At 41.8% G+C, this 109,543-nt stretch overlaps 3 protein-coding genes across 6 annotated transcripts; 1 reads left to right on the top strand and 2 right to left on the bottom strand.

Moving 5' to 3' along the window:
* Window positions 1-3,092: 3,092 nt before the first annotated feature.
* pkn1a (protein kinase N1a) lies at window positions 3,093-66,914 on the bottom strand. 3 transcript variants are annotated; one of them, XM_085410237.1, is made up of 23 exons: window positions 66,106-66,914; window positions 26,042-26,236; window positions 22,230-22,335; window positions 20,042-20,190; window positions 19,269-19,389; window positions 15,438-15,583; window positions 14,487-14,700; window positions 14,190-14,384; window positions 13,462-13,571; window positions 13,215-13,358; window positions 12,905-12,980; window positions 12,171-12,306; window positions 11,782-11,908; window positions 10,874-10,953; window positions 9,365-9,440; window positions 8,846-8,937; window positions 8,391-8,567; window positions 6,455-6,517; window positions 5,698-5,774; window positions 4,922-5,064; window positions 4,634-4,741; window positions 4,354-4,434; window positions 3,093-4,154 (listed from the first exon to the last, which is right to left on the bottom strand). In XM_085410237.1, the coding sequence occupies exons 1-23, from the start codon at window positions 66,124-66,126 to the stop codon at window positions 3,951-3,953; spliced, it is 2,841 nt and encodes a 946-aa protein (XP_085266363.1). In that variant the 5' UTR covers window positions 66,127-66,914; the 3' UTR covers window positions 3,093-3,950. The 3 variants fall into 3 exon arrangements, with proteins under 3 accessions (XP_085266363.1, XP_085266362.1, XP_085266361.1); XM_085410236.1 differs by lacking the exon at window positions 66,106-66,914 and adding an exon at window positions 40,777-40,818; XM_085410235.1 differs by lacking the exon at window positions 66,106-66,914 and adding an exon at window positions 27,054-27,209.
* Window positions 66,915-69,215: 2,301 nt separating this feature from the next.
* On the top strand, window positions 69,216-74,244 carry lg6h19orf67 (linkage group 6 C19orf67 homolog). The gene is made up of 7 exons (XM_085410233.1): window positions 69,216-69,509; window positions 71,085-71,262; window positions 71,334-71,478; window positions 71,990-72,090; window positions 73,273-73,446; window positions 73,551-73,691; window positions 73,768-74,244. The coding sequence occupies exons 1-7, from the start codon at window positions 69,413-69,415 to the stop codon at window positions 73,889-73,891; spliced, it is 960 nt and encodes a 319-aa protein (XP_085266359.1). The 5' UTR covers window positions 69,216-69,412; the 3' UTR covers window positions 73,892-74,244.
* A 594-nt stretch (window positions 74,245-74,838) lies between these two features.
* Window positions 74,839-108,127, bottom strand: prr36a (proline rich 36a). 2 transcript variants are annotated; one of them, XM_085410231.1, is made up of 6 exons: window positions 107,813-108,127; window positions 90,213-90,911; window positions 89,971-90,061; window positions 83,518-83,699; window positions 80,599-83,211; window positions 74,839-78,725 (listed from the first exon to the last, which is right to left on the bottom strand). In XM_085410231.1, exons 2-6 carry the CDS (start codon window positions 90,796-90,798, stop codon window positions 77,749-77,751), a joined length of 4,449 nt encoding a protein of 1,482 aa, XP_085266357.1. In that variant the 5' UTR covers window positions 90,799-90,911; window positions 107,813-108,127; the 3' UTR covers window positions 74,839-77,748. The 2 variants fall into 2 exon arrangements, with proteins under 2 accessions (XP_085266357.1, XP_085266358.1); XM_085410232.1 differs by having other exon boundaries at window positions 90,213-90,908.
* Between the last annotated feature and the right edge of the window lie 1,416 nt (window positions 108,128-109,543).

Raw genomic sequence — 109,543 nt, 5'->3', positions numbered from 1 at the left:
ATCCAATCTAATATAAAGTGTTCAGAGTATCTTAGATATAAAAATCACACAATAAGGTTGTCTGTGAAGGTTCTCAGTCATCCAGGTCATCGTAGTCAAAGGAGCTTGCGAAGAAAAGCGTCTGGACTTCTTTAAGTTACTTGAAGACGTTTCACCTCTCATCCGAGAAGCTTCTTCAGTTCTAAGGTCAAATGGTGGAGAGTCCCAGATATAAACCTAGTGGGAGTATCCCCCCACAGAGGGACAAAAGGACCCCCTGATGATCCTCTAATCCCCTGAGCCAAGGTGCGAAACTGGGTGTGGGTCCCAATCAGCCAGAGTTTCGGGTGTGTTCATTGTGAAACCTGGCCCCACCTTATCATGCGAATTCCTGAGGTCAGATGGCCCAGGATGTGAGTGGGCGTTAAGGCGTCTGGGAAGGGATCTCAAAACTGGATTATAGATGGCAGAGAGTTGGTGTCGTAAACCACCGCCTCTGTTCAAAGATGGTCGCTCACAGTGGACATAGATGGTTCTTTAACTCCTCTTTCAAACCATCTGTCCTCTCTGTCCAAAATGTGAACATTGGCATCCTCGAAAGAGTGTCCTTTATCCTTAAGATGCAGATGGACTGCTGAGTCTTGTCCTGTGGAGGTGGCTCTTCTGTGTTGTGCCATGCGCTTGTGAAGTGGCTGTTTGGTCTCTCCGATGTAGAGGTCTGAGCATTCCTCGCTGCACTGTACAGCATACACCACATTGTTAAGTTTGTGTTTTGGCGTTTTGTCTTTCGGGTGAACCAGTTTCTGTCTGAGCGTGTTGCTGGGTCTGAAATACACTGGGATGTCATGCTTGGAGAAAACTCTCCTGAGCTTCTCTGATACACCGGCTACATAGGGGATGACAGTGTTGTTGCGTCTGTCCTTCTTATCCTCCCTCGCTGGTGTCTGGTCTTCTTTTCTGTGCCTCTTTGCTGACTTTAAGAACGCCCATTTAGGATAGCCGCAGGTTTTGAGTGCTTCCTTTACATGTGTGTGTTCCTTCTTTTTTCCTTCAGGCTTAGAGGGAACATGTTCTGCCCGGTGGTGTAGGGTCCTAATTACTCCAAGTTTGTGTTCCAGAGGGTGATGGGAGTCAAAGAGGAGGTACTGGTCCGTGTGTGTGGGCTTCCGGTAAACTTCGATGTTGAGTTTGCCGTTCTGTTCAATGTGCACGGCGCAGTCCAGGAAAGGCAACACAATAAGGTTGCACACATGTTAAAATAACTCTATCTGGTAAATTTCCCTGCAGGTAGTGGACATTTACTGAGATAATTTGAAGTGAAATGATTTATTTATTATTACTGGAATTTACTGTTTACATGGTGCTGAGAGTACATGAGGATAAGATGCAGATCAGCACTTATCATTGCGGATCCAGGCACTCGTGTTTCCACGAAAGGTCGACCATTAAGGACCAGTTCTGATGTTTTTCCATTGGTGATGCTTTCTTCTTTAGCAGCCGGTCAAAAGTCAGGGAGACTCCAGGAGTTGGTGCAAATACAGTGAATCCAGTTAAAGTGATTTGCTCACTAGTCTTGTTTGAAGTCCTGTGATATGGTTAAAACTGCCACGAGGAGTCTTTTTTCTTCTAAAATTCTGACTCACATATTAAAACAGATGCTCACTACAGTCACATTTTTGATGCATTTTTCTCTGATGTAATATCACGAGAAGAAGAAATGACATAATTTGACTTTGTCCATCAGGAGAATAAACTATTTATCCTCTAATTTCATTTTAGTCCTGCTCTGGCAGGTTTGAATGAATGTACTGAAAAATGTTGATACAGAATCTGTGATAATGGGCTGTATACGCTCACCAGCCATTTTATTGGGTACACCTTGCTAATACCATTTGAGAACTGTCTTAAAATGTAATCCACAGCATTACACAGCAGTAGCCTGAACCACTGATAACAGTCAGGATGGACCCATGCTTTCATGCTGACTTCAGCTCGTATAGCCATAGTGGTCTTCTGCTGCTGTAGCCCATCTGCTTTAATGTTCAACACGTTGCACGTTTAGACATGCTCTTCTACATACTTTGTATTTAGCAAGTGGTTCTTTTTTTCCTGACCTCACTCCTCTTACATCAATAAGACATTTTCACTCAGAAAACCGCCAAATCACTGTATATTTCCTCTTTTTTGGACTATTCTCTAAATTGCAGTGACAGATGTGCACGTTCTGCTTCTAGAGGTCTAGAGGTGCATAAGTGCACGTAGTTGCTGCCATGTGATTGGCTGATTAGATGTTTGAGTTAATGAGCAGTAAAACAGGCGTATCTAATAAAGTGGCCGGTGAGTATTTATTCAATCACTGCAGCAGGTGAGTAGCCATCTGCATCCTGCTCCATTCATTCACAAATACTAAATTAAACGTGCATCCATCTATACATTACTGTGTTATTTTTATTTAAATGAATTTGAGATGCCCCTTTCCCCCGTCCCATGATGACAATAAACACACATTCACTCACGGTTTTCTTTATAAAATATGTCATCTCATACTCACATGGTTCTGTACTGTTGTACACAAGACAGGTAAAATCCACACCACCGCACATACATCTTAACAACAAACCACTGCTCTTGTGTGTTACACAGGTTTTCACTGTTGGCTCATGGTTTTCCTACAGATATCATCAAAGGTATTACCAGAGGTCTACGCCAGCTCTCGCCTCTCTAATTGGCTCTACTGTGGAAAAGCAGCTCATGTTTGTTTTGCTTATGGCGCCTCGCAGAGTTTCCACAAGTACTTAGACATCAACAAGTTTCGGAAACCGCCACAGCGACCGCAGCAGCCAGAGCGTAACCTGTCAGGGCTTAAGCGCCGAAAACAGACACTAAAACAACTTTTACAGCCAGTGAGGTTAAAGATTTAATCGCCTCGGAGGGAAATCACTTACTTCATGTTCACAAAACTCTGGTAGCACTCAGGTGACTGGATGAACGTGTCTCCAAACCCATAAAGAGAAGTTTATTACTTGTACATCACAGTTTAGTGTTCAGATTTTTGCTTTTGGAATAATAAATGTTTTCCTCAAAGCTTTTATGCTGACGGTTATGTGTGTGTGTGTGTGTGTGTGTGTGTGTGTGTGTGTGTGTGTGTGTGTGTGTGTGTGTGTGTGTGTGCTACACATTTATATCAAATTCTTCCTAAAACCCAAACATTCAACTAAAAAGGACGAGTCAAATGCTCTTGTAAAATCCGAGCAACCCAAGTTTAAAAAGTAGTTGGTGGACATCCAAAGGAAGGTCCACTGCAGCGAAGCAGGACAGTGGTTCTTTACCCATTAGTTAACTAATAATACACCTAAAAGCAGTCAAAAGACTGATGGGTATCAGCTCTGAGTGTCTTTTTTTTCTCTTCCAAAAACATAGAGGAGTTTCTGCAGCACACTGTATCCCTCCTCGCCCTGCTGCTGTACACAAAGGGCCACAAAGTAAAACAAAATGCTTTTTTTCTGTGGAACAAATACAAGTATAAATGTAAGGCATTGGTATGAGAGGCCACTGAGCAACCCCTAAACAGTCAAAAGTACAAAAATACAGCAAGCTCCTCCTCTCACAGCTGCACTGGCGACTGCCGAGACGTCTAAGATGACGGGAAGAGACTTTTAAAAGTCTGCAAGATACAAAACCCACTGCAGTTTCGTACAATGACTGGAAAGGGGGGCCTTTGTTTGTGATAAAACATTATAACCCCAACTAATTTCTGTCCAGGCTTTCATTTGCTCAGTCCATGATCTTTAAAACTCTGCAGACACACAAAACACAGTCTCTTCGTCTTCAGTTTCATTCATTCACAGTGTAACAAGAAGCGACAGACGAGCACGGACAGTCAGCTTGAGACATATCTCTGTGCTCCGGCTGAAACTGTCGCGAAGTCGTCGAAATCCAACGTTCCTCGAGATCTGTTGGCTTCGGGTCCACTAGCAGAGGTCAGAGACGTAGTCAAAGTCCCGGAAACTGTCCTGGTCTTTGCGGGAGAGCGCACGGGGCTCACGTGGAGGCGTGAGCGTCGGAGGTTCCGTGGTGAACTCCTCGTCAAAGTTACTGACGTCTTCTTTGCCGCCGATGGACGGGACGAAGGGAGGGGGCAACTTCTTCTGCAGCAGCGCCTCCCAGTCCATGCTCTGGAGGGAGAGACGGACAAGAATAAGAGCAAGAAGAGCAATTAACGCTGCAATTCAAAGGGCTTCGAAACAACCACCATAACAGTCTGGCTGTAAACACACGAGAAAAACCTCTTCCACCTCTCAGTGTTTGCTAACGAATCTCCATCTTGCGTTCTCACCCCCAACAAGTTGCCTAGGTACCTTTAAGTCTACTTACTCTGAAAAATGGCTGCTTCTTCACCTCCTCTGCATCCTTCTCACCAGATCCCAACCTTCTCTCTGGGTTCCTCCTTAACAGCTGCACACAGACACACGAGAATAGGAAATGACGAGTGGCTATAACAGTGAAGCATCAACTGTCTGACTGTGAGTAAGTGAGGATGTCGGACTGATTCAGTGTTTCACGTGTAAGTGCAGCATTTGTCACATACAGTTTGTGTGCATGAGCGAGCGAATGTGTGTGTGTGTGTGTGTGTGTGTGTGTGTTTTTGCTTTACCCTCCTCATGATGCCAATAGCCTCAGTGGAGAGGAAGCGTGGGTAGCGGACTTCATCATTCACAATGCTGTCAAACACCTCCTCTTCATCATCCCCTGGGAAAGGAGACTACAAAAAAATACACCGGTCACACAAAAGCACAGTTCACTGAATCCACTTTTGATATTCTGTCATTTAAAACAAAATCAGCATTTAACTACAGCGAACACGAGTAATTAATCGGCACCAGATCAAACTAACACGTGGCTATAATAACTCCATGACCAGTGACAGAGGGCTAGCTCTTACCTCTCCCACCAGCATTTCATAGATGAGGACCCCCAGGCCCCACCAGTCTACGGCTCTGGTGTAAGACGTGTCTGTCAGGACCTCGGGGGCTAAAAACTCCGGAGTCCCACAGAAGGTGCTGGTCCGGTCACCAAAACCCATTCCTGCAGAAAAAAAACGAAAAAAATGATCTCTGAAAGCTAAAAGAGAAACAAAATCACTTCTTAATTTACCTGAACTTCAGATGATGAAAACCTGCCGCTCTGTACTGTTTAATCACTCATATTCCGACATCTGTTTAAATTTCAGAATCGAGTGGAGGTATTACGCCAATTTCCAACTGCTTTACTGGAGACATTTTCCATGATTCACAGTTCAAAATGAGGGTTATTTATCTTACACAGAGGCTTTTTTTGCAGCCCATCAGCCTATCCTCTGCCTCAGCCTCAACTTTCTCGTGATTGGGGATGTGGAGATACCTGCTGTGGTGACCCCTTGTAACAAAGGCTTGGGCAACAGCAGCTTTTTCATATGCTGACCTTATTATTTGATATTGAGGCCATGTTTAATATGGGCACCCTTCATTGTAACCATACAAACAGATGTTGGATAATATGGAGAAGCTAATAGGTCACCTATGGTGTTTCTGAGCTCAAGGCAGGGTTCGGTTGACCTGCTTTTCAGGCTCCCTGACAGACTAAAAACATCACACTGTTTTCCGGTTGTAAGTAAATTTGTATCCCGAAGCAAAGACAAAAACAAATAAAAGACCGTCTGTCAGTAATACACAGATCCACCTTCTTTGCAGAGTCCAAAGTCAGCGATCTTCACATAACCATCTGTGTCTAGCAGCAGGTTGTCGAGCTTGAGATCTCTGAAAGGGAGAAAACATGCAGATGAGAATCAGTATCTTCGTACAGCATTTAGATACAAACTCTCTCTGTGAACTGACTGTAATCCCAGCAGACTGTACTAAACTGAGCCTGTACAATAATGCTCACAGCAAACGTCAGCCTGATGGTGCGACACTCAGTACCCCGGGGATGAATCCTACAGCTTCTGGATGCCCTGAATGATCCAGCATGTGGTACCTGATATTTTTTCAGCTTCGGGTTTTGTGTTATTCCTTGTTTGCGCCTTTATTTTGAAAGTGTTTCAGCCTTTGTGTGTCTCTGGGGTTTTTGGTTTCCTGCTGATTGTCAGTCACACCAAGTGTATAAACACTCTTTCCTTTGTCAGACTGTCTGTTTACCTTGCTCTGGTTTCTTTTGGATTATTTAACTTTTGGGATTTTCCTGCCCCATAATGAGGCAAAGTGTGTAAAGTTTCATAAAATAAACCTCCCACTGTTGAAGCTCCTATTTGCTGTATCTGGGTCCTCTAACTGAACTGCAAAACTTAGACTGACATTTCAACCTATGCTGGCAGAAATGTTTAGAAATTAAGAGCTCGATTTAACATCGATCTTTGACGTTTCTATTAGTCTGATGCTTCCTGAGGTGAAAGAAAGCTCAGTTTTACATCAGTTAAGAGGTTTGTGTGGGCTCGACTCACCTGTACACAATCTTATGGTCGTGGAGGAACTGAAGTCCGAGAACCACACAGGCTGCGTAAAACCTGAAGCCAAAAGCAGAGAAAATCAACCTCCAGTTAGACGCGATAAAATGGGAACTTCATATTAATAACAGACATACTGCTTTCAGACCACTAGCCACTGTAACCAAATCTGCTGTCTGAGGCCTGACAAACAGCTGCTCCCCAGCTGTTGAACTCCTCGGTATGGGGACAGCAGTAATAGTGCTGAGGGTTTTCTGGCATTATGTCCTTAAAAGACCCTGCACACCCACTGTAAACCTCATACAGATGGCTTCACTTATTTCAGCGGATCTTTTTAGACTGTGTGGGTGTGCTTATGCTGTGGCGTCTCCCTCATTTCTCTTCACTGATGAGAGTTTGGTGACCTCATGATAATCCCAGGATAAATTCAACTTGTGCAGAAATCTAACAAATAAACAAACATAACTTCAACAGATTTCTGGAGGATGGAAGGCCTTTAAAACATTCAGTCTAATACAGCGCATCTCTAAAAGGTTTTCACATCTGTCCTAATGCTCAGCAGCGCACATGTACAAATCATAAAATAGAATAGAATAATCCTTTAATTGTCCCACAAGGGAAAATTGGTTGTAACAGCAGCAAAAACAACGCACACATACAAACAGAACAGGACACAGAACAGAAACGCACACAAACATATTTACATTATGGACAAAAGTTACAAAAACAGAGTACTGTACAGTTATTAAGAGTAAAGTACAGATAAAAATGGCAAACCCAGGCTGTAGTGTGCAAACAGAGCAGGGTACTGGAAGATGTTTAAGTAATTAAGAATATTTAGAAAAGGTACAGATTGTGTATTGTACCTGTAAATCATGTTAGTATGTCTTGTGTAAGTATGGCTTATGTGCCAAGAGACGTGCCACATACACGGTACATAAGTTACTTTGAATTTAAAGATCGCAGACGGCTATTTCACACTAAATATGACCCTTTAATATTTGTACATGTATATGTTTTTCACCTCTCTTTCATTTTTTTCTCCTTTTCATAATTTCTTTTCATTACAACTGCCCTCTCTCCGCCCTTACTTCCTCCTCACCTGAAGTCTCATGTCCTGAGCTTAAATCAGGGCTCTAACACATGAAGACGTGCACAAAGATGCTTTTTGCTCTCAACTTTGTCACAGTTAGTTATTGTCAACAGATTACATATATGTGACCCTTCTATCTCTGGCTAAACAACAACAACAGTTGGCATAAGCTAACGTTATTCCGGCTAATGTTAGGCTCAAATGTCTAAAAAAATAAATAAATAAAATCACGCTTTCTCTTTGATAAACAGTTCGACTAAATTCTCATATTGTATCAGAGTTGGACAAAGTTAGATCCACTTCAAAGAAAATGTCACTAATACTGGCTAACAGTGGCAAAAGCAGCTGTTAATGTCAAAAAAGTTCAGGATATCCTCAACAACTCAGTTCAGTATCGCTTCACCGTCTCATCAACGTATCGATCGGACTCTTTCCACAAAATTTTACAGCCTCCTCCAGAGTAAATATAAGTCCACACATATTGAAAGCTGAGGTAAACAGTGGACTGACAGCCTACACTCACTACAGATGAACAGCGCCCTGATTTGTTTGCCCTGTGGGAAAAAGTGGGAAAAAACACTGGTGTATTTAACAGTATTGACTCCCACTCTGAGGTGAAGGTCGAGATATCGTGCTTGACGGATTCTCGTTAATGTAACTGATGTTTTAAGAAGGGATCTGTTTACAATCTCTGTGTTTTAATGTACATATGGGCGATTACTACATAAAATGAGTGTTTATAACTGATCCCTGAGGTTGACTAAATTCATCAGGACTAATCTCTGGGAAAGCCTAAAATTTGCATGGAAATACTTCAAGGATAATCCATTTATTACGTACACGGCCCGTGGCTCTGTGAAGACGTCTGTGTGGATGTGCATCATCAGGTCGCCTCCTGCTGTGTACTCCATAACAAAACACACGTGCTCTGGTGTCTGGAAGCACGCAAACAGGTTGATCAGGAAGGGATGGTGCGACATGTTGACGATCTCAAAGATGCGCTTCTCGCACATCAGACTAGGGGAGGAAGGAGAGAAGGAAAGAGTGGAAGAAGAGGCAAGAGGAGGAGAGAAAAAAAAAAGATTAGAGGGCCATTTAAACATAATTAGATAGTGTTTATTTTAGCCTATGAGAAAACCCACACTCAGCCCACAGATGAACTGTAATCACAGTGATTCAAGACACAAATTAAATCCTGTGAGTAAATCTACTACTGGAGCGCTTAATCTCTGGGCTAAAAACAACAACCACACATCACACAAGCACAGGGCTGAGGAATAAACATCAGCACACACCTATCCACCTCATCCCGAGCAACGATATCTCCTTTTTTCAGGGCTTTGATGGCATACATCGTGCCGGTCTTCTTGTACTCAGACAATAACACCTGTAGACACATAGACACACTCTGATTAACTCTAACACATATAAAGCATTGTTTTTTTTAAAAAAAAATCTTCTTTTATTAGAGCTTTTAAAACTTCTCAGTGGATCCACGTGTGATATGGTTTCTCTTTCCCCCTGCAGTCACCAATACTTAAAATGTGGCCTTCATGTGCACCTAACAGCATAAGGAAAACAAGCTTTCTTTTTTACAAACTGTCTTTTATTTTTGTTTGCCTGATTGTAGTTGTGACAGTCACATTGTGAGAATCCACAAACAGAGAAGCTGTTAATCTGGGACTTTTTTGCTGTTGTGACCTTCAGTATATTTGAGGGAATAATAAGAAAAAGACTCTTGTTCTTTGTGTTGTTATTAATTGGTTCGGTTGTTCCAGTTTTTTTTTTTTTTCTGGATTAGAAAGAAATCGTACCTTCCCAAAGTGTCCACGACCCAAAACAGCAATGAGCCTGAAGTCCTGGAGGGACAGCGGACCTTTCTTCTGCTTGCTGGAGAAACCAACAGGCACGGTGAGGAAGAACATTTAAACTAGACACCAAAAAGTAACAACTGCTGATATTACATGACACACATATAAGGACTGTGTACGTGTGGATAATACAAGCTGAATAATACATTAATACATACATGTAATAATGGGGAGCAGACATTTTAAGCTGCAACAGGAGGAAAAGCAGAGGATTTATCAAAAACATCAATGATTCTGTTTTATTCGGGTGTCTGAAGATTTTTGACAGCTAATAACGCAGCAGCTGCTCTCCTGAAAACGCCCAGCTGGGAGCGCTTGAGAGCGCTTGAAAGGCTTGCCTCCAGGTGAGTGTTTGGTTGCTATGATACAGAAAGTACACAGACGTAATCTGCTGCAGGTACCTGACTCTCTGTCTGACTGCTGCTTTTACTCACACACGCACAGGAAACCAAATATTCCTCATAGTATTATTTTAATGTTAATACGCACACTTGCACGTGTGCACACTTGGACAGCAGCACTTAAAACTTGTGACAGAGGTTTGCTGTAGCGTTTCTCCCACTTCCACTGTGCTTAGACAGCTGGGTAAAAAGTGACAGTGGTGCATGCAGCTGGTTACATTTGTAACTCTCTTAAAACCAGAAAAAAGATAGATGTGTAGCGATGAGCACAGAAAAAATGCTCAGCCTGTTGCCATGCTGATGTCGCTTTGAGGACATCAGGGAAAAAAACAGAACACATGTAGTGGGTTTCCTCCATCCATAAGCTTCAGGCCTTTATGCTTGGAGGGTTGTAGGGAGGCTGAGGCGAACACCAGCAGATGGTAGGTAAGAGTCAGGGTCATTCATTCACACTTGCATTCAAATATTGAGCAATTCATAATTAACCTGTACATAAAAAGGCCTGTATGGTCTAAAGGCTCAAGCCCAGAAACATTCTGGCTTGGACGTGAGATTTAACCAGAAAGTCAAAGATCAGCTGCTCATCCGGCTCGTGATCTTTCACAATTCACAAGTAATTGTGATGTAGAAAGTCAGTTAGAAAATTTAGGTGTCGTTGGTTGGGTGTTTTAGACAAAGTAATAAGAATTCAAATCCACTGAAAGACCAAAACAGCTCAAACGACCTCTGTACGTTTCCTAACCGGAGGAGGCCCTGTGATAAACGCAGGATACGCTGGAGAGATTGTCTCTTGGCTGGCCTGGGAGGCTGGGGGGAGAGAGGTCTGGGCTTCTCTGCCCTCACAACCGAGCCCCAGATAAACGGCATAAAACAGATGATGGCTGGTTTTATTTCCACCTGTGCTTTTCCTACTGCCACATTTCAAAATGTTTTTTTGTCTGATAAACTTCATCCTCATTATTATATATCATCATTTATCATTAAAATCCAAACAAATCCATTTTAGAAAACAAAGAAGTAAAAGTGTTTCGGTGAGTGTGCGTGCGTGTACCTGCTAACTGAATGGGTTCGGACAGGGGACTCAGGGGCGAGGTCTCGGGGGGAGAGGGGATCGATGACTAGATGTTGGTCCTATCGGAGGACATGCGAGGGAAGAGACAAAAAAGGAACAGACGTGCAGAGACAGAGATTATAAAACAACATGAAATGGAAGACAGGAGACGCAGTCTGGAGCTGATGGTGACTGACCCTGCGCTGGATTTTAAATCTTTAAACCCCGCAAATACCAGGTCGACCACAGTCCTTTACATCCAGGTGTGGCTGTGCTGCTAACAGGAAGGACACCGTAACAGAGCAGAGAGTGGGTCGATTTTACGTCTCTGTTCACATCAGAAGGAGAGCTGACGTAAAGCAGCAATATTTGCAGTATTTACTCATACCGTAAACTCTTCCTCTTTCAGTCATTTTCTTGTAAATCAGACTCATGTCACATGACCATTATTTAAATGTTAAATGCCTAAAATTATATTAACTTAATAACTAAATCTCCTGTCATTAAAATGATTTACAGGCTTATGTGACTTTATAATGATGGAGCCAAGTCTAACATAATTATTTTTTCTTTCACAATCAGTGTTCAAAAAAGGAGTGTTTGTGCTCCTGCAAGCTACCTGGGAGTTAGACAAGGTTAAGGCACTAGAACACATCCCAAGCCCTGAAAAGTACAGTGTGCTTACAATGTAAGATGGGGAAATATTTGATTTTATTTATTTGTAATTTTTTCTCTGATACTTGCCTCCTTTCATCGAAACTTACCCAGAATGTATACATTTTTAAAAATTACTTAAACTGCATTACTTAACACTACTTGTATTTGATGCTGTTACGCCTTTCTTTCCCTGCCAATTCGAACTTTTAGTTTCTTTTTTAGTTAGGAAAGCCCCGTCCCTCATCACACACCTCCCCTAACTCCCGGGTTTCCTCTCGCTCCATCGGTCTCACTGGAGTGTTAATGTCCATGTCTCTCTTGTAATCGCCTCTTATTGGAGAGTCGCTGTCCAGACTCAACTTTTCCACTGAGATCTCCCTGAAAGACCAACAAATACACACACACACAAATAGACCAACGTGTAACACAGACAAACAGACAGAACAACACAGAAGGGTAGTTAGACACGGGGCTGGGAAGGCATCGTTTGCTTTATTCTTTGTCTGGAAACAAAAGGAAAAAAGGTTCAAGGAAAGCTGCTACGTTTGATAGCAAAGTCTGACTGACGGTTATCAAACGTCACTCCCGATGAAAGACCGAAGCGTGTGCACCTGCGTGTACATATCTCAATGCGTCTCACCCAGAGTTGAGTGTGAGGCTTTGTGCGTTGGGACTGTAGGTTCCTGAGTTGTTGACGGTGGGGATGGCGTTTCGAAGCAGCCTCACCCACGTTCCGATATCCACGTTCATCTGACGAGCCCGGAGGAACGCCTTGCCTGAAAAATGCACAAACACACACATCTAGTCAGAGTCAGAAATTAATCAAACATAACATTCAGCCACTAAAACTATTTTGTTTCTGTTCAGGAATGCTGATATTTAGCATCTTAATAAAAAATGTTAAAATTAAAAATGGAAATTTCATAGATGAAAACAGAAATAATATTTCAGCATTAAAAACATAATGTTAATTTAAGAGTTTTCACATACTGGCAGATTAACAATTACAAGATCATAAAAAAATATTTTTTATAAGACACGTTTACGTTTATGTTTTTATAAGACAAAAAAACACCAGACCTTTACAGAGTTTAGCTCAAGTTTTTATATTCTGTTTGCTTTCCTATAGAAATGAAGGTAAAAAAAAATAATAGTCACCACTAGAGGGTGCTGTGGTCTAAATAAAAAAAGCAGGGAACTGATGGCATAAGCAGTTGTATGTTTTACTGCAGGTAGTGTCCATCTTCCTGTCATGATAAAACTTTTAAAGTTTTACTGTTTCTCCATATAAAACTGCCCTCAGGCTGCTGAGTAGAAAATGGAAGAGAAATAGAAAATGTGTAATGTTTCTTCGCTGCTCTGTCTGCTCCCCACCTTGTTGCTTAGAAAAGACTTTCTTCTGCCTCCGCAGGCGCGGGACTCTCTCAATAACCGGGTTAAAGAAGGTCACCTGGAAAACACACAAAACAAAACATGAAAAGAAACGACCAAAAAAACCCACCCATATTTTATTTTTACGCTCAGAAACAGCCTTTCAAGTGTGACGTATCAAAGCAACGCTTTCCAGCACAGGTGCATGTGGCAGCTCACGGGTGGGCGCGCACATCTGAGTGTGTGTTTGAGTACGAGTGATTCGCCATTCATTTCGCTGTTTCTTTTTTGCAGGTGTGTGGTATGTGTGTACCTCAGCCAGCAGCAGGCCCTGAGGCTCCAGCTCCAGCTGAACTCTGTGCTTCTGGTTGTCCAGGAACTCCTCCAGCTTCAGGTACTTAAGAGCGCACAGCGAGCGGTAGTCCTTCCAGTAAACTGCGATCTCCATCTCCCTCGACTGAAGCGCAGGCACCCAGCGGTATCAACAGAGAGAAAAGCTGCCTTAAATAAACTCTTTGGTGCCTGCGTGCAAGTTTGTGGGAAGGAGATTGTATACTGACCCTTTCAAGCTCCACAGTGAACGTCTGGTCCCAGGCCTGCTCTCCCACAGTCTTCCAAGCAGTCTGACCCACCACTGTGTTATCCAGCTTCAGCACCGCACTCACCTCAGCTAAACACACACGCAAACCAATGATTTCCTTCATTAATGAATCCAAAAATGCACAAAATAATAAAAAAAAATTAACGCCGACCAATAGGTTCCTTTGAGATATGGAAAAAAGGACTAAGACCTTATAAAAAGCTGTTTGCAAACTGCCTTTAACCTCCTAGGACCTGGCGTCCACATATGTGGACATCATATTTTGGGTTATTTAGACCAAAATACTCAATTTTGCTCTACATGGGCCTAATATCCACTTACGAGGACATTTTACTGCAACTGTTCTATCAAAATTTTAAACAAATATCCTCATATGTGGCTCTCATTTTTCTTAAAAACAAAAATAAGGTAAAAAAAAAAATCTGGTAATTCTTTGTTTTTACTTTCATCGGGTCCCAATATGCCCAAATATCAAAGAGAAATTAAAATGCATGTTGTGGAGGAGTTCAAGTCTTAGGAGGTTAAAGCATCTGTCACGACCTGACAAATAATATCTAACCTGATGAGCCTAAAGGGACCCACGACAAAGTTGAGGGGAAAAAAAGCCAATACAGCCAACAAAGAAGACATAAAAAGCTGAAATGAAAACCTTAAATGCACCACGTGCACACTCATACAGTCACTCACAGGAGAGCTCCTCTGTCTTGCTTGGCGTCTTCCCGCTGACGGAGCCACTGCGTCCGTAGAGCCCCTTGCTGCCCCTCATGAAGGACCGCGTGTCTCCGGGGCTGTAGCAGGGCAGCATGAGAGGTGTCCCTTTATTGCGCCCTGGGACCACCTCTAGTAACCCAACACAGCCCAGCAGCTGCACTTGTAATGTACCTGAAGACAGAGGAAAACAATGTAGGCACAACCTGAATGCATTCCTCGCTTCTGTACCTTCTTCTTCATATTGTAGGATTCTCCTGAGCCTGTATGACATACCAGTGAGAGGCGATGGCTTGCTGAGGGTAGTATACTGGTTTTGAAGGTAGGGGGCGCCGTGGCGGGAGCTGAAGGCAGGTGAGGAGGCCAAGACCAGCTCCTCTTTGATGATGCTGGCCTTTGGATGGTCCTCTGGCAGCTCTGCCAGGCGCTGGTCAAGAGAATCTCTCAGCAGGTCCAAACGCTGGGAAGCCTCGCTCAGACGAGACTGTGCCTGCAGAGCATCGAAACAGACGATATCTACCTTTTAAACTCTCAGACAGACATAAAAAAAACAAGAAGTCCTATGCTACTTCTCAGTGCACACATATCACAGTAGCACACCTTAATTTAATCACATTTTTTGTGACCTGCTGCTTTTAAGTGCATGCAGAAAGACAATGTTAGGCTTGAGCGAGTTTTTATGTTCATTTATAGAGTAAGTAAAGGCGTGCGAGTGAGGATTCAAACGGCAGAACTCTCACGGCATGTGGTGAGAAAACAAGTGGTTCATTGTCACTGTGGGGGTAAAATGCAGCACGTTACGCGGCAGCTGCTGTTGTGAGGCTCTCTCTCAAATATTTTTATGAACAGATTGCAGAGTTCAGCAGCTGAAACTGTTCTGCGAGGGATCTGACATCACGGGACACTCCTGCTCTGAGTTTCCTCGACGTATAACGAGAAACCATATCAGACCCAGACAACTCAAGATGCCATAATGTTGGTGAACAAACAAACAAAAAAAAAAAAAAACTGTTGATAAGAGATCAAATTTTTGTGAAGGATCTAAGGCAAAGCCAAAGATAGCTGAAGTCTCAGAAGTAAGAGATAGCGGAAAACAAAAGGAGCAGATCTGAAGAAGATCTACAGGTGTGTGTCAGCATGATGTCATCGGTACAGCTGCCGTCTCACACGTGTCTGTGTGCGCTTTGAAGTGTGTGAAAGCGAAACATCAGCAGGATCCGCTCTAACCTCAGACAGAGCTTTCTTGTCCTGAACTTTGCTGGCCCCCAGGAGCCTGAGGACGTTTTTGGCCCCCTCAGCAACAGCATGCTCCACCCTGTAGTGATGTCTCAGCTCTTCGATACGCAGCTCCATCCCGCACACGTCTTGGTTACCTGCGTGAAGGAAAGGGGCAAACAACATTACTGCACAGCCGACACGATGGCAATCTCCTACGCAGTCTCTGTGCTGCGCGCGTGGCAGCTACGTTAAGGCTTTCCTGTTTTGCCAATGGCGTGTTACAGGGAACTCCCCTGGGCATACTAAGTTAGGTTAATGCCTTAATGCCTGTCATGCATTACACAAGAGGCGAACAAAGAAAACATTAGCGAGGCCTAGAGGGAGGTAAGCAGCCTCTGACTGTTCCTCAGCAAGCAGTGCTTAGCATAATTCCAGCCTCTCCTTCCAAATAGCCCCATATCCCTGCTCTAAAAGCAAACAGAGCAACCAAACAAAATAAGTCTCTCACCTATTTACATTTTTAAAACAGCTAGCAAGACTAAAGCAAAAACACTGCTCTAAATTTGTAGCTTCATCTCTGCTTTTCTCAGAAATATAGTACCTCATAAATGTACATTAGTGGGAAACAGAAAGTCTTATAATGAGATGCAGTGCTTTTAACTCAAAATCTAAAAACATGCTCAAGCTCCCTCACTTAAAAGACCAGATATGAGAATCAGCATAAGAGCAGCACCCTACAGCACAAATTAGAGCAAAGTGCTTAGCTTAATGGCACCAATACAGCCTTCAAATGATGGGCAACAAACTGAGAGCACTCAGATATGGGAAGAGCCGGAAGGAGGTGTGCGAGCGTGATAAGGAAAAGGACAATTGGACAAATGGCATTCAAAGATGATGCATTTGACTTTCAAACACCAGATTGGTTTAGAAGAAGGACAGAAGACCAGGATGGATGGTTTTTACAATTCTGAGCTGCTCAAATAACTGCAGGAGACAGAAGAGAAAGCAAGGACAGGAGGGAGGTAGGGGTGGAGAACGAAGTGGGTGCTTTTATCTCCTAATAAGGTGTTCTGCCTGGAGCCCAGACCTCTGCTAGATGACCCCTCCACCGGGTGTGGTGCCTGGAGACTGTCTGTGTACACCATACACACAGCCCTGTGATATGGTGTGTGTGTGTGTGTGTGTGTGTGTGTGTGTGTGTGTGTGTGTGTGTGTGTGTGTGTGTGTGTGTGTGTGTGGTTTAAAGAAGAGAGACAGAATCAGAGCCAGAGAATATACAGCCGTGGTTGCTGTTAGAGACAATCAAATAGAGAAGAAATACAAAGGGAGGGGTGTGTGGTGGTTGATCAATTTAGTCTGATAAACACGAACATTAGCTCAAGCTGAAATTGTAGTTTAAGAAAAAGCCAAATCTGGCTGTGCAGCATCATTTTAAACTCTGCTGGAGAACCATTAGCTGCTGCTAGTATAACACACCCCTTTGTGCTCAGTATCAGAGCATGAAAATCCAATTAGAGATGCACAGACTGTTGGATTCTGGGTCAATACCAACACAGATGTTTACAATAACACTTTACGATCACAGCCAATGGAGACAGTGTACTGTTTTTTCACATTTTGCCTGCTTTGTTGTTAATTATTCCTCCTTTTATTCCAGTGAAGACAAGAAACTAACATTTTAGAAAGATTTAACTGGTGTAAAACTGATATGACAACAGATTTCAGCCACTGATATTTAAATGCTATTTTGTCAGCCAACACACATACACTCACCTACTGCTTCCCCAAACCATTACACCACCAGCAGCAGCCTTAACCAATGATTCAAGGCAAGATGGATCCATGCTTTCATGTTGCTTACATCAAATTCTGACCCTACCAAGTAAATGTACAGCAAAAATTGAATCATGAGACCAAGCAATGATTTCTCATGTGCTACTGTCCAGTTTTAGTGAGTAGCCTGAACTGTAGCCTCAGTTTCCTGTTCTTAGCTGACGGGAGTGGCACCCAGTGTAGTCTTCTGCTGCTGTAGCCCATCTGGGTTCAAGGTTAGCATTCAGAAATGCTCTTCTGCATACCTTGGTTGTTTCTGTTATTTTACTACTAGCTCAAAGCAATCTGAATATTCCTCTAAACAAGACATTTTCACCCAGAGAACTTATGCTTTTCAGAACATTCTCTGTAAACCCCAGCTTTCTTCTCCCAATCAGATGCTCAGTTTGAGCTTCAGCAGCTCATTTTGACCACAACTTGATGTCTAAATGCATTAATCTGCTGCCATGTTACTGGCTCATTAGATGAGCTAAACGGATGTACCTAATGAAGTGGACTATGAGTGTACGTATTTGTGAACGATGTTCGTATATGTTGATACTTTTATGCTGCCAAAGCTGTGGCTTGGCTGCATTGCTTTTCATCCTTTTAATTTTCACTTTTAAAACAATTTCAGAGGGCTAACATTTTAAATACGCTGCTGCTTACTGTGGTCATTAGCCTCTATATGACTATTTATATCATGTCGGAGCAGTGGAAAGAACTCCAGATCATTAAAAACCCTTTAGGTTTTCCACATGGAGGACACAGATGGATAAAGTATGCCCTTAAAAGGCCCTTAAATAATCCTTCCAAATGGACATCATCTTCATTCCCTTAGAAGACACCCTGTCTTTTAACAGCCATCGGCGCTCGTCTGACAGGAGCAGAAAGGAATAGATAGCCCCAAAGGGAATATACCGTCTTTAAATCTGTTTTTTACTTCCACCCCCTCCCATCGCTCTCCCTCTGCTCTCCTGGTACATTTTACCAGACTATTCACCTCCCGTGACCGGCATCAGTCGGCCTGTTTTCCCAGCAGAGGGGTCTTAATGGTCCACAGCACTTAGTGCCCTATAGCGGCATGTTCACCTGCCCTGGCATTGATCGCCCTGCCACAACACATAATATGAATGTCCAACAGTAAAGGGAGAAAGCACACAGTTAAAAAAAATAAATGTTTGTTTGACTGTATCTACAACTGCACTTCGGTATGTGTGTTTATATCCATGCAACTGCTGCACACCTGATGTGTTTCGTTAACATGAAAATAAAGAGACTTTTAATCTGCCCACCACATTTTTTGTAGGCTTTTTTGTGTGCATCTTTGTGTGAATCGAATTGATTGTGCTAATATACCAGGTGGGCTATTTCACAGGCTTTTCTGTCCCTTAGTTGGCCACCACACCGATATAAACAGACACACACACGCACGCACAGCTTTCAGCGCGTCAACTCCAACTATCCTCTTCATCTTCTTCTCCCAGGCAGAGAGATGAAAACAGAGTCGGCTCTTCATTGATCTGTTTATGCTCTCTCATGTCTGCTGTCTGGAGCTGCTGCTCAGGACAAAACGTATTACACGCAGAGAAGAAGAAAAAAGAGACTGCAAATGCCACAAAGGGATAGTGAGATTGAACACACCTGACTAAAAGCACCTTGTCACTGCCAGCTGACCACAAGATTTAATATGCGATCGTTTAGTTCACACATTATGTAAGTACGGGCCAACTTAACACTCTTTCTGGCTTTATATGCAATAGAGCAGGTTGGATTTAATTTCTGTATCCACACTGATTTACTGCCAACAGACCAATTTACTGTGATTTGGATCAGCAATGGGTGCACTGATGCTTTATGGTCCTGACTGTGTAATTGTAACCTCTGATGGCTCTCTACTTTATAGACATATAAAAAATGCACTAAAATGTACCTCGGGAAATGAAAAGACCATGGTCAAAAAGCACAGGTACTACAAAAGAAGAGCAATCAATGTGGTTAAATGTGTCTATATCCCTTTAAACTCACCCTGTGTGTCGTCATTATGCTCCGTGGCCTGAACAGCTTTTCGAATTTGCATGCGGATGATGTCGATCTTGGTCTTACTGTCCTGAAGCATCTGCTGCGCCGTCTGCAGCATCTTCTTATCCTGGGGAACCAAACAGTAAGCAAGCCACATCACAAGACAGAAAAAGTAGACAATTATAACTGTCATTAAGACTATGCACCAGTTAGTGAACATCACAACAAGGTTTTCCTGCATTTACTTGCCATCAGATTAAACATTATAAATCAATAAATCTAAAGCTAAAGATATAAAATCTTTAAAAAAAAGAAACTAGGATGTATATGAGACAAAATATAAAAAAATATTATAAGATCCTGATTATGAGATTATAAGATCTCACCATATATATAAAATACAAGGTTAAAGGAATGATGTTTGTCACTTTACAAAAACAAAAGCAAATAAATAACTAATTCTACTGACGAATCAACAGGGTGCCATATCCCTGCAGCAGTAAGACAAGTGGAGATGGAACAGAAAGGCTAAAAGACAACGAAACAAAGGCAATGTATATAGTAATAAAGGTAATCAGGTATTTATGAGTCAGCAGATGGCAAGGTTACTAACATGAAAGTGTGCACACAGTCTGCCACTTGGGAGGGGGGAATCTTTGTCTTGGACATTTTAACCCTTGCAGTCAGTGCTGTACACTTTCTCCTGTTCAGCTGTGCTTGACAGTGTGTGCATGTGTGTGTGTGTGTGTGTGCATGTGTGTGTGTAGGCTGTTCCGTACCTTGGTGGATCCATTGGAGTAAACAGGGATCATATTTTCAACTCCCTGTTTGACTTTGAGCTCAATGTTGAGCTGTCTCTCCAGGGCTGCGATGCGTTCCTTGTGGGCTGACGTACGACTCTCAGCCCCCGGAGACTGAGGACACTCATCTGTGGCAACAAGTAAAGGTTGGAAAGTATAAAATAAGGAACAAGATGAGGGTTCACATGGTGTGCTCTAAAGTGAAAATACCCTTTAGGGAATTACAAGAGTACTCCAATAACATTGCACTGTATTTCTGTGTGGAGAGTACAGGAAACTGATCCAGTGACTTAAGATCAGAGATCAACCACAGCCATAAGGGAAGAAACAAGCTGTAGCAAACAATGTCAAGCAAGATGATATAATATAAATAATAACATAAAAATTTCTATGCAGGCGCTGTGGAGAGCATCCTCACACAGAACATCACATCCTGGTATGGAAACAGCTGTGTCGAGGATAAAAAAGCTATTCAGAGAGTGATCCGCGTGGCAGAACGCTGCTGCAGGACTGCTCTCCCTTCCCTACAGGACATTTACGTCAGGAGATGCTGGACTAGAGCAACTGAGATTTTGAAGGACCCGTCCCATCCCAGCAACGAACTGTTCCAGCTTCTGAAATCAGGCAGAAGGTTCTGCACCATCCGAACAAGAACAGAGAGGCTCAAGGGGAGTTTTTATCAGGCCATTCGTGTGTTGAATACTCATTCACTGTATATATAAAGTTCTGTCTGTCTCTTTTTTTCTTTGCACAGTCGAGGAGCGTATCAGGTCACATTTCACTGCGTGTTATACCTGTATAACCAAACACGTGACAAATAAAGAATCTTGAATCTTGAATAAGCAAAAGCAAATTTTCTAATAAGTTGTAAAGTAGGAGGAAAAGAAATACTACATGACTGCAGATGCTGAGGACTGAGCTCATACTAAAAATGGCTTCCCTTGTTCATGTTATACAAAGTTAGATCATTATGTTTTGAGTCTGTGCTCCACCACATTTTACATCAAGCAATCAGGATGTGATTGAAGTGTACGCTGAGCTTTAATTTAGGGGTTTAAGACACATTTAGCATGAACTGTTTAGGAATTACAGCACTTTAAATACACAGACTTCTATTCCAAGAGGCTCAAAGGAAATTGGACAAACTAACATTTTAAATATAAGGATTTAAAAAAATCCTTTGCAGTTTATGACTGTCTATAATCCACATCATGAAATGCTGTGTTTGCTCTCTTGAGATGCACACACAGCATTTATTGCAGCCACCCTCAGTTGCTGCTTGTCTGTGGGTCTGTCTGCAGTCAGTTTTGTATTTCAAATCAAATCACTTGATTTGATTAATAACTGAAAAGCAAGCGCTGTTTGGCTGAGATTGCTTGATCAGTTTTGTAGCATGTACCAAGTCAAGTGCTCTTGACTTGGTTAGTTTGTTTGTGTTTTTTTAAAACCATGGAAATAATTCTGTCATCACCCACTTAAACTGTCTTCTGTGGTCTTCCAGGCCATTTTTGGTGTTCCTGAGCTGACCAGTACATTCTTTCTATGTAAGAATGAATGACACTGCAGATATGGTCACTTCCAAAGTTTTTGCTGTCTCTGATTGGTTTATTTTGTTTCTTCAGTCTAACGATTGCTTCCCTTACTTGCAAATACCTCTTTCTGGGCCTCATTCTGAGATTTCCAATGAACTTGTTAGTTAATTACTTTTGGTCCTCTGAAACGGTGTATAAAAATGGCTGTAATTCCTCAAAGATTTAACGCTTGAATTAAAGCTGAAAGTTTGCATTTAAACCACACCTTGATTGCATGATTAAAAATCTACTATTGTGGTCCTAGCTGCACAAGACTGACACAGCTTTTGGATATGAAAAGTAAAGTTAACGAGTATATGTTCTCAATTGCTGCTGTCAATTCTCATTAAATAAAACTTGTTGTCTGTTCTCTAAACGATGTTCCCTATCAGAGCCAAAAAGGCTGATAAAGCAGGCTGTGTGTTAGGGTGGACGAACGTTTTGATTAACAAGTCACTACAGTCCAAACATGTAGTATCTCTGCCACAAACACACTTGTACTTAGTATGCTGGTCATTACACCAGCTTATGCACTGAATTAATTACTGAAGATTAATGACTAAAGATAACGGAGCGACAGTTTCTAGCATACACACCTCGATTCTCTTCTCCTCCCTTCACCACAATATGAGCGTCCAGTTCCTGCAGCTGAGCATGCAGGTTCTCCAACTTGCGGTTTGAAGAGCGCAGCTGACTGTCCACCTGAAGACATAAAACCATTGCTGTTATGGAAACCATATTATCTACATAAAATCGTCAGTGTACACGCCCACCAGTGAATAACATGCCGGACAACGTGTGGACCACTAACAAGACATGCAAGAACACAATGACAAGCAAGAGAAGATGTCAATCTTTGAACCAATTCAAAGACATTAAATTAAGCTTTCCTTTATTTTCCCTATAATAAACATGCTGCGCAGTGCTCTAAACACTGTGATTCAGACTGTTTTTTTATACTCTTGGCTGTGTATGACATCAAAAAGAGGGGATATCCCTAATATGGTCATCTCAGGCAGAACACTCAAAACTTGTTTACAAAGGGCACTCAGTGAAGTGAAAGTGGACTTAATGGCTTGTTTCAGACAGAGAATGAAGTAAGGTGCTAATCCAAGGCCCAGGATGGGATAAATAAAGATTATTTTAATTTCTAAGTGAGCCAAAGCTGCTGTAAAGAGAATCGATCCACTTAAGCTCTCAGTAATTTTCTTGAAACAACATCTGAGCCTGAAAGTCATCAAAGAATTTATTATTTTGTTATGTTGACCTTCTGCATTAATCTTTGTTTTTTTAAGTAGTTAGTTCACACACAATGCCATTACACCCACAGGCTCTGCAGGAAACAAAAGAAAAGCCATAAATAGTTCTCCATTAATGCTGCTGGGTAATTTGCTGACAAGTGAAAACTATTAACCTGAAGGTGACATATTTCTGTGCTCGCTCAGTAATAAAACAGGTGTAATTGCATGAGAGTGAGCTACAGTTCTTTCCCTTTGAATAGTCATGACTTTTTTATGGCTTTACACAAACACAGCCTGAAACTTTAAGAATCTTCCATCTATAAAACTGCTCCAGTATAATGATAGCACAACGGTTTGATGCATACTCTGTGAGCAGCAGTGTCTAGGCAATCCTTTTTAATATTAAAGTAGCTGATGTACGTTTCAAAAAGGTGCCGTTGTGACAGATTTTGCATCAGAGGAAAAATGCAGGTTACAAAGTAAATGACAAAGTAGTCATTCACGCTCCTTGAAAAAAAATCTCCTGAAAACAAATCCACAAGTAGTAAAGGTACGCCATGTGAGTAGAGTGACCTGTCTGTGGTTTATTTGATCCCTGTACCCACATAGTAGACAGGTCTGGCCCGGATCTGGTGTCAAGCCAGCACTGATGGCTGACTTCTGGCATGGTAAGTGGTATGTCATCCAGATATGGGCCAGGCCTGGCGTAGGTGGCACTGTGTATGTATGGCATGCTACATCTTGCCCGATTGTGGTTGATTGGTTTATGTGGCCCAGGCTCATAGAAAACAGGTCTGGCCTGGATCTGGCATCAAGCTGGCACTTCTGACTGACTGGTATCATGGCAGGGAGTAACCATGATGTGGGCCAGGTCTGGCAATGAGGCACTATTTATTTTCCCATTTTAGTTCGAAGACCTAAAATGCCATGTTGCAATACTATACTGCTATGGTAGCCAACTTTCCAAATACAGGTTTCACAGGTTTGTGAGTGTACACTTTATCCAAAACCTAGTGAGGGTTTACTCATGTTTACCACCGGGTGGCTGTAGCTCAGGAGGTAGAGCAGGTCTCCTACTGATCTGAAAGTACTGAAAGTTTAGTGGTTCGATCCCTAGGTCTGCATGTCAGGAGGGTGAATGTGTATGAATGTAGTTAGGAAGCACTCAGTGTAGAGAAAGTGTGGGATTGGGTGAATGTAGCATGTTGTATAGAGCACTTTGAGTAACCTGGGAGAGTAGAAAACCGCTATATACGAATCAGTCCATTCACCGTCTGAGCGGAGTTTTCGTCATGTGACTTTTGCACTTTTATGTTCCGGCACATGTTGTTATTACATGGCTTGATTAAAGTGGACATTAGGCTGACATCTGGGGCCAGAGCTGAAACTGTTCTGGGCCAGCAGTGTGTCTGCAACTGGCCCGTGGCTGCACACAACTTACACCTGGCCCACATACCGCAAAGAATGGCGGCCCTTTGGTGGCCCCGATCAGGTTTTCCAGAGGTAATCCACACATGGGCCAGCACAGGACCACCAGTGTGTCTGCAACTGGCCTTGTGCTGGCCCATGTGTGGGTCACCTCTGGCAAACCTGATCTGGGCCACCAAATGGCCGTCATTCTTTGCGGTATGTGGGCCATGTGTAGCCACATTGTGTGGGCCACATCCGGGCCATACCAATTTTGCTATGTGGGTATAAGCTGGGATAGGCTGCAACTCACCCACCACCCTAAAGTGAATAAGTAGAAGCTGAATAAATGGATGGACGGAACTCATTGTCAAGTTCAAGACACCAATTTGAGCTTTGTGACATGGCGTATTATCCTGCAGGAAGCACCCAGTAAGAGATGCATACAATGTTGACATAAAATGATGGACATGGTCAGGATCAATATTCTGGCTTTGGCATTTATGTGCTCAGGAGGGTCAACAAAATATCCCCACACCATTACGTCACCACCTCTGCTTTCATGTTGTTTACGCCACATTTTGACCCCACCATCCAAATAATGCAGCTGAAATCAAGACTCATGAAACCCAGCAACATTTTTCCAATTATCTACTGTCCAGTTTTGCAACTTTATATATGTTCTTAGCTGACAGGAGTGGTCTTCTACTGCAATATGCCATGTGCATCAAGGTTTGACTTATTTTATGTTCCATGATGCTCTTCTGCATACCATGGTTGTAATGAGTGTTTATTTAAGTTCCTGTTGCCTTCCTGTCAGCTCAAAGGAGTGTAGTCATTCCCCTAAACAGGACATTTTCACCCAGAGAAATGCTATAGTGATATTTTCTCTTTTTTTCTGTGATTGTGTGGGAAAATCCCAGTAGACAGCATTTTCTGTACTTTTTCTTACTCAGACCAGCCACGTTAAAAAAATCACCATTTTTCCACTCCTTGCTCAGTTTGAACTTTAGCAAGTCATCGTGATCACGTCTACATGGCTACATGAATTAAGTTGCTGCCACGTGATATGCTGATTATATATTTGCATTAAAAAGCAGTTGAACAAGTATAACTGATAAAGTGGGCAGTGAGTCGTGCCGCAGGCAAAGTCTGACACTCTGGGAAGTGACCTGTTTTCTGCAGTTGTTTAGAAATTCCTGTTTACATGTGTCATGAGCATGAGCACACAGCAGGAGATAGTCCACTTCAAATGTGTTTTCACTGGAAATGTTCAGGCTGTTTAGGCGAGTGTGCTGTCTACAATGCAGTAACACCAGTGTTCAGTGCTTTGCATATGTAAAAACAGCATATGTGCCTGTGTGAAGGATTGAGGACACTTCACAGTGTGGAGATAGGTGCCCAGAAATCTCCACACTTTGGAAAGTCCCAGTCTACTGAAAACAAACAAACAGCATAGCAACTTAGCATGCTAACAAATCTGTTCAGCTCCGGTAAACTCATGTACTCCTGATTCACCGGCCTCATTTCCAAAACACTGTAATTGAACCAGTTTCCTGTTATTACTGTGGTAAAACTGAGTAACTAAATAGGGCTGCTCTGATAACCTTATTTTTTCCTACCTTGCCAAGCTATAGAGGTTTTGCCTGTCTTATTAACAAACAAAAAAATCACTGCAAAGTCTTTAATGTCATTTATTTCATCAGTTCCCATTAATAAGCATGATACCTGGAGCTTTTTGGATTTAAATAAAACCCTACCTGCTGTGCATTCCTCTTGTCAGTCGTCGCCCTGCGCAAGTTCTCGGCTCCCTCCTTGATCTTTAGCTCCTTGCGAATTTCCCTACGGATCCTTTCCCGCTGCTCATCCAGAAGCTGCTGAACACTGGAGTCCGAGAAGTCCGAGTTTTGGTCCAGACCAAGCTGCTCCAGAACCGACAGCCCGCCTGGGTCACTCTGGACAAGAGGAGAGACGGAGCGGGAAAAAACGAGGAGATGATTAGACGAAATCAACAATCAAATCACTCTGCCTTAGCCTGGTTAGATGGGGTGTTGAGAGTGAGAAAGACAGAAGAGGAAGAGATGGTGAGCAAGATAAGGCAGTAATGGGGGGAAAGAGAGCAAGACATGATAGTGATTGGCGTGAGGGATTGGTGGGGGTAGAGAGGAAAAGGGCAAACAAGAAAGCTACAAAAGGAAGCAGGAGGATGGGAAAAAGATGCAGGAGGAGCGTCGAGGAATGGCAAAAGTCTTCTTCAGTTGCTGTTTACAATACTTTCAAACAAACTCTGCAACGTTTAACCTGTTTACAAGCAGCGCTTTGAAACTACTGATGTTCAGGAATACCATTAGAGATGCTATTTTCAGGAAATTTGTCTGCCAAATGAAACTCAGACTACACACAAGGATCAAAGTGAATTACAGATCTGTCCCATGACCCAGACTGGCCATTGTATTCATTCAGAGCTTTCTCACGAGCCAGTCCCTCTCTTCTGTGCGAGAAATCCAACGATTGTCTGAAAGTACATGAAAAACAACAGCACAACAACATATAGGTACTACAACGTGAAGGGACTCCACTCACACCACAACTTTTTCTTCTGTACTAGGAGGCTATTTACATATTGTCTGGTCTCGAGCAGAGCTACAGCTTACTATAAAATAAGTCATCAGGAACCCGGCAGCAGAGAAAGACTCCGGGTTACTCGAAATCACAGTCACTCAGCCACTATTACAGGAACTCACAAATCAAACAAACAAGCCAACACTTCACCTCAGAGCTGTCCTCATCCTCCTCGTCACCATGCCAACACATAATTCCCTCGGATTTTGACGTCCCAAATAATCTACAGAGGAGCAAAAACCTTGCGGTACGCTTCTGAGCTCCGCCAAACTGTTAATGCCACACAGAGTGCGACAAGGGCTAAGGGGAGAAAAACGATAAAAAGAGATAAAGAGAAGGAGAGTTAAGTGAGGGAGGAGGGGGAACGCCTCCAAAAGAGGATATCCGTCCCAACACCAAGCTGCTCAGGCCTTTCCTGTTTCCTCTGCGATTTTGCTGCTGTCAGTGGCGAGTGAGACACAGAAGAGGGTCGCGGCTCAGCACATAAAGAATGCATTCTCCCTGTTAAAGCTTTAGTCAATTATTATTGTATCTGTGACACAAAGCCATTAAGTTCACTGCTTAATCTGATCTGGCTAGAAGTGAATTTGTGACAGCTATGTTTTTTTTAAACACTCTTAATTTGATGGTTGATATGATCTTAAGGGCGGAAACAGGGGGAAGGATGCGTTTTCTAAGTATGGGATCAGAGCCAGAGAGTAAGGTTTGGACGCATTACTGCTGCCTGCTTGACCTCCCATTTCCTTTGGGCTCGACATCTACAAACCCCAGTGGTGATTCCCCATCGCTTATAGAAAGCCTTCTTAAAATATGATAACATCGCTATAGAAGCTACAGTGGGTGGACTCCAACATTATTAGAACTATGGCTGACTCATAATCAGCCTTATTTAGAAGAAATTGATGCATTTTCCTGTAGGTCTGACCACATGACAAGCAAAATGTCTATTATGCTGAAACTCTAATAAATAGAACCAGTTAGTAAATGATTTTATGACCGCATTAGGAAGGAGAAAGGGATTTTCCTTTGGTTATTGGCAAAAACTTCCAAAGGGCAGGAAAAACCTTGATGATCCTTTAAACTATAAGACAAAGAGTGAGTAGTCTGTGTCATGTTGTACAATATCAGTTTTGAGATACAGGATTATCTGACAAATAGCTGTGATTTGTAGCCCAGTGGTCTCAGAAGAAACAAAAACATGCCGAGTTTTGATCGTCCCCCCGTGCTGTTGTTGAGTTTTGAGGCTTGGCCACAGTGCTGTGAGTCCTGTTATTCTATGACTCGTTTCCTGCTGCATGATGATTGGCTGATAGCTTACCCACTACAACCACATTTAAGAGAATGTAATTATGAAAATTACAACCTTGAAACAGACGATTTTTGGTATACAAAACACGCCATTACTCATCAGTGGATGTGTGTCAGTATAATTCAGATCATATACACTCATCATGGGAATGAATGTCATGGTAATTTGGGGATTTTAATGATTTCTTTGAACTGCTCTTTTTTCCAGGGTGGAATGATTGTACAGCATACATCTTCAATGACATTGACAACGAAGAAAAAAATTGGGTGCACAGGTTTGAAATGTAAGTCCAAGAAACTCAGTAAAGATCTAAGAAGGAGAATTGTAGATTTACACAAGTTGAGAAAGTAACTTGGAGCCCTTTCTAAACAATTGCAGATTCCAAGATCATCAGTTCAAACAAGTGTATGTAAGTTATTCAGAGGTGTCACCACTTTGCCAAGATCCGGAAGAAACCACGATCTGCAAGGATGTTCAGGAACCACTTAGGAGCCCCCAAAGCCCAAGCCTGCCATGAACTGGAAACTGCTGCAACACCAACGTTACTGTGCACAGTGAAATCAGTTTTCCATCACCATGGACTGAGAGGGTGTTTTGTAGTCAAGGATGCAACAAGAATTGAGCTATTTGGCCAAAATGACAAGAGCTATATTTGAAATAGAGGTGACACTTTCAAACCTAATAGCACTGTCCCAACCATCAAGCATGGTTGTGGTAGCATCATGCTCAGAGGCCGCTTTGCTGCCAGCGGTTCTAGGGGCACATCACACAAAGTGAATGGGATAAGAATGGAGAAGAACTTCACCTCAAATCAACATCTAGATAGTTGAAACTTGGACACAGCTGGGTGTCCCAACACCACAATGGTCCCAAACACATCAAAACTGGTTTTGAATGGATAAAGCAGGCTAACATTAAGCGCCTGGAACGGCGTTCCCAAAGCTGTTGAAACCAACAGGCTGGAGGTCGGACGAGTTTGAATGAATTCTACTGGTTCTGCCTGGAAAAGTGGTCAAATATTCAGCCAGAATTATGCCACAAACAAATGAGATTGGTCTTGGTACTACTTGCTAAGGGTCATTTAACCAAATATAAGTGAAGGTACACGAATGTATTTGAGCCTGAATGTATAGTTTCGACCCTGTGTGGATTAGAGAAAATGCAAGATAAATTCAAACTTGTGCACCCAATACTTATTTTTTAGTTAAGTTATTAAAGATCTATGCTGTACAATCATTCCGCACCTGAAAAAGAACAGATCAAAGAAAAGCACAAAATGATCATGACATTCATATTTAAACCTGTGATCAAAACTGCATAAGACCAAGGAGTAGGACTGCCTTTCACTTCTTAGTTGGAGCAATCCAAACTAAGTGGACATATTACTCTTTAAAACTTAAAATCTTTCCTGTTTAATAAATCATTAGCATCTAGCTTATAACAGAGTGAGTGAAAAATAGGATGCAAGTATACAGAAAGGCAAGAGTATGCTATTAGCATGCTGACATCACTTTGCCACAGCAAAAATGAATGCAGCTCATTAGGTGCCCTTCTGTAAGCAGTCACTGATAGCAATCACAACAACCAAAGTCATGAGGTCAGCAGTGACGGGCCTTTCATGATGACTAACGATGAAGTGTTTTAACTGGATTCTATGATTTCTATTTAGGGAAGCGTGTAAAAATGGTTTTTTTTGTCATATTGGGAGAACCTGAGTGCAGACGGGACTAATTATCTGTGATTTTGCAATTTGTCTGTGTGTCCACATAAAGTTGACTCATCTCTGTCTAAATTTAATATAATTGCTTCCTTTAATTGGAAAAGAGGGACTTTGACTGCATTTGTCAGTAAGCTTTAGTCTGTTATGATTCATTTTTTATAAAAATAAGTTAAAACTGAAGAAAAATACACTGTTAGGATATTCTGTGCTGGCATTTCATTGCTTGACATGAACTGTGGATTATTAAAATGTACAGCAATGTCATTTTCTTCTTTGTCATGCCTGAGGACCACATGAAACATTACCAAGGGCTAATAAAGACTAGCAGGCCACACTATGATAATCCCGAGTGTTTGTGAAGTGGTTGGATAAATCTATACAATCTAAAAAATAACTGCATAACACCTCAAGCACAATAAAAGTTAAAGCAGTCACATCTGTGAGTTCTATGCGATATCATTAAAAACAGCAAGTAAAAAGGGTCTCTGTGGCTCCTAAAGGCTGTAAACCAAAATAAAGACATTTATAACTTTACCACTAATCACGCAGCGCTGCTCTTAATATCACCAACGACCATCTTTGAAAGGAAATGTTGACTTTTTAAAGCAGAGACTCTTGTCTTTATGAGCAAATATGAGCCTTCTGGGTGGCGGCTGTTATTCTAAGGCTGTGACCCCTCTTAATCCAGAGTGACTGATGAAGACGAGGAGAAAGCTCATTGATGCCAAGACGTCACTTTAACACGACACAATCCTCCACGTCTACATTTGCGTCTCCACCTCGTTGTATACATATATACACGTAATCCACACCTGCAGCTGTAAAAACAAACACACAAACAAAAAACCAGACTAAACGTTTGCTTTATTTCCAGCAGACGATCTGCTGTTGCTAAAAAAAGGCTGAAGTGTTTGAGTAATCGTGCATTGCTGTGTTTGTGCTGTTCCTCACTATCAAGTGATTATCAGTGAGATGGTGAAGTGATTGTGTAACTGAGCCAGAGGGAGGCTGTTTAAGTTCTCCTACTTTGCATATACTCTCCTGTTATCCACAATTTTGGGCAGAGATGCCAATAAAATGGAGTCATGTTACAAATAAAGCTTGATTCACTGCGCTGCTTTTGATGTGTACCTCCTTAAAAATGCGGCTACATAACAAGGCAGCAGAGACAAGTGTTGGACTGCAAGACATCTGGTGGCTGCTTTGGTTTTCTTGAACAAGTTTCTGATCCGAGCAGAGATTGTTCAGTGACGAAGAGAATTTTAAGAAATTAGAACGACCACTATCTTCTCATTTTCAGTAACACAAAACTAGGAGAGCAGCGACCTTTAGTTTCCTCTCACTGTGCGCTTAGTTTTAAGGCACACTGTTTAAATACAATTGTCATTATGTTAAAGTAGAAGCTCTAAAGCTCAAATTTCCTCTTTTTGATGTAAACTGTATCTGGTCTATAGGTTTGGTTGTAGTTTCTCCAAAGGTTACATTAGACTGTATCTTAGCTCAATGCTTTTGTGACGCGCTGAATTCTTTAATGTTGTGTAACTATGGCCATACTTTTTCTGTCTTTTCTTTCACATTAAAGGGACTCATAGCAATAACTAGTTTCTGGACTGTATATTGTCACAAAAACTGCAATAAATCCTATTGTTTTGCAATCTTAAGATCATTTGCACTATGAAATATGAAATTTAATTCAAAATTTTTATTTATGGTATTATGTTATCTTCATTTCACTTGGGTCTCTATTTCTGTGTGTGTTTAAGAAGGTGATGTTTGGATGGTAGCGTCCACAGGAGATGTTTTGGACCTGCTTCGCAGCACCAGACTCCGCAAAGGAAGTTAACGGAGAGAAGCGACTAGGCTGGGGTGATGTGATGTTGTCAGTAAAAACTTTTTTGAACCGTTTTGAGGCGAACGACTGACTTTTGTCCATACCAGGGAGGAGAGAGAGTTGCAATACTAACAGAAAATAAATGTATGGATGACTTTTTACCGGTTTTACTCTGAAATTGGTTCTTATTTTTAAGAAATAAATATTCAGTCTTAAAACAATCAACCCTCAGACCAGCAGGCTTCAGGATGTGCCACTTGTTACCTTCCAGCACAACATCTGCTAAAGACATGTCAGCAGCATTCAGATGTCTGAATAATGCGATCTGACACAGATATGTAGGCAGCACAAAGAGGAAGCACCAAGTGAGTCATAATGGTCACGGTGAAACTGACGCTGTTCTCACCTGACGTAAATAAAGCCGATACAGTCCAAAAAACAACGTCACTTTCCATCTGCTGACCCCTGTGTAGCAGTGCAAAGACGGCGACAGCTAAGGGACATGAATGACTCACCTCGTGCAGCTTGTTAGTGAACTAGCCCAGGGAGGAACATACAGCTGCAGTGTCCAGGGAAGCAATGACGGGCTAATTCAATAGATAACGGCACCAAGCGAGGTTAATTCAATCAGACTGTGTGAGCAGCACAGAGGAGCCTAGGGCTGGACAGAGATGGACAAGGCAGGATCGGGGTAGAGTGCAGGGTTTTTTTGGTGTGTGCATGTACTCCACTGTGAGTACAATAGCTGGAGTTTTCCAACTGAGTGATAACGACCACTCAGTTCAGAGATAGTGTCCACACAGAGGAAAGACATGGCTCTGAGAGTCTTTCTATTCTATTCTTATGCAGACTTTAGGTGTCTGTTAATATTCTGGACAAATGGTAACCCTGCAACATGGAAATTTTGACACTTCAAAGAAGTCTTCGCTGTGTTAAGTTGTCATGAGGAAGAGCCTTGCCCATTTTCTCCAACACGCATATTTTCTCCAGTGTGATACAATGGCTGGAGTTTTCCAAGTGAGCGATAATGACCAGTCAGTTCAGAGAGAGTGTCCACACAGAGGTCAGGGAAAGGCGGTGCCAGGCAAAAATAGGAGGACAGATATTCACTTTGAATGCACAGACACAGACACTCAAAACAAGCAAAAAAAAAAAACCAAACCCCACCACGTCAGGTTCCAGTGAAACATGACCACATGTCTCCTGGGGAGCAAGGCCACACAGCTCAGCCCAGTTCAGGCTGACAACGTGATGTTATTGTAGAGGGTGGGATCGGTGTACTCTGGTGGTCATAGCGCACCCTTTTCAGAGTGGCCTGGCAAACATGATGAGAAGTGAGAATGCCATTTTTAAAAAAGAAAAAAATGACTGGACGCCTGTTCTGTCGTGATAGAGGAAGGACAGATGGGCTAATAATAGAGGAGGAAGAAGAGAGAAGAGGAAGAAGAACGATACGCTTCAGGAAGCATTTCATAAAGAAATAAAAAATATATATAAGTATGAGATAGCACCAGTGGTTCAGTCTCTACACTCAACAAGGAAACGCATAACTATTTTAATCAACAGATGATGACTATTTATAAGGGCCAAAAGAGCAGCATTTCACGAGTCATGTATGTTAACTTATTACTCTTAGCTTTGTTAAAGGGAAAACCCACGTGGCAACCTTTAGGACTGAAAAATGTGCAGTTCCATTGCAATAATGTGATAAATAATTGATTGAGTATTGTTGCGTAAACTCCTTCTATTCATGTGCTCTCATTAGCAGGTGTCTATGCCTGTGTTAATGCACCAATACTGTGTTTCAATTCATCTTTCTGAATGAACATAACTTAGCCTCTCATGCAGTTATAGTCTGAGAGCTAAGGTGCAAGTGTAAAAAATGATGATGATCAAAAGCTAAAAACAAGAAGCTACATCCATGTAAATATTGTATACACAGTCTAAGAAGAAGAATGGCCTCAGTCTTTCTCTTAGTTTATGTGGTACTTGTTTAGCATTAGCTACATTTGGATCTCTGTGCACATGGGAGCCACAAGTGAAGTTAGAATGAATGTGTGTATGGATAAGTCTTGGAAAAAAATATTAGTAATTAGTCATTTTGCTCTTAGCAGCAAATTTATTTACTTCTGTTAGTCCTGAGCCTAGCTATGGTTTCCTAAAAACATACACGGCGTAACAGAATGTGATACACAAATCTAAGAGTAGTTACTGAGGAGCAAAGCAGATATTGCCTGATGGTTTATTAAGACCAGACTGATATTGAGTGAGCAGCTCAGTTCACCATTAATAAGGAAAAAGCGACATGAGTCTCTTCCTGTTAAAGGGAGTTCTTTATTCCCACTGTTGCAGAGTGCTATTTTTTTCACTGAGACATTGTTGCACCAGGATCCCATACAACGGGTGATTGTTATTCTTTTACACCACAAAGTTTTAACTGTTGAAGAAGCAGATGTTGAGGAGTCTGTGCAAACTTCCTAGGCAATTCAGCCAAATAAAAGGAAGCTAAAATAAATCCAAATAAATGCATCTTCAAAGCACGCAGCCACCTCTTCTTTCCTTTACTGTTCAGTCAGGAAAGTGTAGGGATTAGCCATTAAGGTAAAGATGTGGTGAACAAAACTTAAAGAACCAAAACAGAAAGAAATATAAGCCTAATCATAGTCCTTGTTTCTGCTGACACGCACTTTCATTTATGCAAACGTTTTTCACTAACAGCTGAAACCAAGAACGCAGTGGTGAGCAACAGAAGCAAAAAGGAATTCCTCATGTGATCAATAACCACGATAATGTTTGGGAACTGCACATGCTGCATGGCTAGAAAGGGGAAGGCAGAAGTCATATCTGTAAGTGTTTACTGTTTCCTCCACATCAGTCACAAAACAGATGGTGCACCTTCATGGTGTGTGGTTAGTAACCCTGCATCACTGCACTCTCTGTTTTGGAGGGTTTTATAACCCAGCAGTTAATGTGGCCGACCCTTGAAGTAAACATTTAAAAGGAGTGAAAGTGAGTAAGGAGAGGGTGTAGAGAGTGGATTGTATTTGTGCCTAAGACTAGCAGCTCTGTGATGTTTATATTTCTTTAGATTTTTAATATTATCCTATTAATCTATGCTAATTAAAGTCATGATAATGCAAATGCCATTAGCAGGATCCATGTTTTGTGAACAATGACTGAACAAAACAGCACACATATCTATCATCTGAACCCAACTGCTGGAACTGAAGCAGCAAAGTAAAATTGCTGCTACCATGACTTAACAGTCCATGTACTCCAGGACGAGGGCGATGAAGAGATCATGTTTCTGTAACACACACACATACACACAAACAACAATGGCAGAACCATGATTCAGCACGGGGTTCCTCTAATGGATTTACAGTAACTTGTATGTGATTTCCTGCAGACCTATTCCACTCGCATATGGGTCATTTCGAACTATTGTACTAAAAAGATGAAACTCAGGATCTCAGGAAACACCATTTCCTATTCTTGTCATGCTGATGGACTGCAAGGCACAGAGGCAAGGACAGGGAGTGGGACTAATAAGCAGAGAGTGGTATGATGCCCAGAAACGGAAAGCATACAAGAAGAAAGATGGAAATAAAAAAACAAAACAGTTGAAGGGAAACGGTGGTTTGCATAGCCAGTTTTGACCTTAGATCAAAAGTCATTAACATGCAAATTTTAGTAAGAAGTGCATCAACGATATTCAAATGGCTCGCTCAGGTCAAAGAAAATACAGACTGGTGAGAGTAGCAGCCAAAATGTGGAGTCACGCTAAAGAAAAGGAGAGAGAAGTGGTTAGCGATGGGCCAAGAGGGGCAGAGAGACAGACGGAGCAAACAAAGAGAGAGTGGCGAGGGGACAGGAAGAGAGGGAGGAGAGAGAGACCGCCGAGGCGGCTGAGAGAGCCACGGGGTTGACGCAGGCAGGACGGGGGGCAGAGAACGGCAATGAATCAGCAACCGCACACTGCAACTACAATGTGCAAGAACTGGGCCAGTCAAGTATTCACCACAGTAGCTCGTAGACAGCAAAGCAAAGTGGCTGCTGGCTCAGGTCTTTATATATCTGGAGCAATGGCAAGGTTGCTTTTTTTGCTCCATCTTTCTAGCGTTTATATTACAGTATTAATAAATGCCTCTGACACAAAAACCACCAATAAAGGGCTAACTGGAAATGATAACAGTGATATTTCCATTTACAACAATGGAAAAATGCCCATTATAGCATTCCAAAGAGCTAGCATGACTTTTAAATAACTTTTTTATCTTTGGACTCCAAACCCGAAAGATTCCTCCTCCTTGCATGTTTGCAAGCTGGAACCACTAAATGTTTTTTATGCTACAGAACTGATTGAAATGATTAGCATAGAGGTTTTTTGTTTCAGCTCCATTAGATACACATCTTATTTAGGAGGAGGAGCTTAAATAAAATAGGACTAAAAAAAAAATGCTATCCGGTTGTTCAGTGATGACGCGACGAATCCTACTTCCGGGTCTAAAGTAGTCTGCGTTTAATATGGCTTTTGTGTTGTTAACATGTTTAATGTTATGTATTTTCTTCTATTTGATCTCAAAAAGCTCCTAAAACAGTCAGTGATCACTGTTGACCTCCCTCGGCTTTTATTATCGCTAACCATTTATTTAAGCTCAGTTTTTAAAACCTTAGGATGTAACTACAGCACAGCCCATGCAGCAGTATATGAATGACTAACCTCGTATTGTGGATGGATTATCTCAGTTGTTCTCCTGGCTGAAGTTTGGTCCTTTTACAGCATCCTGCCATGCGATTACATTTGTTCCTGACCACCGAGAACACTCACGGTAACTTTTATCGAGTGGAAAAAAAGTTAGCTTGTTTATATTATGCTAACATAGCTGTGTCGCTAGCGGTCACGTAGCACATCATTATATACCAGCTAGCCCAACTTCAGTAACCCTACAAACGTCACTGCTGTTTAGTTTTCTGTCTTCATTTATGCTGGAAGTGATAACAGAGCTGTACGTTTTAATTTGTTTCCAAAACCCCGCAGTCAGGACATGCTATATTGTATTTAGATAGAAGCTAGCGAGCTAACTCCCTGCTAACTTCTAACTCCGTTAAATGTCATAAATTCCGTTTTCATGGATGCCTGGATGTTAAACTCAATTGTTACACCTGGTAGAGCAGAACGCTGATCATTTTATTAAAGATGAAAGACTTTAGATAGTTTTTCAGCTCTCAGTAATGCCATAGTGATCGTTTGATATATGGACCTGCAGCGGAGTTTTAGACCCAGACACGGCTAGTGACGTCAGACTGAACAACCGGATAGGAGAACATAATGACTATAATTGGGACGGCGTGGCCTGACCCACAACTTATAAATGCTCATGTAAAAGCATAATCATGAGAATGAGGGCAAAGATGGGAAGTCCCGGTTGTTATATTCACAACTTCCAAGCCTTCCAGTACAATCCCCCCTTTTATCTTCATCATCTCCAACCTTTCTGGCCAAGTTTTCAGGCTCTAATTTGTTTTGTGCCACATCGTTTAGTGTCATCGCCGCCACCTTAATTAAAAAGGAAATTCATACAAAAAAAATCAATGATCTTTAAGGCAAAAAACACGTATTTCAATTTAAGAATCTCACTTTGTTGTCTTGTGTTAGCTCAAATGGCAAGCCATCACTGAATCTGAAGGCCATTGTTCTCACGTCCTACTGGCCACTTCAATTTTGCACTGGTGGAGGAAACTGAACTCTGTCAGCTGCAGCCAGTTTTCCCCAAAATGACTGCACACTCGTTCACTTTACAGCTAACTTGTAAAGTCTTATAACAAAAAACAAAAAAACTTGACTACATCAGCGCTAGAACCATGTTGAAAGCCATTAGCCACAAATGGAGAAAACCTGGAACAGTGGTGAACCGTCCCAGACCACGGAAATGACTCCATCGACAAGTGATGCAGGACGTCACCAGGAACAACATCTAAAGAACTCCAGGCCTCACTTGTCTCAGTTAAGGTCAGAGTTCATGATTCACCAATAAGAATAATAAGAAAATTAAAAAAAAAAAAGGCATCCATGGAAGATCCAATGAGAAAACCACTGCTGACTAAAAAGGACACAAGGGATCATTGCAAATTTTGCCAAAAAATAGGGGAAAAAACCCATCTTAATAATTCCCAAGTGTTTTAGTCCTGTTACATGTGGTATAAAACTAACACAGCATTTCATAAAAAAAAAAAAACACGAGAACAGTCAAACACAGTGATGGTAATGTGATCCTCTGGGGCTTCTTTGCTGCTTCAGGACGACTTATTGTAATTGATGGAACAATCAATTTCAGTCTCTACCAGAAAAGGTTTGACCATCAGTTCATGACCCTGAAGCTCAAGCTCACTCGGGCTATGAAGCAGAACAATTATCCAAAACATACCAGCAGCTCCAAAAACAAAAAGAGAGAAGCTGAGAAGGTTTTGGAGTGGGTTAGTCCAGTCCAGATGATTTGGCATGACCTTAAACGGACTGTTCAAGCTTGAAAACCTTCCAATGAGGCTAAATTTGAACAATTCTGCAAAGAAGAATGGGCCAAAATTCCTGCATAGCATTTTGAAAGAAGCATTGCCAGTTACCACAAACACCTGATTGCAGATCTTGTGACCAAAGATGGCACAACCAGTTATTACGTTTAGGGAGGGCAATTACTTTTTCATTTAGGGCCAGGTAGGTTTGGATAGCTTTTTCAGCTTAATAAATGAAAACAACATTATCTTTGACATGTGTAAGACTGAAATCCAGAAAGGGGCAACATTTTTTCCAGAGCATTGTTTGTGGAGAATCTTCAGCTGGGATACTTCGCTCAAGCAACTGAGAAAAGTGGCAGCCATTGTATTTAAACCATGATCTGATTCCTACGGTAATTAGTAAACCCATCTAAAATAATACACTCATGGCCTCTTTCCATTAGAGACGGATTATTCTGTATCTCTCTTTAAGAAAACTCTTAATGACTGAAAATAAAGCCTCAACAGCGAGATAACCATTCAGAGCAGACTTACTATGAACTAGAACATTATGAGATTATTACGCATCCTCCTGTAGACTCTGCATCAACCATGTTTCAATCAAAAATGCTTTTTAATGTGTTGGACAAATACTACTCTACCTACAATCCTAAATTAAAAGAGTAACGTCTCCAATTGGCCCCAGAGAGATTTTAAATCTTATCTCTTGTGTCTATGGGCACATTATGTGTTTCTAGACATATTAGAACAACTGTGTCCAGAAACACATAAAACAGAACATTTATCAAGACACACAAGTCAAAATGAGGCTGACCTTTTCTAAAATGTGCTCTGTCCAAACCTGAAATTTGTCGGCTTACACTCAAAACAACAGGTGCTAATGTTTTCATATACACTCAATGCTGGACATGCAAAGTCAAGTCTTACTGCCTTACCCATATCCAGGTATCCATTTTCCTTCCATCCACCTCTTTATCTGCAATGTTTACTTGGTTTTACTTTCTTTAGCTGCTTACTCAAAACCTCTGCTGGAACAAACAGACTCAGAGCAGACAGAGCTGACCAGTTTCAGAGCAAAAGGAAACCTTCTTCAGGTATTTGCAGTAGTGAAACGTGCAGGTCAAACGGTGGCTCCCAGTTTCAAATCTTTCCTTATGTCTTTTCCTCATTTCCCTGACACGTCAGTAAGCTGCTTTGTTATGCAAACTTTTGGGTGGAGTCCTGGATTCTCACCTGGATTACTACTGATATCCTACAGCAGACACAAACAAAGCCACTACACAGATACATTACCTGTTACGTGTCCAACAGCAGGTGCAAAACATCCAAGAAAAAAAAAAGGATTCGTAACCCCCCCCCCCTTTAGACCCCCATTCTTTTTGCTTTCATTTATAACTTTCACACATGCAAAAACTGAACATCTTATACAAAGTAAACACAAAATTATTTTGTTTTAAGTTGAACGTTCAAGAGAGCCCCACAACGGCAGTGAGTAATCAGATTAAATAAACACCTTGCACAATATGCACAGCACACTGTTACTAGTTATTAATGACCTTATATTGGTTATTATTGAACTTATACAGGTTATTAATGAAGTGTGAGATATATACTGCAAGGGAAATTTTAAATGGTAAAGGGCCTGTATTTGTATAGCGCTTTACTTAGTCCGTAAGGACCCCAAAGCACTTTACACTACATTCGGTCATCCACCCATTCACACACACATTCACACACTGGTGATGGCAAGCTACACTGTAGCCACAGCTGCCCTGGGGCACTGACAGAGGTGAAGCTGCCGGACACTGGCACCACCGGGGACTCTGACGACCACCAGTAGGCAAGGACACAACGATCGAGACTGTCGGAGCCGGGGCTCGAACCGGTAACCTTCCGATTACAAGACGAACTGCCAACTCTTGAGCCACGATCACCCCATTAAAAGTGAAACTAACTTAACATCGATCCATCAGAGACTCAACTGTGATTTCCTGATGGAAAAGCTAAAACTTCGAAGAAAGCTGACATCCTTACAACAAGCATAACTTCTTTACTTGTGATCACTGTGATTCAAATGCAGATAGCAGTTATAAAACAATAACACTGATCCTATGATCTGATAATGTATCACGTCAAAGAATAGTCGATAGTTGAAAATGATTAGAATTACTAGGATCTTCTTTGAGTCGGTGATGGAAAATACATTTATTAGTCTTTTGATGACTCAAAAATAGATGCATCCTTCGAGACACTGTTTCTCGTCATTTTCTAATAATTTACAGGCAAACTGAAAGAAGTGCAGCCCAACGAAAACCAGATCTTTGCAGCGAGAGAAGCAACAGGTAAAAATAAATGTTAATGAAAAATGGCTGAAAGCCACGGAGCCACAAATGTTTAGAGACAAAGGTTAAAGATGAATCAATCATAAAAAGACTTCAGTAAACAGAGCTGGACATTTACATGACAAATATCGCCAGGTGGGAATGTAAACACAGACCTTTTCCCTCCTTGAACTTGCTTCCATAATCACAAAACCATTCCAGGAACCGAGAAGGAGAGAAAAGGAGGCGAAGGCAAGAAAGAAGCAGCTATTCAGACGGTTAGTCTTTAGAGGATAGCTGCTGCATTAATCCCCTTCATCAGCTGGGGGCTGGGAGATCCTCAGCACAGCAGGTCTCCTGTCAATCACCTTCTGCTCCAGAGGTACTTATTGACAGACCACACCTGTCAATCACTGTCCAATCCCCGCTGAGTCAGTGAAGAAGGTCGGCAGCTGTCTAGCGACAATACATAAGTAGAATAGCTGACCTTACAACATGCCAACATGACTGACTGAGCACAGAGGGGCTTTACCTGAAATGTTCAGCTTCTCATAAAACCAGATTGCGCTCATAGACCTGTCTGTGTGCAAGGAAGAGGAGTAGGAGAAAGAAAGACCCATTTTAAAAGTTATACATAGTACATGTGAACTCTTTTACATGAAACTATGTAAGCACCAGAAAACCGAGGAAAATCGCTCTCTCAGTCAGAGAAATACCGCTACCTGAGTGGGCGTGCAGAGTTTTTAAATTACAACAAGCAAAAGAACAGAGTGAATGTCAACTACAGCGTTTAAATAAAAAGCTCCCTGATGGCGTCTTCAGGCCAAATGAAAAGTGAAGTTGACATGAACGGAGCTAAATCCATACAAATATTTCAACTTTGGTGAAAATTGTAGGCGTCCAAAGTCTACGATTGTTGAGATTCTCCCACATGTTTATTCTAGTTATTTTTGTAATAATTACAATGGAGAACACGGTTAGTGCTGCTGACGGTGGGCAGCTCTGTTTGACTTTACTTTTCCATAGAGACAAAACAAAACAGGGGGTTTGGGGAAAAGTTAGTGAAATCGCAGAACTTCCTGGAAAGTTCTGAAAAAAAATCTAATGTTACTTAAATCCAATCAGTTGCACTTTGGAAGGAAGTACAGTCATTGGAAACATAGAGTCACGTGACAATTTAACCTTTACTTAACTAGGAAGTCATCTGAGGTTTAACATCTATTTTTAAGTGACAGGCACACATGTGCATAAGCACACATTAGAATGACACAACTTTAAAAAACAAAACACATAAAACAAAATAAAGTCAAAATTATACAAACGAAGTATACCCTTACTGCTTAGGACATATGAGGGCAAGTAACAGCCAGGTGCTGCTAATCAAATGCAACTGATTAACTGATCATCAGCAAGTGTGACCAGCTCTGATGGTGGTGGTCTGTGTTAACCCAATCTCACATTCATCCAAGTAGTGAACATCCCAGTTCATTATTATTAGAAAAAGACTGAAAAAGTTTGACATTTCCGGAAGGATAAAGCTGTTTCTCTCTAAAAAGAACATGGCAGCACAGCTTAGGGTTGCAATATTGCATGTGAACAAATCAAAAGACAGAAGAAACCGACCATGAACTCCTCTCTGTACCAAAGTATTCTAGACTTAAATGTGAGGTCATGCGTCTGTCAGCTGAAGCTTCCCTAAAATTGGGTCGCACAACAAATCTACAACAGACTGGCTGAAAAAGAAAAGAATGAAGATGCTACAATGACCCAAGTCTAGACCTCAACTCGACTGACCGCAAACCACAATAAACACAAACAAGATTGTAAGAGTGGGAAAAAAATCCCCCCAGTGATGTTAGAGACTCAGAAAGTCATACATAAAACAATTACTTCAAGTTATTGACGCTAAATGTGGTTCCAGGAGCTACTGAATCATGGGATGTACTTAGTAGGACTGTAGGGTGGACAAACAGACCAACCTTCCACTTTCAGTTGTACAAATATTAACTGTGACACCATCAGTGGACAAAAAGGTAAACAGTACGCCCATGTGTAGGTTTAATAAGACGATGAATTTAAAGCTCATGTCAGACTGACCAGTAACAACTCTGTAGTTACGATTGCAGGACAAAGTAAAAAGCAGACAAAAGCGTATTTACATATTTATAAACCAAGAACTGAAACTACCAAGTCCTCCCAGCCGTGCATCACCCAGTGCAGCCTGCTGAAGCACTAATGCAGGTCAACAGCAGCAAGATCAAATCTTGTGGACTTCTTAATGTACTTTTTCAGTTTCAGTGGTTGAGAGACAGAAAAAAAAAATGTAACGCAGATGCTGCTGATAACACTAAACATTCGTCACAGAGTAATAAAGTGGTAGCACATATCTGAAAGTGTGTGTGTGTGTGTGTGTGTGTGTGTGTGTGTGTGTGTGTGTGTGTGTGTGTGTGTGTTTGTGTGTGTGTAGGCAGCTCTTGTAGAGATGTCTCGGTAATTGCTTTGACAGGTCTGGGGTATTGTCTGAGATGAGCTTCAAGGAAAAACAGCACTGCAGAGCTGCACAAACTAAACTGATATCACTGCACTTCATGTGTCTTTCAGCGTGTGTGTGTGTGTGTGTGTTAATTCTGAAGTGAAGGGACTGAAATGGTTCTGCAGGCCTGACTTGCTATGTAGCACTAATGTGTTGCCAGTTTAGTTTTGTCACGCATAAAAAGCATGAAAAACAGCAGAGAAGAAGCATTCCCGGATGTGTTGACTACACGGGGATTTGAGGCCAAAGGTTACATGCAAACTTCCACCTGAAGTCAAAACAATGTATGCTTCACTTTGCTTATGAGCAGCACGCCAAAGGAAATGTGTCCAGCAGACTGCAAGTGTGTATGTGTGAGTCAAAGAAAACATCTGGAGGCATTTCTGAGATGCCTGAGTGATGACAACAGCCAACCTGGCAGGAAAGAAGGGGAGGAGAGAGGAAAGGATGAAAGGAAAGGTAGCGGACGAGTCGAGAAGCAGCAGAGCGATAAAGCTACCACGCTATAACTTGTTTAACTTCAGTTCCTCTGAACCTAATCAGTCTTCATTTGTCATTTTTTATGTCAGATAGCAGCACATGGACCACACAGAAAATCTTTTAAATTAGAGGTGCTGTCAAAAACTGAACTGTGAGGACTGTTTCAGACAGTAGCGGCAGATACTGATCAGTACTGGAAGAATAAAAGCAGGACCAGTGTCTAATATTCTTTTACCATCATTTGTCATTTAACAGCACAGAGATTGATTTAGTTATAGGGGTATCCTATTAATATTTAAAGACATATTCTTACTTCACTGGTTTTTAGATAGCACTTCTTTACAGAGCAGACAAAGCACTTCTAGATTCTTCCAGTTTAACTGAGTTGATCTACTTAAAAAACAGTGAAGTGAACTAACTAACCATCCATGCATCCTTCTCCCCATCCACACCTTCCAGGTCCTCCTGAGGCATTCCCAGGCCAGATGGGATGCACAGTCTCTCCAGCAGATTCTGGGTCTAACCCCGGGCGTGCACTGAAAACCTCCAAAGGGAGGTGCCTGTGACACGTCCTAACCAGATGCCCAAACCACTTCAACTGGCTCGTTCCTACATGCAGGAGCAGCGGTTCTCCGGGTGTTCGTGCTCCATCTCTAATGCTACAGTAAAGCCCAGCAACTCTACAGAGGAAACTCACTTTGGCTGTTTGTATTCGCAGCCTTACTTACTTCTTCAACAGGTTTGACCAGCCCACAACCCCCCCACCCTCACCCTCACCTTCACTACTGAGTCCTCCCCCCACTCTCCTGCCTTCCTCGCTTCCCCCCCTTCCTGACACCATGACACCCCCCTCCTCCAATCCCTCTCTCAGCAGCAAGACATCTCCCCCCTCCCCTCCTCCCAAACATCTCCCAGTGTCACAGTGGATCAGGTCAGGAGGCAACTGAGGAAGCTTCGCCCCAGAAAGGCAGCAGGCCCAGACAAGGTGTGTCCTAGGATGCTAAAGGCGTGTGCTGCTGAACTTGGGGAGCCGCTACAACGAGTCTTCAACCTCAGTCTGCGACTGGGGAGAGTGCCCGCCCTATGGAAGACATCCTGCATCGTCCCGGTCCCCAAAAAGAACCGGCCCAATGAGCTGAATGACTTCCGACCGGTGGCACTGACGTCAAATCTTATGAAGACTCTAGAGCGGCTCTTCCTCAACTTCCTCCGACCACAGGTACAACATGCCCAGGACCCACTACAGTTTGCATACAAGGCGGGTGTCGGAGTGGAGGATGCCATCCTGTACCTCCTACACAGAGCCCACTCACACCTGGATGGGGGAAAAGGCACGGTCAGGATACTGTTTCTTGACTTTTCCAGTGCCTTTAATACCATCCGGCCCTGTATGCTTCAGGAAAAACTGAACAGGATGGAGGTGGACCCCTGCCTGGTGGCTTGGATCTCCGACTACCTCACCGACAGACCACAGTACGTCAGGCTGAAGGACATCACGTCTGACACTGTGGTCAGCAGCACAGGAGCACCACAGGGAACTGTGCTGTCCCCTCTTCTCTTCACCCTGTACACCTCTGACTTCTGCTACAACTCTGAATTATGCCATATTCAGAAGTTTGCAGATGACACAGCCATCATGGGGTGTATCTGGGATGATCAGGAAGAGGAGTACAGAAGTCTGGTGAGGAACTTTGTCGCATGGAGTCACACAAACCACCTGCAACTCAACACCTCAAAGACTAAGGAACTGGTTGTGGACTTCGGGAGGTCCAGAGAAGGTCCACTGCCGGTTCAGATAGAGGGGGAGGAGGTGGAGGTGGTCAACAAGTACAAGTACCTCGGGCTGTGGGTGGACAATAAACTGGACTGGTCATGCAACACAGAGCACCTGTATAAAAAAGCCCAAAGCCGACTGTACTTCCTCAGGAGGCTGAGGTCTTTTAACATCTGCAGGAAGCTCCTGAGGATGTTTTACCAGTCGGTGGTTGCTGGAGTACTTTTCTATGCTGTGGTGTGCTGGGGGAGCAGCACAGCAAAGAAGGACTCATCCAGGCTGGAGAAACTGATCAGGAGGGCTAGCTCTGTGGTCGGCATGAAGCTGGACACTCTGGTGACAGTGGCAGAGAAAAGGACATTAAAGAAACTGATGGACATTATGAACAATGCTGGGCATCCTCTGCACACGGCCATAAACAATCAGAAGAGTCTGTTCAGTGACAGGTTGCTTCTCCCCAAGACAAGAACTAACAGACTTAAAAACTCCTTTGTCCCACACGCCATCAAACTGTTTAACTCCTCTCTGGAGGGGAGAGGGAGGGGAAACAGGAGGACAAAGGAGGGGGGAACAACTAAGCTGTAGTGCCTCTTCACCTCACTGTACAATACCTTGTGCAATACTTTTGTAAATAGTCAACAGTGCAATAGACTCAATACTTGAAATGTGCAATTCACTTGTATTTTTATTTTTTATTCCTATTTATTCTATTTATCCCCTTTGTATATTTTATTTATATTTGTCTCTGTATTTATATATGTGTGTGTGTGTGTGTGTGTGTGTGTGTGTGTGTGTGTGTGTGTGTGTATATATATATATATATATAACAATTCTGTAACTGTAACGTCGGTCGTTGCTGTGCTTTTTGGAAGTCGAATTTCCCAGAGGAACCCACCCGAGGGATTAATAAAGTTCTATCTTATCTTATCTTATCTTATCTTATCTTATCTTACTGTTTTGGACATTCCAGACATTCCAGAGTGGCTGTAAACTGCTCCAGTTCCATTTATTTCAAAGTACAATATTTTTTTATTCACATAACTGGTGTTGACAGAATATTAGCAGAAGCTAATCTTCTCTAGAGTTCAGACAAAATGACAAATAAACAAAGCTTTATTCAGGCTTTATTTAAGCCTGAATAAATGCAGGACTATTCTTCTAGTTTGTGGTTTGGACTGCTGCTTCACAGCTAAAAGGTCATGCATGTATTGAAGATTAGGCTTAAAACTTTCCTTACAGGGTGTAAGGCTCTCCTGTGTGGTGTTTGTATGTTCTCCTTGTGCTTGTGCTGTAATCTACAGGGAGTGCAGAATTATTAGGCAAGTTGTATTTCTGAGGAATAATTTTATTATTGAACAACAACCATGTTCTCAATGAACCCAAAAAACTCATTAATATCAAAGCTGAATGTTTTTGGAAGTAGTTTTTAGTTTGTTTTTAGTTTTAGCTATTTTAGGGGGATATCTGTGTGTGCAGGTGACTATTAGTGTGCATAATTATTAGGCAACTTAACAAAAAACAAATATATACCCATTTCAATTATTTATTTTTACCAGTGAAACCAATATAACATCTCCACATTCACAAATATACATTTCTGACATTCAAAAACAAAACAAAAACAAATCAGCGGCCAATATAGCCACCTTTCTTTGCAAGGACACTCAAAAGCCTGCCATCCATGGATTCTGTCAGTGTTTTGATCTGTTCACCATCAACATTGCGTGCAGCAGCAACCACAGCCTCCCTGACACTGTTCAGAGAGGTGTACTGTTTTCCCTCCTTGTAAATCTCACATTTGATGATGGACCACAGGTTCTCAATGGGGTTCAGATCAGGTGAACAAGGAGGCCATGTCATTAGTTTTTCTTCTTTTATACCTTTTCTTGCCAGCCACGCTGTGGAGTACTTGGACGCGTGTGATGGAGCATTGTCCTGCATGAAAATCACGTTTTTCTTGAAGGATGCAGACTTCTTCCTGTACCACTGCTTGAAGAAGGTGTCTTCCAGAAACTGGCAGTAGGACTGGGAGTCGAGCTTGACTCCATCCTCAACCCGAAAAGGCCCCACAAGCTCATCTTTGATGATACCAGCCCAAACCAGTACTCCACCTCCACCTTGCTGGCGTCTGAGTCGGACTGGAGCTCTCTGCCCATTACCAATCCAGCCACGGGCCCATCCATCTGGCCCATCAAGACTCACTCTCATTTCATCAGTCCATAAAACCTTAGAAAAACCAGTCTTGAGATATTTCTTGGCCCAGTCTTGACGTTTCAGCTTGTGTGTCTTGTTCAGTGGTGGTCGTCTTTCAGCCTTTCTTACCTTGGCCATGTCTCTGAGTATTGCACACCTTGTGCTTTTGGGCACTCCAGTGATGTTGCAGCTCTGAAATATGGCCAAACTGGTGGCAAGTGGCATCTTGGCAGCTGCACGCTTGACTTTTCTCAGTTCATGGGCAGTTATTTTGCGCCTTGGTTTTTCCACACGCTTCTTGCGACCCTGTTGACTATTTTGAATGAAACGCTTGATTGTTCGATGATCACGCTTCAGAAGCTTTGCAATTTTGAGACTGCTGCATCCCTCTGCAAGATATCTCACTATTTTTGACTTTTCTGAGCCTGTCAAGTCCTTCTTTTGACCCATTTTGCCAAAGGAAAGGACGTTGCCTAATAATTATGCACACCTGATATAGGGTGTTGATGTCATTAGACCACACCCCTTCTCATTACAGAGATGCACATCACCTAATATGCTTAATTGGTAGTAGGCTTTCGAGCCTATACAGCTTGGAGTAAGACAACATGCATGAAGAGGATGATGTGGACAAAATACTCATTTGCCTAATAATTCTGCACTCCCTGTATAGTGATAGTAAGGAGGAGGTGGAAGAGAGGCTGGAGATGGAGAGGTGGTGGTGTACTACTGTTTGAAGATAAAAAACACAGGAGGCCGAGCTGAAGATGTTTACTAGGAATGGCAGAATGGACAAGATTAGACATGACTAAATAATTGGGACAGCTCAGGCTGAGATGGTTTGGACACTGAACAGAGGAGGGACAAAGGATGTTGACTACTGATGCCAGGCAGGGGGAAAAGAGGAAGACCACACAGGAGGCTCATGGATGTAGTGAAGGAGGTCATGAAGAGGGTTAGTGTGACAAAGGAGGATGCTAGAGATGGGGTGAGATGGAGGCAGATGCTCTGCTGTGACAAACCCTGAAGGGAGCAGCCAGTCCTTTCTGGTTGATACTTAACACAACACAGCAGAAAATTTAATTTCAGTATATAGTGAACTCTATGAGCTTCCCATTTTGTTCCAGTCTCCCTTGGTGACACTTCTTTTCATCTAATTTTCTGAAAGCAGAGGGAAGGATGAGACTGGAGGGGGAAAAGAAAAAAAGACAGAGACCACCCTTCCCCACGAGACAGACAAAAAGGCCAAAAAAGCCTCCAAGCAGAGAGAGAGAGAGAGACAGACAGGCTGAAGGAGGTGGACAGCAAGAGAGTAAGAGACAGAAGGAAAGGGAGGAGAGGGGAAGAGAGATGGTCAGCCAAAAAGTGATAAAGAAGCAGGTGGAGGAGCAAGGGAGGATGGTTGGCCCTCAGAGCCAGAGGCGAATAATAGATAAAAGAGCATGTGAGAGCATGCTGGCAGGCCAGACTGGCTGCCAAATGCACAGACATCAGACACATGAGGGGAAGGAGGAGGATGAGAGCCTGTGTTCATGGGTGGAGAAGAGTTCATTGAGAGCACTTTGGGCAGAGTACAGCAGTCTGATATATAGAGTGCAGGGCTGAACATTAAATCATCCTCCCAAAGATCAAAAACAATCAGTGAGGGAGGCACTGTAGTTTTTATTTTTTTAAATATTCTACATGTTTTAAACCATTTCTGAAATCGAAATAATCTCCCTGCATTTCAAGTGAGGGTCTTTTTAAAGAAACATTTCTTATTTGGGCCTCCAGGCATCCTGCAGTCCAAAGGCAAATAACACTGTATGTGATGGGAAGCAGGAGGGAGCGTCATAGCCAGAGATGGAAACAGCGAGGGAGGGAAGACTTGCTGCGAGTAAAGACAAGAACAAGAGGGAGACCGGGGTTCACAGCTCTGTCAAACAACAGTATGCAGCCAGCATTTAAATTTCGCTAGATGTGAAGCTTGAGGTCAGTGTTGTACACTGAAATAAAGCCACTGAAGGAGTTAATACATGAATAAATCATAAAACTGCAACTCCAGTGTCAGACTAGCTTGTGAGACTTGTGTGTGTGTATTTAAATGGAAGACGAAAATGGCAGATTGTGAACAAAAGTGTTAAAGAAGTTGAAATTGGCCGTTTGTTGCTGAAGAGAGAGGAACACGAAACACTTTTAAAAAGAGTAACTCTGATTTGAAAGAAGCTAGCCCCGTGACAGACTGGTGACCTGTCCACTGTGCACCCCACCTCTCGTCATGTGGTAGCTGGGATAGGCTCCGTCGCCCCCTCAACCCTAAATTGGATAAGCAGAAGTAAATTGATGGATGGAAAAAGAAACTAAATGTATCTCATTGACTGTTTTCTTTTACCCGCCAGGCAAGATGCAGCTACAATGAAAGACTGTCCAGACCTTTGGATGTAAAATGTGAGAACTTAATAATTAAATTTTTATCCTGACATTTCTTCAGAGTCATTGAATTAATTCTTGATTGATGGACAAAAAGAGGTTACAGTGAACTTAACTTTGAACACCAATACCCATTCACTCAGTCCAGGTGACTGTACATTATAAGGTGGTAAACGGTACGGGATTAAAGATGATGGCAGAGTCTTTACTGTCAAATGTACTAAAAGTTACATTAAACAAATTTAACCTCCTAGGACCTGGCGTCCAAATATATATATGGATATATATATTCCATGTTGTTTTTACATTCATCGGGTGCAAAGAGAAATTAAAAATGCATGCCATGGAAGAGTTCGTGTCTTAGGAGGTTAAAAACAATTTTGATTCTGTTAAGTCTAATTGTTGAATGTTGCCATTGTGTTTCTTAAATTTGTACAGTCTTGGTTCAAGCAGTAGGATCAAAGCCATTCCTTTGATCCTGACCACCTCTCCAACCACTCTGTGCTGGGGGAGGTTTTATTGTAGATACATCCTATCTGGAAGATCTGCTTCTTTTGATGTAGGCTTCCTGCGTTTACGACCCTTTGGTCAGCAGGAGGTCTGACACACACACACACACACACACACACACTCTTACAGAAGTTCACACATATACATAAAATGCTTTGTCTTAGAACCAAGGGGGCGTGGCTTTGTTCTGACGTGTTTTGTGTGAACTGTCTCTCAATAAAAGGTAGCAGGAGGAAGTCAGATCTGGGGGTCATTTTCGTGGTGGACACAGACGAGGCCTCCCTTGCGCAAATAATCGATCGATCGACTGTCTTGTTTTCTTCATGATGAATAAGTCTCTAGAATTAGCGGGGCTTGTGGAAACACAGACCCAACAGATTCTGTACATCAAATGATATTTATAAATCTCTTTTTTTTTTTTTGACATTTTTATTATTACGTTGTGAGCAGTCCAATGGTACAGACGTAGAGGCGAAGCATCATACCTTCAAAGGGGGGGGGGATTTTTAATCTATTGCTTCCTGTGGGGACAGTTCGTTCCTTCTAGTGTCACACGATGCCTTTTCTATAATGTAACAGCTTCCTGAGTCTGGAGCAGAGTTTTTAAAGGTTGGCATTTTTCATTAGTTTTCATTTTTTTTTTGTTTCCAGTTTCCCAGAATGAGTTACAGTTTCACTTTAGTGTTTTAATTAGTTTCAGTCTTAGTTTGAGTTTAATTTATGTTAATGTGGTTGGTATTTGTCTTTGACAAGATTTAAGAATTTCAGAACAGGTATTTCCAAACCACTGAAATGAAATGCCCCCAAGGACATAAAGTTTGGTAGTCATTATTGTGACTGCAGAGTGTTGTTCAGTTACAAAGAGTCTGCTAATTTCAAGTTCGATTCAATTCAGTATACATTTTATATAGCACCAAATCACAAAAACAGTCGCCTCAAGACGCTTTATATTGTCAGGTAAAACCACAAAATAATATAGTGAAAACTCCAACAATCAGATGACCCCCCTATGAACAAGCATCTGGCGACAGTGGGAAGGAAAAACTCCCTTTTAACCGGAAGAAACCAGACTCAGGGAGGGACGGCCATCTGCTGTGGCCAGTTGGGGGTGTGGAGAGGACAACAGGACAAAGACATGCTGTGGAACAGAACCAGAGATTAATAATAAATAATGATTAAATGCAGAGTGGTGTATAAACACATAGGGAGTGAAAAAAGCAAGCGAAGAAGAAACACTCATCATGGGAAGTCCCCAGGAGCCCAGACTGATTGCAGCATAACTAAGGGAGGATTCAGGAGCAACGTGCTCTAATGGGATGATATGGTACAATGAGGTCTTTAAGATTTTGCCTAATTATCCAAGACTTTGTATGTGAGGAGAAGGATTTTAAATTGGAAGGCTGGATTGAACAGGGAGCCAATAAAGAGAAGCTAATATGGGACAAATAAGCTGTCTCTTTACCACATTAGTTCATGATGTTAGCACCCTAATCTTCAGTTATTAGCACAGTTATTATGCAGCTCTGAAGCCCATATGGAAAAGATATATATAAATCTTATAAAGTTTGTATCTGTCTTGGGTGAAACTTGTATGAAAAGCATACAAGAGTGAAAACAGATATAAGATCCCTTGAAAAATTATATAATGAAACTTGTATGTTTTGGATACTTACTAAAACAATATATGAAAGTAATGAGGAAGTGGCCACTTTCATGAGTAAATCATATAAGTTTTTACTATTTCTTTTCCATATATCGAGTATAGAACATCTGGACCAACAGAAAAGTTATTTTCATCAAAAAACAAACATGCTGATCTCCTTTGTCTTCTATTCAATCTGTTGTTTTTCACCAGTTTATACGATCAATACCATTAAACAATTTGTCACAGTGCCTGTGTTGTGGTCCAGTGAACTGTTCCAATAAAATCTAACCAACGGCAGTCACAGATGTCAGACAAACTAGCTCGAGAGTAAATATTCATTTTTCTGTTGCAGTGACTTTTAGTTCTTTAGAAAACATGTCAGGTTTGCTCTTTAAGCACAGCATGACTAAGAGTTGACCACGAGCAAGCCACACCTGCACGTTACAATATGTGTGATTGCCACAGTGTGCGCGCGTGTGTGAAAAAGCCACGTGAACTGACTGTGTGAGCAATGTGGGTAGAAAGTACGTCACATTTGTGTTTTAAAGCACCCGAGGGAGACTGAGGGTGCGTGGCTGGTGAAAAGAGAAAAACAGAGTCGAAATGCATGTTAACATGCCCCAAGAGCACCCTGGGGATTCATTGTGAGTGTGTCTGTGTGCGCGTGTGTGTCACAACATTTACGGTTATGACAGTTGGGCTCAGGTGTGGCAGCAGGAGCAGAGACCAGTGCAGCAGGTCTCTGGGTTTATGTTTAAACAGCCTGCAGAGACAAGTTCAGCTCACCAACAGCGGTTGTGTGGTCACAGTTGGAGAGACATAACTCATATACATACACATTTGTGGTAAATCAAACTAATGTCCCTAATTTTCAGCTACATATATCAAGAATAACTGAAAATGTGACAAATGTGAATCTAAAAACATCTCTACTCTCAGGTAACTGAATACCTGCCGATGGCAGGAGAAATACGCTGCGACTGAACAAATGAACTCTTCTATTTATTTAGTTTTTAAAAATCGGTCAACTTTAGCAGGCAATTTAATCAAACATCTGCCACGCAGGTTGTGGTTGTGCAAGAACATTTTAGGGGTTCATATGAAGATTATCCCCTTACATCATTTCAGTTTAATCTGCAAAAAATCTCATTTTTAATATTGTTAAAAGCAGCCAGCTTTGCTCAGCCTTACAGACCTTCAGACAACAACTTCTCCTGCATCTAAATAAAACAAAAAGAGCCGACTTTTGAAATACGTTGATATTATCGAGGCAGCAGATCAGTTCTGTGGAAGGTGGGTGAGTTACTATACCTCGTAAAAGTGGAAGACTTTGTGTAACTGAATCTAAAGCAGAGAAAGGTTAAGGTTCATGTTTTGGTGGGTTTGTATCAGGTTATATAAAGTATTCGGGGGGGGATAATGATTGTGTAACCACTGTTTAATCAAGTGTGAAGGCTCAAAGCATCTCAGTCCCATCTCTAATTACATAGCCAAATATAATTCTAGAGACTACGCTTAGTTAATTGTCCTCTAAGAGGCCACTCTCATTAAAGTGTCCAGAAAAAGTGTTGACGTGTAAACAGACTTGGGAGAAGAGTGCTCGGTCCCTCATTAAGTGCAACACTGAGTAACGTATGCCTAATCCTAACCCTTTCTGTTTGTTTTTTTTAAATAACATCACTGTTTGTTTCCAAAAGTTGATTCTGTTCATCTGGACGTAGCGTTTTGTGGGAGAAACGTTTTGTCACTCATCCTTCTTCAGTCTCAGCTGACTGCAGGTTTCCCCCAATCTTATAAACAGTACATTTGCATAATGACTGAAACCAGCCCACTGAGGAACAATGGGCTGGGAGGTCAGTTTCTTAATCTTAATTATGCAAATTCTCATGACCATTGATCAGCAACCACTGACTAAAACCCACTGATCAATGGCCATGAGTACCATTCACAGAGAGTTGGGGATTGGCTGCAATCACAGCATTGTAAGATGGCGAAAGATGTACCCTTAGGCCCCCTCCTCGATTCAGAGATGGTCTTTCCCTTTTCACATAAATGGCCTCCTTGACTCTTCGCTCAAACCAGCGTTCCTCCCTGTCCAGGATGTGCACATCCTCATCCTTGAAAGAGTGTCCACTGGCCTGTAGGTGTAAATAGACTGCAGAGTCCTGGCCTGACGAGGTAGCTCTTCTGGGTTGTGCCATCCGCTTCACCAGAGGTTGTTTGGTTTCCTCGATGTATAAATCCTGGCAATCCTCCTGGCACTTAACAGCGTACACTGTGTTACTCTGTTTGTGTTGGGGGACCCGATCCTTGGGGTGGACCAATTTTTGGCGCAGCGTGTTTTGGGGTTTAAAAGCCACAGAGACCCGTTTTTTTTTTAAAAAAAAAAGCGTCTCAACTGCTCCGATACTCCTGACACATACGGGATCACTACAGGTTTTCGCTTAGGCAGCGTTCACTGTTTGTTGGATATCACGAAAAGTTTGCCATAATCCTGGATGATCCTGCTTTTTGGCATCTTAGAAACACAGCTGTGGCCAAGCAAGAGCTAGAGAAGCTTATTCATGCCTTTATTTCATGCATTGCTCTTTTTCTTTTAGACTGTTTAGTTTAGTTCAGAATGCTGCGACTCAAATTTTAACAAAAACAGGAAGACAGAGGATATCAGCTCCCTGTACTGGCCTCCAGTAAAATACGGAATTCAAAGTATTGCTCACTGTTTATATTAGTAATTAAATGGCTTGGGTCCTACGTAAGACTTGTTTAATGAAGCTAAACAGGGTCATTTATCTGCACATAACTGGAACCAAGTACCCACTGAGGTCAGATCATCTCCAACCTCAGCCATTTTTTTTTTTTAAAAAGAGGCTAAAATAAGGATTATTCACTGCTGCTTTGAATGAATCAGGTAGCTGTATCATGATTGTTAATATTATTTCTGTCTATTATTTTTTAGTTTGGAGTTGATCCTGTAAAGTACATTAAGGGATTGTAGTGTTTGAAAGGTGCTACTTAAGTAAACTTGCCTTGCCTAAACAAGTCGTTGAGTCTTTCAGCAGCGTATTTCACTTCATTGTCCTCAAAGTAATGATTATAAAAGGCTATCTGTGTATTGTTGTATTGAAGGACATGTTCAGACTGAAAGTCCTGCACACCAACCGTCTCCTTTTTCCCCTTTTAATTTCTCTCTTTAGTAAGGCACACTCATCATATCCTCTCCCATAATAAGGGCACTGATGCAAATACCTTTTGCATCTTGATTTGATTTAATTCAAAGTGATTTAACTGCAGCTCCACCCAGTTATCCAACCATCCATTGAACTGAGGCCCCGAGCTGGTGAAACTCCCAGTAGGCCAAATGTTATCAGTGCAACTTGATCTCCAGCCCTTTGTAATGAGAGGGATTGTTTGTGGGGAGACTTTAATAACTCCCGCAGCCTATTTATATCTTGTAAGTCACACACTGCGTATGACGCACTATAAAAGCACACAGGCACACCCACGACATGTGCCACAAACTTTGATAAAGACCGTCTCGTAACTGTCTGCCAACAGTCACATTAAAGCAAAGAAAAAAAATACTTTAAGTACGTTTTCATACAGTGGGTTATCTATTAACTCTAGATGTGACAGCAAACAAGTTTGCACACTGAGATAATGCAGCGAACCAACAACAGTCTGGTGATATGTTCACAGACCGAGAGTGTGTATGACACCAACAGGATGGTGTTATAACGTAGCAAGAATTATTTTAGTAAATTACCCATGTCTACATATGTTTAGTCTACTTGGCTTTAAGCTGATTAAGAGCAACAAGATGTCTTGAAACTAAAAGCTTTCCTTCTAATTATCCCTAGCGGAGGACAGCTCTTTAGAGCCAACAAGCCACACGGGTAAACATGGGGGAAGAAAGCTGGAGGAGCAGCTGGTACACAGCAAGGAGAAGGAGGAGGGATGAGACAGCAGGAGGAGTAAATGATAACGCAAGACCAACATGGCGCTTGCTTTACTTTCGCAAATGTTGCTGATCCAGTACCATTTGTGATGAACGTTTGTTCATGCGGCGGTTTCCTTAGAAATGTGGAGCACACCATTAACACAGCACTGCAAATACTACACTCACAGGACGAGGTACTATGTCTGAAAACCTACGTAGCTCTTAAATAAATACGTTTTAAGGAAGTCTGACAAGCAAAATTGTCTAGTTGGTCCCGTTTAAGAGAGTTAAACCATCATAACCAGCTCTCTCAGTAGCAACTGACTCCAAGATTAGCATCAGAATATTCAGCCAATGAGGGGAATTGTTTGACAGACATCTGTATACATTTTTATACAGATATTTGGTGTAGTATAAACACAACTGTCAGAAAGATTACTTAAAAAAAAATCAGTTTTCCGTATAATGTCATTAAGAGTCAAACACAAAGCAAAAACAAAACGAGTCACTTGTAGCGATGAGCGTGCTTCACGGTGCATAACAGATTTGAGTTTAAGCTGACTGTTCAGCTGACTGTGCCACAAATTTACTATCTTTGTTTGCTTTCAGGGTTCTCTTAGAGATGTTTTTGTGCTAAGGGGGCTTTTCAGTGAGAACACTCCAAAAGCTCTCTGTACACTCGCTTCTTAGCCTAAAAGATTACCTATCAGTTAACCACTGGCTGGTGAACACATACAGACAGATGCTGTATTCCTCAGGAGTCAGAGAAGAAAAGCAGAGCTAAAAGAGTGAATACTGGATTTACACTTGCCCCTAAATGGGTTTAGTTATGTTTCTAAAATGAATGTAGAGCTGAATACACAGTATTGTGCAAAAGTCTTGAGTCACCCTTTATTTCTTTATATTTTTCATCCAAGGAGCTGGACATTCTTGGAATTTTTAACTGGTCTTGAGCAACAATTCTCCAGGTTTTCTGAAAATCTTTTCTTTGGACATCGGCTGCTTTTTCACAGATTTCCAGTCCAGCCCTTTTATTCCTCAGAGGAATGTGTTTTGGTTTCTTATTCCAGCTAATGCTGACCTATGAATCATTCAAGAATAAAAAGGCACCCAATTCAAGGGATTAACCAGTGTTATGTGTACACATAACAGACAGCTTTGCAAAAACACATGTTTAAGCAGTATTTTTAAGCACCTACTAGCATCCAGTCACAAAAACACATAGTTCCCCAAAATTAATAAAATGACAGGCATAAAACAGTATTTTTGTGTCAACAAGGTGATTTCTAAAGCGCCGTCAACTAAAACCACAGAAGCACAAAAAACTGTAAACTAGGTCCAAATAAATGTTTATAGATTAACAGGATCTGAAAGTCATGTCCTTGAGAAACAGCAACGACCTGACACAGGACCAGAGATCTGATCCTTCAGCTGACCATCCTTCCACCTAAATAGTGAAAGGGTGGCTGTCAAAATGCCTTTCTTGAGGAAGAGAGAAAGAAAACTGAGGGATGCCAAATTACACAAGAACTTCAGTCTTAATGAGAGCCATCTGTAGAACACAGAGGAGGTTAAGACTGCATTTCAGCCAGTGGTGCTGGAGATCTTATCAAAGTCTCGTTAAAACCACACAATTTGCACACAAAAATCACCCCCTTTAACATACTTAAATGTCCCCACACACCCTTTCTTTTGTCCTAAACCACACGTTTATGTCAAATCACGGCAGATCTGCAGTGTTGGAGACACAAAGCAAACAAGTACGCACAGACAATACAAAATTGTTTCTGGTAACAGTATTTCCACTTTAGTGCTATATAGCATTTCTGTATTTGCTGGTGTTTTCTTCTCTTTTTGGCAACGTCTCTAAAAGCTGTACATCCTTCTATGCAAAATCTGTGATGGTATTTTCTTACTTTGCTTGCTTTTTTGTCCATTTTATAGTATTTTCTTGACCCGCGGTGTACTGAACTCTCAGCACCACTTTCCAAATGTGTCCAGTCGACCAGATTTCAACCTGGCAGTGAGGCTGGCTTAAACAGAAAAAAATGATCAGCATATAAGAGCAATTTTGTGACTACTTGCTCAATAAACCCACATTTGTGCCAGAAACTCTGTTTAAAAAAGGTCAGATAAAATAATAACTGAAGAAGCCATCTTTTTGTTTAATAGGAAGCAAATCCCCCGGCTGCCCCATGAGGCTCACTCATACAGCACACAGCGAAGCATGCCCAGCTTATTCCATTAACTGATGGTGTATTGCTTTGTTCATGGACTGTTTACCAGCTGCCCCCCCACTGTGAGGAAAATCACCAGGATTAAATTTCATATTGTGTACAGGAGGATGAGAGCATCGCTCGCTTAAGGACGGCAGCATGAGAGACAATCAGGGTTTGTGCAGGCCTGCACTTTGTTCATCAACATTCATGCCTAATGCTTACTATACAACACATAAAACACTCCATTTCCTGATTATTTCTCCTCAGAACCAATCAAAACTCTAAAACTGCATCAGCTTAAATCTCCAAATATCTTATCCTATTAGAGGAAGAGCGCATTTCCCTGAAACACTCTCCCTCCGGCAACACCAGAGATTACAGCATAATGCTCTCTGTTGATTTATTTTTCCTAAAAACAAAGGTCTCTGACCTTTAGACGCAAGCTCAGCGTTGGGTTTTAAATGCACCACAGTTTAAGGCAGACTAAATTATTTGGTTTATTTGCTATTCGAGTTCTTTCAGAAGGATTGTAACCTACACTTTAAAGCACAAATCCTTAGGATAACATCACAGCAGCCATGCATTCAGTTGTCCGTCCCAATTCCCTGATTGTTTCAGCAAAGACTGAGTTTGTTCTAAATATATAAAGTGTCCTCTGGTAGGTTCAGAGACAGTTAACGTAACTGAGTGGCTGTTTAAACTGCACGGCAGGACTGACCGATGAGGCTGGGATCGATGTATGTGTCCCGAGGGGCCCTGGGCACTGCCATAATGAGGAAGGGGTCAGGGGTCGAGGTATGTCGAGTGCAAGGTTGCTGGTTTTGACAAGCCAGGCCGGGACCCAAATGAGCACGAAAGTGAGGAACTACTGCCATCGTATAATGAAACTTCAAAGACTTGACATTAAAAAAAGAGGTGGTATCCAACTTTAACGGATGCAGATGTGAGGGCAGAACTTCGGCATCTGTGGCCTGGCCTCATGCGACGAAAAACAGCCACAGGCAGTGAAATGTCTGTTTCATTTATGTTTTAATTGAGTGACCCGCCCTGAGCCACTCACTCCTGATCACTCCGGCCCTCCCAGTTCTCACCCAGAAAGCTGGCGGAGGTTAACTGGCCAGGGGTGATAGGTGATGTCACAACAGTGTGTGAGCTCAGCCTCGCTGGCCTGTGTGCGAGCGTCTGGGGAGAAGGAGGGGTCCATGCGAAGCTGGAATGCAGGGGTACATCGCTATGAGGTCATGGGAATTATGGGATGTTTGCACAGAGGGAAGGCAAGATGTGAAACAAAGATAAAGAAACAGGGAGGGGAAAAAAATCCACGGACAGGAACGCCAGTTTACAATAGCTGCTGCGGCTCATCACATCTACCAAGCACACAGGCAGGCTCTCAGTTTAAGAAAAACAAACACCTCCACCCCTCCACCCAAAAAACTATTAACAGTATCGGACTTTAATACCTTGCCTGAGGGTGGGCAGCTGGGCTGGTTGGTTAGTGAGGGTGTGGTCACTAACACGCTCCAACAAGGATGAGGAAAATAAACTCATAGTGAACTGAATGTGATCTGGGCTGCTACTGTCAGACAATGCAACCTATTGTACCGCTGCGGCCGTAGAGCCTCATCATCAGCACATCGCCCCGTGGCCCCTCCTCTTCCCTCCACTGTTGTGCCCTTGCAAAACTTTGCCCCCATCTGAAATGCTCCTATCAGGGCACCAACGATCCAAGCAATGAGCCAGTGCTATTAAAGCTCTTATTTTGTTTTCCCATCAGTACCAAACATGTAACTTACTGTAAGAAAACACCCCATTTTTAGACGCTGTTAAAAGACTGATTTGCCTGCTAATGAGACGTTTATTGGCTCTTATGTGGTTCCTTTACACTCATTTCAACAGATCAACAAATTTGAGAAGTGAGAGGGGCAAAATAATTTAATGCATGACAAAACTGAGAAGATCTTTGGCAGGCTGCTATAATAGGGAGAGCAGAAACAGAGCAACTGTAATAGTTGACAACAATCACACCCCATCTTATCTTAGAGACCCAATAACACAATCTCACACCAATAGAGCATTTTACTCTCCATTGGTGTGATATTGTGAGCTTACCTGTGGTTCCTAGAATATTTAGTAGAATGGGAGACAGACCCTTCAGATCTCAGGCCCCTCTTCTGTGGAACCAGCTCCCAGCTTGGATTCGGGAGACGGACATTATCTCTACTTTTCAGATTAACCTTAAAACTTTTCTTCCTGGTAAAGCACATGGTTAGTGCTGAATCAGGTGATCCTAAATCCTCCCTTAGTTTTGCTGCATTGACAGGTACGAACGGTCTAATGTTAAAATGCCCAACTCTACAGGATCAAAAAGCAGGTTTAGAACCTGGGACAAAACAGCTGTTTTTTAACTCTATGTGTAGCTTCTACCCTTAATGACATCTCTACTGTTCCTGAAATTATCCACCTGGATACTGGAGTTAGGGGCGTCACCACATTTTTGACAGATGTTCCAACTCAAACCACCACATGACACTAAGAAGTCAGTGCCTCAGTTCTGATGACAGTTTTTATTAGTCTGGCTCTCCAAAACCAATGTCTCACACCATGGTGGCTACATCCATGTTTTATACTGCCTATGATTGAAACATGGATTATGTGTGGTAGAGGAATAGCGTTGGTGGGCTTTTAAAACCTCATTTTAATCATCGTCAAACTGGTTTGAATTGCTAACGCTTCTGATGACACTCATTTGACCTTTGACTTCTCAGTAGAAACAACTAGTGTTAATGGTTTTGTAGATGCTATAAAATTCCACGAAGGTCAGATGAGATTAGGCAGACATGCAGTAGAGCTGGTAGGAGGTTCTGATCATGTGTTACAAGCCTAAAAACAGAAACATTCATGCGAGTGAATACATCACATGATAGGGAGTACATGACCCCATTAGTCCACATTGTTTTATTAAACTGAGAGGCCTGCTATGAAAATGAATGTGGATATTAATTTCCTCTCAGAGTCTCCGGTTTCTCAACAGTTCCTTGATGCGTTACTGTGGATTCTGTCTGCCTACATGGCCACGGGGCTGAGAAAAGTCTATTTTGTGTGCATAACTGTCTCCTTACGTCATTGTGAGGCTTATGGGAAGCTCTCCTATGCATTCCCTGGAGTGTCTGACTCTGTGTGTGTCTTTAAATATTAGACCTGAATGTGTGCTCATGTAAATTGTGTAAAAAAAAAAAAGAAAAAAAAAAGAAGTTTGTCATTAATGAACAAATACAGGATTTTCAAAATTTTCCACGCAACAGATCCATCCACATACAAGAAGTGACACATCTCCCCTCGACTCCACTATTGTCCGCCTTCTAACCTTCGCAGGGAAGTGTGACGCAGTTGGATTCAGGCTTCTATTGGGGCTGTTTCACATGGTTTTCCTGTGGGGGCAAACAAGCGGCACACCAGGGGAAGGTTGTAGAGCTTCACTGCCTGCCTCTGATGTACAAAAATGGGAACTTAAGAGGGGAACTCCAGGAACTTTACACATCAAGACGTGTTTGCAGGACTTGTGGAGGAGTTCTGCATATCTGAACAAATAAATCCTTAGAGAGGTGATAAGATAACTCAAGTTAAGTTACTTCAGTCTGTGTTGGTTAAAGATGAAGATTGAAAATGGAAACCCCATAAAATAAAAAAGAAACAGACTGATTTATGCATCAACTAGGAAGCCTGGAGACCTGCCATGTCCTGACTACACAAAGGTGTTTTACTACCTAGGACAAAAGCTACAAACTTTAAGGTAATGTATCTCAGTAGCCATTAGAAATAAGGCTCAAATATTACATGTGTCTGTTTGAAAAAACAAGTGAAGAAGTTTAAAAAATAATAAAGAAGAGGGTTAAGGGCAAAAATAAACATCAATGAAATCAAAAGAAGAAAATAAGACCTTTGCCATGACTTGATACAGTTCTTATGTCTACTGACTACTACATAGATTTAGTCATACGAACAGCTTCCCTTAATACACTGGAAGCAGGAAAAAAACTAGTATTTCTTTGTGTCATACAATTAGTGCTGAAGAAGTTGGACAAGTGCTGAAACCCTGCATCAGCACATATAAGGTAAATTTAGAGATGAATGCCCCGCAGACCGCTTCCAACTGATGCACCCGCTCCATGAAAACATGAGGAAGTTCCACCAGTACATCATCATCAGCTCCTGTGGACAAAAGGGGGTTTCCAATTCTGCTGAAGCGGTTGCCACTTAAAGTAGCCTCTCCCTTTTCAACTTTACTGGAAAAGATCAAAGACCCAAGTCCATGTCTAGATCTCCTTCTGTTTTCCTTCTTTTACTGACCATCCTTCTCCATAGACTCCAAATCTCCTGAGACCATGATAAAAACAAAACATGTACACAGCAGACCAGAGAAATATCAAACTGCTCTTAGTGCTGCTGTTTGCCTCCTGATTATTGGAGTCTTGCGATATTCTTAGAAAGAAAAACATAACCACATCTTTTGTGGGAGGCAGAAAAAACATCTGGCTTTAAGCTGTAGGCACTCTCATTAGGTGGTTGATTCAAATTTACAAATTCCAATCAATGGCACATCTCGCACATTGGTCAGCGGAGTAGGGGAACCAAAATTAGACCTATCTGTTTGGCATAGTACAGAAAAAATCTATGCCAAACAGACTGGGCAGATAGTTGTTTACCCGGTGAGGACGTCTGACACAGAGTGCGTGTATTGGCACTTTAACGTCAAGGACAACGAGACTAGAATTGGTTAAAGAGGCAGAAAGCTTTTAAAAGCAGTCACATAATACGGTGTAGTCAAGCAGCATAATTAACTGGGCTCATTTTCCTAAAGACACATGCTGGTGCTCATAGCTTCCTGACACAAATAAAAGGGGGAAATCTAATAAAGTCGCTGTCTTTGTAGCTAACAGTCATTCTTAGACTAGTCTCTTGATGAATTAGACTTGATATACCAACGCAAACATTTGAAAGTTCTTTTCCTAAATGTTTTGTATCCAAATCCCTTTTTTCCTTGGAAAATGCTTTATCCTTCAAACCAACCTTTACTCTGTTTTTTGTTTGTTTCCCTTCTGGCTTTGAGTAGTTTTAAAGGAGTACTATTGTTAGAAGCCTTAAAAGTGACATGATCGTAATACAAAGAAGCAATTCTCTTGTACTTACTGAACTTAAAGAATTTTTTTAGCTTTTCTTTTTGAAAGGAAATTGCAGAAACAGTTTTACATGCTGTAATAAAACACTGAAAGCAACACATTAATTAATTCATTTAATGGGATATGACATTACAATCACAAGACAAATCTCTTGACCATAGATCTGTGATAAAGATACGTGTAGCAACTTACACACTTTAGCAACTTTACTTACTGTTTAATTAAATCAATTTAGTATCCATACCCCTTTCCATCAATTTATCATGCTGCTTTTTTAAATTTCCCATCTCACAAACACAAGCTGCTCTGACTGAATGGTATCTTTACCCGACCAGACCTCTCGGACTGTGGCACCCAGCCGCTATCCAAGCCACATAGCATCAAATCCCTACGCCCATATAGTGAACCCCTCTGGCCTGGCTGTTTGATGGGACCACAGGAACTCTGTATTTGGCAGACTAACAGTCTCTTGTTTTATTCCTCTTTATAGGGGTTTCTGAATTGGAAAGTAGTCTTTGGGGATTTAATCAGAATAGCTACATGAATGTTTCTTAGATGATGTGTCTCAGGCTTCTCCTACTGTGGGCAGACTCAGTAAGGACACAATGGAGAGAGCATGTCTCTCAGCTCACTTGGAAATACTTTAGTATGTCAACAGGAAGGAGGCGAGGAGGTGGCTCTTGGCATCTATTAATTGGATGGTTGGTGGTTCCATGTCTGGCAAGATCCTAAGCTCAAGTTCCTCTTCCATTCATCCATCAGAGCGTGAATGTTACACAGAAAGCACTTAAGAATATAAAAAGTGCTTGTAAGAATGGGTGAATGACATTTGTTGTGTGAAGTGCTTTGAGTAATAAAACAGAAAAGAGCTATAGCTATATCCTATTGTAAAGTGTCCTTGGGTGACTTGAAAGGCGCTCATAAATAAAATGTATTATTATTATTATTATTATTATTATTATTATTATTATAGCAGAACCAGTCCATTTCCCATTTACCTCCTGTAAAATGTGGATAACCACCTTTGTGTGATTGCTTAGCCTGATGATCCATGTTAGTGTAAGTGAAGCTAGTTAAGAGAAAAAGCTGTCTTGGGTTTATTGAACTTCCCTCATAGTACAGGCCCCATGAGCAACAACCTAGCTACTGGAGGAAAACTACAAGCTTTGTCACCAGGTAACCCTCAAAATCCAGTGAGAGCACGAGTTCTCATGTGTGCCTGCATCCATGAATGCGTTTGCAGATCAACACACCTTATTTGGTTATAATGTACTGGAGGGAAGTGGCAACATGGGTGAAATGACAGAATGTGGGCAAACAACATTTGAGTTTAGTCAACACTTTATGGCAACAGGAACTCGTAGACTTGCACACTGGTTATAAATTTCATATTTCATTATTATTGCAAGGAGCCCGTCTGTTCTGGAGCTATCACCTCTATTATCTTCTTCATCTTCTGTATTTTCACTTGCATACGTTCCAAACCTCTAATTACAGAGTAAACCAATGCCAATTTTTCAGCCGTGAATAATTGGCATTAACGTTCCTAAATTACAAATAGGAATTCAAAGTAGTAGACAACCTGTACACCGACGTCATCTGCGTGACGACACGGACACACCCATTTCTCAGCTGCACGCAGCTCCAGGCTTGTACATCAGCTGACACACAGCTCTAAATGTCAACAGCTTCTCAAATCCAGTGTGTATGAATCTCATAAAACTTATCTGCCCCCTTCATGTTCTTCAGTTTCAGCCTAGATGACTTAAAGCAATTAACTCATTACCTAAACGCCACTTCAGGAAATCATGTTTCTCTTTAACTCAGCACACACCTATTCCCTGTAAATGCAAACTAAGCACTCCTTCCTGTTTTGCTAAAGCATTCACATTCAAGTGATGCCTGAAGGCAGCTGGAAATAGTGAGTGTTGTTTTACAGCAAACACCAGTATTGTGCCTGCATGCACCTGCCTTTCCTATATACACACACACACACACACACACACACAACACTATGAAAGCAACAAAGCTTTGGACAAAACAAGCTTCACCAGGTCACAGCAAACAGCCAAACAAAGCAAGGTGCAGGAGATCTCTGCACAAGCTCTTTGCAGGACCAGACAGTGGACCCATCATACATTATTAACAAGAAGCAAACTATCCATTTCCACTTATACTGACAGGTTGTTGGTTCTTACAGTGTGGTACGGGGGCCACTAATGGCCTCCAGCACCAAGCCACCACCAATAATCAATTAAGATAATAGCAATCACCAACTACTAATTTTTCACCAAACAATTGATTGGGAGACTCGAATGTCAGAATGAGCTCATGTTTCTGAGCTTTGGAAAACCCATCTTAGGCTCTAAGATCCTGTGGAAATTTGTGCCAAATTTTAACAAAACATGGGTCAGTTAAATCCACTATTCTCGTTACATTTGTAGGGGGAAACTTTCTATAAAAAAACAATACTGCTTAACTTAAAAAGTTAAAACAGCTATTTTGGCTTCACACAACTTGTGTCAACAGAAATGTCTGGATTTCAAAGGATGAGTATCTGTGAGCCAGTTTTGGCTTTATTCAGACCACGTTTGCAGGCTTCAGGACATCCAACTTGATAAAACTTACTTGAATGGAGTCGTTCGCCATGGCTGTCCCTGTTGCTGCCTTCAGTCCGTGCAGATTCACGGACAACTTGTGCACATGTGGGGATTCGGCCCACAGATGAACGCGATGTCTCCTTTCTTAAGACAATAAAATAAGAAAAGATACTCGTATAGGCCTGCGAGTCTTATCTCAACTTCAGGCAAATGTGTAATAACACAAAGGCAAACAGTCAAGGGGTAATCCGCATTGTAGGTCCGCCTGTGGCCGCGCCTGAACCGATCCACCCTGTGTTGTTTAACCAGCGTTAGCCCCCACTCCACTCCACGAACAATCAAAACGGCTCCACCGTGTGTGCGCGTTTTAACAAGAGACACAAGTCATTCAGATAACTGCAAACTACTGAGCTCCGCAGTCATTCATCACCATCCTCTTCTGTGAGTATCTGCCATTCAACAGCTAAAAATCCAGCAGCACGTCCCTGCTGAACGGTCACATCCACAGCCGACATGAAACCAGAGGAGATCCCCCGTCTTCCCTCTCCCCAGCTCCCGGTTACATCCGTGAACACGCCTCACAGCCTCCTCTCTCTTATCACATGCCTTACAAGAAGAAAAAACCCGCCTGTCAGTCCTTCACACAGCCGCAAACCCAGGACAGCGGGAAGCTAACCTGGGCGTTACACATCCCACTCTGGGCTCAAGTCAAAAAACACCACAAAAGAGCTCCTTCTTTGTTTTGCCGCTCGAGATGGACAGCCTCACCCGCCGTGAGACATCCAGGCAGCGGTTAACTGACGGCAAAGCGGCAGCACGCAACACTTGTACGCGAGACCCCGGCCGCGCGCTCCCGACGCCCTTCCAAATCGACCGGGCTGCTCATTGGTCCAGAGCGGGGCAGCGGGGGCGCGCAGGATAGGTCATGTGACATGCTGCAGCGCTGCTTGTTACCTTGTAATGAACCAACTGTTGAATTTGTAAAGCACGCAGAGCCTTTACCTGCCTCATGGTGATTCTATTCAGTAAATACACACAAATACATAAACAAAATAGATCTACATCAGTATGTACAACAGCCTGTCTCACCGAAAAATGAAGAATAACAACCGCAGTACAACTTCAGCCTGAAGGTACCTGATTATTATATATTGTTTTATAAATAATATTAAATGGAAACTAACACTCCTGTCGGCTAAAGACAGGAAACTGAGGCTAAAAGTTGCACAGTCTCACCCTAAATTATCTGGGCATCAGAAAATTTGGATGAAATTTGCTGGTCTGACGAGTCTTATTTTCTGCTCCAACACCCAAACGGTCAGCGTAAAACAACATGAAACCGTGGATCCATCCTGCCCCTTATCAACAGCTCAGCCTGGTAGTGGTGGTGTAATTTTGTGGTGGATATTTTCTTGGCACACTTTGGGCCCCTTTGTACCGAAAGAGCATCATTTAAACACCCCAGCTTACTCCAGTATTGCTGCTGACCACTTCCAGCCCTTTATGACCAAAACTACAGGTCTCAAGTGTCTGAAGACAAGTAATTTGCCATTGGAACAACACATAATACAGATTATAACACACCATTAGCCATCCCACTTTCACGTTTACATCAATAAAGAAAAACCTTGCCTTTGAAAAGCCATAAAAAAACCCAGATTTACAGCTATGGAGGCCCACCTGTTTAACAGGCTGATACTCTCTCATTGAGCAGAAATGTTAATAATAATGTAATACAAACCCTGCGTGTGGGAGAGAGAAGCTCATGACAGGGTCAGTTGATGTTAGGGTGGTGTGAGTGGGTGTCTGTGTTAGATTTAACAAAGATAAACTGATGCACATTTGCATATCTCATTTGCATCATGAAAATCTTTCAGCGGGGGCAGAGGACAAGAGCAGGGACAGAGGACTCACATACCATATCCTAAATATATGTTAAATGTGTAGGCTCATAACGATAAACTTAATACAGCTGAGTCACCTACGGTCATCAAAGAGCTGACTCGAGCAGTGAAAGGCAGCAATAACTCATGATAAGGCAAACAGATGTCTGTAATAAACTGTTAAAATTTCCACACAGATGTTTTAGTCCAGTTGTTCTGAGGGGTGGAGTTATTTAGGTTATGAAAAACTTTTCTTATCTCGGTGATATCTGCTAACAGAGCACGGCATGATGGTTAATCTCTCTCTGTATGGAGGGACTGAAAACAAAATTAGGTGTATTTGCACAAGCTTTGAAATGCAAGCACTAGTTTTATATTGGTATTTGTCATATTGGCTGATATCTGCCTATAAACAAATGTTTAAAGAGGACCTATTAAAATGTAGTGTTTTCAATTTGTTTTCATTATTATTAGTAGTAGTAGTAGTATTTAGGTTTCAGTTTAGTTTAGTTTCAGTCATTTTCCAGAGCCGCATTGAAAGTTTCACTTTAGTTTTCAACTGTAGAAACTGTTCATTTTCAGTTTGATTTGTATTAGTTTCAGTGTTAGTTTAAGATTTCCCCCAATTTCACAATAACAATAATTCAAATATGTGGCATAAAATCAATAATAATCAGCTATCATTTGCTCCAGCGCATCTGTTTTAGCATATTTGTGCTGCAGGAGAAAAAGAAAAAAAAAAATCGGTTTCTTTCTGCCACAGGGAAAATAATGAATTAAAAAATTAAATAAAAGTTAAACCAAGTCTCAGGGACTTGAGTCAAAATTTTCAGTTATGAATTAAGTATCTCGAAAGTTAATTCGGAATTTCAAGATATCTTGAAATTTCAATTTATTAGGTGGAAATTTTGACTCAGAGACCCATTTATGTGGTTTTGTTCTGTTGCTTTTCAGTGTCAAATAAAAAATTAAATTAAAAAATAAAGAAAAATAAAGAAAACGCACAATTGCAGGCAGTGTAAAATCGTGAAGCTTATAACTTTACGTGATTTATTTTTTTTATTTACTTTTTTGTTGCTAGGCAGGGACCTTTGACCTTGGACAAGAGGCTGACGTGCAAAAGAAGGGTAACGGCTAACAGCTAAGCTAGCGAAGTTGTTAATGGTAAACGCCGGCTCCCAGTAAACGTGCTAGTGAGCTGGGGCGATCCCAGCATAACATTTAACAATCATTTTCGTTAATTCTAATAAAAACAGTATTTTGCTGCCAAATTTCACTTTCTTTTCGTGTTTGCGTCTCATAGCTAGCTAGATCGCTGTGTTATCGTGAATTAGCAGGACGTTAGTAAAGAGTTCACTCGTGATGCCTGTGGCAAAGCCAGAAATGCTTCTCTAATGTAGTTTGATTTTCAGCAGCTGTTCAGTTAACGTCCACTTGCCTGCAGCGGGAAGCATGTCGGTCACTGAAGTGTCAGCATCAGGGCAACACCTGGATCTGGATCTACAGGATTCAGACGGCAAGGACCGTCTGCAAATCGGCACATATACAGGTCAGAGGGTAGAAGACACTGTAGTACATGTCAGTGCAAAAGAAAATTGGCTGTTAGGAGGAGGATGAAGAGTGGGCAGGTGGCTGGTCCGGATCACATACCTGTGGAGGTATGAAGATGTTTAAAAGAGAGGGCACCGTTTAACACCGTTTTGGAGAATTAGAGGAAGAAACGGGGAAGAAGTGGTACTTATTTTCAATAACAAAAGTGTAAGAGCTGTAGTAACAACAGAGGGATAAAGCCGATGAGACATACTATGAAGCTGTGGGAAAGAATCGTTTAAGCTAGTTTAAGGAGAGAGGTGGCAATCGCTGATCGCCAGTATGGTTTAATGATGACAAAGAGCACTACTAAGAATTTGCTGTCGGTGCCTTGATAGAGGATTACAAGGCTGGCCAGCAGGACATGTATGAATACAGGTGTGTGGTAGGAATAACAGATGGATTAATGAGGAGGAGGTGGAGGTATGCTCTGGAGAGAAGAGGAATGAAAGTCAATAGAAGCGAGACAGAATACATGAGTCTGAGGTGTAACAGTGAAGATACAAGAAGGACAGTAAGTAAAGGTAGCTGAATTGAAATATCTGGGTTCAACCATCCAATTTAATGGATAGTGCACAAGAAAGGTGAAGCAGACAGTGATTGGAGGGTGGAGTGGGTCGAGATGACTGTTTGGAGAAGCAGAAAGAGTGATAAAGTTGCATTATGGTAGTGAGACCTGCTATGATGTATGGTTTGGAGACGCCAGCATTAGCAAAATAACAGGAGGCAGAGTGAGCAGGAGAGATTAGAAATGAGTGCATTAGCTCAGTTTGAGTAGTTTGGACATAAAGTTAGAGTCAGCTGATCGATACATGAATTTGTAGGAACATCACGGTTACACATTTGTTTTAGTGTAATCGCACCACAAAAGTGATGTAGAGACTGGAACACAGGAGGCTGTATAAAGAGGTGTTTTACCATCATCTGTGCAGCTGTTTTCTATTATGTTTTAATTTATGTGGGTATAGCACATGTGCACCATTCATTTTATGGTTTAGTAAAATTCTTTTAAATGTTTAGTAATAAATATAAAGTGAAAAATGGTTTTGATCACAGGCGTGCATGGTTTTTCTCCTAAAAAAAATAAAAAGTAGAAAATGAATAAATAATGAATCGGAAAAAACATAATACTAATTCAAGAAAAGAAAACCAATTTTAAAAAACAACATAAAATGTAAATAAACATCTAACAACCCTTTTAATTTACTGTTACTTTTATAATTTTTCTTTCATAAATTCATAAACATTTGAAGAAACAAACCAATCAAAATGAAATCGTTCCAGTCTGATCCAAAACCCTGTAAATTGATGTGGTTTAAACCTACAGGAGAACATCAGCCTCTCCATCATGTAGTAAACAGTATGGAGACGTTTTTGGTAATGGCTTTCTTTGCAGTCAGCATTACTCTAAAAATATCTCTGTCTCCAAAGTTTCTAATTCTTGTATTTCTTTTTCAGAAAATATTAAACCTTAATGAAAGAACACTGTGAAGCGATCATCATCATGCTGTTCTGTGTTTATGCACATGATTAGGTGTTTCAGAGGCGGAGAAGCAACTATCGTTTTTAGCTGACGTTGCTGTGGCGCCATCCTGTGGTAAATATGGGTGCTGCAGCTGCCCAGACTTGAGCCAGGTTGAGAAAAGCATCTGGCTGCAGCTCCAGTTCTTCTTGAGCAAAACAGATTGCGTACTTGACTGCCTCATCCAGGGGTAGGTTCCTGCTTTGTTGCACTCATTTTGGTCATTTCTCTGTATCATGAAGGTTTTTTGTGTCCTGGCAGGCAGAAGTGTGTAAGCAGGGACACTGTAGTTACTGCTGTGCAGAATTTCCTGTACACCTGTCAGCCTTTCTTTAACCACCTGGAACACCTAACCAGAAGCATCGTGTCCCAAAGCAACCCTCTGCCAGCTGAGAGTTGCACAAGGGTAAATTTTCACAGTTTTATAGCATTTTTTTCCTCATGCATATGAAAAGTTTGGAAAGTTACCATGCTCAGATTGCAAGCTAAAAGGAATTTCAAACACCATAAACATTGCTGAAGTTGTAGGGTTTTTTTTTTTACCCCCCACCTCTTGATGATAAACACCTGCATTTAGAAAAAACATTTGTTTACTTGTTAATTAAATTGATTTGAAAATCTCAAATAAAGGAAATCATGTAGGCAACAAACACTTTTCGCACCACTGTAGTTGACTTTGATTGGAAGCAACAGGTTCATCTGTTGAGTAGTTAAATTATGTATTTGACAGAAAGCTTATTGCACTTCATATAAGAAATGAATCCTATGTTGTTGTGGTCAGTCGCTTCAGAACAGTGTGTGCATCAGCTGTTGGAACAAACTGCCCGAGCGGAAGGTGTATCGGTGCCGTGTGTGTCTACAACTTGAAAATTTTGTGGTTTATATTTACTCTAAACTGTGTGTATGTGTGTGTGCAGCTGTTGGACTTCTCACAGCAGCTGTGTGACAAGTTGGAGCAGATGCTGCTGAGGTGTTCCAGCTACAATCTTCTCAGTTTGGATGAGAAGGAGCCCCAAAGGTGCACGCTTATGCAAACGAATACTTGCTTTTGTTTACGGTGTGTTTGTACTATGAAGCAGAATTTAGTCTTATCGAGCTACAGTTGTGGGTGGAAGTTTGCATCCACTCATTATGGGAATGAATGTCATGCTTTTAAAATTTTGAACCGTTCTTTTTCAAGAATTGGGTGCACAAGTTTGAATTTATTTTGGATTTTCTCTAAAGTCAAAAAATATAAATTAACTCACTCAAGCCCTGTAATAAGTGGAGATGGAGATTCTATAATGAACTCTAACTTGACAAGGCCAAGCCTGACTAATACACATTAACCTTGTGTTAGTGATCATGATTGACTAAAACTGGTAGTTTCTCTTTGCTGCATAAAAACGATTTGTTGGACAGCACACATTGGATTTAGAACAATGAGAAAGTCCGAGGAACTCTGAAGATCTAAGGAGGAGAATTGTAGATTTATAGAAGTCAGGAAGGTCTTCTTTTGGAGCCATTTCTAACTGCAGACCCAAACGGTCACCCACAGATGGGATCGGTTAGGATGCTCAGGAACCATCCAGGAGCCAGCAAAGCTCAAGCCTGCCATGAAACTGCTGGAGCCAATATCCAGCCAGAATTATTCCATGAGCATATTAGCGGGAATGTATGTATACTTTGACTCTGTATGGATTAGAGTCAATCCAAAATAAACTCAAACTTGTGCACCCAATTGTTACTGAAGATGTATACGGTGCAATTATTCCACCCTGGAAGAAGAACAGTTCGATTCTATAATAAAAAAAGCCAAAATTTACCATGACATTCATGCCACTGATGTATTTATTTAAACTTTTGAAACTGTTACGTCATTACAAGTTATCAATGTGACTAACTTATGATTCTCCAAATCCTCATCCTCCTGTTGTTTCTGCTCATGTCCACATTTTATATCTAGTACTGTTTAGCTGTCACACATAAACCTGTAATAATTTTAAACCTCATGTGGTCACATTTCTTCCCTGTCCTACAGATTACTTCACATTTTCTTTGCACCTGCGTGCAGAACCTACTGTTGAGAATCAGCATTTTGTGATTCTTTTTTTTAAATACTCCCATCATTTTCGTCTTCTCTGCACAAAACCCAACACTGTGACTGTTGCTATAAACCTTTCACTCTGAACAGCAACGTCTTTTGCGTTTTTGTTCCCAGCGTGTCTCAGTTCTGCATCGGCCAGAGTCAGCTCGGCCACCTGAGGCTGACCATTTTCCGTTACTGTGTACCCACGCCGTACCTCTCCCAGGTCAACACGGGGCTGTACAAACGCATGCGCTGGAACGTGGAGAAACTCCACAACGATGAAGAGAAAGAGGCAGAAACTGATTAGTGAGTCTGGATGTTGAAGCATCTCCATGTTCCGTTTCCTATTTCTTGCTCACTTTAAGTCATTAAAACTTCTCACCTTTCATGTGTCATTCCTGGGTTTCAAGCTACTTCCTGTGCTGTGAGGATTTCAGGCCACACAGAGAGGCTGATGATAGCTGCAGTCATGATGATCTGAAGGGGATCTGGTCCATTGGTCGCTGGGTGCAGGTGGACCCGGATCCCAACTCAGATGATATAAATGACTGGTAGGCTGCTATTTATGAAAACTCTGAGCTGTGTCCCCGATTAGGATTTTCTGACTCATCTGTGTTCATGTCTCAGGATCTTGTGTGAGGTCCCTCTGGCCAACTACCACAGACTCTTGTTTCTGGGTGAGGACGAGCCGTCTAGCTGCAAGGCTACAGACTCCCTGATGAAGCTGCTTTTGACTCTGGAGACAGATTAGCAACGAGCATCGTTTTGGTGCCTTATACAAGACCCAAGAAACTGTTCAAGGTTTAAAGTACGTTGAATGCAGCGTGTTGCCGATTCATCTGCATCCAGCTGATGCGAGACGTTTGAACATCTAGTTTCAGTTTGGACGTCAGAGCAAGAATTAAGTATTTGTGTGTTTCCGTGTTGTTTGCGATACGTGACCACTTCACTGGTTGGTCACAGCGACTGCATTCAGGCATGCTACTTTTACGTTCACCGCTTCATTCAGACACTCCTGCAGCAGTGATTGAGAGTTGTGTCCTGCCCCACCCAGACGGGCTGAGAGTGGACATGCTTTAACGTTACTGCAAACAATAAAGAGGCTGTTCTCTGCTCATCTGATTAACCCATATCGACATCTAGAGTCTTGTACTACTGTGACTCGGCATAAACAAATCCTACTACATTTACTTCAGTCATATTAGCATCACAGCTGTTGATGGCAATTGACCAGGAGGCACCTTTAGACCTGAAGCTGAGCTGTTCAGATGACATCTGGAAACCAATCCTTAACCTTAAAAATAAAAGGACAGCGTCTTAAACACATCTGTGGGAACTCTGGGAAAGCGGTGCATGTCTGAAGGGGCTGTAAATAGGTCGTGTCTCTATTAGTGCACATGCCATCATATTTTAAAGTAGACAAAGCCTGTTGCGCACGAACCCTAGAATGTCCAGCTGTTAGAAGGTTCAGTGTCTTTTAGTTTGCATCTGGACATCAGAAGAGAAACTGTTCTACTTTTGTTAGCTGTAAAAACACAGAGGCGCCTGAAAACCTGAGGAGGTGAAGTTGTTCAATACTGTGAAGTTTGCATGTATGGTTTTTAGGTTGTAAAAGATTTCTGCAGAGTTAATGTCTGATGTTTTCAACATTCCCACAGTTGTACAATTTGTAATCGCTCATGTTGAGAAAAGGCAAAGTGTTATTAAAAAAAAAAACCCATTTTATTTACATGAAACATTGCATTGTAATAATTACACACAATCACAGATTTGCCTACAGAAATGAACAAAGACATTACACTTCAGAACAAGCTGCCACGGTCTGGGCCTTGAGCGAGACGGCCCGATTCGGTTCATTTCACCCGGTTCACGAAGACATTAAAGGAGCACACACAGGCTTCATTTTCAATAAATTACAAAGCAAATGAGAGACCGACGGACTCTGAGCCCAAGTAAATAACGAAATGTGTTCAGTTTGACCTTGTAACCATTCAGCTCATTAGTTCTGTTGGTTGAACATGAAGAAAGGCAATTTACTTAGAATAAAATCTACCATTTACACTCAACATCTTTCATTCTCTATTCAATAAAAATCTAAATATAACTCTTAAAACTGCTACTATAACTCTAAAACTCTGAAGTACAAAAGTAAAGTGGAGTATCCCTTCATTACAGTGATCAGTCTTTAATGATATACCCGCAAATACTTGAAAACACACCAAGGACATAAAAAATACTGAGTGCCACGTGTTCCCCGCCTGGAGCTGCAGGAATGCAAACTTTAGAATACGCTCGAACATGTGGCGGACTCTCTGCTGGAGCCAATCGTGGGAAAGGGCAAAAGTACCGAACATCGAGTCTCAGTCTGCGGTTTAATATTCGGGTCCCTGCTTTGAATTCCATTATCAAACACAATTCGGTCTTTATGCCACTGATCCACAGCGGAAAGGCCAAGGCAGCGAGCCAAGAACTGACTCAACAGGATGTGGATGGAGGGGAGGGGCGACGAGTGCCAGATTTATGAGCCCTCCATTTAGATTCACAACTAGAAGCAGAATTAAACACAAACGGACATCAACATATGGCACTTTTAAACATCTCCTCGCACCTCACAGCAGTGTCGGTTAAACCCAGAGCTCAGTGGTTGCGTTGAATCTGCATCTGACAGCTGGCCTTAAAGCATGCAGTCTGTCACTGAAGCAACGCAAGTATGAGAACCTAAGGAAGACTTTAAATATAACGTTGGGCTACAGATCCTGCAAAAGCATTTAAACACTAACCAGTTCTGTCCATTCTAAACAATGATAATAATGATAAGAACACAAGCTTACTAAAACCTGATTCCAGTGTTTCAAAGGGGTTGCACAGACCACAGGTTGTACTGACCTTTGGTGAGGAAATGCGATCTGAGCAGCTCAGACTGACATCATTTCCTTCATCTTGTCCTAATCTAACGATTTCTTTTACCTCAATCTGGAATAACTTACATTAAAATAGGACAACAGGGACGTCTAGGCCTCAAGAATAACTAGATTTGAACGGGTAAAAATTTAAAACACTATAAGGAATTGAATTAAGTGCAATCTGAGTGTGTTCCCACTTTTACCTAAAGTGATGATGATGCATGTAAACACAAACAAATTAACAGGTATGGCTTTGATTTAAAAAAAAAAAAAAAAAAAAAAAAAAAAAAATTCGCAGGTTCAAGTGAGGAACAGTTTGCCTTACTGGGATCAGCAGTTGCTGTTTGGCACTGTGTGCGCGTGAGTACAGAGATTCAGCAACAGTGTCCAGTTCCACCCTGTCAGTCAATAGATGTGGTGCATGATGGGAGTCTGTTAGTGATCGTATGGTTTCAGGTGTGTGATGTTCTAGTGTGTAAAGTTGGTGTTTAGAGTTGGTGTTTAGAGTTGTGCGAGAGGTAAGTGAGGTGCTGAGTTTCAGCGTGCGGCGTCAGGTTGTGCTCATCTGCTTGAGTTTCATCGGCAGAGATGAAGCTCGGGTTCTTCGCCTGCAGAGTGAGAGGCTTTCAGCGGAAGCTCTCAGGCGGTGTTACAGCTCAGGTCCTGTTCTTCAGTCTTGCCTGGTTTTACATGCACGTTAAAGAAGACCTAAAAATCGGGTTTGAATATCAGTCAAGCCTGACTGATTTAGAATTTTAAGACTAATGTTTGGCAATTCAAAAATTTGACATTGGTTGATTTGTTTGTTTTCTTTAAAATTGTCCTTGCTGTCCTTTCAGCTCGGGCTCTAATCTGATCCCTTTTCTCATTCAGAATAGTAAAAATAAACGAGCATAGAAATACAACCAAACATACGGTAACTGACGCTATGGATACATTTCTCTTTATAGTGTTGGCAATGAACATTTTTCCTACTTGCAGAGAAGAATTTTAAATATTTACCTAAAGACGTTTCACCTTTTCAGTCCATTTAGTTTAATTTACCATCTTAAATACTGCCTGAGAGTCTTACTCATTAACCTTTTTGCATTAATTAACAGCAACGTGTTTGGAGAACCAGCCAATAATTCAACTGTAGCACCACCAAACACTGGTAACAGTTTTGTTTGTGCTTGTTTTCACAGTACAGGAAGAAAAACCATCATCTCTGAAATTAACTCGGGGCAGTGGTTCCATCTCTTAAAAATAACATTGGTCACTTTTTGCCACAGCTCTGAATTTTAGCTGCTTTCAAAGCCCCCAGTAAGTAGACATACTCAGTAGTTTGGAAGAAAAACAAGATTCAAAGAAAGTCTAAAAAAAATAAAGAGTGCGTGGAACAAAGTCATTCGCCACCCTGGTTGGGAACCACTGATCTACAGCACCACATGATCATGGGTCTGGGCAGAGTAATACAATTTGCCTTTGTGATCCCTTCGTGTACTCTGAAAATTGCAAGTGACTTAAGTGTGATCTCATTTATGTTCCTTATCAGATTATGTAATATTGATGATGCCCAGCCCAAAATGTTTACCTCAATCCATACGGCTCTTCTCCAGGAGTGAATATCGGGAGTTTATACAGTAGACTGTTCGTCACCCTGTGGTGTGTGCATAAACTGGCAGGACTTGTGTCACGTTCCCTGTATGAATGCGTGACTGGTCCTTCAGTGGTGAGTCTCCAGCTCTACCACCGTCCACTCCCCCTGTGGTGAACTGCCCGTGGCCTCGGGGGAGAAACTACTCACGGAGGTGACCGTGGCAGAGGGAGGAGCGAGTGAAGGCAGCAGACTGGGCCACATGCTGCTCTCCAGGGGGCTTAGTGTGCCTCCTGCACCTCCTGGCAACAACAGCAGCGAGGAGCAACTATCTCCATTCAGTAGCAGGGTCTGATTAATCAGCTGTTGGACTATGTCCACTTTCTTCCCCCAGTCCAGATCCAAGGGTGGAGGCCGCTCTGGAGACTGGGAAGGGGAGGAACTTTCTCCATCCTGGGAAGGATGGTGAACGTCCTTTTGCTTAGGTTCCTTGTGTTTAGTAGGTTTTAGCTCGTTTATTTCTTCCTCACCATCCACTTCCTCTTCATCACTGTTCTCCAGGGCTTCGTAGATGGTGCAGAGGGCAGAGGAGGGGGACAGCAACACCGTCTGACCTTTGTTAGACTGCTGTAGCTCCTGCTGCCATTGCATGATTTGCTGCCTTTGCTTCAGCTCCTCTTGTTGCTGCTGCAGCTGCAGCTCCAGGTCTCTCCTCTGTCTAAGCTCCTCCTCCTCTTTCTTGGCTGCCTCTGCTTGCTCCTTTATCCGCCTTGCCTCCTCTTTATTGCGCTTTATTTCTTCTTCAGCTTCCTCTTTCTTCCTTCTCTGCTCCTCTTCCTGCCTCCTCTTCCTCTCCTGCTCCGCCTCCTCAAGTGGTTTGCTCTGTTGTTCCCTACGTTGTTCCAGCTCCTGCAGCTGTCTCTGATGTTGCTCCAGCCTGCGGAGCTGAGGGCTCAGCGCCTGCTGCTCGAGGCTCCTGGGAGGGAGGTCGGCACAGGTCAACCTCGGTGGGGTAACGCCGGCGCTGTGAGGTTTGATAATGTCATAGTAGGCTCTGGTGTATGCTGCGTGATCGCGGCGGTGAGGGTGCGGTAGTGCAGTGAAGCCTGTGAGAGAGGAAGTGGGAAGGAAGATTCAAGTAGCATGACATACAACAGAAGGTAACAGGCAGCAGGACAGTGACAGCGGTGCAGTGTGAGTACAAGCAGAAAGGGTGTAGAGGGAAAGGGCAGCCTTTAAAGGCTTGTACTAGATAAAGAAATGATGAAAGCGCTGTAAAGCCAAGGCCGAACGTCTGCCGGTAGCCTACAGCACCAAAGTGACCAGCAGTTATCTGTAATTTTGCAAGTGACAGTGTGGCATTGTCAGAGGGGTTTAAATAATTAAAACAATAATGAGAAGAAAAAAAAAAATCTCAACACACCAAAACAAAACAAAATTGTTTCCTAAGGTGAGGTGACTCAGGGCAGTGACTGGGCCGAGGGTGGGAAATTTGTGCAGAGAGCAAAAGGTTTGTTTCGTGTTTTTCTTTTTTGTAAATATGCAAAAAAAAGCAGCCAAACTTCCTGTATATGCAATCACTATCAAATACAGTGAGACATGAACAACCAAAGAAAAGCTTACTGCAAGCTCTTGACAGTCATCACCCGTGAACAGAGTTTATAGTTAGACAACCAGTGATGCATGCAAAAGCTCTCCATGCATTTTCAGACATCCAGCATCACAAGAGAAACCAAAAATCATAGCTTGGCTTTAGAAGAACTCAAATGGAAAAAGAAAAAAGGTAGATATTGTTCTAGAGCCAAGCTATCGAGCTGTCCCCAAACACACCAATCCAAAGTAATGAGATGAAATCAACCCAGTGTGCAACACTGACATGCATAAGCTCTGTTAACATTAACACAGTGCAGTGAGAATGCTTAAAAGGGTAGTAGAAAAGAGCTGAAATAGCAACACACCCTCAGTGAACTGGAGGGAAATTGCAGTAGTAGAAGAAGAATGAGCAGAGCTGGTTCCATCGATGCCCGACGATGAGGCTTCAAACTTCTTGGCTGCTTGAGATGTGTTCGAGGGTCTGATTTAGCGAATGATCAGTTCACTCATTCAGTTTGTGATATTTAGACCATTTGAAGAGTCTCACTGCTTACCAAGTCCGATTTTCAAGATAAAAGTATAACTCAAGTCTGTTTCTCTGCAAGTGTATGACAGTTATTAAAAGGAGATACGTTTAATAGCAGTAATGTGAGGACTTATTATAGATACAAATCCATATATCAATGAAAAGCATTTACACGCCGTTCCCAAATGCCCACTTAAAAATAAACTGTAGAGTAGGAGGATAAATCACAGTAAAAATCTAATCTTTATTTAAAGTTTTAAGGTTCATTACTCCAAAAAGATGGACGAACAAAAGAAAAAAAGGACAGGGTACAATTTAAAGTGCAAGAAGATTAAGCCTGTGTAATGTAGGAGAGCAAACTCAAACATGAACATACAATCAGAATCTCATGATTAGCCATTAGCTTCTTAGTTCAGTAAAATGCAACAGGATAAATACACATGGAAACATCATTCCACATTTCTTTTGTTATGTTTCCGTTGTTAAGAGCTGTAAACAGACAAGTCACATCCATGCCAGTTCAGGGCAGCCACAAAATTCTGTGTTGAACAGAAACCAAAACCCAGGCACGCTCACACATTACATGGAAATAGACATAGCTATTGCACATACAGGAATTGAAGCCATATGCTCTAAATGGAAATTTAATATCAGGTTGAAGTGCCATGGTTGTCCTGTTTTTGCTCTCCGTTTCTTTTTTCCTTTTTTTGGGAGTTTAACTTTGATTACATCCACACCCAAAGATTGCAGATCAAACAACAAGAAATCTAACTGATATTAAGGGGAGACTGGTCTACAGGGCCAAAAGGAGGACAGGGTCATGATTTGGGCTGTTAGGGAGATGATGAACTATACGTTACCTGCAAAAGAGTCCTCAGTTTTATCACACACAGCAGAATAGTATGGAGGCTGGGCATCATCCAGGTTTTCCTCTGGTTGCTGTAAACGGTGAGTGGATGAACGATCTGGCGCTTCATCTGACCCCGGCGCTTCCTCTCTGACATGTTGAGCCGACTCTCCTTCCTGCTTCCCACACTCTATGTACTGCTGCTCTGCGAGACACGGCTGTGGGATCAAACAGGACTCCTTGGCTTCCTCGGGCAGCTCCTCCAAGGAGAAAATACCAGGGCTTTTGATACAGTTCTCCCCTGTGGACTGAGCGTTGGAGTTTGAAGTTGTGGTGATTGTGTCAAAGCCATAGGATGCCAGTGAAGTAGCCGAGGGTGGAGTGGTGTCTTCCCCTGCACGGCCCTCTGTCTCCGTCTCAGCCTCCTCTCCCTCTTCCACAGTGGACAGGCAGCGCTGGGCTGAAGGCTGGCTGTCAAAGGTTATGTTGGAGACTAGTGGCGTCTCCAAGGAATCATCCAGCTGAGCTTCTCCTTCCGTGTCACTGGCCTCATCTTCTGTTACTGAGGATGAGGACGGGTTGGAGGTTGGGGCAGTTGCAGGGCCTCCCAAAACTTCATCAGCAGGGAGGGTCTCTGGCTCAGTTTCTTCCTCATCTCCTCCCTCCAGATCAGGCTGTGGAGAAAGCACTGGGGTTTGTGAACTTTGTGGCTGGAGCTTTACGTCTCGGTTATAGTCCCCCAGTTCCTCAGGTGTGCTGGTCTCACTGCTAACGGTGCTTGACAGAGACATTCCAGGTGCAGAGAGGGGGGGTGGGTGCGCAGTCTGCATTGGAGCTGTATTGGTCTGATCAAAGTACATTTGGCCCTCTAGATTTTGTGGCTCCTCTTTGATAGACAAATGATGGGGAACTTCTAAGCTTTCATGAACAAAAGGGGCAGATCCCATTTCCAGCCAGGCATGAGCTGAGGTCTGCGTTGGGGTCTCAGAATCTGCTCGCAAAGGGTCTGCTAAAGGGCTTGCTGCAGCTGCTCCCACCAGCTCAGGATCAAGAACCCGCTGTTGCTGTTGCTGTTGATGTTCTGCCCAGGGATCTGCAAAAGGGTTTAGCTGTTCCCACTGAGCAGCTGGTGCAGCAGGCAGCAGAGGCGGCGGAGGTGGTGGTTGGGCCACCCTGTTCAAGTTGTCCAGCCTTTCATCCTCAGCAAAGTCATCCTCATCTGCATTCCCGTAGCTTTCTAACCCACTTTCAGTCACCCCCTCACTCGCCATCTCCACATCATCGTCTTCCTCCTCTTCTACATCATTGTCATGCCTGGGTCTTGGCGGTTCATCTGCCCGCTCGGAGCCTACATCCATGTCAATCACCCGATCATTCTCGTCCTCATCGTCATCTTCGTCTTCATCAAAATCATTAACTGGTATGTCAGGAACCTTCTCAAAGTCAGGAGAACCTGCTGAGGCTCCTTCCATGTCAATGGCTCCTTTGAGACTACCATCTCCCAGATCATCAGTGCTTTCTGTGCCCTCCAGGACACCAGGGGCGCTCAGTTCAGATGCACCCTGCTGACTGCCGCTCACCTCCTCAGAGTCCAGCTCAGAGAGCAAGGCACCACCGGCTCTCCAAGCAGACCCCCCAACTAGTCCAGCTGACCCAGGGCGGGACTCCTCTGTGGGCTGTGTGGTTCCACTCATTTCAGACACAGAAACCAGCTGGCTTCCCTCCCTCTCCTCTTCATCTTCTTCCTCATTTAGATTGGCCGGAGGGACTATCTGAGGGACAGCATTTGCCGCTGCTGGAAGGACTGCAGATGCAGAGGAGGCCTGGTCTGTTAACAAGTCAACATTCGCTTCTGACAAGTCTGGAGTTGAGGCCTCGGGTGATAATGAAGGCATGACTGACGAAGGGGTTGGCTCCTGTGCTGTTGTTGTTAAGGGAGCACTGCCTTCAACTTCTTTTTTGAGCAGAGACTTCTCTGGTAAGGTTGTCTCAGAACACGGTGGAGGAGAGTGAGCCACTTCTTGGCTTTGAGGGGCCTCTTGAGGTGCCATCTCTGCAGTGGTCTCCTGAGGCAAAGCTGGGGCAGGCACCTCCTCTGGTGCAGCAAAGGATGACTCTTGTGGTAAGGCTGCTTTGGCCTCTGCTTGCGTTTCAGTTAGCACAGCTGCTGCTGCAGTACCAGCTGCAACTGCAGTAGCGGCTACTGCAGCTGCTGCGTTACTCTCTGACGCTTCAGCAGATGTGGTAGTGTTTGAAACGTCTTTCTTCTTGGTGGCAGAGAATGGTGGGACAGTCTGAGTGGGTTTGGGTCCACGTTTTGTTTTAGAGGGCATGTCGTTTGCCGCTTTGTTGGCTGGAGAGGAAGGTGGCGTTTGGCCAAAGGGTGGTCTGCTAGTGGCAAGTGATCGTTGAGAAGCGACGGGTTTCTTTGTGAGGGCATGTTTTGCAGGCTGTGTTGGTTTGAACTGTGATGCCTTTGAGTCCACTGGCTTTGTCGTGGATGATTTAGATGTAGTGCTCACCTTTACGGTGGCCACAGGTTTAAAGGGTTCGGGTTTTTTGGTAGTAGCAGCTGCAGCTGTTGTGGGTTTCTTGACTGGTGTAGTAAGTGGTGGTCGAGTGACATCTGGTGAGAAGATAAATAAAAATTAATAAAACATAAATTCATACACTCCTACTGGTTGATCATCATGCAGCTGATGTATGAGTAGTCAAATGCAGGTAGCTGACTATTTTAATTTGAGTACAAAGTGCTAAAGTAGAAACAAATACAAGGCATTTCTATTCCAAAGATTCACACAAACATTTTTTCACTAATATCTAAAAACATATGCTGAGACTTACTACAGATATTAAATCTGACCATTATATAGGTCTCCGATATACAGAGTCAAATTGGACTTTGCTTCAGAAGAGTATCTTGTCTTCTCACCTTTCTTAGCAGCAGCTGCTGCTGGTGGTTTAGGCTGTGCTGATGTGGTCCTGCCAGTAGATGGGGCTGTATTAACTCTGGAAACAGTTTTGGCAGTTGCAGCGGTGGAGAGCTTGGTTGTAGCTGTGGGAGGCCTGGATGTAGCAGACGTAGGTCTAGAAGTTGAGAGACCTGGAGAAGGCCTGCAGGCAGAGAAAAACAATGAAGGGTGAGAAAAAAAAAAAAAAAAAAAAAAAACCCTAAACACACAGCTTTATTGTGTGGTTCATTCATTTTGTTAACAAAAGTCCAAGCATGAAATCAAAGACTCCACCTCTGTATGCATTTACGAGCATAAATAAATGATCAACTACACATAAGCCACAAAGGTAATTTCAACAATGGGAATCCATTAACAGCACCTTTCATCTACAGCCACGTAATAATGCCTTCTTCACCACCCCCCCCCAAAAAATAACCAAAAAAAAAATAAATCCCCAACCAACTGAAGATTAAAGCACAGTGAGAAGAGAAATGGGAACTAATAGCCATAAAAGGCCCAAAGAACATTTTACAGTCTCTTCTTCACCAAGGTCCTGATTTGCTACTCAGTCTGGAGTTCTCATGAGACACTGCAGTGATCTACTAACTCACACCAACTGCAACTACAAAAACTCATACTATTGCCACACACCTCACCTTTTACTGCTTCCCTAGTAAGTCCTTCACAGTATATCTGCCTCCGCACGTCGTTTACACTATGCCTACAACAGAGTCTCATATTACATTATAGACACTTTCATACATGAGCTTCTGACAGCTTCAAGTCTCAATTATTTCCAGTTTTTCTTCCTCACATGTGACACGCAGCAGGAAATATTTTGCTTCAGATGAATACACACTACTGGAAATACTAATGAGAAAGGACGTTGTGTGGACAGTGTGGAGAAAGAAGTACATGCCGCCTATTCAGTAGCTATGAATGCACCAGACTATAAGCAGGAGCACACTGAAGCAATCAACAGCCTTTGTGCATCAGACATTAGGCAGTCTTTAGCCTGCAAGCTCCAAGACAAAGACTGTAAAAGATTCCAGGTTTGAACAGTGAACCCAGTACATAAATGCTTTAAACATGCTTAATTTTAGCAGGTGGCGAAGGTAATTTCGCTGACTAATAATTTGTCATAGGTGTTGTCAATTTTATTTATATTTTTTATTTTTAATTAAATGGAGTCGACCACCTGGGCTGTCGTACACTACTTCTTTAACTGACCTACAAGTAAAGAGAGCTGGTTAAATGAGCAAGTTGCAGCTGCAGGCAGGTCCAGCACTCATTGAACAAACATTGAACAAACAATGCAAAATCTCAGCCTGTAAAAAATTCACATGCAAACCATTTTTCTAACAAAGACGGACTAGTTTTTCCTTCAGGAACTACGAGGACTCTTCACAAGCACAAAAATCTTCCTTGCGTCTTCCTCTTTTTGACCTGGCCTGCTGATTTGGTAGCTGATACAGACATGAACAGGAGAATGCACAATAATGTTGATGCCTTTCAGTTGGGTTGCATGCTTCTCCCACATTACAATAACCATTACAATGGCCATCTGTTTTCCTAGAGATCAGACAGCCACTGTACAGACATAGCTAAGGGATGTTGTAATTGGCTGCTATCAGACAGATGATTTGGATCGTAATGTAAAGGGCAGCCCAAACACAGCAAATTGTGCCATACATTGAGATAATATCAGCCCAGACTTAAGTTTGGGTACTGATAAAAAGCAGGAAAAAAAACAAAAACAAACAAAAAAACACACCACTATGAAAAAAATTACTGAAGTCGTTTCCTATCCAATACTGCATCCAAGCAAAATATAACCTGAAAGCACCACCCAATTACAAGAGGAATCAAGGTGGAAAAAATTGAGTTAATGACTTTATCTACAGGGGGAGCGAGTGAGAGAGAAAGAGAGAGAAAAGACAGTAAAGTGATGGGCATAGAGAGTAGCAGGAGTTCACAGACATAACCTCAAACAACCCTGCTCTGCCTTCCACTGTTTTATAGCAAGTCACAACTCATCAATTTTGATCCAGAGAACCAGCGCAAAGAGGAAAAGACAGTCCCCATTAATGCCTTCACACATGGTCTATGGGTGGTGGCTGGTGGTTCTGCTGTTGATGTAATAGTACAGATTACATTTCCTGCCAACAGAGGCCTGAAATCAATACAAACCACAGTCCAAAGAGATGAGAGGCTCTGAACAGCCATCCATGTGATGTTAATGTCCTAACATGAGGTCATCAGAAAGCCAAAGGTCGACAAAGGAGGGGAGTCACTGATAACTAATGGGCTTTCCGTGCCATGCAGTCATATTAATATTTAGAGCAGATGCCGTAATATGCCCATGCCATTAATGCACTGAGCATCTGTAACATCTGTTTTGCCAAAACTGGAAGTGTAAACATGAGCTTGAGGGGCTTTTGGAAGCCACACCTACTCCATCTACAACCCCCTTTCCTACATCTAGTAAGTCAGTGTTGTTTTTTGTTGCACTTTGCTTTATTGAATTTGACACATTTATATAATACACCAGAATATTCAACAAAATAAAAAGTATATCCATTATACTTTAATCAAATCAGTTTATCCTTAAAAAAAAATAAGACATTTTTATTTTACTGATCTACTGGACAGATTGTAGTTTAATTATACAATCTTTTGTCTTTGCCCCCCCACAGTCCCTTTCCACTCACATCACTTCAAATGGTGTAGAGTGAGATGGATAGCTCCTGCAGTACCTTGTTTGGTTTGTAGCCTGTCCAAAACTAGCTGATTTACTCCTTCCACAGAGGCACACACATTCCTAAGGCTTGTATGGACTTTGTTATCTCCTTGACAATAAAGAGTCAAGGCATGAATCAACTCAGTGCAGTCTGGAGCCTAGCGGTAGCTGTGCAGCCAGTTTTTGGCTCTAATGCTCTAGGCACCCACTGTCAGTGTGACAGATGCCATGGGTCTTTCCTGTTGGAGTAATCCTGCTCCCTGCCAACACTGTTGGTGAGAAATGACTGTTTCATCCCTAAAGGGATAATGCAAAAAAAATTTAAAAAAAATAAAATTTGAATGCATTTTCGATTGCAATTTTGCTTTTAGCATCCCAAGTCTACATATCCAGGAGAACTGCCCACCAGCAATTCTGTCCATTTCCCATGGTGACCCTTTGAATATTAATCATCTTATAGACTGTTCAGGAACATGACATGGGCTGCATTTTATTGTGCATGCAGGTAAATGATACATTAGTTTGAATTTTAGATGGATGTGGAAGTTTTAAGGAGGACTTAAGGAGTTCCTGGCCAAATTCCCAGCACTGTGCATGTACAGAAGGCAGGGGGAAAAGGGATGAAGAGGCAGAGAAGAGAGAAGGGAAGAGGGGGTGGGGTGGACAAGAACGGATTGCTCAGTCAGTGCAAGGACACCACAGCCCATCATCGGAGGAGAGTGGACCAAAGCAAATGTCAGATCTGACAGCATTTGGCTTCTACTCCAGTTATTAATCTTAATCTGCTTCAGAGGACTGGAGGATGTCTCTGTCCCAGTGATGTTGTGTCTGTTACATGGTGTAGCTAAGAAACCCTGAAATAAATAAAACATTCCTGACTTCACTGTTCATGAGTGTTCACAGACCCAGCACTGCTGATCAATCAGATTTTATTCCCCACTGTTCCCAGGCACCAATTCCATTTTTTAAAAGCTCATAAGTCTAACACAATCTTCAAATCCTATGTACCCTTCATTCACTTTCTCCATTGGTAAAATTATTTTTTAAATGATTTATTACTTTAAGTCACTTCTCCTGTTGGGAGAGAAAGAGGTTAGTCTCAGGCAGTGTGCTGCTACTCAAGTCCACATGAAATATTTACATGTACGAAATTGTCAATATGGCTTCCTCCTGCAGGATAGTTTGGCTAACAATAACTACTGTTTTCATAGCAGTATAATAATACAGTACACAAAGCAGAGCTGAAATTACAAGCAACAGGAGATCCCTTTTGTGCAGGTCTTCCCCCACCACCATTAAAGCCTGTTGTATGCATTTCTATCAAAGATTGGAGCAATAAAGAAGAATACTGCTGAATAGTGTGAACCAGAAATCATCTTTAAAGAAAAAAATAAAAAGATACAAATTTGGGGAAAATGCTTTATACATTATTAAATAGTAGGACGATTTCTAAACGCAGTCAGTTTCTCAGTCAGGAGCCATTTAAAGTTTAAACAATCATAATACTGTACAGTCACAGGGTAAACTGATTTCAGTGAATTTAAGTAACTATTATTCTGACCAGAACCGGCAGCAGGAACTCATGTGCCGCTACACAAAATATGGACTACAGTTTACATGCAGAGCTTAAGAAAAACAAATTTGTGTCTGTTCTCAAAGAAATTTGTGTCTGGCTGAAGAATTCACTTGAAAGGAGGCTGATTATTGCTCACACATACTCTTCGTGCATGCATGTGTAGAATCCAGTTGTGTGGATAACACTGTCTGCATCCTATTAATGTATAAATTAATGCATAACACAAAAATATAAACCCAAAAAGTTGTCATAATGCCGAGCCCTATTCAAGGCTTAGGACTAATGCACGTCATGTCTCGCTGATGTTTGTGCCCGACTCTAACAGAGGGCTAGTACAAACACCAAGGGAAATGCACACCACCACTAATGTCCCTACACATTGGATTTGACACGCTACTGACTTTACCGTGTCACCCCCCTCATCCAAAAAAAAAAAAAAGCCACCTGCTGCCGTTCTCCTGAAAGCAGAGTGCCTGATGCCAAGTCCCAGGAAACCAGCCAGGAAACAATCACATAAGGATGATGCAGCAGTGTAATCAGACTCTGACACTTGAAATGCCTCATCTAATTAATTCAGAGGATCTGCTTCTTCATGTACACACCCTACCACACTTGTACAGAGTAACAGAAAATAGTTCCAGCTATCTGGACAGACCACCTGGTGCCGCTTTGGATTTTTTTTCCTTTTATAAAATGATCTTGGCCACTGGTTGGAAAAAAAAGAGAGAAAAAAGAAAAAAAAAAAAAAAAGCGAAGATGAATAGCTGATTAACCAAAAACCACATCATCTTCTCTCTGGTCTGGGAGTTTTAACCATTTCTCCTTTTTATATCATTGTAAAACAAATATCACTGAGTTTTTAGACCTGTGATCTTAGATGGATTCAGCCACCGCATCGTTTGGAATAGTAATGCAAGGAGGAATCCACTGATTAAAAACACAGACAACACAGAGTATTAATAACTTAAATATATCTCAGCAGCTAAAGCTTAATGAACTTCTGAGATTAAGGGAAACTGAAAATATGATTTAACAAAAAAAAAAAAAAACATCTCTGAGCAAGTAATAAAATGATTTTGCATTATTCCTTTCCATCCTCAAGCCTAGTACAAATTTTTGCACCAGTTTCACAAATGGTACTGAAACTAGTTAGAGTTTATAAACAGGTATCTACAGCATGATAGTTACTTTCAGCCAAATAAGAACATAATGGGTCTTTGTTGCTTAAAGGAATGACAATGCAGCACATTATTCCTTTATTCAATAAGAGGGCATTAAGAGGAAAGGCAAGGGGAGATCAAATCTAATAAAGCCTCTCCATACAGAACATCACATCCTGTAGAAAGATGCTGGATTGGTCTATTATGTCCAATTCTTTGTGAAGTATAACAAAAGAACTCTTCATTTGTGGATGTCTCACAAAATCAAAAACTTTGCAATGACTCGTTTCTCATGCTTGGGCTTTCAGGTAGCAATCGTTCTACACAGTACATAATAAATGCATAACAAAAGCTTACTAGTGGAAGTGACAGCAGTGACTGGGTCAACTGCTAAATTCTACAGCACACAAAAGGATCATTCGTGCTTTGTTTAGTCCAACTAGAGCGCTCTATCCAAACCACCAACCCAGTATGAGAAGGGATTATGATCCAAGTCAACAGCTCTCTGCCCTGGGGAGGTGGGTCTGGTTTCTGCCAGGGGGGGTCTGCCCATGACAAAGCAGTAGTTCTTCAGTATCACTGGTTCTGTTAAGGCCCTCTGTTTCAGGTTATTTCTGCTAACATGACTCACACACTTTAAGTGAAATTTGACTCAATAATGGCCCAAAGACCACAATGAGCATCGTTCTTCACTGCTCCTTTTCAGGGTATTGAGATAAAGTCATCCTCTCATCCAGTTTGAAAGGGGATTACAAAACTCTCATGTCAGAGGGAGATCAGAGAAAAGGAAGACATGTATGAAAGAAACAGAAGAGGATGGAGGAAGTAAGAGAGGGGTATCTGTTAGCACACCACTGATAAAATAAAGGGGCTTTCCACCCACATTTTCACAGACTGTGCTACTAGACTTATAAACTGGGAACAGGTTCCAGCAGTTTACGACAGAAAGCCATACCTTGTGGTTTTTGATGCAGCAGGACCAGCAGCTTTAGCTGTGGTCAAAGCACTGGTTTTTGGAGCAGTAGAAGGGGCTCTGCTGGCAACAGCTAAAAAAAAAAAAAAAAACAAACAAAAAAAAACAAACAAACAGAAAAGACAATGAGACGACAGAGAAATCAGAACAAGACAGTTTATTCATCATACCTTATTTAGAGGACTGTGTTGAACCTTAAGCTGTCACAGCTCCTTAAGACTCACCTGTAGTTTTGGGTTTAGCTCCATTAACAGTCTCCGTTGCAAGTTTCTTCTTAGGTGTGCCATTCACTGATGGTTTGGTACCATTTGTTACTGTGGCAGCAGCCACAGAGGTAGTCCTGGCAAGTCCAGCAGACCTCTTGTCAGGCACTCTAGTTTGGTTATTGGCTGTTGTGGAAACTGCTGATGTACCCAGTGGTCTTTTGGGTATAGCTCCTGCTAACGAAGATGTTTTTACCGTAGATGTTGCTGCAGTCTTCTTGCCTGGAGCAGCAGAAACACCGGAGGCAGATCTGACATCATTCGCAGTGCGATTTGAGGCAGTACCAGGCCGTGAGCTGGAAGCCCCAGCAGAGGCCAAAAGCTTCGTTTGAGGCCCACCAGCTTTTGGTTTAACTTTGGCCTGCGCAGGCACTGGTTTGCCATTGGCCTTTGGAGCAGCTGTTAATGCAGTATCATTTGCTACATCATCTGCCTGTGATGGGGCTTGTTCAGTTATGTTTTCTTGTAATGAGGAAGGCTCTGTTACAGTAGCAGCTTCACCTTCACTGGGCTCTGTGGTTTCCATGCTAACCCCATCCGGTTTCATACCCTACTTCAGAAACGTGTGGATGCTGCTAGAGTTGATGCAGATATCTACGTCTACGGGCTCACACCTGTCCTGAACGGTCAGTTCCTCTTATCCTTAACAAGGACGTCCTGCTGAAAAAGAATACAAAAATGTGGGTTAACCTCCAAGCTCAGTTTTGACTGTACTTCAACTTAAAGCTGAATTAAACTATGCTGCAATATCATGGATTCACATGATAAATTATGTCCCTGTCAGCCAAAGGAAACGGTAGTTATGGTAAGGGGCCTCAGTGGAATTTGGGAGAGTTTAAGAAACACAGGAAGCAAGCAGCCTGAGATGCCAGCAAATATTCTCACTAAAAATCACCCTCCTCTAGAGTGACTACTCCATCAACTAATGTGGCACAACCATGACAATAATGCATCAATAATGGCCAAGAATCTACTTAAACTAAAGGCAATTACCATTAAAATACCACAATAAAGAGAAAGTGAATTGCTTTAACTGTACGTTTTAGGGGAAAAAACCCCAAAAAAAAAAAAAACCCAAAAAAAAAAAAACAAAACAAAAAAAAAAAAAAAAAAAAAACCAAACACCACTGCTCCAAATTGCTTCCAGCAGCTTAAAACTCAGTGGAGGAAAAAAAAAAAAAAAATCTGTGGTTTGGAGAGCTGAAAACCAGGAGAGGTTTTCCTAGTTGAGAGCCCACAGGCGATGAGACGGTGGGAAACGAGCATCAAATAACCCATTTGTTGTCGATAGTTTTGTGTTGAACAGATGCAGTGTAATACAAATATCATCCTATGACTGTTTAACAGTTTTAGTGCAATGGCAAAAATGCAGACAGAAATTGTGGAAAATCAGAACTTGACATTAATTATAAAAGAAGCTGTGGTGAAGAAGTGACGAAAACAAAGCCCGAGGGGCAATCTGGAGATTGCGTGCTAGTCGAGTCGCAGATCTTTAGCTTATTAACCATCAAACTGGAATTTATATTGCTATGACGGGACAAAGCTGTTCCCAGATGCTTAATGGATTTATCCCCTCCCTCAATCATCCCTTTTACCCACAGGCCCCGTGTCTTTGCCCTTTTGACCACAGAGCCCTCTACCAACCCCCTCCTAAACACTCATCTCCTGGTTTTCTATAGCCCCCCCACCCACCCCCTTCTCTACTTCCCCTGCATTTAGATCTAGAACCAGTCAATTGCTATACAGATGGATGATCTAGCAAGCAGAAGTCCTGCATGGTACAGCAAACAAACTGGGCAAATGAATAAAGATGGACAGGAAACCCCCCCAGCAAATATCTTCTAGAAAATGGTCAAGTAGTTAAATTAGGTAAACCAAGAGAGCAAAGCTGCTTTTCCACTATAGAAACTTAATGACCTGCATTTTATGGCAAATGCACTCTCCTCTACTCTAAATATTTGTAAAAGTCCTAAACCCCTACCGATAAGCAAAAACATCTGACATAAACTAACAGTTCCAAGGAGCAAGAGTTTCCACAGACATCAGATTACTCAGTGCATTTATAAAGCCACATTGTGTACAACAGCATGCACTACAGTAACTTTTTTTTTCCCCCGTCATTTTTTCAGAGATCCCAGACTTTTTCTCCCACAGCAAGAAGGTTAAATATTTACTTTTCGATATCAAGTCTTAACAATAACTACTGATTCATGCCTCTAAATGCAAATTTATCATGGACTATTGGTTGGAAATTCTGGAGGAACTTGTTTGACTAGTCTGTTTAGAGTTTTTGGTGTCTTTAAACCAAACTAAACTCCCCACCACAACCCCCAAAGCTGCCGATAAAAGCTACAGAGTCCTTTTCTGTGTTACTTTTAAATAACTGACCCAACCCATTTGCTTTGCTAACTTCAGATTTTACGGTTGTTTCAATCTACTCCATATGTTTCCTTCTCTGATTCTTGTGGCTAAAAATCTCACAAAGTAAGCAAAGTTGGGAGAGAGCAGTGCACCGAATGTAATTTTGTGTCATCTCATGGAAAACATCAAGCTTCACATGAGGATTAATTAGCCAAATGTGCAAAGCTCTTAGAATAGTGGTATGCAAATTAAATACCAAATTAAGTTTGTTTTCACATCCCCCTCACCACTTCTCAGCCATTTTAATATATTTGCACTGACATTTATTGGGGTGTAGCTCTTGGAGGAGACATTCTGGTTATTCTTCTCAATAAACTTTACCCAGATTACTCAGACAGTACTGTACTTGGCATAGTTTTGCCAGTCAAGCTACTAATGCTAGGAGCTTAGCAAACAGAAGCTCAAAGCACATTCCTTCTGAGATGGTGACCCTGTTTCGGGCAACGTCTTGATGCATGCTCAATCATCCAGGTAAGTAAATCTCCAAAAGTTGATTCTGTTCATCTGGACGTAGCGTTTTGTGGGAGAAACGTTTCGTCACTCATCCAAGTGACTTCTTCAGTCTCAGCTGTATGAACAGTACATTTGTTTCAGTCATTATGCAAATGTACTGTTTATAAGATTGGTGAAACCTGCAGCCAGCTGAGCCTGAAGGAGTCACTTGGATGAGTGACAAAGCGTTTCTCCCACAAAACGCTACGTCCAGATGAACAGAATCAACTTTTGGGCAAGTAAAAGGCATCATCTGTGACCAGCTGACTCTTTGTGACGTAGCACAGATGGGAAGCGAAAAGATATACAAACTCCCAGCCGCACGGTCGTGCAGAGATAAGCGATGTCTTACGGCGAGGTTGCTCTGCAGAGCAACTTTTGGCCAATTCTGCTCTTTAAATTCATTATTTTTTTTATTTAGAACTGAAGATTTTGTGTTCGAAATTCAGTTCACTGAAGAGCCATAATCCTCATGAGTGCAGCGTACCCTTTTCTAGTCAACATCACTCAATATGCCTGACATCTAGTACATTTTGCAGATTTTGTGATGAAAGCAAATGCCTGAAGGCTAACAGACTGCAGCAGTGCATTTGGCCAAAAGCAGGAGAGGAGAGTGTTATTTAATGCAGTCATTACTTTATTAGACTGTTAGAGGGAGTGTGTCTAGACAGAGCAAGAACTCTAGTCTTTGTGGCATTTACATTGCACTGCAATAGAAATATGTGTCATTACATTTTATTTCGGACTTCTGTCTTCAAGCAGTTTAATTGCATCTGTCGTAACCCATCTCTCAGTCTCGCCCTCTGCACATCCAGACGTTAGAAGTGGTGCCTGACAAAATGGGTCACTTTTAATACTGTGTTAATACAAGCACAGGGGGATTTAGCTGTGTTTAGAGCACGACAGAGGTTTGGGATGCATTGTGCAGACTGCTGAAGGTGATCTGTTGATAGAGATGCTGTCAACTGCAGATTTACACCAGACTGCTAATGATGTTGTAAATATGAAATATCAGAGACATAAATACACATGACAGACTGTATGCTTAGAAACTGTAGATAAATGGGAAAAAGCCAGTGAAGTAAAACAGGAAAATATTTCAGCTATTCAATGCACAGTTGTCCCCTACGCATTTCGTTGTAACTTAGTCTATGCGTCACACGGCCACGAGGATTGTGTCAATACATCTAATATTGTGCATTCTGGACTGCTAGCTGAAAAAGCAGTGTGTCAGACACTGGGCTATAAGACTTAGAACTGAACCCCACAGTTAAATCAAATTATTTAAGAAAAAGGATAAATCCATAATGCAAATGTGTTAGTGCTACATGAAACTGACCACATCAGTTTATTAAGGTTGAGCTTTTACTTTATGATCCATGTCGATGCTGCATCGTCTTCAAAGTGAAGAATAAAAGAAAGTTAAGGCCTAAAAGCTGCAGCAGTATCGAGTGCACATCCGCCCCATCCACATTCCAGCTCTGACTTCCTCAAGACTCCTTGGGGCTACGCAACGACAGCTGGCTGCGTGCATGTCCGTTTATGTGCATGAGATGAGTAACAGTGCAAGGGTCAAATGGAGAGTGATGAATGCGTGGGCTGTGTGTACATGCACAAAGATGCAGTGTATGAACGAGCAGAGGGTGCAGGTTCAAAGTGTGAGTGACATGAAAATATCCATTGCCATTAATGAGACAGCCAGAAAAAAGTGAAAACCAGAATTTGCTGGCCTGCCTACATTCCAGCAATTCCACAGGCACACTTGATTCATCGCTGCATTCTTACTACAGCCACACCTTCGGAGATTGTTTTTCAAGCAAACGGAAGCTGCCGTAGTGAATTTGACCGTTGTTTCAGGCCTGGGAGTGTTCAGCACTAGAGTGAAGTAGGGCCAAGTATACAAATGGGTTGACTGATCATTAACTTTCCTCTGGTGTGAGTTTGAGCAAGATGCATGTACGACACAGGAAAAAACACAGGCGGTATTCAGTTCAAGTGAGAGCTCAAATGAGTGTGTAAAAAGGGCAAACAGGAAGAGGGTGTTCGATTTCTGGCACTCAAATTACAAGAAAAACAAATCAAGACATTTAATGGTGTTTGGGGAAAGGCAGGGGTTTTCCTAACCTTGAGCTCAGGCTTCATCCTCATTAAAATAAAAATTAAAAAAATGAAGAAACCTACTCTCATTCACTCAATCCTACTGTACTCACCACTTCATAAACCTTTAGGATTTACAGAACGAGCCTTCAAACAAGAATCTAAAAGTAGGTAGGAAAACTGAGTCCAAGTAAACAGGGGCTGTGTGTGTAAATCCATGCTTCTCTTGACCATACAAGGTAGTAGTGGCGTTTCTGCTTCATCACCAAGTCAGTGTTTAGTTCACAGAGAATGAAAAGGAAACCAATTGGCTCTTGGAAAACAAACGTCTTAACAGTTCAGTCTCTGTGCATTAAGCCACTCTCCCCAATTACAAACCACTGGTGAGTCAATATACCTCCACATAATTTCCTGTCAAAATTTCTACATATCCAAGAAGGAAATTACTGCGACTTTCAGTAACAGGTATTGATTGGGTTCTTATTAGTCACTTTCGACCCAATCTGCATTTCAATAAGCAGGAAATGAGCTGTTTGGTAGTAGCTCTAGTTTTTAGTTTCTAGTCTAGTTCATTGGACCAAATTATGAGTTAGAAGACCATGGCTTCGTGCAGCTCAAGGAGTCCATATAAAGAGCAAAACGGAGATGTCATTTGCCACAATTCTCTCTTGAAACCACGGACTTTAAGATATATATGTGCTTTGTAAATCAGGGCTCGCAAAATCACTAGCCCGACGTCCCGGAGCTAGCGATATCTCCGGTCGGGCGACCAAAATCTATCTCAGCCCTGCCCGTCGGGTTATCATATAGCCCAACGGGCGGGGCTGAGATAGATTTTGGTCGCCCGACCGGAGATATCGCTAGCTCCGGGACGTCGGGCTAGCGATTTTGCGAGCCCTGTAAATGATAACCAACCATTAAAATATTAACCCTTGTGATGTCCTCCCGATTTGCATACAATGTGAGCCATCAGGGGTCAAAAGTGTCCCCACTTCATTTGACTGTTTTTTAAAGTATAAATTGTCAATCAATTCAGTGTTACACCTTAGTTTTACTTAAGACCAACACATTAACACAAAATTTACTCAACATTTTACATTTTAGGGCCACCAGACCTTCTTTACAAAAAATAAACCCTGTTTTTTTTAGCGAAAACAAATTGAGAAAATTAAATATTTAATTGTTTAGATAATTTTGACTATCTGAATAACTAGAGAGTGCTGTATGTTGAACTTTAGCGAGAATTTTTTTTTTCAAGCGTTTATAAATTTTTAATGGCAGCAAATAATCACACTGGTGGTCCTCAGGGGTCAAAAATGTCCCCACTTCATTTGACTGTTTTTTAAAGTAAAAAGTATAAATTGTCAATCAATTCAGTGTTACACCTTAGTTTTACTTAAGACCAACACATTAACACAAAATTTACTCAACATTTTACATTTTAGGGCCACCAGACCTTCTTTACAAAAAATAAACCCTGTTTTTTAGCGAAAACAAATTGAGAAAATTAAATATTTAATTGTTTAGATAATTTTGACTATCTGAATAACTAGAGAGTGCTGTATGTTGAACTTTAGTGAGAAAGTTTTTTTTCAAGCGTTTGAAAATTTTTAATGGCAGCAAATAATCACACTGGTGGTCCTCAGGGGTCAAAAATGTCCCCACTTCATTTGACTGTTTTTTTAAAGTATAAATTGTCAATCAATTCAGTGTTACACCTTAGTTTTACTTAAGACCAACACATTAAAACAAAATTTACCCAACATTTTACATTTTAGGGCCACCAGACCTTGTTTACAAAAAATACACCCTGTTTTTTAGCGAAAATAAAAGAAAATTAAATATTTAATTAAATTAAATATTAAAAAATTTTTTTTTTTTTTTTTAAATTCTCACTAAAGTTCAACATACAGAGTGCTGTATGTTGAACTTTAGTGAGAATTCTTTTTTTGAACCATTTATAAATTTTAAATGGCAGCACATAATCACACCTGTGGTCCTCAGGGCTCAAAAATGACCCCGTTTGCTTTGAAGCAACAAGTATAAAATATCATCCATCTCTGTGTTTCAAGGTTTTATTCAACTTTATTCCAACTCATTGCCTGACAGTTTTCTATATTTTGGCATGGTAGGAGGGCATGAGTCTGAGTGAAGGCAAACTTTCATGAGGACAAAGGCGTGTCCATATTTGACCCAAGTGCAGGAGGAAGCTCAGGTTTATTCCTCTGCACTGGTCCCATCATGGACAGCATTCTTTCTGCAGTTGCAGGCCAAGGGGCATATACAGTAAACAAGCTGTTACAGGTGATTGTTTTCTTTTGGAAACCTGCAATGTTAGGGACAACTCGTGTCCTGACTGCAGGACAGACGGTTTGCCCAGCATCACATGCTGCCCATGTTTTTGTCTCAAAGTTCCCTGGTTTACTTGGATGTTCTGTTGGAGGGGACAGAGTCCTCTGAAGGGGACTTGGTGCTCATACAGTCACATCAGTACCAGGATCTTACATCACAGCAGGAGGAACACCCACTTGTGTTTCAAGTCAAGTCAACACCAACACACATCATACACCTCAAATGGGAGCACGTTTGTGTCATGAACGACGATCATCTATTGTGTCTTTATCAAGAAATTATGTCCTTTTTGTGCTTCTATGATTAATCTTGTGTCAGCATGAAAACTTCTCTACCAGACTCAGGATGTCATAAACTGGCCGTAGCGACTCTACTGGATGCACGGCAGTAAGAATCAACACACCCACATATGCCTACAGCTGCATTCGGTCCATTTTTCTTCCTCTCTTGTTGTCCCTCCTTGTTCGTCATTGAGTTGGCTGTAGAGCAGGTCATCTGCTAATTGGATGGTTGTTGGTTCAATCTCTGTGTGCTCTAGTCTGGAGTTCTTACCAAGGTGTCCTTGGGCAAGTTACTGAACCCCAACTTGGTCTCTGATGCATCCATTGGCATGTGAACGTTAAAAAGCAGAATACAAGCAGAATACACTGTGTATAATGCTTTCAGTACTCGAGTAGAAAAGCCACTGAAGGAGTATGGGACCTGGCACATGTGCTTGGACTGTGGTAGATCATCTTTCTCTGAGGCACATGAGAGAGTCAGGCATCGTCTGTCACTGGGAAGGTTAGAAGACCAGATCAGTGTTTCCTCACGTTACTGCAAATATTCCTCTGTCTCAGCTGATTCCTCTTTCCTGCTTGATTCTTTGTCTTCATCATAATTGAAATGGATGATGTGTAGTCCTCTGACACATCTTCTATTTCAGTTTCACATTCTGAAAATTCAAGAAACTTCAAGAAGCCCAGTCACTTTCTCTCCAAGCTCCTCAGACTACCATGTCCTGGATGCCTGAGAACCTACTTGAACATAGTTCAGATTCTTCATCACTTTTCTTCACTTCATAGCCTTCTTCCACTTCTGCAGGTGGCTGATGTGCTTTTTCAGAGAAAGGGTAGCATGTGCTCTAAATATTGACAATATTTTCTATATCTTCTAACCCTGGATCTTCCTGAACATTGATTCTCCCTCCTCATTATACTAGAGGACAATATGTGCTTTGTCCTACTGGTCATTGCTTTGCACAACATGGTAAAAAAAAGTATGCTCATCAAAGTATGCAAATCTCCAGTGCAATGGAGGCTTTTGAGGATACTTTGTGTATGTATTATTGTAGAGTCTACCTTACAATACGAAACACTTTGATGCGGCTGTTGTTGTGATTTGGCGCTGTATAAATAAAATTTCATTGAATATAGAGCACCTGCCTCCTCATTGTGCTGCCTGTTGTGGTTGTTATGACCAGTGCTTGACCCCACACATCAGTGATCCAAGATCAAAGATGTTTGAAAACAGTATGGTGTGAAAATACGGCTCTTTGCAACACTTTGTACTTTGGGGTCATTTTTGTCCACGAGGGCCAACAACGTTATAAAATTCAATAAAAACCACATAAATAAATCAAATTACTTGAAACTTATTCCAATCATTCATAGTATAGTAATGAATAACTTCTGTTATTTTCAGCCCATTTGATGAATAACAAATACATTTTTGATAGCAAAAGATTTCTTTAGAGGACAAAAATGACCCATGGACAACACAAGGGTTAACTGTTGGCCTAGAAATCTGCTGTTAGATCCAGAAGCCACTGATCCACAGGCTAAGTCAGCAGACTGCCCAGTGGGTGTGTACAACCAGACCTGGTCTGGCTGAATGCACTTGCAAAGAGTAATTCACTATCTGGGCTTGATGGCACAGATAGTGGAAAATACATCCTGCTCCATGTTTTGTGAACAACCCTTCACTTGATCAAATTGATCCAAGATAATTAAATATTAAAAAAAGGTGACAGCTCGTACCAAGTTATAAATAATCAGTAAACAGGAAGTCAGTGAAGGATGGGGCAGCTTGTCAGCTACTATCGGGGGGCAGTGTAATACAGCGATTGGATTATTGACTTTATGTAGCTTTCCAGCAGTTACAAAGAGCTAGTGAGAAACTGTAGAAATTCCTTGCATCTGTCATAAATTAACTGTTAAGGCCAAAAATTTGCTATCGAAGACATTACCTCAAAGTGGATCTTTTGGGTGTGACCATTCGTGCATATTTTAAAGAAAAGGGTCCGTTATCTTATTTAACAGAATTCTATACATTTTCCACTCATTTCCACACTTCTGATAAACAAAACCTGTTACTTCACTAATCTTCCAAAACAGCGCAACTCAATTCATTACCTCCTTGAGACATTTTTTCTGAGCTGTGACTTAAGCTGTGGCTTAACACAATTTCCTTGTTACCAGTCATAATGTTTTGTAACCCACATGACCTGTTCTACCACAAAAGGTAAGCCACAGGGGGGGGGGGGGGGGAAAAAAAAAAAAAAAAAAAAAAAGTTAGACTACATCCTCTCAAGTCTATCAATACAGATTCATGAAATGAAAAGCAAAAACATTACATTTTGCATTATCAATGGTTCCAATATGAACATCAATGAAATTCTCTTGAAGCATGTAAGGCAGCACTACCTACACATGCTCCTCACTCTTTGAAGAAAACCCATCAACACAACAAATGGCACTCAAGAACCTCGTTATCCGTTAACAAAGAACCACATTAACCTTGAGTGATCTTGCAGCTTAACTGGTTTCTTTTCTTCTGTCCAAATAACTGAACCATGTGCTGGTGTTGACAAGCCCTACATCACAGCACCCAAGACTGCATTTGTACTGATGAATGTTTATCCAGACCGTGCCAAGAAGTTGTCTATCGGTCTTCACCAAAACACTTGTCCAGAAACAAGTGTTTGGAGTACTTCAGCAAAACATTCTGCACAGATACCAAAAAAGTGCTTACTGACAATAATCAATGTTCCTGGCAAAGAGAAAAAGAAAAACACTTTCATCACTAGAGTTGGACTAAATGTTAAGCATGCAGCTTAATCAATTCCATACAGGAGACTAACAGGTGCTAAGTGACTGTAAGCTCCTCAACACTGTCATTAGGAGCAGGTGGTTAAGTGAACCTACAAGTTAAATGGACTTAGCCAGCTAGCCCTTAAGGGAGTGGCAATAAAACAAGATGGACTCCCAGCTATTGGCAGTGATGTGGTCTAAAGGACTGCAGAGAAGTGGGCTGCAATCTGTTCCAAACCTGGGAGGGTTTTCAAAAGCAAAAGCCAGGCTTTCCTGCTGGCATAAGGACAACCTGACAATGGAACAAATAATAACAGCAATGAGGTAAAAATCTAAGTAGTGAGGAGAGGAATGGAAATATTTCTGTGCAATCGCATCTGATCTTCTTACATGTTCGTGTGCATAAATGAGTTTTACATCACAGTGCTATGGGGGGGGGGGGGGGGGGACATTCAGACCCCATTGTGTGTACCTCACTCAGGCTTGGTGCTAAGGAGAATGGGGGGGTGGGTGCTCAGAGGATTAACTGGAACAGCGGGACAGAGGAGCAGCTGGCACTGAAACTTCACCTGTAAGATTAGGGACACTTGTGTGAAGCTACCCCATTCTTATATACTGAACACACAGTGAAGCAGTGAAGCATTCAAATCTGCCATCGGTCAACCCTTACCGCACCAAATGGTTACTTACATTTTATTGCTGGTTGGAGCTGCCCTGGCCCACGAGTTAAATATTACCTTTCAAAATAGCATAGTCTCTAATCTATTACCCCACTCAAAGCAGGGGTGCCGTAGTAATCAAACCGAGAAACGTGTGAGGCGTGACTTTAAAATTGGAAATCAAGGGGATCCGGGAGGAATTCAGTAGTGATGTGCGATACTACAGATTTCGATATCGAGCCGATACCAAGTAAATACAGGGCCAGTATTGCCATCATCAATACCAATACTACCTTGGGAGCAGTGTGTCATGACATTTGCAAATTCTGAATTTGTTTTAAAGACCACTAAATTGACAATAATTAGTTAACACAAAACCCTACAGCTTTCAGGATTGTTTTTGTTTTTTAAGGGGGTGTGGGCTGGAATCTAAATGTGCCTGTCTTTAAAGGACTTTATGTCAACTTCTGTTTAAATGTTCTATAGGTGATAAATAAATAATGTGACAGTCAACAAAAAAAGGTTCATGTTTGAGATACATTTCTTCATTTTTAATAACTAACTAAATAAACAAATAGTCAAAGGAGCTTGCAAAGAAAAGCGTCTGGACTTCAAGTTGCTTCAAGCAACTTAAAGAAGCAACTTAAAGAAGTCCAGACGCTTTTCTTTGCAAGCTCCTTTGACTACGATGACCTGGATGACTGAGAACCTTCACAGACATAAATAAACAAATAACACAATTCAGTAGGCTATATACTGAACTTAGAGGAGAGAAACAAAGTATCGATCCTTTCACACTAGTATAATCCACTACCAATTCCAGTGTTGGTATTGATACTGTCAATATTTGGATCAATCTGCCCAACTCTAGAATTTAGCCCCATAAGAAACACATAGATAAAAGACAAATGCAGTTAAATGTAGTCCAAGGGAGATTGAAGAAATATGCCATTATGTTACAGGCCTGTTACATTTTCCACAACTTCAATTCAAAACAAGAGCCAATTACGAGTTTCGATCGAAAATCGAGAATGGCTGGGCTGTAGAGAAACCAGAGATGACATCACTTTTGGCATATTAAATCAACTCAGTGGCTACTCCCTGTCCACCAGCCAACTGGTTATAGACAGGCGGATAGTCAATAACACTGAAGAGCCCGCAGCCAGATTAGTTACGATCTCTGTGACCGGGCCGGGCAAGGTGAGGACAGATGGATACCGATCCCACACCTTGCCTCCATGCTTCTGATAGCCACACCCCTGAACTGTCACACACATAACTAAATACACATTGGCAGACTTTCATGCACATGAAAGAGGCAAAGGATAATAAAAGATACACAGCCAATCCAAAACAAACACACTTTATTGTTGTTGTGAACTTTGCTTCTTCTCTGGCAGTTATCTAGTTATCAATAGTTCTCAGTTTTCCTGTATGCAAAAAATAAATAAACTGTGGTACCCAACAAAGATGTTTTACCCTTTCTTAGGGAAATTACCAGGATAAATGAGACTAGCCAAAAACACAATATGAATATAATATTATTTAGAAGTGCAGGATTAATTCAAACATAAAATATATTTGTTTTTCATTGAAATGGTCACACATAAGAGTAAAATGGTAGACTTAAGGTAATACAGACCAACTTACATACACAGTCACCTCCTAAAGGCCGATTCAGAGCCAGGAAACTCAATTCGTGCTTTAGCGGACATGAAGGCTGCACGTGTCAAAGAGGGGACAAGCTCTGAGGCATCATATTACTCATACAATACAAAAACTAATCTAGTTAAAACCGTTGGCATTTAGCCACACACAAACACAGGACTCATTGTTTACAGTTCTCTCATTACCTGTTCTTTGTAATGCTACAACACAAATACACCCTATAATATAAATACACCCTATAAATGTATTTTTAAAACATCTTTAAAAACCATTTTGCTGTATTCTACAACCACAAAATATCTGGCTTTAGGAAGGCATTCAAGGCTACCATAGTGAGCTAACAGACATATTTCTAAAGTGCTGAAGTACCGTTTCAATAATTACAGTACATTGAGACTGGCTTCAGTTCCAGACAGAGTACCTAAAAAAAAAATGCAGCGCCAGCATCCACTACTCTATCCTAATGGGCAGCAAAGTACCAGCCTCCAAACCACAGTGATGAGCATTACATCCTTACCATCCCACAGCTACAGAGAGAAACACAGGCAACAAGGGTGAAGGATGAAATAAAGTTTAACCCTTAAAGTCTTCCTAAACAGATGTAGTGGAGCAGGGTTCAAGCACACTGGTGGTAGCCTCACAGCCCTGCACTCACAATTAATCCAGCTTTTTGACATTCATGCATGTAGACACTGATGGAAACCAAAGCTGTGGTACCACTTTTTAGCCAACTTTAGCAACTAGCATAGCGCTACAGAAGAGGAGTCCGCATTAATCAACATGATAGAATTTACCATTTACTTTCAAATATCACAACTATAGCTTTCAACCAAACAAATGACATTTCATAGAAAGGTATTGAAATTATCTATTTATTTCATAACAAGTAAAATGAAGGCTAATAATGTGTTACTTAAAAGGCTATCTGGGAATGCCGAATCGGCTGTGGATCGGCAAACTCTGCAGTGTTGTGGTAAAACTGACAATAGTTAACTAATGTGACCTAGTGCAGAGGGGGAGAGTGTTACTGTAGGTGTGTGACCATCAGTTTAAAGATCATGCTCTTTTGTGCCAGTTAACATGTAACTCAATAGACAGCCAATCACAAGCCGGCTCACAAAGAAAACAAATCTATGAGAGGTTAAGAGCACAAATTCTGTGGTTGCTTTTTTGGTCCCACAGTGCAAATAATGAGATCTTGCCTGCAAAAATCCCACTTCATCCCCTGGCTGCAAGTATTTTATTTTCAAAATTCCCATGAGTGGACTCTGAGCCACTCTAACATTATGCAAATCTGCTGGTGTCCAATCTACTAAAACGATCATGAGACAACTTTTAGGGGTTAAAAGTAAAAATGTATATATAAATAAAATACAATTTAAATAGAAAACAAAACCCTAAATGTGAGTTTCTTCCCAGTGAGTTTATTATAAACGAATAAACCGCATGTAAAAGCTGATAACTCAGCAAAGCTCCCTTAAATATGAGCACTTCTGGCTCCATTTTTATTTAATAAAAATAAATAAAAATTACCACAATGCTTGACTAGAAAAATGAGATGCTGTATCCGAACCCCTTTGGTTTCTCTTAGGATATTTGTCTTTTTGCAGCCATTTTTCTGCCTTTTGTTTGCAAATTTAATTGCATATCAAAGTCCCATAGTGTGAGCACCGAGCATCATTCTAATTACCTCACAACCACTCACACGTTTGGTTTGTTGATATGGAGGTGGTTAACATCTAGCTATTGGGAATTTTTCATTCTGATCAGAATTTTTAAAAAGATCATCATATGAACTTTCCACCAGATCAGACATGAGTATAGTACGACAAAAGTGTGGATTGAATTTCCATGAGTGTGGGACTGAGACGGACTCTGGTTACAAGATGTAACCAGCTCACTTCCAGGAAAATGCAAATACTCCATGCTGTGCAAGGGTTATGCGCTTTTCATTCATCTGCTCCGACTTTTGACATGAAATAAGGTGACTGATTGACATGAGCTCTAATTTCTTTTCAAAATTTAAATGATTAATACAAGAATGATTTCACAGGGGCATTAATACTCTATTGGTTAAACTTGCCTTCTTTTTAAATTTGCCAGTAGGTCTTTTTTTTGGACTACCTACAGCATCTTTTCAGAAGTTTCTTCCTGTTAAAAGGGACTTTTTTTCTTCCCACAGTCACCAAGTGCTTGCTCATAGTGTGCCATGGGATTGTTGGGGTTTCTTTCTAAAATTCTAGTGCATTTACCTTCCAATATAAATGTCTTTAAGTGTCTGCTGTAGTGATTTAGCACTACATGAATAAACCTGAGTTGAACTGAATACGATTTGAACCCCAGACATCATATCCACTCAGAGCCGATGCACACATGATGAGCCAATGCAAAGCTGAATAAATAGCCAAAAATCAGGAATAATGCTATAGAATATCACTGCAGTTATCAAACTGAAAGTGAAACTTGAGACATAAAATTGCCACTTTTATTTACCCATCACCTCAAATAACAATCCCAGCACTGACAGTCTGTTAGTGTTGTAACAGTTGTTTATACTGTTGCTGGTCCTTTACCTTTTTCCTGTCATAGAGAAGTCATAATAGGCAACATGTTTGGAGTGTAGAGAATTGAATGTTAAAAAAAACAACTAAGCGCTGCAGCCACTGTTAGTGCTTTTATTTTTTTTTAATCTTTCTGCATTTTTCCAACCAGACACAAACGCGACCAAGAATCCACCTGAAGGCGCCTCGTAGCTGGCAAGGTTTGACAAGGAGGTATCTGAAGCATTCCATGCAAAACAAAAGGACAGGTTTGTTAATCAGTTACAGACTTGCTCCCTAGTGCACTGTACCCATTTACACAAGCCAGTCACACTAGATTTCTCAAACGCAGCCACCTGCATTTTTCGCACAGACCGTCACGCCTGAAATAAAACAACAACTGCAGTCTCCCCATTAGGCACCACTGCCCAGGCTCAGTCATAAAACAAGCCTTAAAGTTTACAAGCCAAGCATACCAGGGCTTAAGGATGTGCGGAGAACTTGAAGCAAATGCTTAAATCAATTCCTCCGATTCAACATAGTAGTTTGTTTTGGGGTTTTTTTTTTTAAGTTCTTGTACTAATAATGTAAAAATGTTTCATGTGCTACTGATAGTTTGGATTTTAAAAAGGAGTTCATAATACTTGCACATTCCTGTTTATAAATCCCCCTTTATCCAGCCATTGAAGTTTAAGGTTACAGAAGACACTGAAATGAGAAAACTATTTCAAGCCCTTCTTCTCGGTTGCTTTGACCTTTGGGAAGAGGAAGAGGAAACGGGGGTGTGGGCAGGGGAAATGGCTGTACAGTATGAGGGGAGAAAAAAAAAAAAAAAAAAAGAAAGAAAAAAACCCCAACCAAACACAGCTGTGTCCAAGTTCACAGGCTGGCAAAATATGAGAGCCTTTTACTTAACTTTAAAGCTACACTCCATCATATGCTGCTAAAACAGTAGATATCTGATGCATCTTCATATGCTCGACATCTGTGACCAGGAAGTGCACAAATACACCAGCCAAGTCACTCAAATTCAGTTAAAAGGTGACTGCATTTCTCCATTCGTTTCCGATGAGCCTTTTAAATGGGGCAGAAGTGCAGATTTTGCCAGATTCATCCTCTGAAGTAGGACACAGCAGCAGTGAACCTGTAATGACCCTCTAAGAGCTTAGCCAGACAGTCAGAATAAACAGAGAAGGGTGGGTGTCATGTGGCTGTGTCATCCACACCCTGTGTCACATCCAAGTGATGAAATGGGTTTGGGAGTAAGAAACACACACCCAAATGCAAGGGCCTGCATGTAAATAACATTTCTGAAGCCAGGGACAGTCACTGGTCCTGATTCCAAAAGCCCTGCCACACCACACCCAGTCAAGCCCCAAAACACAGTGATTATGTAATGCAGACTCACAGCCAAAACCTGAAGGATAAACAGCATCGCTCTATCATTGAGATCTGCAGACGGTGCCTCTGATAGTCTGCCTTACTGCTTTGCCAGGTGGAGAGTGAGATCACCCCATGTGCAGAGATGCAAATATGAAAACAGGCCTTGATGGTAATCTTGGAAAGAAACTACTAAGCTGGCAGTGCCAAGAAAACAAAGGGTGCACGGTGCTTAAAATGACTGGGGAACTTAACGCATGAATGGCAAAGTAAGATTCTCAGATGAACGCCTAAAGATACACCACATGAGGAAAAGAAAACACAAGATGCCCACATATCCAACTTTGCACGCCTGGTTCCAATTTTACCTCCCCAATAGTCTGGTTTAGAGTTTCTGGGTGATTTAAACGCCTCAAAGGGAGCTTTAATAACACCGATTAGCAGAGGGCCCCGTCGTTCTGCCTCGCAGAACAATAGCGTGTGTACGCCAGGGAGGCTGGCGTGAAGCTGCTCAGTAAACTGAATCTGATGCCAACGGAGACCCTGTCAAACAGAGAACCTGGAGCACCGTACATCGGGATAAATTTCACCTCGAGACAGAACGGCACACCGGAACCACCGCCCAGCTCCGTGCTAACGTTTCACATCCATCATCCCATCAAGCTACACACCGACCACTCCACACCACAAAGAGGGCGTCTGGCTTCAAAACAAACGCTGCTTTCTTCATTTAAGAGATGCTAAAATAAAACAAAGAGGGTGAGCCCTTCTAGGCAGAACTGTAATTTTTAAATTTAGCAGAAAACTGTGCAAAGATGTAGCCTAACTCGAATGATGTCGCTCGCGGCAGAAACGTTACAGCGTAGTAAATTGTCCGTTACCTTTCAGCCGTCGTTAAGACTCCCGAGGAAACAAACAGTCGGCCCCTTTCTGCCCCGAAGACGACGCGAAACGCACTAAATATGCAGGCGAAGCCGTATATTTTACTGAACTAACAATAGAGCCGCGCGTTCAGCGGCGGGCGTCCCTCCTCGTGTCCTTCCCTTCACGTTTGAGCAGCGGCAGGAGGCGACGGGCTGCTCCCCTTAATGAAGGACGGACCCGAAGGGGAGGAGTGGCGGAGGAGTCCGGCTGCAGACTGAAGGCGAAGCGTGGCGGTCATAAAAGAAAACGCAGATTAAATCCCACCGCCGGCCCAATCAAAGGCGCGAGCCCCGGCGGTTATGCAAAGCAGGAGTGACGTGGTAGTCAAACCGTGTCCCTGTGTGAGCGCGTGACTTTAAAATTGGAAATCAAGGTGGTCCGGGAGGAATTCAGTAGTGCTGTGCGATGCTACAAATTTTGGTATCGATCCGATATCAAATAAATACAGGGCCAGTATTGCCAATACATAACAGTGTGTCATGACATATGACATGAGTCATAATCAACTGGCAAGTTGTGAACACGTTTTAAGGCTACACACACACACACACACACACACACTTTTCAGGGTTGTTTTTGTTTTTTTGAGGGGGGTGGGCTGGAATTTAAATGTGCCTGTTTTTAAAGGACTTTATGTCAACCTCTTTTTAAATGTCCTATAGGGATAAATAAAATATATTCATGTTTGAGATACATTTTTTCATTTTTAATAAATAAATAACACCATTCAGTAGGCTATATACGGAACTTAGAGGAGAGAAACAAAGTATCGATCCTTTCACTCTAGTATCATCCACTACCAATACCAGTGTTGGTATTGATACTGTCAATATTTGGATCAATCTGCCCACCTCTAGAATTTAGCCCCTGCAAATTTGTGGCTTCAACAGCATTGCTTTGTCCTGCAGACACACACATCTTTTAAAACACAAGCACATGCTCTGACCAAGCTGAGATAACCTTGTCCTTTTTCCAATTTCATCCTCCCTAAGCCAGGATAACAAGATGGAGTATCTCCAGTTTGTAGATACGACCTAATCCTGCTGCTGCACAGAGTAAACAACAGGAACCATATCAGATTAAACTCCTCTTATAGGCCTTATGCACAGCATGCCTCTACCTTGTTTTATCATCTTTTCCCACAACTGTGGATAGAGAAAATCTTTTACCCCCAGATTTTTACTCATGAAGCTCCTCTGTGAAATATTAATCTTTTACTTTACTTTTTCCTATTCTCTTGTTGATTTTGCTTACATTTTTGTGTAATTTTCACCCTATTATTGCACGAGATAGGTGAAGAACAGAGTGCAGGCAGGTTGGATCGGGTGAAAATTAGTGTCAGGAGTGCTTCTGGCTGAAGAATAGCAGCAAGAGTGAAAGGGAAGGTTTACAAGATGATATCGAGACCTGCTATGAAGTACGGTTTGAAGATGGTAGTCCTGACACAAAGATGGGAGTAACTGGGAGTGAGCAGGATGGACAGGATTAGAAATGAGTAGATCAGAGGGACAGCTCAGGTCGAGCGCTTTGGACATGTACAGAAGAGGGAAAGCGGATATACTGGAGAAAGGATGTTGAACATGGAGCTGGAAAGCAGGAGGAAAAGAGGAAAACCTCAGGGAAGATTCAAGGATTTAGGGGAAGAGGACATCGATGTGACAGAGAAGGATGTGGGGATAGGGTGAGAA

Source organism: Rhamphochromis longiceps, linkage group LG6 (genome assembly GCF_057381845.1).
Source record: "Rhamphochromis longiceps isolate RC_006_pf linkage group LG6, R_longiceps_female_GT1.1, whole genome shotgun sequence".
In the NCBI taxonomy this organism is placed as follows: domain Eukaryota; kingdom Metazoa; phylum Chordata; class Actinopteri; order Cichliformes; family Cichlidae; genus Rhamphochromis; species Rhamphochromis longiceps.
The sequence above is the reverse complement of the archived record's forward strand: the minus strand, read 5'-3'. Positions and strand labels throughout refer to the sequence as shown.

Excerpts from the sequence above, each read along its gene's own strand:
- pkn1a (XM_085410235.1), bottom strand. The coding sequence starts at position 27,095 with ATGTGTTGGCATGGTGACGAGGAGGATGAGGACAGCTCTGAG. Across the intron at positions 20,191-22,229 it reads GGGAGGAGAAGAGAATCGAG|ATGAGTGTCCTCAGTCTCCG; the intron begins GTGTGTATGCTA and ends TTGTTGCCACAG. Across the intron at positions 9,441-10,873 it reads CGAACCCATTCAGTTAGCAG|CAAGCAGAAGAAAGGTCCGC; the intron begins GTACACGCACGC and ends TGGTTTCTCCAG.
- lg6h19orf67 (XM_085410233.1), top strand. The coding sequence starts at position 69,413 with ATGTCGGTCACTGAAGTGTCAGCATCAGGGCAACACCTGGATCTGGAT. Across the intron at positions 69,510-71,084 it reads GCAAATCGGCACATATACAG|GTGTTTCAGAGGCGGAGAAG; the intron begins GTCAGAGGGTAG and ends GCACATGATTAG. Across the intron at positions 71,263-71,333 it reads CTTGACTGCCTCATCCAGGG|GCAGAAGTGTGTAAGCAGGG; the intron begins GTAGGTTCCTGC and ends GTGTCCTGGCAG.
- prr36a (XM_085410231.1), bottom strand. The coding sequence starts at position 90,798 with ATGAAACCGGATGGGGTTAGCATGGAAACCACAGAGCCCAGTGAAGGT. Across the intron at positions 83,700-89,970 it reads GCTGCATCAAAAACCACAAG|GCCTTCTCCAGGTCTCTCAA; the intron begins GTATGGCTTTCT and ends CTCTGCCTGCAG. Across the intron at positions 78,726-80,598 it reads AACTGAGGACTCTTTTGCAG|GCTTCACTGCACTACCGCAC; the intron begins GTAACGTATAGT and ends CCTCTCTCACAG.